The following is a 144,179-nucleotide window of genomic DNA, read 5'->3' on the forward strand; positions in this document are numbered from 1 at the left end:
TCTCTCTCTGTTGTTTTTTTCTGTCCCCTCATTCTTTCTCTCTATTCTTTCTTTCTCTCTCTCTGTTCTTTCTTTCCCCTCTTTCTCTTTCTCTTTGTTCTTTCTTTTGCTCTGTTCTTTCTTTCTCTCTCATCTTTCTTTCTTTTTCTCTGTTCTTTCTTTCTCTCTGTTCTTTCTTTCTCTTTATGTTCTCTTTCTTTCCCCTCTTTCTGTTCTCTTTCTTTTTCTTTCTCTCTCACTCTGGTCTTTCTCTCCCCTCTTTCTTTCTCTTTCTCTTTGTTCTTTCTTTCGCTCTGTTCTTTATCTCTTTTCTTCCTCTCTCTGTTCTTCCTTTTTTTCTCTGTTCTTTCTTTCTCTGTTCTGTTTCTTTCCCATCTTTCTCTGTGTTCTTTCTTTCTCTTTCTTTCTCTGTTCTTTTTTCTGTCCGCTCTTTCTTTCTCTTTTCTTTCTTTCTCTTTCTCTCTTTCCCCTCTTTCTTTATATCTTTCTCACTGTTCTTTTTTTCCCCCTTCTTTCTTTCCCTCTCTGTTCTTTCTCTGCTTTTTTTTTTTCTCTCTCTCTCTCTCTCTATTTTATTTCTTTCTTTTCCTCAGTACCAGTCAGTGTGCCAACAGTACCAGCCACTGTGCCCATAATGCCAGCCACTGTACCCATAATGCTAGCCATTGTGCCCTCGGTACCAGTCGGTGTGATCAGCAGTGCTAAATGGGTGCAGTCGGGGTGTGGACTTGGGTGTGAATATTAGTGAAATGGGTGTGGTCGGGGGTGTGGCCTAAATTGTTGTAATGTATCAAACTATAAGAGATGGGAACCTTGGTCTACTTTTATTTCTTAAATGTTATTTTATTGCTTCTCTCCAACTTCGACTTGATTTTAACTTTTGAATATATTTAATCATTGAAGTGTAAACCCCATAACTGCATCTAAGGCTATGTGCACACGTTGCGGATTCCGCTGCGGGTTTTTCCGCGCAGAAACGCAGGTAAAACCGCAGGTAAAGTGACCTGCGGTTTTCCTGCGTTTTGGTCTGCGGTTTCACACCTCTACTATGTTACCAAGGTGTGAAACCGCTGCGGAAACCGCCCAAACAATTGACATGCTGCGGTTTGTAAACCGCAGCAAAACAGCGCGGAAAAAACCGCAGCGTGAGCACAGCGTTTTCGAAAACCCATAGGCTTTCATTGTACTGTACCATGTCAGCGGAACTGCTGCATTTCCGCAGGGCCAAAAAGAATCCGCAACGTGTGCACATAGCCTAAATCTAATATATAAAGCTCAAAGTGTGTGTGTATGTATTTATGTATGTATGAGTGTATGACCGGGATAAGCATCCGCACCGTCGCAGCTACAGCCACAAAATTTGGCACAGTCACACGTCTGGACCCCGAGAGCGTCCTAAGCTATGTTGTCAGGCGAAATTTTAACCCCGTGCGTTCCAATTTGCCAAACAATTTTGCCCATTTCTGCATACTGGGGAAAAAGTGTGTGTGTGTCAAGCCCCGCCCCTCATTATGATGTCATAATGCCCCTATTTGCATAATGGGGGAAACAGTGTGTGCGTATCAAGCCCCACCCCTCATTATGATGTCATAATGGTTGCCATGGCGACGCTGATGTCATCATAGATTGCAAGCCCTGCCGCTCATTATGATGTCATAATGGTTGACTATGGGATGGCGGATATGTATGATGGGTATATGGGCACTGGACTATGGGATGGCGGATATGTATGATGGTTATATGGGCACGGGACTATGGGATGGCGGATATGTATGACGGGTATATGGGCACTCGACTATGGGATGGAGGATATGTATGATGGGTATATGGGCACGGGCCTATGGGATTGTGGATATGTATGATGGGTTTATGGGCACGGGACTATGGGATGGACTATGGGATGGTATATGGGCATGGGACTATGGGATGGAGGATATGTATGACGGGTATATGGGCACGGGACTATGGGATTGTGGATATGTATGACGGGTATATGGGCACGGGACTATGGGATGGAGGATATGTATGACGGGTATATGGGCATGGGACTATGGGATGGAGGATATGTATGATGGGTATATGGGCACGGGACTATGGGATTGTGGATATGTGTGATAGGTATATGGGCACGGGACTATGGGATGGAGAATATGTATGACGGGTATATGGGCACGGGACTATGGGATTGTGGATATGTGTGATAGGTATATGGGCACGGGACTATGGGATGGAGGATATGTATGACGGGTATATGGGCATGGGACTATGGGATGGAGGATGTGTGATGGGTATATGGGCACTCGACTATGGGATGGAGGATATGTATGACGGGTATATGGGCACAGGACTATGGGATGGAGGATATGTATGATGGGTATATGGGCATGGGACGGAGGATATGTATGATGGGTATATGGGCATGGGACTATGGGATGGAGGATGTGTGATGGGTATATGGGCACTGGACTATGGGATGGAGGATATGTATGATGGGTATATGGGCACGGGACTATGGGATGGAGGATATGTATGATGGGTATATGGGCATGGGACTATGGGATGGAGGATATGTATGATGGGTATATGGGCATGGGACTATGGGATGGAGGATGTGTGCTGGGTATATGGGCACTGGACTATGGGATGGAGGATATGTATGATGGGTATATGGGCACGGGACTTTGGGATGGAGGATGTGTGATGGGTATATGGGCACTGGACTATGGGATGGAGGATATGTATGATGGGTGTATGGGCACGGGACTATGGGATGGAGAATATGTATGATGGGTATATGGGCATGGGACTATGGGATGGAGGATGTGTGATGGGTATATGGGCACTGGACTATGGGATGGAGGATATGTATGATGGTTATATGGGCACTGGACTATGGGATGGAGGATATGTATGATGGGTATATGGGCACTGGACTATGGGATGGAGGATGTGTGATGGGTATATGGGCACTGGACTATGGGATGGAGGATATGTATGATGGGTATATGGGCACTGGACTATGGGATGGAGGATATGTATGATGGATATGGGCACGGGACTATGGGATGGAGGATGTGTGATGGGTATATGGGCACTGGACTATGGGATGGAGGATGTGTGATGGGTATATGGGCACTGGACTATGGGATGGAGGATATGTATGATGGGTATATGGGCATGGGACTATGGGATGGAGGATGTGTGATGGGTATATGGGCACTGGACTATGGGATGGAGGATATGTATGATGGATATGGGCACGGGACTATGGGATGGAGGATGTGTGATGGGTATATGGGCACTGGACTATGGGATGGAGGATGTGTGATGGGTATATGGGCACTGGACTATGGGATGGTGGATATGTATGATGGGTATATGGGCACGGGACTATGGGATGGAGGATAATTATAATTTGTTATAACCACAGTTAGTTACTATGCCCGGGCAGCGCCGGGCTCTTCAGCTAGTGGTTATTAGAAATCTACTACAGCGAGGACGGAGCCTCTCTCCTGGACACGTCACGCGTGACTGACGGACCACTGTTCTCTCGCCATTTCCACACGTCCTCCTCATTCCTGTACATATCACCCACCACACCAGCCTCATGACTTCCCACGGGCGCAGCACAGCATCATTACATACGCGAAAAGTGCCGCCCGTGTGAGTGGGCTGACACCTGATCATCGTATAGCGGTGCTCATTGGTTGCTGCTATTGTTAGCTCCGCCCATCGTGCGATTCTCTCCTCACGCACCAGTCATTCACGTTGCCTTGTGTCCCAGCCTGTAGGGTAGAGCTTGTAGTGGCCATTGGCTGACCCCGCCCACGTGCCGGCTAGGCCCGCCCACTGCCGGCTGTGTAGTTGTGTCCATTCCTGATCCTGACAGTGCGAGAGGCGGCGGAGGAATGAGCAAGGTTGTGGTAGTCACCGGAGCCAACAGGTGAGCGAGAGAAGGTGGCGGGCATCATCTGTTGGGTGGGCTCTCAGCCCCGCCTGTGGCCAGAGTGATCGGGGAAGGTGCAGCCCGGCATCATTGCGCTGCTCCACAACCTGCGGATTACTCCGCTGACGAGCTACAGGTGGAGGGAGCGGACTGAGCAGGATGGAGCAGTGCGCATGTGCGATCGCCGTCCTTTCATTCCCTATGGGTCGCTGCACTTGGCACCCCCATAAGGAATGAATGGAGCATCGTGTGTAACTTGATGGCTGGTTTTACTGGATAATCCCTTTAATGTGACAGGTGTATGACCCCAATATCTGTCGCACACTGGGTGCAGGACATGCTGTGTAACTCATCCAGCGATGGAGCCTTAAGCTCATGGACCCCAAATCCAAAATCTCCTACAGGGCCCTCAGTGGGTGCAAGGATTTAATGAACAGACTTTACATATGGGCAGAGTGACCTTTTGGGCCCCCAGAGCCCAGGTGTGAGTGCAGCCCCTGCACTAATCCTAGGCAGAAGGCTGTCTAGTCTGCTGTCCATCAGGGCCGGCCATCACTGCTGGCCCTTGTCCAGATGATCCACAGGGTGCTCCTGTGTGGTAGAGGAGATGTGCCAGGCTGGACCTACAATTATGGAGGGATTCCAGAGGACAGGTGACCACTGGTAAAGAACCAGAACAGTTCATTAACTCTATATGCACTGTCTGTGAGACTGCTGAGGAGACTGTCATGTCTGCCGGTGCCTGGTAAGTTGTATCTGCCCCATGGTGTGCCCTGCACTCCTGCTTCGCTTCTCAGTTTGTGCAGTGACTCGTGCAGCATTATTAGGGGCAGAACACTCATGCACCTATGCGTCGTCAGTGGACAAAATAAGAAACCATAGAGCTACATAGTAGAGGCCAAGAGCGCGGGGCCCTGTAGAATGTGTCATTGGCGGTCATGTGGCCAGCACATCACTGTGTGGTATGTGCATAGTATGCGCAGTATGAAATGTTGTCACATGAACTCCCAACCTATGGCCCTGAGCACGTGTCGGCACGTGTGCAAAGTCCTCGTCACCGGACCTTGCAGGCTGGGAAGGGTCTAATAACCAGGGACCTTCCTAGCCTGATGATATAAGACTGCAGCTGGCTGCTTTACCTGGGATGGTTATCAAAAATGTGTGGACCGACCCTGCGTCACTTTTGTTTTAAAATTAGAAGACACTAAAGAGTGAAAGTTTTATTATATGTAGGAGGCTTGGGAAACTATGTCTACAGTACATCTAGCTATTCTGTCTGTATCTAGCTTTATATAAGACTAGATGTGGCCCGGTGCTATCGGGAGGGCAGTGACATCGCGCTGGGGGTGGCTGTGTGATGTGTCATGCGGCCACCATCTTTGTATACCTGAGTGTCCAAAGATAGCGTCCGCGTGTGTATGCCGCATGTGTGCACGTGTATGTATGTATATGTTTGTGCGTACTTGTGTATATGCGTGTGTGTATGTATGTGAGTTACATGCGTGTTTGTGTGTATGCATGTGTTTGCACGTGCGTGTTTGTGTATCTGCGTGCATATATGCATGCTTGTGTATGTGTATACGTGCATGCTTGCATGTTTGTGTGCATGTGTATGAATGTGTGCGTGTTTGTGTGTGCGGACATCATACTGTGTGCACGCGTGCGTGTTTGTGCATCTGTGTATCTGCGCGTGTGGGGATATTATACTGTGTGTATGTGCATGCATGTGTACGTGCGGACATTATACTGTGTGCATATACTATGCTCCATAGATTATGGCCCCATAAGATGCCCCATATGCTGCCGCTGCAAATGAAAAAACAAAAAATGACATACTCACCTCTCATCGCTGGGGGCCAGGTGCTGGGTGTCCTGAGCAGGTGGCTCATGGCTCCGGCACCTGCGATATTCACTTGTCCCTGGTCTATCGCTGCTCGCTGCTGTCTTCCAGGCCTCTGTCAGTGATGTTCAGGCAGAGGGCGCAGCGTGCACTAACCACATCACCGCACCCTCTGCTGCCTCAACATCACAGCTGGAGGACATAGTGACGTGCAGCTATGGACTGGGGACAGGTAAATATCGCTTATACTTACCCCCTCCTGGTGCCGTCTCTGCAGCTCCTGCGTCTCCGGCAGCTCTTCCTTCAGCGGTCACGTGGTACTGCTCATTAAAGTCATGAATATGCACATGTTCATGACTTTAATGAGTGGTACCACGTGACCGCTGAAGGAAGGCGTGAGAGAAGCAGGGAGGCTGCAGAGATGCGCCGGGGGGGTAAGTATGATCTGGTGGCGGGTGGTCCGGCGGTGGCGGTGGCGTTGGGTGTCCCGGTGGGGGTCCACCTGTTGATACTGTGCAAGGGCCTGGTACCACCAGTGGGTGCTATATTGGAATATCAATCTCTTGGGTATTCCAATATGGCGGTCGGCGTACTTCCTGTGCAGCGCAATGGATTGTGGGATAGCAACACAATCGCCAGAAGCTGTGACAAAGCTGATTGCCAATTATATATTAGATTGCTTTATTAGTTTTGTAAACCAGCTTTAAGTTGCATAGAGATTACAGTATATAAAAGATTATGTTTAAAATGCACTGCATTACATACGCATGTCATACGGATGCTAGGTGATAAAAATCGCATTGTGCTCGCGTGACACTCGTCCTACTTTTCTGGATCTACATCATAGCTATTTTTTTATTTGTGTGACTGCAGCCTAACACAGAGTATCACTGTGGCTATAGCCATGATGATTGTCACGGTAACCCTTTCCAAGGAAAGCTAATTTGGGTTGAGATAGTTTATATCTGCCATTATTTGTCTAAAATAAAATAAATACGATTCATCGGAGATAAGAAAATAACGCAGAACCAGTGTCTGTCGGTGTACAACTCATGGCTGACTCTCAGACACCCAGTCACAAGTCTTTATTGCAACCACAAAGATCAGGAAAGTGGGGATGGCTTCTTACATTACCTAAGAAAGAAGATATTTGAGTTGGGAATCACAAAGTCATAAACTATGGATTCAGCCAAATTCCTTCCAAACAAGCTATACTTTCAGAAGCAAAGGATTGTTTACCACAGACACCTCTATATCAGATAACGCCCTGTGTTATGACTTTTATGAAGAACACTTAGAAAGCTAATACTAAGATACAAAATGATCCGATATACATATATTTTATTGTATACGGTAAATATTTACCATACCATGATGTATCATAAAATGACCCAGTCTGATTCCTGCCAGGTTGAGGGCAGTGTTTTTCCTGGCACAGTATCAAATATTTTGTGTTCTGTATTTCAGTGGCATTGGTTTGTCTCTGTGTGAGCGGCTTCTTTCTCAAGATGATCAGATCCGCCTGTGCTTGGCCTGTCGAAATATGCAGAGAGCAGAAGTTGCGCATTCTTCCCTTTTATCTTCTCACCCCTCAGCTGATATCAGCATCGTGCAAGTTGATTTTGGTAGCATAAAGTCAGTGTTAAAAGGAGCAAAGATGCTTAAAGAAAGGCAAGTATAAAATGCATGGATGTGTATGAAAGATGGGGCGAGTATTTTCCTTACAGGAGCACATTGCGATGTGCATATTACATTTACTGTCTTCTACTGTATAGGTACTGTCACACTTAGCGATGTACCAGCGATCCCGACCAGCGATATGACGCGGTCAGGATCGCTGGTACATCGCTAAGTGGTCGCTAGTGAGCTGCCACATAGGCAGATCTCACCAGCGACATCGCTGGGGACGGGGGTCGCTACTTACCTGTCACACCAGGCGATCCTGCGTCCTCCCGCCCGGCTCCACGCGTCGCTCGTCGTCACAGCAGGAAGCGCCACAGGAAGCTGACGACGAGAAACAGTCCTGAACGTTCTCGCGCGATCAGCGATAACCAGCGGGGGAGCGGGTCGGAGGTAAGTATCAGACACAGCGATATCGCTAGCAATATCGCTATAACGTCACTAGTTATAGCGATATTGCTAGCGATATCTCTTAGTGTGACATGCCCTTATGGCACAAGTTGGGTGCTGAGCCCGCATCACACCTGAACACATTCCTGCTGTATTGCATGGCCGGCATCTGCCTCTAATTGCAGTAAACCACCTAAATGGCGCTCAGTATCTGACAGCTGTATTTAAAGCAATTGGTCCTAGTGGCACATCATTCCCCAGGAGCCCAGTGGCCCCACTACAGTGCTTTTGCCTCCAGAAGGCTCTCATGGCTGCCAAGTAGGTACTCCCGTGAAGTTGTAAAATGTGTAAAACTGTTTAAAATGAACCTAATTTTGAGTCTCCTCTTTATACCCATTAAAAATAAGGGTCCCGATTCATCAAGGCTGGTGTAATTCACGTAAGTCCTGAAGTAGGGGTGTGTTGGAGTCAGAAGCTTCTGACTCCATTAAGAGGCACACACCTCTTAATGAATCAGGAGTATTTGACAAGTGGCGTGTGCCTAAGCACAAATCCCACTCCTGCCAATGACTGGAGTAAGATTTCTGGTGTACAGCACCTCTCAGCCCCCCACTCCACCTAGCAAAGGTGAGTGAAACCGGCATGAAAATGCCAAAAGTCGCACAATTTTTGAGCAAATCCATGTTGCACAAGTTTTTTTTTTACTTTTCAAAGCAATTTTTATCAGAATTCTGGCATACTTTGATGAATTGGGATCAAAGACTTAAAAAAAAAAAAAAAAAAAACATTCAGCACTATCGCATCTGTGAAACTTTAGACTTATCATTTTTTTTCAGTCACTGTATCCTTACAAAAAAGCTGTTAAAAGAGGTCGAGACATTGCATGCAAAGTGTATCAATAAAAAGGCCAGCTTGGAACACTGGAAGCGAGCCCTAATTCCGGAGTCACACCAGCGTATAACAATATGCTCTGCTGCGAGTGTGTCCCGAGTGTCAGTGCTCGGTGCTCCGATTCTCTCACGTGAGAGAATCCCAGCACAGGTGTGGAGGAGGCGGAGTAACCTCTCCATCTCCTCTGCTGTAGGCGTCCGCGGGAATCGCACTGCACTCGGGTGATGTCCGAGTGCAGTGTGATGTTTCGCACACACCCATAGACTTATATGGCTACATATTGTCCAATTATCGCAGCATGCTACAATTGCTTGCTCATGCTGATTCGGCATATGGAAACAATTGCATGTGTTCTGTCCCATAGTATAACACCAGGCCGAGTGCAATCCCCCCCCCAAAAAAAATTTTGCCACAAAAAACTGGGAAAACTTATTGACTCATGTATAAGCCGAGGGTGGTGCTGCACAAGGGTTAATGGTGGTCCAAAAAGATGCTCCATAGATAAATACCCCCATAAAATGCTGCAAAAGGGTTAATGGTGGCCCAACAAGATGCTCCAAGGATAAATACCCCCATATATTGCTGCACAAGGGTTAATGGTGGCCCAAGTAGAAGCTCCATACATAAATACCCCCCACATGCTGCACAAGGGTTAATAGTGGTCCAAGTAGAAGCTTCATACATAAAATACCCCCCATATGCTGCACAAGGGTTAAAAGTGGCCCAAGTAGATGCTCCATATACTGTATAAACACCACCCATATGCTGCACAAGGGTTAATGGTGGCCCAAGTAGATGCTCCATACAGAAATACCCCCCATATGCTGCACAAGGGTTAATAGTGGCCCAAGTAGATGCTCCATATATAAACACCCCCCATATGCTGCACAAGGGTTAATAGTGGCCCAAGTAGATGCTCCTTATACTGTATAAACACCACCCATATGCTGCACAAGGGTTAATGGTGGCCCAAGTAGATGCTCCATACAGAAATACCCCCCATATGCTGCACAAGGGTTAATAGTGGCCCAAGTAGATGCTCCATATACTGTGTAAACACCACCCATATGCTGCACAAGGGTTAATGGTGGCCCAAGTAGATGCTCCATATATAAACACCCCCCTTATGCTGCACAAGGGTTAATAGTGGCCCAAGTAGATGCTCCATATATAAACACCCCCATATGCTGCTGTACAAGGGGTAATGGTGGCCCAAGTAGATGCTCCATACAGAAATACCCCCCATATGCTGCACAAGGGTTAATAGTGGCCCAAGTAGATGCTCCATACAGAAATACCCCCCATATGCTGCACAAGGGTTAATAGTGGCCCAAGTAGATGCTCCATACAGAAATACCCCCCATATGCTGCACAAGGGTTAATAGTGGCCCAAGTAGATGCTCCATATATAAACACCACCCATATGCTGCACAAGGGTTAATGGTGGCCCAAGTAGATGCTCCATATATAAACACCACCCATATGCTGCACAAGGGTTAATAGTGGCCCAAGTAGACGCTCCATATATAAACACCACCCATATGCTGCACAAGGGTTAATAGTGGCCCAAGTAGACGCTCCATACAGAAATACCCCCCACATGCTGCACAAGGGTTAATAGTGGTCCAAGTAGAAGCTTCATACATAAAATACCCCCCATATGCTGCACAAGGGTTAAAAGTGGCCCAAGTAGATGCTCCATATACTGTATAAACACCACCCATATGCTGCACAAGGGTTAATGGTGGCCCAAGTAGATGCTCCATACAGAAATACCCCCCATATGCTGCACAAGGGTTAATAGTGGCACAAGTAGATGCTCCATATATAAACACCCCCCATATGCTGCACAAGGGTTAATAGTGGCCCAAGTAGATGCTCCATATATAAACACCCCCCATATGCTGCACAAGGGTTAATAGTGGCCCAAGTAGATGCTCCTTATACTGTATAAACACCACCCATATGCTGCACAAGGGTTAATGGTGGCCCAAGTAGATGCTCCATACAGAAATACCCCCCATATGCTGCACAAGGGTTAATAGTGGCCCAAGTAGATGCTCCATATACTGTGTAAACACCACCCATATGCTGCACAAGGGTTAATGGTGGCCCAAGTAGATGCTCCATATATAAACACCCCCCTTATGCTGCACAAGGGTTAATAGTGGCCCAAGTAGATGCTCCATATATAAACACCCCCATATGCTGCTGTACAAGGGGTAATGGTGGCCCAAGTAGATGCTCCATACAGAAATACCCCCCATATGCTGCACAAGGGTTAATAGTGGCCCAAGTAGATGCTCCATACAGAAATACCCCCCATATGCTGCACAAGGGTTAATAGTGGCCCAAGTAGATGCTCCATACAGAAATACCCCCCATATGCTGCACAAGGGTTAATAGTGGCCCAAGTAGATGCTCCATATATAAACACCACCCATATGCTGCACAAGGGTTAATGGTGGCCCAAGTAGATGCTCCATATATAAACACCACCCTTATGCTGCACAAGGGTTAATAGTGGCCCAAGTAGAAGCTCCATATGTAAACACCACCCATATGCTGCACAAGGGTTAATAGTGGCCCAAGTAGACGCTCCATATATAAACACCACCCATATGCTGCACAAGGGTTAATAGTGGCCCAAGTAGACGCTCCATATATAAACACCACCCATATGCTGCACAAGGGTTAATAGTGGCCCAAGTAGACGCTCCATACAGAAATACCCCCCACATGCTGCACAAGGGTTAATAGTGGTCCAAGTAGAAGCTTCATACATAAAATACCCCCCATATGCTGCACAAGGGTTAAAAGTGGCCCAAGTAGATGCTCCATATACTGTATAAACACCACCCATATGCTGCACAAGGGTTAATGGTGGCCCAAGTAGATGCTCCATACAGAAATACCCCCCATATGCTGCACAAGGGTTAATAGTGGCACAAGTAGATGCTCCATATATAAACACCCCCCATATGCTGCACAAGGGTTAATAGTGGCCCAAGTAGATGCTCCATATATAAACACCCCCCATATGCTGCACAAGGGTTAATAGTGGCCCAAGTAGATGCTCCTTATACTGTATAAACACCACCCATATGCTGCACAAGGGTTAATGGTGGCCCAAGTAGATGCTCCATACAGAAATACCCCCCATATGCTGCACAAGGGTTAATAGTGGCCCAAGTAGATGCTCCATATATAAACACCCCCATATGCTGCTGTACAAGGGGTAATGGTGGCCCAAGTAGATGCTCCATACAGAAATACCCCCCATATGCTGCACAAGGGTTAATAGTGGCCCAAGTAGATGCTCCATACAGAAATACCCCCCATATGCTGCACAAGGGTTAATAGTGGCCCAAGTAGAAGCTCCATATGTAAACACCACCCATATGCTGCACAAGGGTTAATGGTGGCCCAAGTAGATGCTCCATACAGAAACACCCCCCCCATATGCTGCACAAGGGTTAATAGTGGCCCAAGTAGAAGCTCCATATGTAAACACCACCCATATGCTGCACAAGGGTTAATAGTGGCCCAAGTAGATGCTCCATACATAAACACCACCCATATGCTGCACAAGGGTTAATAGTGGCCCAAGTAGACGCTCCATATATAAACACCACCCATATGCTGCACAAGGGTTAATAGTGGCCCAAGTAGACGCTCCATATATAAACACCACCCATATGCTGCACAAGGGTTAATAGTGGCCCAAGTAGAAGCTCCATATGTAAACACCACCCATATGCTGCACAAGGGTTAATAGTGGCCCAAGTAGATGCTCCATACATAAACACCACCCATATGCTGCACAAGGGTTAATAGTGGCCCAAGTAGACGCTCCATATATAAACACCCCCCATATGCTGCACAAGGGTTAATAGTGGCCCAAGTAGACGCTCCATATATAAACACCCCCCATATGCTGCTGCCGCTGCTGCTATAAGAAAAAAAAAAAACCACATACTCGCCTCTCTGTCGCTGGGGGCCCGGTGTCGTTGTAGCCGCTGGCTCAGGCCCCCGGCACTGGCTACATTTACCGTTCCTGGTTCCATCGCTGTCTCCGGGTCCTGTGCAGTGACGTTAGCAGAGGGCGTGCACTGACTACGTCATCGTGCCCTCCGCTAATGTCACAGCCAGAGGACCCGGGAGACAGCGATGGAACGGGGAGCGGTAAGTATTGCTCAGCTCCCCGTCCTCCCCACCGCCCTCCTGGCGCCCGGTCTCTTCAGCCCCTGCTTCCAGCATGATGTCGGCGTCCAAGCTGTTCCTGCATTCAGCGGTCACATGGTACAACTCATTAAATATGCGCATATTCATTAGTTTAATGAGCGGAACCATGTGACCGCTGAATGCAGGAACACTGAGATCATGGGGGAAGCAGGGGGGCTGCAGAGACCGTGCCAGGAGGGGGAAGTAAGGCCTCTGACACCCCCCACTCCCCCGCTGACCCCCGTATATGACTCGTGTATAAGCCGAGAGGGGGACTTTCAGCCCCCCCAAAAATGGGCTGAAAATCTCGGCTTATACACGAGTATATACGGTATATGTATATATCTCAAAAAGTAAGGCACATACTAAATATTGTTTGCTCTATCTGAATTTAAACAATTTTCCATATTTTATGGACTATGAGACATGCTTTTAAACAAGAAAAACACCTGCTAAAAAGTGGGTGCGCCTTATAGTCTGGAGGCAGCTTCCTGTGATGGAGGAGAACACTGACACAGCATCCCTCCTGCTCACAGAAAGAACTGCCCTCTCTCCTTCCACCAGAATAACTCAAGGACTGCTTGGGTCATGTGACCGATCACATGACCTAAAAGGTCCTTGAGTTAATGGAGTATAATGTCCTTCGACTGTTCAGCTCGTGCAGCCTCCATTCAGGTCCCATCAGGGACTGCAAGATGTGGTAAGTGTACATGTCACCGAGCTGTGTGTGTGTGTGCACATGTAGCAGGGGAGTGTGTTTGTAAGGCCGGATCACACTACCGTGTGTAATGTGAGAAACTCGCACGAGTCTCTCACATCAACACCCGGAGCTGCGGCTGCATGTATTTCTATGCATCAAAGGTGGCATCAAAGGGGACGTCGTACCTCTCTCCCCTACACGTAGTAGGGGAGTGTGGTTGTGCATGTAGCATAACTGTGTGGTGGAAATGTACAGTGGGGAAAAAAAGTATTTAGTCAGTCAGCAATAGTGCAAGTTCCACCACTTAAAAAGATGAGAGGCGTCTGTAATTTACATCATAGGTAGACCTCAACTATGGGAGACAAACTGAGAAAAAAAAATTGTCTGTTTTTTTTTCATTTTATTTGCATATTATGGTGGAAAATAAGTATTTGGTCAGAAACAAGCAATCAAGATTTCTGGCTCTCACAGACCTGTAACTTCTTCTTCAAGAGTCTCCTCTTTCCTCCACTCATTACCTGTAGTAATGGCACCTGTTTAAACTTGTTATCAGTATAAAAAGACACCTGTGCACACCCTCAAACAGTCTGACTCCAAACTCCACTATGGTGAAGACCAAAGAGCTGTCAAAGGACACCAGAAACAAAATTGTAGCCCTGCACCAGGCTGGGAAGACTGAATCTGCAATAGCCAACCAGCTTGGAGTGAAGAAATCAACTGTGGGAGCAATAATTAGAAAATGGAAGACATACAAGACCACTGATAATCTCCCTCGATCTGGTGCTCCACGCAAAATCCCACCCCATGGGGTCAGAATGATCACAAGAACGGTGAGCAAAAATCCCAGAACCACGCGGGGGGACCTAGTGAATGAACTGCAGAGAGCTGGGACCAATGTAACAAGGCCTACCATAAGTAACACACTACGCCACCATGGACTCAGATCCTGCAGTGCCAGACATGTCCCACTGCTTAAGCCTGTACATGTCCGGGCCCGTCTGAAGTTTGCTAGAGAGCATTTGGATGATCCAGAGGAGTTTTGGGAGAATGTCCTATGGTCTGATGAAACCAAACTGGAACTGTTTGGTAGAAACACAACTTGTCGTGTTTGGAGGAAAAAGAATACTGAGTTGCATCCATCAAACACCATACCTACTGTAAAGCATGGTGGTGGAAACATCATGCTTTGGGGCTGTTTCTCTGCAAAGGGGCCAGGACGACTGATCCGGTACATGAAAGAATGAATGGGGCCATGTATCGTGAGATTTTGAGTGCAAACCTCCTTCCATCAGCAAGGGCATTGAAGATGAAACGTGGCTGGGTCTTTCAACATGACAATGATCCAAAGCACACCGCCAGGGCAACGAAGGAGTGGCTTCGTAAGAAGCATTTCAAGGTCCTGCAGTGGCCTAGCCAGTCTCCAGATCTCAACCCTATAGAAAACCTTTGGAGGGAGTTGAAAGTCCGTGTTGCCAAGCGAAAAGCCAAAAACATCACTGCTCTAGAGGAGATCTGCATGGAGGAATGGGCCAACATACCAACAACAGTGTGTGGCAACCTTGTGAAGACTTACAGAAAACGTTTGACCTCTGTCATTGCCAACAAAGGATATATCACAAAGTATTGAGATGAAATTTTGTTTCTGACCAAATACTTATTTTCCACCATAATATGCAAATAAAATGAAAAAAAAACAGACAATGTGATTTTCTGGATTTTTTTTTCTCAGTTTGTCTCCCATAGTTGAGGTCTACCTATGATGTAAATTACAGATGCCTCTCATCTTTTTAAGTGGTGGAACTTGCACTATTGCTGACTGACTAAATACTTTTTTTCCCCACTGTACATGTTACAGAGATTTGTGTGTGGAAGTATGCATGTAGCAGAGCCGTGTGTGTATTTGTCTGTAAATGTACTGTGAGGTAGCGCTGTCATTCCAGCAGAGGATCACTCGCTTGGTAGCGAATAAAACACATCCGGCACTGGGTTTTCATAAAACCATCATATAGTCCATGCGGATTATTGCTCCATCATAAACCCACAGCAGCAATATACAACAGCTTAGCGTCCATTACAGAGCTTCACTCTGGTTATCCTGTACTCACACACGTTATGCACATGTCCATGGCGCAGGCTTTTCAGCCTCAGCGTTATCTCACCCATCAGGGTTCCTCATGCGGCTTCACCATCGCACACGTTCGTTCCCTCCAGGGAACTCTCAGGCACACATTGCCATTGCTCACAGCCACCTCTCATGCTGTGAGCCAAGAGACAACTCTGCTGGCGGGACCTTCCGCTCTGGACCAACCAGGTCCCTGCATTCACCTCATGTGACCTACCCTGGCCACCATATATGGTCCGTAGCCACGCCCACTGGGTCACATGGCTATGACCTCATCACAGGTCCTTGATACACTCACAATCTTTTACTATAGTGTACTAATCACACCCCCTGGGTGGGTTTGTAGGTAACTAGGCCGCCCGTCTCCCTAGTTACCTGGAGACTTCTCCCTGACACAATGACACAGCACCGCAGCAGTATCACTGCTGCTCAACACACGCATCAGTCTCCATCTCAAGGCCACCCACCTTGAGATGCATAACGGTCCTTCCATATTCTGCCACTCTCTTGGGACATCCACACAGCTCCCCCTAGCAGACACAGTGGTCATTACACCACAGTACATGTAGTGTGCATGTAGCAGAGCTGTGTGTGTGTACAATACACCCTACAGAAAAACACTAAAGCTACATTCCCGTAATGAGCTTTTGGTGCATTTTTGGTGCTGTACTTTTTTGCTACTTCAAAAAAGCAACGTCTGAGGGTATGTGCCCATCATCAGGAACTGCTGCAGGTTTGACGATGCGTATTTATGCAGCGTCAAACCCGCAGCGGCCAGCTGTTACAGCATAGTGGATGGGATTTGTAGAAACCCAGTGTCCACTATGTGTACAAAGCCACCTGCGGAGACAGACATGTGGCGCGTCTTTCAAGACCACAGCATGTTAATTTGAGTATCTCCTCAAGCAAAATTACATCAATAGAAATGGCACGGTTCAGTGAAAATATGCGGATTTACCTGTGTTCAATAGACGGCATTGCTTTGGATGCAGCGACCATGCATTGCTAGTTCTGCATCGTGGGCACCTGGCCTTACAGTTACAGCAAAGTGGATGGGATTTACAGAAGTCTCATGCATGCTGTGCTACTTTTTAACTTTGCGTACACTCCGCTGCGGTGCGTGTTTCAACTCCGCAGCGTGTCAATTTCTCTTGCGAGAGTTTTATGTGCAGATTTTCACCATTAATTTGCGTTAAGTGTGGAAATTCCACAGGTATAAAACTCGCATGTGTTTTTAGTGCGTTTCCTCAGCTGAGCATCAAAAACGCACGTAATTTGCACCTTGGTGTATCAATAAAGTTTTGTCAAAGCCAAATACAGAGTAGCTAAAAAAACAAGGTAGCTTTATTTAAAGCATGACACAATAGCTAGAGACAAACACTGCTGCCTCAGAAGTGCAATAAAAATGCATGTTAAATGCGCACGCAAACTCAATCAAAAATGAAATTAACCAAATTTAAATAATAGGCTCAGAAATGGTTCCGAAATTCTGCAACATCAAAAACTCAACAAAATTGCTCATTGTGGGAACGTAGCCTTACAATACTTATTACTCCGCTCGTCTACCCTAGCACATTAAAATTTGGTATAACGTTTTAACTAATTATAATAATTTTCCTATTTTGTCTAAATCTGGGCTGCTTCTTATGGTAAGATGCGTCTTATAATTTAAAAATTACGGTAATTATTATGCAACAAACATACAAAAAATATTTAAAAATGCACCATTGCACCAAAACCTGTTTCCTAGGCCAAAACTTGGGACTAGGATGCAACCCATATGACTGGCATGATAACAGAGAGCCATATAAATGGGTATTTAAAATGGGTATGAATAGACATTTCTTCTAGTGTGTCAAATAGTATACTGTATAACAAACAAAAAAGGAGCAATGCACACGTACAGATAATACATGAAGAATGCAGTATCAAAAGAATGTTGCAAGGTCTGCAGTAACAGTGTGCAAAAAAAAGTGTCATGTACACAGTCGGCCAGGTACATTGGCTCACAGGAAAAGTTTCATACAGCAATGATGCCCCCATGGGTATCGCCACTGGATGTGGCTTCCTCTGGGGACCCTGAGGTATTATATCAGAATCACCAAAGGTGCCAGGTGTGCGATAACAGCCTTAGGCTGTGTGCCCACGATGCGTTTTTGTAAGCGTTTCCGCAGCGTTTGAGCCGGATCAGACGCTGCAGAAACGCTTAAAAGATGCATCCAATTAATTAGCATGCGTTTTTGGCTTCTTGTGCCAATGCATGCGTTTTTAACCGCTCAGGAATCGCTTAGCGGCTAAAAACGCAGCATGCTCATTAATTCCCGCATTGCTGAGCGTTTTTAGCCATCCCCAATGATCCCAGAAATCGCGTGTCAAAAAACGCGTCAAAAACGCGTCAAAAATCACGCAAAAAACGCGCGGAAAAAGACGCGCGATTTCTGGGAAGGGGATCCTTTTCCTGAGCGTTTAAAAACGCTAGCGTGGGCACATAGCCTCACTGTACTTCTGATCTCTGCAGTTTTCTGATGGAGATTCCATCATTAGACATAATCTCCATTTCACCAGCTGCAGGTTTAGTACTCACAAGTAATTTAATAATATTGCAGAATAAAATATATTAACCCCGGGAATAAGGCTGTAGCTGCCTCCAGATTCGAAAAATCTCCAGGGTCTTGTCTAATGGGGGTAGCTGAGACCCTGGTGAACATGATCAGGGCCGGTTTTCCGGTACCCAATCTCGTGATCGCTGTTATTCAGTGAATAATGGCAATCACAGGAAAAAAAAAAAAAAGTTAACCCGTTGTTACAATGATTTCTCTCCTGACATGATATAAATGTCAGAGGAGAAAGAAATGATGCCCCACCCCCGATACTTCCGACATCTCTGGGCCCTCCTGATCTGTCCCGTGGCCCTGCGCATCATTTTCCTGAAAAAAAAAAAATGTCGGGTGCATGTGCAGTGTGACCGCCGAGATCTGCCGGGACAGTACCCGGCAACAATAGGGAGTTTTTCCTATTGGTTACTTTTAATCACTGTGAAAATCCCCCTTTGTTTGATAAAAATTATAAAATACATTTTTATTTTTTCCCAGTCTTTGGGGTTGAGGTTGGGGTTAGGGTTAGAATTGGGTTTTTCTCAGAAGTAAAAAAAATTTAAAAAAAAAATGACGGCTAGTGTTCGCTACTCGAGTTTGCATTGGTTATGTACAGAGTATCGCAGACCCCCGCATGTTTTTTTTTTTTTGGGTATCAGGATTAGTTTCACACTAGCGTTTATGAGCGCAGCGACGGCCTGCGCACGGCCGCCGCTAAGCCCCGCTCCCTGCCGCGCCTCCGCCGGTAGCTCCGCCTACCGGTGCATGACGCTGCATGCGCCCTGCGTCCCCTATCTTTATCACTGGGGGCGCAGGCCGTGCGCAGTATGCGTTTGGCGGCGCATGCGCCTTTTTGACGGTGCGCCGGCGCAACCAAACTGCAGCAGGTTGCGTTTGGCGCAGGTCGGCGCACCGTCAAAAGGACGCATGCGCCGCCAAACGCATACTGCGCACGGCCTGCGCCTCCAGTGATAAAGAGAGGGGACGCAGGGCGCATGCAGCGTCATGCGCCGGTAGGCGGAGCTACCGGCAGGGGCGGGGCTTAGCGGCGGCCGTGCGCAGGCCGTCGCTGCGCTCATAAACGCTAGTGTGAAACTAGCCTAACAGCCGTGAAACATGCGAGGCAAAGACTCGATCATGTCACTCCACCACCCGTGATATTTGGTGCATACCTGTGCATCCGATACAAACTGGAGTAGCGAGCACTTGCGCTCAACACTAATGACCTCTTCAATTGTGTCGTACCTGTGTGGTCAAAATGCTCACTATGCCCCTAGATAAAATCCTTAAGGGTGTGGTTTCCAAAATGGGGTCACTTGTGGGAGGGGAATTTCCACTGCTTAGGCACATCAGGGGCTTTCCAAACACAACATGGTGTGCGCTAATTACCGCATTACAGCAAATTTTATATTTGAAAAATCAAATGTCGCTCCTTCCCTTCCGAGCCATGCCCTGCACCCAAACAGTAGTTTTCCCCCAACATATGGGGTAACTGCATACTTTTTTTTTCATAAATAAATGCAAGTCATATTGAAGAAATGTTACCACTATCATGAAGTACAATATGTCAAGAAAAACAAATCTCAGAATTGATGGGATCCGTGGAAGCGTTTCGTAGTTATAACTTCATAAAATGACAGTGGTCAGAATTTTAAAAATTGGCTCTGTCATTAAAGGGTTAAATGTCTGTCATTTTTGTATTTTCCACTAAGGAGATGGTCTTATTTTCTTCTGGTATGTCTCCTCATTTGTTAACCTACTGTGTGCTCGTATGATAAGCTTTTATGAATGATGAAACTAAAATATGTCAGCAGGTAAGCGAAGGCTAATGTAAGGCTGCTCCATGGTAATGAGAAGTAAAACAAGAAATAATAGATCTAGGTCTCAATATTCATTAAATAGTAAAGTGTATCTTATTTTCTGGTAATGTCAGATCATATTGATACTTTCGTAAGTTGTAGCTAAATACATTCTTATTGTATTAAATGGTTTTATGTTTTTTGTTTTTTTCCGCAGGTATAAACAGATTGACTATTTGTATCTAAACGCTGGTATTATGCCCAATCCTCAGATAAACCATAAAGCCTTTGTAAAGGGTCTTTTTTCCAGGTAATGTAACTCTGTATTATTTTCCTTTGCTTATATCGTGCCCACATTTTCAGTAGTGCCCCAAGTCATTAAGACTGGTGTTTCATATGCTGGTCTTAATGAGGGGAGTGCAGGAATGAGATGAGACAAATTCATTAAGATGTGCCTGTGACTTAATGAATTTGGAGCATTTTCCCAGTGACGTGCGCCTCGCCAGAAATGTTACTCCAGTTGGGAACGGTAGCGACATTTCTGGCTTAATTGTCTCCATTTGATGAGAGATCGTAGCAGCGCCCTGTCCCAACCTGGCTGCTCCCATTTTGGTGGGGCTGCTTAAAACTAATGTGAATACACCAATAGGCTCACATTAATCTTCATGTTACATAAACATTTTGTGACTATTCAAAGTGTTTTACACCAGTTTTTTGGCATAAACATTTTATCAGCCCCTAAAATGTATGTGCTCATGTCAGTCTGTGTACACAGTGGGGCTCAAAGATTAATTTTCCTCTTTTAGGCTATGTTCACACTACAGTTTTTGGAGAAGCGCTCTAAATCCTCCTCAAACACTTGAAGTTTCTGCTCAGTTTCCACTCCAAAGACTCAGCTAAGAGACTCTGCGCCTGAATCTTCAACGCTTTTATGCTAGAATTATTTTAAAAGTCACACATTTTGGCTCCACTAAAATTTTTACCCATCTCCTGTAATGTGGACAGAGCTGGAGTGGGACAGCGGCGGTGTTCGCTATCCCACAAATCTTACTCAAGCAAAGACTGGAGTAAGACTTGTGGCGTGGAGCACAGAGGCACACACCACTCATCAGACGCTCCTGATTCATTAAGGCATGTGCCCCTTAATGAATCAGGAGCCTCAGTCCACTACGCCCCTCATCAAGACCAACATGAAGAAGATTATTATTATTATAGCGCCATTTATTCCATGGCGCTTTACATGTGAGGAGGGGTATACATAATACATACATACAAGTACAGTAATCTTAAACAATACAAGTCACGACTGGTACAGGATGAGAGAGGACCCTGCCCGCGAGGGCTCACAATCTACAGGGGATGGGTGAGGATACAGTAGGCGAGGGTAGAGCTGGTCGTGCAGCGGTTTGGTGGATCAGTGGTTACTGCAGGTTGTAGGCTTGTCGGAAGAGGTAGGTCTTCAGGTTCTTTTTGAAGGTTTCCATGGTAGGTGAGAGTCTGATATGTTTTGGTAGAGAGTTCCAGAGTAAGGGGGATGTGCGGGAGAAATCTTGTATGCGATTGTGGGAAGAGGAGATAAGAGGGGAGTACAAGAGGAGATCTTGTGAGGATCGGAGGTTTCGTGCAGGTAAGTACCTGGAGACGAGGTCACAGATGTATGGAGGACTCAGGTTGTGGATGGCTTTGTATGTCATGGTTAGGGTTTTGAACTGGAGTCTTTGGGTAATGGGGAGCCAGTGCATGGATTGGCAGATGGGAGAGGCCAGGGAATAGTAGGGGGACAGGTGGATTAGCCAGGCAGCAGAGTTTAGAATAGATAGGAGGGGTGCGAGAGTGTTAGAGGGGAGGCCACAGAGCAGGAGGTTGCAGTAGTCAAGGTGGGAGATGATGAGAGCATGGACTTGGGTTTTTTTGCAGATTCTTGGTTGAGGAATGTACGGATCCGTGAAATATTTTTGAGTTGAAGTGGAAAGGGCTTGGATATGTGGTTTGAAAGAGAGATCAGTGTCAAGGATAACCCCGAGGCAGCAAGCTTGTGGGACTGGAGAGAGTGGGCAGCCATTTACTTTAATGGATAGGTCCGTTAAGGGGGGGTCACGTGAGATGGGGGAAAGATGATTCATTTTGTTTTGTCCATATTAAGTTTTAGAAATCTAGCGGAGAAGAAGCATGAAATGGCAGACAGACATTGAGGGATTCTGTTTAGCAGGGTGGTGATATCTGGTCCAGAGATGTAGATCTGTGTGTCTTCAGCATAGAGGTGATACTGAAAGCCATGAGATTCTATGAGCTGTCTGAGGCCGAAGGTGTGAATGGAGAAGAGCAGGGGCCCTAGAACTGAACCTTGCGCGACTTCGACGGATAAGGGGCGTGGTGAGGAGGTGGTGTGCGAGTGGGAGACGCTGAATGTCCGGTCTGTTAGGTATGATGCAATCCAAGATAGGGCCAAGTCTGTGATACCAAGAGAAGAGAGGGTCTGTAGTAAAAGGGAATGGTCCACTGTGTCAGAGGCAGAGGACAGGTCCAGGAGGAGGAGGACAGAGTAGTGTCGCTTGGCCTTGGCGGCTAGTAGGTCATTGGTGACCTTAGTTAGGGCAGTTTCAGTGGAGTGGTGTGGCTGGAAGCCTGATTGTAATTGGTCAAGGAGGGAGCAAGAAGAGAGGTGGGAGGACAGTTCAAGATGGACGTGTTGTTCCAGTAGTTTTGAGGCATAGGGGAGAAGTGATATAGGGCGATAGCTATATACAGAGGATGGGTCAAGAGAGGGCTTTTTGAGGATAGGTGTGATTGAGGCATGTTTAAAGCTTGAGGGGAAAATACCAGTTGTTAGTGATAGGTTGAAGAGGTGGGTTAGGGTTGGGATGAAGACTGTGGTGAGGTTTGGGATGAAGTGGGATGGGATCAGGTCAAGTGCACAGGTAGTGAGATGTGATCTTGAGAGTAGAGTGGAGAGTCGATCTTCTGTAATGATGGAGAAGTTGGTTTTGGAGGAGGAAGGGCACTGGGGTTGTTGACCAAAACTGTCTTTGATGTTGGTCCTGATGAATTGAGCCCTCTGTACACATGGCCAGTGTCCTAGAATAAATGACTACCTACAGTTAGGTCCATATATATTTGGACAGAGACAACATTTTTCTAATTTTGGTTCTAGACATTACCACAATGAATTTTAAATAAAACAATTCATATGCAGTTGAAGTTCAGACTTTCAGCTTTCATTTGAGGGTATCCACATTAAAATTGGATGAAGGGTTTAAGAGTTTCAGCTCCTTAGCATGTGCCACCCTGTTTTTAAAGGGACCAAAAGTAATTGGACAGATTAAATAATTGTAAATCAAATGTTCTTTTCTAGTACTTGGTTGAAAACCCTTTGTTGGCAATGACTGCCTGAAGTCTTGAACTCATGGACATCACCAGATGCTCTGTTTCCTCCTTTTTGATGCTCTGCCAGGCCTTCGCTTCGGTGGTTTTCAGTTGCTGTTTGTTTGTGGGCCTTTCTGTCTGAAGTTTAGTCTTTAACAAGTGAAATGCATACTCAATTGGGTTGAGATCAGGTGACTTACTTGGCCATTCAAGAATATTCCACTTCTTTGCTTTAATAAAATCTTGGGTTGCTTTGGCTTTATGTTTCGAGTCATTGTCCATCTGTAGTATGAAACGACGACCAATCAGTTTGGCTACATTTGGCTGGATCTGAGCACACAGTATGGCTCTGAATACCTCAGAATTCATTTGGCTGCTTCTGTCCTGTGTCACATCATCAATAAACACTAGTGACCCAGTGCCACTGGCAGCCATGCATGCCCAAGCCATCACACTGGCTCCGCTGTTTATTTCGGATGATGTGGTATGCTTTGGATCATGAGCTGTACCACGCCGTCACCATACGTTTCTCTTGACATCATTCTGGTAGAGGTTGATCTTGGTTTCATCTGTCCAAAGAATGTTCTTCCAGAACTGTGCTGGCTTTTTTAGATGTTTTTTTAGCAAAGTCCAGTCTAGCCTTTTTATTCTTGATGCTTATGAGTGGCTTGCGCCGTGCAGTGAACGCTCTGTATTTACTTTCATGCAGTCTTCTCTTTATGGTAGATTTGGATATTGATACGCCTACCTCCTGGAGAGTGTTGTTCACTTGGTTGGCTGTGGTGAAGGGGTTTCTCTTCACCATGGAGATTATTCTGCGATCATCCACCACTGTTGTCTTCCATGGGCGCCCAGGTCTTTTTGCATTGACGAGTTCACCAGTGCTTGCTTTCTTTCTCAAGATGTACCAAACTGTAGATTTTGCCACTCCTAATGTAGCAATTTCTCGGTTGGGTTTTTTCTGTTTTTGCAGCTTAAGGATGGCTTGTTTCACCTGCATGGAGAGCTCCTTTGACCGCATGTTTACTTCACAGCAAAACCTTCCAAGCACCACACCTCAAATCAACTCCAGGCCTTTTATCTGCTTAATTGAGAATGACATAACAAAGGGATTGCCCACACCTGTCCATGAAATAGCCTTGGAGTCAATTGTCCAATTACTTTTGGTCCCTTTCAAAACAGGGTGGCACATGTTAAGGAGCTGAAACTCCTTAACCCTTCATCCAATTTTAATGTGGATACCCTCAAATGAAAGCTGAAAGTCTGTACTTCAACTGCATCTGAATTGTTTTGTTTAAAATTCATTGTGGTAATGTCTAGAACCAAAATTAGAAAAATGTTGTCTCTGTCCAAATATATATGGATCTAACTGTATCTGTATGCTGCTAGAGTGCCCCACACACAGGGGGGGACATGTAATTCTGTAACATTAATGCTGCAATAGTGGAACACCCCACAGGGCCTTGGGTTACTCAATACCGGGCCGGTCAGGTTCTTTAAAGGGGATGTGTCACGGTGGCAGAGACCCGGTCCGTGGCTCTAGGCGTCCAGTAAAGATGTTAAATGGGGGGGAGATGATGGGAAAATGGTAGGGAATTGGGGAGTTTGTCGTGACACCACCTGTGGTTTCCGGTCAGAGGTGACCGGCGCTGCAAAGGAGATACTCTGGGACTGATGATGAAGCAGCCGATGTGTTATAGCTCTCCATAGGCAGAGCTTTTGTCCTGGGGCAGTCAAGATGTTATCAGTTGAGCCGGTGATGGTACGTGTGGTGCAGGGCAGGCGAGACGTTAAATGACACGAGGAACACAGTTGGGTGCAGTTTCAGGGTTTTTACTCACAATTCCTGCGTATTCGATGGCCCACTTGGCACTGTGTCCTCCGGGTGAGGGGTCCAGCAAACTCCCAGGTAGACTAGGAATATCTTTTCAGGACTCCCCTTTTTGTTCACCTTTCTAGGCCGCCTCTATGCACTGATCTCTACTTTCTCTGCTGACGTGCGCCTTCACAAGCAGTGTCCCCGAGACAGCAGCCATGGACCCTGTCTGGTGATGTTCCCAAAGTCCCCTTGCTCCTATTTGGCTGCCTTTTTTGGGAATAACTGTGGTTGCGGCTGAGGCACTTAGTTACCTCAGCCTCCGGCTTGCTAGCTGAGCCTCATTTGTTATTCTCCACTAGACTTTGGGGCCGGCTCCCCCACTGTGGCCTGGTCCTTCCACATCTGGATACGGGCCCCCCGGGTGGCTTTCCGCACTACCTGTGCCCCAAGGACCCCTTCTATTCTCCTAGGAGCTTCCTTCTTATTAGATGTGTCTCTCTGACCCTTACTGTCCCCACGTCCGTCCTGCTCCTCCGCTGTCCTGTCGCCGACTGACTGGATCTTTTCAGAACAATCCTTTTACCTCACACTAACTCCTCCCACCAACTGTCACTGATTGGATGTCCCTTCTTACATCATCTCCTAAGCCCCTCCCCTTCTACCTACCTTTCCCACTGACTTCCCAACACCCTTTCCTAGCCAACCTGGGATGAGGCCATCCTCACCAAGGGTACACCCAGATGCCCTGACTAACCTGGTGTGAGTGTTAGGAGTCCTGGGTGGTGCTCCCTCCTTACCTGAGGGTGGAATACCACACCTCTGGATGAGGTGCAGTACCTCTGTGGCGACTGGACCCTCAGGGGCGCCACATTAGCACTTAATAAATACTGTTTTTTTTTTTTTGTTTTTTTTTTCTTCTGTCTCGGATCGCTGCCTGTTTATAGTTAATGATGGCTAGAAAATGGATGTGATGATCTCTAAAAGTGAGTGCAGTATTTTTTAACCTTGCCTGTTTTTACCCTTCATATCACAGGGATCGTTTGTGTATTAGCTTCAATTAAAATGCTCCTCACGAAATTGATATTGCCAGCCCCGATCTATCTGCCCCATTGGGACAGGTGCTGCACACTAGGGAAGTCTCTCTATTAATAATTCTAGCAGGCTGAGCCCTTCCATGTGAAGTATGGCTGCCAATAAATATATATCCTGTGCATTTGTTGCTGCTGGGAAGCTTTGAAAACAGAAGTGAGAACACCTTCAGCGCAAATATCGCTGCTAAACTAAAACTGCATTTATACGATTTTACCTGCGGGTGACAGCTCATGGGGTCTAATCACTGGGGTAAAGGACAGCGCACACATTGGATAAAACATCACTGGGATTGGCCTCTTGGAAGCTGTTGGATGACGGCCCATTTCATGTGTGTTTTTTGCCTCAATTAGCCAACGATCCACGCTGACTTTAACAGGCCAGATATGTATATTTATTTTGCAGATCCAAGAGTACATGTTTGTAGTGCAGTCCTATGTAAACACTAACAGTCTTCTTTCCTGTATACAGATCAAATTATGAAATGTCAAAGGAACAAACTTCATCTAGTGCTTCTTATCCAATTCTATGAACATTATGGCGTTGTTTCCTTCTTATTGGGAACCAATGTGTGGAAATGTGCTGCTGGTGTCTATGGCCACCTTAATAGATTTTAGTGTGGAACCTATGCTGAATATTTCCATTGTAGTACAGTACAAAGTGATTGAATTAGGTTTTAGAAAATCCTATTTCCACAGCTGCAAAAAAAAAATTGTTGTATTTTAGAACCTAGAATGAGAATTCTGTTCTGCAACACGCCATATTACCTGTTGATACCTAACAGGTTATGGATTTCATATGTTTTACTTATGCATAAATGTCTGTCAAAATCTGCATGGTAATGCATAGAAATGTACTTCTGGGTATTTCAGGTTACAAGAATCTGCAGCTTGTGAATATGCCCTATAGGAAGACAGCGGATCTCCTCACCTGAATGTTTTCATCGGCTTGAGTGGAGTTTTATTACTATGTAGTAGTGTTCTTTTAATTTTTTTCTTCAATGCTTATGCTTTTGGTAAAGGGGTTATATAGTCATCTAAACCACTCTAAAAATCTCAGAAAAAGCTGTAAAATAACAAAAATTATAACTTGCCAATCTGCCGTTCTGGCACAGATATCTGCGACTTCCCGCTGACCTCTGTTCTTCTGCTCCAATCGACTAGTGACAGCTGCAGCCAATCACATCAGCGACCTTGATGTCACCCATACAGCTAGTAATTGCTGGGGTTGGTAAGGAGCGTATTACTTCTATTGTTATATAAAAAAATATAAATAGTTGGCTTGACAATCCCTTTAACCCCTTTACCCCCAAGGGTGGTTTGCACGTTCATGACGGGCCAATTTTTACAATTCAGACCACTGTCCCTTTATGGGGTAATAACTCTGGAACGCTTCCATGGATCCCGGTGATTCTGACAGTTTTCTCGTGACATACTGTACTTCATGGTAGTGGTAAAATTTAATTCATATAACTTGAGTTTATTTGTGAAAAAAAAAAAAACGGAAATTTGGCGAAAATGTTGAAAATTTCACAATTTTCCAACTTTGAATTTTTATACCCTTAAATCACAGAGATACGGCACACAAAAAACTTAATAAATAACATTTCCCATATGTTTACTTTACATCAGCACAATTTTGGAACCAAAATTTTTTTTGTTAGGAAGTTATAAGGGTTAAACGTTGACCATCGGTTTCTCATTTTTAAACCACCATTTTTTTTTTTTTTTTTTTTTTTTTTAAGGACCACATCACATTTGAAGTCAGTTTGAGGGGTCTATACGATAGAAAATACCCAAAAGTGACACCATTCTAAAAACTGCACCCCTCAAGGTGCTCAAAGCCACATTCAAGATATTTTTTTCACAAAAAAATTACTTCAGGTCCAATTTTTTTTATTTTCCCAAGGGTAACAGGAGAAATTGGACTGCGAAAGTTATTGTGCAACTTGTCCTGAGTACGCTGATACCTGATATGTGGGGGGGGAACCACTGCTTTGGCGCATGGCAGAGCTTGGAAGGGAAGGAGCGCCTTTTGACTTTTTCAACGCAGAATTGTCTGGAATTGAGATCAGGTGCCATGTCGCGTTTGGAGAGCTCCTGATGTGCCCAAACAGTGGAAACCCCCAATTCTAACTCCAATCCTAACCCCAACACACCCCTAACCCTAATGGGAAAATGTAAATAAATACATTTTTTTTAATATTATTTTTCCCTAACTAAGGGGGTGATAACGGGGGGTTTGATTTACTATTTATGGCCGGTTTTTATGTTTGGCAGCTGTCGCACGCTAAAAGACGCTTTTTATTGTAAAAATAGTTTTTGTATCTCCACATTTTGAGAGCTATAATTTTCCATATTTTGACCCACCGAGTCATGTGAGGTTTTATTTTTTGTGGGACGAGTTGACATTTATATTGGTACCATTTTCGGGCACGTGACATTTATTGATCGCTTTTTATTCCCATTTTTTTGACGCAGATTGAACAAAAACCAGCATTTCATGAATTTCTTTTGGGGGGGTGCATTTACACCGTTCCGCGTCTGGTAAGATTGATAAAGCAGTCTTATTCTTCAGGTCGGTACGATTACAGCGATACTTCATTTATATATTTTTTTTTATGTTTTGGCACTTTTATACAATAAAAACAATTTTATATAAAAATAATTATTTTTGCATCGCTTTGTTCTGTGAGCTATAACTTTTTTTTATTTTTTCGCTGATGACGCTGTATGGCGGCTCGTTTTTTGCGGGACAAGATGACGTTTTCAATGGTGCCATGTTTATATTTGTCTTTTTGATGGCATGTTATTTCACTTTTTGATCGTCAATATGATGAGAAAGCACTTTTTTTTACCTTTGAAGGGGTTCACTAAAGGAGTTAACCTGTGGCACAGTTTTATAGGGTGGGTCATCACGGACGCGACGATACTACATATGTGTACTTTTATTGTGTTTTGTTTTTTTTAAAAAAAAGAATTTATTAGGAGATGTATATAAAAACTCACTACCACTTGAAAGACTAACTATGGAGTGCTGCCTTTATTTGGAATGAAAATATTTAATATATATGTGTGTGTGTGTGTAAAAAAAAAAAAAAATGGGAACAGCACAAAATACCTTAGAGCAGTGCACGCTTCTCCAGACACCTCAATGTCCTTACGTAATAGCAAAAAAAAATGAAAAAGCAGCCCCAAAACAGTAGTGGTGTGAACTGTTTAATAGCCTAGTGGCGTGGCGACGTTTCGGATATGGCAATTATATTTACATTTTATGTAGGAATTTTTAAAAATATTTTTACACTTTTTTTTTTTTCACTGAATTACTTTGTCCCAGTCTGGGACATCACTGTATAGTGTCAGATCGCTGATCTGACACTTTGCAGTGCACTGTGTCAAGTCAGTGATCTGACAGGCACTGCAGAAGGCTTTCTCAGCAGGCACAGAAAAAGCCGCCTCCCTGCAGGACTCTGAAGGTCCCCGCGGCCATATTGGATCCGGGGGCCTGCAGGAAGGGGGCCCTCGGAACAACTCGAGTACATCGCGTTGTTCCGAGGGGCTCAGGGAAGCACGCAGGGGTGCCAGGGGTTAATGTGCCGGGGGTAGGTCCATTACTGCTCCTTGCACATAGTGCTGGGTGTCAGCTGTGATAATCAGCTGACACCCGGCCACGATCAGCTGCGCTCCCCCTGTGAGCGCAGCTGATCGTGATGACGTACTATCCCGTCCATGGTCATAAGGGTCCAGGTCACATGGACGGGATAGTATGTCAGATATCAGAAAGGGGTTAAAGGGAATCTTTCACCACATTTGACTTTTCTAAACCTTTAATATGGGTGTACTGGTTACAGAATGCTGAAAAGTGATCCCTGTATGTCTCTTATCAGATGTGTTGTTGAGAAATCATCTTTTATCACTTTATATAAATGACGTCTTCCAGGCCCTGGGGATGACGCTGCCTGGAAGATAACTCTACCTCCAGAGATTATTTTACGTGAAGGGGAGTTACCAGTGTGAGACAAGTTACTGGCACAGAACAGGAGAAATGAACTTCTTACAAACACATTTTTACTTCTGTCTGAGCTTTGCTGTTTTTGAACAAATATTGCAACCCTGTCTGCCTTTGAGCTGAAGGCTGAGAGGAACTTGTAGATGTGTGAGGTATAATCACACACAGCTCTGCAGTGAGAGCAGAGGGTGGCCATCACACAACTCTCCACTAGAGATTATTATAAATGAAGGGAAGTCATGAAAAATAAGTGGAGTTACCCTTGTGATGTGTAAGGGTATGTGCCCACGATGAGGATTTGCTACTTTATTGACACTGCGTACTTATGCAGCACCAAAACCGCAGCGTCCAGATGTTACAGCATTGTGGATGGGATTTCCAGAAATCCCATGTCCACTATGTGTCCACAGACACCTGCGGATCACTGACATGCGGCCCGTCTTTCAGGATTGCAGTATGTCACTTTCTCTTGTGGAGATGCTAGTCTCTGTAACAGAAATTTCCACAATTGAATGTACTGAATGCGGTAAATCCGCATTGTTCAGTGAACAGATTCGGATTTATGAAGAGGAGGAAAACTGCACACCATCCCATGTATACATATATTTTATACATGGGATGGTGTGCCGTTTTCCTCCTCTTCATGCTCCTGCTGTGCCCACTAGCTCTACGAGCACCCACCTGTGTAGGATTGGACTCGGCCCCAGAGTGATTTCATTGTGGATACAACGAAAGCCCGCAGACCTCTTTTCCTACATTCGGATTTACCTGCGTTCAATAGAACGCAGCGTTTTGTATGCAGCAAAAAAGCACTGCATCCAAAACGCTGCTACTTCCGTATTGTGGGCACCATGAGGCTATCGGTGTTACCAGTGTGATGTGTAATGGCCGCTCTCCTGATCTCACTGCAGAGCTGTGTGTGGTTATACCTCACACATCTGCAGGTTCCTCTCAGCTTCCAGCTCACAGGCAGACAGGGTTGTAATGTTATTACAATACAGCAGAGCTGAGAGCGGAAGAAAGATGTGTTTGTAAGAAGACAAATTTCTATATTTCTATGTTAGTTCCTTTTCTCATACTGGTAACCCTCCCTTCATGTATAATAATCTCTGGGACAGTTGTCTTCCAGGCAGTGTCCTCCCCACAGCCTGGGAGATGTCACTTATGTAAAGTGATAAGAGGATTTATCAACAACAAAAGATCTGATAAGAGACACGGGGATCACTTTTTAGCTTTCTAGAATCTGCATGCTCAAATTAATAGTTTAGATAGGTCAAATATGGTGACAGATTCTCTTTAACTCTCCCCTTCACTATGATTGCGTCACAGCGCACATGGAACAATGACATGGAACACATGGAACAATTTGCTGCATATTTAAATGTGCTTGCTAAAGCTTTGGTATAATTCATTTGTTGCACTGTATGTAATACTTACTGCTTTAGATCTGTGACTGGGGCCTTTCTAGATCTTATCTTAGGTGGAAGGTGTTATAGCATTTTGCCACATCTTGGTCTAGTGCCTTTGATCATCTAACCATCCCCTGGTGTGCTGGCCCCAGCTGCCAAATTATACCCAACCATCTCCCACAATCCCTCTCTCCTGACCCTGTAGTGTGGCCTATATATGTAGTAGTTGCTAAGGGGAAGCACGCAGTGTGGGGTACAGCACGCAAGCATCCCATAAGCAAAGCATCACAGAAGATAAGCATCCAGCAAAACGGCAGTTATACATGGCAGTTAGTCAGGGCAGGAGTCAGGTAACCCACACCTTGCCTTCCCCTTTAACCATGTGCTTTATTTTTATCCTCCTGTGTTCCCTTGCCATCCACATTCATCACCCTATCCCACCTCCATCACGACTCATACACATCAGCCCCTCTATACTTCCCTCTCCCATGTACAGCTCCCACACACTCCTCACCTTCCTGAGAAACCTCAGCCCATCTTGCCCAAACACATCGCAGAAAAAAACTACTTACAGTTCCAACAACTATTGGCTCTTTATCTTCCTTCTCCTACTGATTTCAGGGGACATCTCCCCCAACCCTGGTCCACCATCCCCCAACCTCGACCCCTACCCTACCTCATATCGAAACCACAATAATCTGATTAACATTACTTGCACTCCCTCATCTCAATCTTTTAATTGTGCCCTCTGGAATCCACGGTCTGCTTGTAACAAGCTTCCTTTCCTACACAACTACTTTCTGAACAACTCTCTTAATCTGTTGGCCCTCACTGAAACCTGGATTCAGGATTCTGACACTGTCTCTCCTGCTGCCATTTCCTACGGTGGCTTACAATTCTCTCACTCCCCGAGACCCACAAACAGACCTGGTGGTGGAGTTGGCATACTCCTGTCCCCACAATGCACTTTCCAGGTCATCCCCCCCAGTCCCATCACTCTTATTCCCTTCTTTTGAGGTCCACACCATCAGGCTCTTCCGTCCCCTCTCCCTCAGGGTAGCGGTCATATACCGGCCCCCAGGCTCACCCACCCTCTTCCTTGACCACTTTTCAGCCTGGCTGCCACACTTCATGTCCTCAGAACTACCAACCCTCATCCTGGGAGACTTCAACATCCCCATTAACAGCCCTAATTCCACATCTGCATCCCAGCTTCTATCACTAACCACCTCTCTAGGCCTCTCACAGCTTTCAACCTCTGAGACACATAAGGACGGTAACACCCTTGATCTGGTCTTCTGCCGGCTCTGTTCAATCTCCCACCTAAACAACTCACCGCTTCCACTCTCTGACCACAACATTCTCTCCTTCACGCTCACAAATCCTCGCCCACCCCAGCTCATTCCTACCTACCACACAGTCAGAAATCTACAAGCTATTAACCCTCAGACACTTTCAGATTCCCTACACTCATCTCTGTCCCCAATCTCCTCTCTTTCCTGTCCTAATCTGGCTGTTCATCACTACAATGACACTCTTAGAAGCACCCTTGACCAAGTAGATCCCCTCACCCTCAGAACCTCCAAACACAGAGTAAAAGAGCCCTGGCTCACATCGCAAACTCAACTTCTCCAGCGATGCTCCAGGAGTGCTGAACGCCTATGGAGAAAAACCCGCACACCAGAAGACTTCATCCACTTCAAATTTATGTTAAGAACCTATAACGCTGCCCTTCACCTTGCCAAACAGACCTACGTCACCACCCTGATCTCACTAGCCAACAACCCCAAGAAACTTTTTGACACTTTTCACTCCCTCCTCAGGCCAAAAGCACAAGCCCCTATCACAGACATTTGTGCTGATGACCTGGCCTCCCACTTTACAGAAAAAATAGATAATATCCGTCAAGAAATCTGCTCCCAACCACCAAGTGCTGTGACTCCCATCCCTTCCTACATCTCCCCTGGCTCACTCTCCACATTTGATCCCATAACAGAAGAAGAAGTCTCCAGACTCCTCTCTTCTTCTTGTCCGACTACATGCACTACCGACCCCATTCCCTCACATCTCCTCCAGTCTCTCTCTCCAGTCGTCACAACCCACCTAACTACAATCTTTAATCTCTCCCTCTCCTCGGGCATTTTCCCATCCTCCTTCAAACACGCCATCGTTACTCCACTACTAAAGAAACCTGCTCTCGACCCATCCTGCACAAACAACTACAGATCAGTCTCCAATCTCCCCTTCATCTCTAAACTTTTGGAACGCCTAGTTTACTCCCGCCTTACCCGTTACCTCTCCATTCACTCCCTTCTAGACCCTTCACAGTCCGGCTTCCGCCCCCTACATTCGACTGAAACTGCAGTCATCAAAGTGACCAATGACCTTCTGACAGCAAAACGTAACGGTGACCACTCTCTGCTCATTCTTCTTGACCTATCTGCAGCTTTCGATACTGTTGACCACCATCTCCTACTCTCTAGGCTCCAGTCACTAGGCATTAAGGACACTGCACTCTCCTGGTTCTCTTCCTATCTCTCTGACCGCTCCTTCAGTGTTTTGTTCTCTGGCTCCACGTCATCTCCTCTTCCTCTTGCTGTCAGGGTACCTCAGGGCTCAGTCCTTGGCCCCCTTCTTTTCTCTCTCTACACGGCCCCAATTGGACAGACCATCAGCAGATTTGGCTTTCAGTACCATCTTTATGCTGATGACACACAACTATACACGTCTTCCCCCGACCTTACCCCCGCTGTACTACAGAACGCCAGTGACTGTCTGTCTGCAGTCTCCAATATCATGTCCGCTCTCTATCTGAAACTCAACCTCTCCAAAACTGAACTTCTTCTGCTCCCGCCGTCTACTAACCTCCCTAAATCTGACATTTCCTTCTCCGTGGGTGGTACCACAATAACACCCCGGCAGCAGGTGCGCTGTCTGGGTGTTATGTTTGACACCAAGCTCTCCTTTACATCCCATATACAATCCCTTGCCCGCTCTTGCCGCTTACACCTAAAGAACATCTCTAGAATCCGCCCTTTTCTCACTATGGAAACAACAAAAACCCTCACTGTTGCATTGATCCACTCTCGCCTGGATTACTGCAACGCTCTATTAATTGGCCTCCCCGTCACTCGACTATCCCCTCTCCAGTCCATACTCAATGCAGCAGCCAGGATCGTCCATCTGGGTAATCGGTACTCGGACGCGTCCGCTCTTCGCCAGTCCTTACATTGGCTGCCCATTCATTATAGGATCCAATTCAAAGTACTTGTTCTCACCCACAAAGCTCTCCACAGTGCGGCACCCCCTTACATCTCTTCTCTCATTTCTGTCTATCGGCCTAGCCAATCGCTGCGCTCTGCAAACGACTTTCGACTAACCTCTGCACTAATCCGTACCTCCCACTCCCGACTCCAAGACTTCTCCCGTGCTGCTCCTATCCTCTGGAATGCTCTACCCCAAGAAATCAGGACTATCCACAATTTGCATAGTTTTAGGCGCTCCCTCAAAACACACCTGTTCAGAGCGGCCTATCACATTCACTAATCAAAGTCATTCTCTGTGTAAGTGTGCGTGCGTAGCCCATTCACTATCTCCATCCATCCTTCACTCCTGCAAGATGGCTGGACCTTCATTGTAAATACACCATTGTAAATACACACCTGTACTCTGTATCTCCCTCACCTCATTGTAGATTGTACGCTCTCACGAGCAGGGTCGTCTTATTGCGTCTTATTTTGCTTTAATTATTGTATTGTTAGCGTTGTTACTTATGACTTGTGTTTTGAAACTGTTAAACTGTAAAGCGCTGCGGAATATGTTGGCGCTATATAAATAAAGATTATTATTATTATTAATGACCTGCCACCCATTGTCAGGATTAATAATGACTCCTTGCACCCACAGTGATCAGAATTGTATGATGTCATTCCATAAGTATGGTATACATGTCTAGAAAAATACTCTAGTGAAGAAGAAAGCCGAGCATTAGGAATGCCTACTTATCATGTTGTTGACTCTTACCATTTGCATAATATTTGGAGCTGATGATGGATTATATTTGGCTGTAATGGATTTGTCTGCATCTTGTGCGTTGACATTTGGTCTGGTTGACACCGCGTTTAAGTGTGGACACAATTACACCTCTAAACATTTTCATGAAATTTGAGATCTTTTTCCCCGGATGCAGCTGCTTCTGTGAGCTTGTCTTTTGTTTCAATACAGGAAAGCCATCAGCATGTTTGCAACAGGAGAAGGACTGCTGACGCAGGAGGATCATGTTACTGAAGATGGCTTGCAAGAAGTTTTCGAGACCAATGTGTTTGGACATTTTATACTGGTAACATTTTGTATATCTGGTGTTATCACTTTTGGGACATAGCTAGTTTTAAAAAGTAAATACTGATAATTTTCACTAAAAATCGCTTGTATGATGATATTAGTGATTTTTATGGCGATCCTTATGTTAAAGAGAAGTGTAGAAATTGCACACATTGAAGGTCTGATCTGTCTGACCAAAACTAGGAAATCTAATGTATCTAATTTGCACAAATTTAGTTTTTTTTCTGTGAAACCTCCTTTACTTAGAATTTTCCTTGTCAAATCTATTGCTTTCAATATTCTTGGTATAAGCCTTTCAATTAGGGCAATATTCAAATAAATTACAGTGTAGTTTAATCCTCCATTCAAAGTCACAGGATTCTGATGCTTATCACAATTGTGAATTCTATGTAGGCAGGGCTAATGTCAGCTGGGGCCAAAAGGCGCCTATAATGCTAGTCGAACAGAGTACTAGATTAGACTCTAGTGTAGGGGTGCACAACATTTTTTTGGTCCAAGGGCCATATTGAACCAATCCAAGGACCGCAGAAATGTAAAGGGGTAATTACATGAATATATCACCAGAACAGCCTTTAGAACATTAATGCATCCCCACAACCAAGTTTTGAGAATTTGAGAAAGATTTTGATAGTCTATGCTAAAAAAAAAATCAAACAAATTTTTTCTTCCTCATAATGCAGCAACCACAGTACTGATGAGATGCAGGCTGTATCACATATTTACATCCAGGGGTACCTTATAGGTGATGTGTTTTGATTGAAGTAGTTCTCCATTTTGTCCAGACCCCATAATGAGATTTCATGCCCAAAGCTCATCTCCACAGATTTCCCTCTTCTTTCTTAACCAGCGCTTTCAGACATGGTGCCCTTAAAAATTAAACTTTTATTATCCTGCCCCATAAATATAAATATCTCCTATGCTGGTCACCTGAATATATGCCCCTCATTGTGCTTCCTTCCCAAAATATCCCCCCATACTGCCCCTCTATAATATCCCCACCTATACTGCCCCTCTTCATAATATCCACCCTCCCAGCACCTCTCCGTAATATACCCCACACACTGTCCCTCTCCGTAATATACCCCACACTGTTGTGAGTTCATTCGCACCAGTTGTGAGTTCCCCTTCTGGACTCCCTCTGGTGGTGACGGGAGGTGGTGCGGCTGGTTTGATCGGTGGAGATCTGCCACCTGAGAATGAGAATGATGATTGGATCTCAGGATTCTCAGATTGGATTTAAGGCAGCCGACGCCCTATTCAGTTGCTGGTGATTCCTTCTGGCTTGTCAGCTCTGTTCCAGTCATCTAAAGCTAAGTTTTTCTGCTAATGTTCACACTTGATTTTGTTGTTCTATTCAGTTATTTGTGTGGTCTGCCAGCCCCGGCTGGGGGCTGAGATGAATTTCCACTCTTATTTATCAGTATTTTGCCAATTGGCTTTTTGTCCCTTACTAGTTCGGTCTCTTTTTGCTCTGTCTCAGAATATTCCAGAGTGCTGATATAGTGGGAGAAGTCTAGTGACTTCAGGGTTAATTTTGCTATCAGAAGTGTTGGACATTATTTTTGTAGGGTTTTTTGCAGGTTGCAGACAGTGACTTGCCTTTCCTTTCCTGTCTAGTTAGTTTGGGCCCCATCATTTGCTCAGCCTATTTTCCTGCCTGTGTTTGTGCCTTCATCTTGTTTCACCGTCAATACATGTGTGGGGGCTGTCTATTCCTTTGGGGTCTGCTCTGGGGCAGTTAGTTTTCCCTTTTCTTGCTTTAGGCTTATGTAGTCCTCCGGCCGTGACGAGGCGTCTAGGAACATCGTAGGCACGCTCCACGGCTACTGCTAGTTGTGTGGTAAGATCAGGGATCTGCAATCTGCATAGTTACCAACCTCTCTGGTTTTCTGTGGCTTAGCTTGTTTTGTTTTTTTTCTCCTCGGTGACCCACTTATAACACCACACACTGTCCCTCTCCGTAATATACCCCACACACTGTCCCTCTCTGTGATATACCCCACACACTGTCCCTCTCCATAACATCCCCAAAACTGCCTCCTCATCCAAAATAAAAGCACATTTCTTCAGCTCCTCCAAGGAGTGCTTACCAGTCCAACATCTCCTCAGCCTGCGCGGTGCCGGCAGCATTGTGATGACATCATGAGCATGTTGATCTCATCACGCTGCTGGATGTCGGCACCGGGACCGATGTGTACTCCTCTGCTCCAGTCCTGGGCCCACAGTGCTTAAATGTATGTGTCTGAAAGACGTGAATACCTTTTGAATACATGGAGAAGGGAGCTGCATCTCTTGGACACGCCGCAGGCCGCACAACATCACTTCGCAGGTTGTATCAGGCTGAGTTCAGCTGGGAAAATGACTTCTTCTCCACAGTGCACAGGTCTGTGCTAATCCCTGTGGCCTTATAATGTACACTGGACTTTTGTGTACAGGTGAACTTTAGCCAAGCACACATGGAGCATGGTGAAATAATGTAGTTAGCACCAGGAAAAGTTGATTCTAATCTTTATTCCTTCAAACTAAAAGCCCAGCAAAAATGTTACAAGCAACCTTTGTTGGTGTCCAATAGATCTTTTCACCCTGCATAGACTCCTGTAACTATGAGTGGGAGGGACGAGCTGCCTACCTGTAATATGGAGCAGAAAGGGGTTCCAGAGCTTTTACAACAAAGTTTTCAGGTCCCAGATACTAAAAATACTTCCCCAAACACAATATACTGTAATAATTTCAGACAAGTGTGTGGACTGTCCGGAGCAGTGTTTGCAGTGTTGTGCTGGGGAGATATGAAACATGAAGGCTAATGGCTTAAGTGATTTAAAACCCACAAGTTTTCCTACAGGATATTAAGTGTTGTGAGGGGTTAAAGGACTGGGTTTTTATCCTAAGTCATATTACAAGACTCGTTAAAGGGTTGATTGTGACTTGAAGGATCGCTACTACCAACAGGTGGCGCTATAGAGTTCAAGTCCTCTTCCTCTCTGAAGAGGCAATTTGCATATGGGTTTTTGTGGACAACCATAGAGCAGGTGGGAGGTTGTCCATCTTATCTCCTCCCGAGGGTGTGGTGTGGGGCTTAAATAGTCGGCCTTCAGAGGCAGTTAATGTCTGTAGAGGCTTACTCCAGGGAAGCGTGCATGTTTGTGCTAAAACCTGAACTGTGTGTTTTGCTAACCCTGAGAGGGCTGATCTCTGCAACTACAAGGACTGTGCTTTGTGCTACCATTTTGTTTTGTTTTCCTGGTTTGCCCAGAGGGCCGTATTTATTTTTACTTCACCTTGGTACATACATACATACAGGTACTTCTCACAAAACTTAGAATATCATGAAAAATTATTTCAGTTCAATATAAAATGTGAAACTCATATATTATATAGTCATTACAAACAGTGATCTATTTCAAGTGTTTATTTCTGTTTATGTTGGTGATTATGGCTTACAGCCATGAAAACCCAAAAGTCATTGTCTCAGTAAATTAGAATAATTAACAAAAAACACCTGCAAAGGCTTCTTAAAGGGAGTCTGTCACCCCATTTTCGGCCTATAAGATGCGGACACAGCCATCAGGGGCTTATCTACAGCATTCTGTATATGACTTGATATAATGAGTTTCACTTTTTGTATTGAAAAACTTAAATTAACTTTTTGATATTCTAATTTTGTGAGAAGCACCTGTACGCACGTACATACATACTAGATTTTAGTAAAGCACAAAAGGGTAACCATGTTTTGAACTTTTCACTTTCAGGCTTCAATCCTCTTGGATATCTCATACTTGAATTTGACTTGCAGCTATTTAGCATATGATTAGTTATGCAGATTTCTGTGACACAGTTAATAATCATAAAAAGCTCCAGAAGGAAAAGGGGAGGAGTCTGCACCTGAAACTGTAACAGGACTGATGTGCGATACAGCAGAATTGGCTTATAGCTGCCATTGCAAATGAAGGACTAAGCAATTAGATCAGAATGGTGGACCAAATAACCTGATGTGAGTAAATGATTGCGTTACCAGATAAGTGTGACCTGAGCTGAGAGATTTGATTCGAGTGAGCCGAACCAGGGCTCAGAGACGCGACTAGGCCGCAGAGAGGCATGTTCGTGTGGGCCTTTATTTCCAGTGTAGACGTTTGGGCCAGAGTAACTCTTCCAGTTCAGGACATAAAGTCTAATACCGGTGATTTCCATTAGGGCCTGTGTGACATTTTGAGCCACCTAGAGAAAGGACGACTGTGATGGGCCCAGTAGTGAGAGTGATGCCCCCTATTAGACTGAGGTTTTGGAACTAGGCATTAGCGATAAACGGTCCTCTAACTGCAAGATATAGAGGTGTGTGTGTGTGTATATGTATATATGCATGTAAGGCAACAGGCCAGCTCACGCTCCACCTGCTGTGGCAGGTCCGGGAGTCTGTGATCAGCTCTGCTGCGAGCGATGAATTAAATGCAGGAAAGAACATGATCCCGCTCCTGATACATTGTAGATAAAGTCGAAGATTTAGGGTACCGTTACACATAGTGATGCACCAGCGATCCCGACAACGATATGGGGTCGGGGGTCGCTACTTACCTGTCAGACACGGCGATCCTGACGTCCTCCCGCCAGCGTCCACACGTCGCTTGTTGTCACAGCAGGAAGCTGACGACAAGAAATGGTCCAGGACCTTCTCGCGCGACCAGTGATAACCAGCGGGGGAGCCGGTAGGAGGTAAGTATCACATGTAGCGATATCGCTAGCAATATCACTGCTACGTCACAAAATTGGTGACTTTACAGTGATATTGCTAGCGATATCGCAGTGTGTAACGGGGGCTTTATTCTTGTTCATTTAAAAGAAAATATCCCCAAAAAATTGGCCAAAAAACATTTGGAAAAGGGGAGAAACATGGGAGGAAAAAAACATATATTGGTAAATGTTTTTTTTTCCTCTCATGTTTCCCCCCTTTTCCAAATGTTTTTTGGCCAATGGTTTTTGGATATTTTCTTTTAAACGAGCAAGAATAAATCTTCTATTTTATCTACAACGTTTTGGGAACTGGATCATTTTCTTTCCTGCATATGTATACAGTTGTGCTGAATAGTTTACATACCCCAGCAGAATTTTTGCTTTCTTAGCCTTTTTTCAGAGAATATGACTAATAACACCAAAACTTTTTCTCCATTCATGGTTAATGGTTGGGTGAAGCCATTTGTTGTCAAACTACTGTGTTTTCTCTGTTTAAATCATAATGACAACCCAAATCATCCAAATGACCGCAATCAAAGTTTACATACCCTGGTGATTTTGGCCTGATAACCTGCACAGAAGTTGACTCAAATGGTTTGAATGGATACTAAAGGTAACATCCTCACCTGTGACAAATGTCAGGGAAAATTGTTTGGGATGCAAAGAAAAACCAACAAATAACATCAGCTGAAATACTGAAAACCAGCGGTGTGGCTGTTTAAAGATGCACAATTAGGAGGCACTTGAAGAAAAATGGGCTGCATGGTCGTGTCACCAGAAGAAAGCCATTACTGCGCAAATGCCACAAAGTATCTTGCCTACAATACGCAAAACAGCAACAGAGACCAGGCTCAAAACTTCTGGAACAAGGTAATTTGGAGTGATGAGACCAAAATTTTTTGGCCACAAACATAAATGTTACATTTGGAGAGATGTCAGCAAGGCCTATGATGAAAGTAACACCATTCCCACTGTAAAGCATGGGGGTGTATCGCTGATGTTTTGGGTATGTGTGAGCTGTACAGGCACAGGAAACTTGGTCAAAGTTGAAGGAAAGATGAATGCAGCACGTTATCAGCAAATACTAGAGGAAAATTTGTAATCATCAGCCCGGAAGCTGCACATGTGACGTTCTTGGACGTTCCAACATGACAACGATCCAAAACACAAGGCCAAGTCGACCTGTCATTGGCTACAGCAGAACAAAGTGAAGGTTCTGGAATGGCCATCTCAGTCTCCTGACCTCAATATCATTGAGCCACTCTGGGGAGATTTCAAGCGTGCATTTCATGCTAGACAGCCCAGGAATTGGAGGCTTTTTGACAAGAAGAGTAAGCAGTTTTACCATCTGAGAAAATAAAGAACCTCGTCCATAATTACCACAAAAGACTTCAGCTGTTGATTGATGTTAGAGGGGCAATATACAGTATTAAGAAAGGAGGTATGTGAACTTTTGATGCAGGGTCGTTTGGCTTTCTTCTGGCGAATCGACCATGCAGCCCATTTTTCTTCAAGTGCCCCCTTATTGTGCATCTTGAAACAGCCACACCTTTAGTTTTCGTAGATTCCGGTATTTCAGCTGATTGTTATTTGTGGGTTTTTCTTTCCCAAACAATTTTCCAGGCATTTGTCACAGGTGAGGATGTTACCTTTAGTAGCCATTCAAACCCATTTGTGTCAACTTCTGTGCGTGTTATCAGCCCTTAATCACTCGGGTATGTAAACTTTTGATCAGGGTCATTAGGATGCTTTGGGTTATCATTATGATTTAAAAAGAGAAAACACAATAGTTTGATAATAGATGGCTTCACCCAACCACTAACCATGAGTGGAGAAAACGTTTTGGTGTTATCATTCATATTCTCTGAAAAGAGGCCAAGAAAGCAAAAACTCTGTCGGGGTATGTAAACTTTTGATCACAACTGTATATGCGTGTATTTAGATATCCTGTTTAGTACATATTTATTACATGTATAGATATTCGGGTTAGCGAAATAACTAGTTGTTTAAGTACCACTGTGTCCTCGTCGGCACATGACCACCTAGCCTGTTTATATACGGAGCTAGCCAGCTGCACCTAATCAAAGTCTGTAGAGCTAGGATTTAACCCTAGTCTACCTGTTTTTTTTTATGCAAACATATCTCTTGTGTACACGCTGAAACACAGTCCTGTTATGCACACTTCATGCTTTTGCCTCTTTGCTGTAAACCTGTTACAACTAGAGAAGCGAACCCCTTTGATGTTAGAGTCCGTCCGGCATGTTTGGCCGAACAGTTAAAGAAAAGTTTGATTCGGGAACCAGAGCAGTTCTGTCATATGCATGACAGCGCGGCAAACATTGCCTCTGATGGGCGGTAAGATCATTACCGCCGGTCAGAGAGTCGCAGCTCCCATGCTGTGAAATGACAGTGTGCGCCCGCAGGTGTGACCAGAGGTTAAAAGTTTTCCTCCGGTCACAGATGTCGGCTGATGGAACTACTAGTCCCATCAGCCTATGTCTGCTCCAGCTAATAACAGCGAGAGCATGCGCGGCTGATAGGAGTATTCGTCAGCGTGCGCTATAAATAAATAAAAAAAAGTGTTGTGGGTTCCCCCGTATTTTTGATAACCAGTCAGGCAAAACTAACAGCTGGGGACTGCAACCCTCAGCTGTCAACTTTAGCATGGCTGGTTATCAAGAATAGAGGGATCCTCACTCAGGTTTTTAAAATCATTTAAAAACCCAGTGTTGAGTCCCCCCACCCCCATTTTTGACAACCAGGTAAGCTAATCCAGACAGCTAGGGGCTGGTATTCTCAAGCTGGTAAGGGTCTATGGATATTGGTCTACCAGCCTAAAAATTGCTTCTGCCCCAGAAAAGGCGCATATATTAGATGCAGATGACAGCATGAGAAACGCCCGATGTTCGGGTTGCCGAACCCGAACAGTAGCACGGACTTCGTGACCAAACAGGAGGCATTTAGTACAGACCCTAAACGATACTGTTGGGGTTCGCCCATCTCTAGTTACAACCAAAAACAGCTCTGCTGTCTCTATACATTGCAAACACAGCTCTGCTATGTGCAAATGACAAAATTCCCATTTCCTACCTACCTGTTGTTGGCCACAGATGTGTGAATGAATGTAATGTGTGCATAGCAAAGCTGGGCGCATAATGTCTACAGAGCAGGGCTTTGTCAACATTCAATATATACCCTGCAAAGATATACATAGTTGCATAGGTTGAATAAAGACATAGGTCCATCAAGTTCAACCTTCCTCCACCAATTGTTCATTTTGTCATTAATTTAACTATAACCCACAATGTTGTATATCAAGGAAATCATCCGGCCCATTTTTAAAAGCTGTTATAGTGTCTACCATTACTACCTCTTGTGGTCGGCATTCCACAGTCTGACTGCTCTAACTGTAAAGAACCCTCTCCTATTTAGCTGCTGGAATCGCCTTTCTTCCATCTGTAATGAGTGCCACCTGGTCCTTAGTATGGTCTTTGGAAGGAATAAGTCATGTGCCAGTGTTTTGTACTGGCCACACATATTTATACATGTAAATGAGATCCCCTCTGAGGCGTCTTTTTTTTTTTTTCTTTTTTTTTTTCTAAGCTAAACAAACCCAACTTTTCCAACCTCTCCTCATATGAGAGGCCTTCCATCCCTTGTAATCATCTAGTTGCCCGTATTTGAACTGATTCTAACTTCTGAATATCCTTTTTAAAATTTGGAGCCCAAAACTGTATCCCGTATTCTAGATGTGGCCTCACCAGTGATTTAATAATACGTTGGGATAGTGGCATTTTATCTTTTTTTTTTATACATCCTAAAATCTTGTTTGTTTTTGCAGCTGCTGCTTGACATTGAGTACTGCTGTTCAGCTTACTTGTAACCAGAATAAGCAACTCCTTCTCCTGTTCTGTAGTCCCGAGTATACTCCCATTTAATGTATACACACCAATAGGATTACTCCATCCTAGGTGCATTAGTCTACATTTTTCTACATTAATCCTCATTTGCTAAGTGTTTGCCCATTCAGTCATCTTATTCAGATCATTTTTACATTATTGTAATGTCAAGGTCAGATTTGGTAGTATTTTTAGTTTTGTAGTTTGGTGTCGTCAGCAAAGACTGATACTTTTACTATTTGAGATGGGCGAACCCAAACAGTAAAGCTCGGTGTCCTTAGCGAACACCTACTGTTCGGGCACGGACTTCACCAGGAAGTCTGTGTTACTGTTCGAGTTCAGCCTCCCGAAAACCAGGTGTTTGTCACGCTGTCTTGTGCATGGCAGCACAGCAAACACCGCTTCGGATCGGTGGGGAAATCATCCCCGCCAGTCAGAGAGCCACGGTTCCCAAGCTGTCAAAAGACAGCGGGAGCACTCCGCTTTGATCGGAGGTATAAAGTTTTACCTCTGGTCACTGGTCAGCTGATGGGACTACTGCTCCCATCATCCGACACCTGCAGCCGCTAATAACAGTGAGAGCAGGAGCGGTGGATGGGAGCATTCATCTGCCACTCCTGTCTGTGGGATAAACCGTTTTCAATCTGGACGGTACCAAGATGAGACCGTGCAGGCTGAGAACCACTGGTAACTGCGCTGCTGCGAGTGCAGCATCTGTGACTGGTGGTGACGTCATCGAGGTTAAGTCCGGTCACTGAGGCTCAGTTCCCCAGCTGGCTGAACTGCAGTGACCTCCGTGAGATCCCCACTAGCATCATGAGAGTTTTTCTCAATGTGCTAGTGGGGATCACACCGACATCACCGCAGTTCAGCCCAGCTGGGAACGCAAGCCTCAGTGACGTCACCGCTAGTCACTGACGCTGCGCTCGCAGCAGCTCATTCACCAGTGGTTCTCAGCCTGGACGGTCGCATCTTGGCACCGTCCAGATTGAAAACTATTTCTCCCCCAGACGTGGATTACGGCATGGGACAGAACGACGGACAGGTATAGTATATTGTTGTTTTATTATTTTAGTTTTAATACAAAAGATCGAGGGCTTCGGTGGAATTAGGCGAGGTCGTAAGTATGATTTAATTGAGATTATTAAAGGAGTCAGTGTCATTCTATCAATTAAAGGACTTTTTTTCTGGGTGACTGTTCTCTTACAATGTGACTATGGGGTTAGTATTGGGGGTGTCTTATTGATTGATGCCTCTCCATTACTAACCTCGGAGCTGGATGTCACCTGACAATACAAAGGTGACATCAACCCCACAACTATCACTCCACTTGCCACCGCTACAGGGCAAGTGGGAAGGGCTGGGCAAAGCGCCAGAATTGGCACATCTAATAGATGTGCCTTTTCTGCGCAGCTGTGGGCTGCTATTTGTAGGCGGGGGGGCAATATCCATGGCCCCTTAGGAGCCTGAGAATACCAGTGCCCAGCTGTTTGCTTTAGCAAGGCTGGTTGTCAAAATGGGGGGGACCCCATGCTGTTTTCTTTGCCCGTTAAATCTCCCGTTTTTACTATTCCGGTACCTGAACCCAAACTTTTTGTAAGTGTTCAGCTGAACCCGCGGAACCCGAACATACAGGTGTCCGCCCATCTCTATTTACTATCAACCCCATCCATAAGGTCATTAATAAAACGGTTAAAAAGAATCGGTCCAAGCACAGATCCCTGTGGTCCCCACTGCTGACTATATCCCATTTAAAGAACGTATCATTTATGACAACTGTTTGTTTCTGGTAAGGATTTAGCCAAATCCTTACCCATTTGCATATACAGTAGTTTCCCCTAGTCCTTGCCTTCTGTAGCTTCAGTATAAGTCTGTTATGTGGAACTGTATCAAATGCCTTTGCAAAGTCCAGTTAAATCACATCAGCCGCATTACCAAAATCCAGATTTGCACTTACCTCCTCATAGAAACCCAACATGTTGGTTAGACATGACTTATTCTTCATGAATCCATGCTGGTTGTCAGTTATTATAATATTCTCTGCAATATATTTCTGCAGGTCATCTCTTATAATGCCCTCAAAAACTGCACACTACTGATGTTAGGCTTACCGGATGGTAGTTCTTGCCTTTCCTTCTTGCCTTCTTGCCTTTCTTGTGTATCGGTACCATGTGAGCCATCCTCCAAGCCTGTGGCACCACCCCTATTACAAGAGAGTCTAAGAATATGAGATACAGTGGTCTGTCAATTACTGAGCTCAATTCCCTCAGTATCCGTTGATGAAAGCCATATGGGCCGGGGGATTTGTCAATGTTTAAATTGCTCAGACATAAATGCACTTCTTTCTTGTTGTGTTAAACTAGTTATATCAGGTTGTGAATTTTGATTTTTGCCTTGTTGAATGATCCCTGTAACAGTCTGTTCATTAGTGAACACGGATGAAAAGTGCCTGTTTAATATCTCAGCCTTTTCTTGGACCTCTATAATTATTTTGTTATGGTCATCTTTTAAGGGGCTGATGCCATCTATTTTTTTTTCTTTTTGGCATTGATGTATTTATAAATTACTTTGTGATTTATTTTAATGTTGTTGGCGACTTGTTTTTCTGTAGATAACTTTGCTAGCTTGATTTCTTTTTTGCATTTCTTATTTAGATATTTATATTCCTGAAATGCTATTTCTGTATTCTCGGCTTTCAAGATTTTGAATGCCCTATATATGATTTCTTGTGATAATAACATCACACAGCTTTGTTTGCCGTGTGTACATAGTGGAGCTACATGTTTGTAATATATATGTACATCAGAGGGTTCCTGGTAATGAGACTATAGCAGAGCTAAACGTGACCTACTGCTCCACTCAGTCTATGGGACTATCTAACATAACCGCGTCCAGCAAGTAAGATCTGTTGTCTATTAAGGAACTGCTATTTCTGGACCAAAATTAGCTCTATTTTCACTCAAATATTGTCTCATTTTACTTATTGCTGCCCATGTTATCTCTGTAGCAATGGATTCTTGCCTGTGGCTAGACTAACTATCATTGTCTCATTGAAAGGAATGGGGTAACGTCACATTACCTTGAATCATTCTTAAAAATATGTTGCTGGCAAGCACGAACCTGCCTACAAGTCTTCTTAAAGACTGAAGAGGCTGTAGTCCTTAAAGGGAATCTGTCACCCCATTTTTCCCCTATGAGATGCGGCCACCGCCATCAGGGGCTTATCAACTACATTCTGTAATGCTGTAGATAAGCCCCCGTTGTAACCTGAAAGATAAGAAAAACGAGTTATATTATACTCACCCAGGCGTCCGGTCCGATGGGTGTCACAGTCCGGGTCTTCCCATCTTCTAGCGATAACATCCTCTTCCTTGCTGCCTGTTGCGGCTCCTGCGTAGGCGTAATTTTCTGCCCTGTTGATGGCAGAGCAGAGTATTGCAGTTTGCCGGGAAAGGTCAGAGAGGTCCGGCGCCTACACCCTGCAGTACTTTACTATGCCCTCAACAAGGCAGAGAATTAGGCCTGGGCAGAAGCCGCGACAGAAGCAAGGAGGAGGAAGTCATCGCTAGAAGATGGGAGGCACCGGACCCCCGGGTGAGTATAATATAACTCGTTTTTCTTATCTTTCAGGTTACGTCGGAGGCTTATCTACAGCATTACAGAATGCTGTAGATAAGCCCCTGTTGGAGGTGGCCGCATCTCATAGGGGAAAAATGAGGTGATAAATTCCCTTAAGAGTCCTGCAGACATTCAAAATGCTGATTTACAGGGCTACTGAGAGTTGGATCCCTACCAATCTAATATTGATGGCCTCTCCTGTGGATATGATATGTAATAACATGGGTAAGCCTGTTTAATTGTGTGACCAGTCCCACAAACAAAATATTATCTTCAGTTTCTGAAAGTCAAATTCTCTAATTAAATGCCTGCCCACCCAGAGCCTGAATTCTTCAGCTATGTAGATCTCAACGATTCCAAGAACATTGGGCCCAGAGACACTTGTGTGACTAGAGTGACGGTGAGGAAGTTCGACTACTCCTATAGACTGTGAATTGCTTGCGGTGTATCACAGTGTGAATTGCACATGTTCATGATCACTCTGTTCACATGCTTTGGCACCCTAGTTAAGTAACACTTTATCCTTCCAGCAATATGTAGGTAAAAGACAGCAAGAAATGTGTATATCCTCTGATCCTGCAGGTCAGGTTTCTTCCTACAGTGTCCATACTGTACATTTGTCATTCCTTGGCTCCTGTTACCGACAAAATACAAAAGTATAAATAGGGCTTCTCCAGAGTTAGAGAAATATGGCTTTCATCCAGAAGCTGCTATGACAGTTCTGTCCCATTAAAGTAAATGGGACAGGGCTACAATACCCCACCCAAGCTGTGCCACATACAAGTGTGCGTGGCATGATTTGAGAAGAATGGAGCCTTATTTTCCTAATCTCGTACAAGATCTTTTACTGTTAGACAGAAATTGGATTATGAGAAGAAGTTGAAAACTGACTGATCTCCCATGTGATGTACACAGTTATGATTGATACATTTCTCAAAGTTATGGCAATAAAAACAAAATTTGAACAAGTGAACGGAAGTCGTGAAATTCTGTGTTTTTTTTTTTTTTATTTTATTTTATATTTGGTGTTTTAATTGTTTTCTAAAGAGAAAATTATATATATCCTTGGACACATTATATGAATTACCATAATTTTTTTTTATGTTACAGATTAAAGAGCTAGAACCACTTTTGTGTCACACAGATAATCCTTCCCAACTTATCTGGACATCATCCAGCAATGCCAGAAAATCTGTGTTCAGTCTCTCGGACTATCAACATCGACAAGGACAAGAATCTTACAGCTCCTCCAAATATGCCACCGACTTACTTAGTGTTGCTTTAAACAGAAATTACAATAAAAAAGTAAGTTCAGGTTGTTCACACATTATAAGGCTATGATTTCCAGTAATGATCCGTTAGAACAAATCCAGCAGCAATCTGTTGGCAAAAAAGTTCTGCACACACCACTTTAGTCCATTTTCCAAAAACTGATTTCAGCTGGATCTGTGTGTGTGTGTTTTTTATGTAACATTGAAGTCTGAGGACAGTGATCTGTTGAAGTGAACCTGTCAGCAGGATTGTGCACCGTAACCTACACACAGTGTCAGGTTAGCGCTGTTATGCTGATTAAAATGATACCTTGGTTGATGAATCCGTCTTGTGGTTGTTTCTTTAGTTTCAGTTTTGAGTTAATGATATGCTCCTGCTCCGGAGCGGCCTGTGGGGGGTCTTCATGTGGTGCTCTGATTAGGTAGTCATCAGTATGGCTTCTGACAGGTCACTGATCACTCACTGACCTGCCCCCTAATTTACACACTGAAAAAAAATCACATTCAGCAGGCAAGTGCCAGTACTGCAGCATGATCGCATGTATATTATGCATTAAATTATTTTATTTGCTAATAGAATTTTTTTTTTCTGAATAAATTTATCTCTCAAAATGGCACCTGCCGTGCCTGCACAGTAGCATCTATTGGCGATTCGCTAGATGCTATTGCGCAAGTGCCGCCGACGCCATCTTGGTGGAGACAAATTCTTTTTCTTCTAGCAAAATGGTGCCGAAGGCGCCTGCGCAGTAGCATCTATCAGATCGCCAATAGATACTACTGCGCAGGTGCCATTTTGAGACATAATTTTAAAAAAAAAAAATTTTCAGAATAAATGTATATCACTAAATAAACTAATTTAATGCATATTATAGATGCGATCAGGCTGCAGCGCAGGCACTGGTGTCTGCTTGCTGAATGTAATTTTTTTTTTTTTTCTTTTTAAATGCGTATTATATACAGTACGTAAACTAGGGGCCAGGTCCGTGAGGGATCAGGGACCTATCAGAAGCCATACACAGGAATACCTAATCAGAGCAAAACATGAAGACCCCCCCCCCCCCCACACACACACACACAGGTCAGCCCCGAAGTGCAAGAGTCTCATTAACTGAAAGCTACAAATACAGATTAAACAACAACCACAAGACTGATTTCATCAACCAAGGTATCATTTTAATCAGTATAACGGCGCCAACATGACACTGCGTGTAGGTTACTGTGCACAATCCTGCTGACAGGTTCCTTTTTAAATTAGCCATTTGTTGCCTTTCATATTTAACGGATCCAACAAGCAAAAAACGGATCTGTTAGCTATGTGTTTTTTGATCATTAATAATTAACAGATCCTTTGTCTATAGATTTTGATCCTAAAAAATGCATCCAGCTGAGATAAATTTTTGAAATACAGACTAAAAAGTTGTCTAACTTTTTTGCCAACTGATTGTTGATGGATCCATTCTAACAGATCATTACTGGACATGTGAGCACAGTCTAAGTTGTTTTCCTTTCCTGAATATATTTGGATATATTGTTGGAGGATTTGCTGCTTAAACATATATATTTACATACATAGTGCTTAAGTTTCCTTGTGTTAAAAACTCAGGAACTGGGTAATCAAAACTGTGAAGTGATCTGTTCATTCTGTCCATGCAGCAGAATCTGAAATCGCCAGTTCCGATCAGGGGCAGATTTCTGCTAAGTTTTACTCTTTCCCCAGCACCAGTGAGACTGATGTCGTGCAGCCACATAAGGCCACCATCAGTCACTGGCGTGGGAGCCTGTATAATCATTTTTATGTGTTGTGCCTAATGGTAAAGCAGACCTGTCCACAAAAGATATTGCCCTTACCTAGAGCAGCATGTTCAGATTTAACCACCTCACGACTCATTTTCTGTTTTTGCATTTTTGTTTTTCCTCCTTTTTCCCAGAGCCATAACTCTCTCTTATTTTTCTCTCCATATAGACATATGAGAGCTTGTTTTTTGCAGGATGAGTTGTGCTATTGAGTAACTCCATTTATTTTACCACATAGTGTACTGGAAAACGGGAAAAAATTCCAAGTGGGGTGAAATTGTGTGAAAAATTCCCTTTTGACATTGTTTTTTGGGATTTGTGTTTATGATGTGGTAAAACTGACCTCGTAATAGGAGTCTCCTATTACGCCGATTTTCAAACATGTCCAGCTCTTTTTTTTTTTTTTTTTTTTTTATTATTTTAGTTGTGGAAAAAAAATCAGAAGTTTGCAAAAATCACTTTTTTGGGTTGTGTCGCCATTTTCTGAGACTCGTAACAATTCATTTTCACTAGATAGAGCTGTGTGATGACTTATTTTTTTGCAGAGTGACACAATGTTTTCATTGATACCATTTTGGGATAGATGTGACATTTTGATGGCTGGTTACAACATTTTTCATGAAATTTCAGTGACCAAAGAAACTTTGTTTTGACTTTTTTTTCTTACATTTTTTTTCCGTTTAAAGATGCTTACCAATCAGGTTACTTATTTTCTCAACACAATGACACCATATGTGTATTTTTTATTTATTTTTTTAATATCATCATTTTCAATGGGGGAAAGTGGGGGTGATTTGAACTTGTTTTTTTTTTTTTCATATTTTTAAAACATTTTTTTACTTTTCACTATTCTTAATAGGGGACTGTAAGCTGCGATCATCTGATTGCTTGTGCCATATACAGCGATGTCAGAGCAGCGCTCTATATAGCAGAAATCATGATCTCCTTTTGAAGCTCAAACACAAGTAGAGTTTCAAAGGAGCTCTGTAATGGTAAGCATGGATGTCTTCAACAGACCCCCTGCGATCATGTCACAGTCACGCCGATGGGCCCATGGAATAACCCGCACAGTGCTGCTATCAAACAGGTTAACAAGCTCCTCTCCTCCCGCAATTGTCACCTACTCTAGCGTTTAATTTGGACAAATGCTATCCGATTTTTTTTTTTTTTTTTTTTTTTCTCTGATAGCAAACTTGTTATTCAACCAAGCAGTGCAGACTGACTATTTTTTTCACAAACAGAATTTGTCTGTGAAAAAAAATTCCAGCATGCTATGATTTCACTCTGTATTCGGCTGAGTGTAAGAAAAAAATCGGTTGCCATATGGACCATCAGTATACAGACTACCAGTATATGGACCATCAGTATAGAGACTAACAGTATATGGACAATCGGTATACAGATTAACAGCATATGGACCATCAGTATACAGACTACCAGTATATGGACCATCAGTATAGAGACTAACAGTATATGGACAATTGGTATACAGACTAACAGCATATGGACCATCAGTATACAGACTACCAGTATATGGACCATCAGTATACAGACTACCAGTATATGGACCATCGGTATAGAGACTAACAGTATATGGACAATCGGTATACAGACTAACAGCATATGGACCATCAGTATACAGACAGCATATGGACCATCAGTATACAGACAGCATATGGACCATCAGTATACAGACAGCATATGGACCATCAGTATACAGACAGCATATGGACCATCAGTATACAGACTACCAGTATATGGACCATCAGTATACAGACTACCAGTATATGGACCTTCAGTATACAGACAGCATATGGACCATCAGTATACAGACTACCAGTATATGGACCTTCAGTATACAGACAGCATATGGACCATCAGTATACAGACTACCAGTATATGGACCATCAGTATACAGACTACCAGTATGTGGACCTTCAGTATAGAGACTACCAGCATATGGACCTTCAGTATAGAGACTACCAGTATATGGACCTTGAGTATAGAGACTACCAGTATATGGACCTTGAGTATAGAGACTACCAGTATATGGACCATCAGTATACAGACTACCAGTATATGGACCATCAGTATAGAGACTACCAGTATATGGACCTTCAGTATAGAGACTACCAGTATATGGACCTTCAGTATAGAGACTACCAGTATATGGACCTTCAGTATAGAGACTACCAGTATATGGACCTTCAGTATAGAGACTACCAGTATATGGACCTTCAGTATAGAGACTACCAGTATATGGACCTTCAGTATAGAGACTACCAGTATATGGACCTTCAGTATACAGACTACCAGTATATGGACCATCAGTATAGAGACTACCAGTATATGGACCATCAGTATAGAGACTACCAGTATATGGACCATCAGTATAGAGACTACCAGTATATGGACCTTCAGTATAGAGACTACCAGTATATGGACCTTCAGTATAGAGACTACCAGTATATGGACCTTCAGTATACAGACTACCAGTATATGGACCTTCAGTATACAGACTACCAGTATATGGACCATCAGTATAGAGACTACCAGTATATGGACCTTCAGTATAGAGACTACCAGTATATGGACCTTCAGTATATGGACCTTCAGTATAGAGACTACCAGTATATGGACCTTCAGTATAGAGACTACCAGTATATGGACCTTCAGTATAGAGACTACCAGTATATGGACCTTCAGTATAGAGACTACCAGTATATGGACCTTCAGTATAGAGACTACCAGTATATGGACCTTCAGTATAGAGACTACCAGTATATGGACCTTCAGTATAGAGACTACCAGTATATGGACCTTCAGTATAGAGACTACCAGTATATGGACCTTCAGTATAGAGACTACCAGTATATGGACCTTCAGTATAGAGACTACCAGTATATGGACCTTCAGTATAGAGACTACCAGTATATGGACCTTCAGTATAGAGACTACCAGTATATGGACCTTCAGTATAGAGACTACCAGTATATGGACCTTCAGTATACAGACTACCAGTATATGGACCATCAGTATACAGACTACCAGTATATGGACCATCAGTATACAGACTACCAGTATATGGACAATCGGTATAGCATCTAATTTTTACAGATTCATCTTGTAGAATTGCAATGTGAAACTGATTCTGTAATGAGAATGTGACAGACACATTTTTTTTTTTCTTAATATGCTCATGGGACCCCCAGCCTTAGTCAAGTCCTGGCTGCAACACACAGCCGTCATCTGCCAGGTATGGGGCGGACTTGCCCCCGTGAGCCCACTCCATACATCCGCTTCCGACTTGCGCCACACATGTACGGATGTCGTAAAGGGGTTATAATTATGAGAGCTCCTTGGTGTTTAATACACTCCAGTTTATAAAGGGTTATATTTATAAGACCACAGGCCTCGTCAGTTGGAGACTATTTTTGTGAAATTGAACTTAGGGAGAATTGCTCCTCAGAAATAGTCTCTGGTTATGGAACGGCTTTCTACAGATGGACATACACTAAGGCTATGTGCACACGCTGCGGTTTTTGCTGCGGATCCGCTGCGGTTTTGGCCGCTGTGGAGCTGCAGCAGTTCCGCAGACAGTGTACAGTAGCATGTAAGTCTATGGGATTTACAATCCGCAGTGCACATGCTGCGTTTTTTTCACTGCGTAAAAGCTGCGGTTTTGAATCCGCAGAAAGAATTGACATGTCAATTCTTTCTGCGGATTCTGCTGTGGTTTGCCACCTATTCCATTGTCCAGGTGTCAAACCGCAGGCTAATCTGCAGATAAACCGCAGGTCACTTTACCTGCGGTTTACATGCGGATCCGCACAGAAAAAAAAGCTTGTGAATCCGCAGCGTGTGCACATAGCCTAAAGAAATCAAGTGAAATAGACCAGATTTCAGTTCAAGTCATCGCGGTCTTTTTCTTATTGTGCTGTCAGACATTGAACAACCCTGCAAGAAAAACATTCAGAAATGGCTGTCTAAGACTGTATTTTATACTAGTGTATGACCATGGAGTTTGAAGGGTTTTTCCCACAAATGACATTGTATGTTATCCATAGGATAACAGTCAAGGAGAACAGCAGAGAGATGAACCTGCTTTCACCAGTTTGTCAGGGGATCCTCCAATCGTTAAGATAATTACACATTTGACTGAAGAGTGATGGACGAGGCCGTGGCTGCTTCTACTATTGGGCCAGTTATTGGGGAACTCACTGTGAGCATATGGTATATACAGTGGGTACAGAAAGTATTCAGACCCCTTTAAATTTTTCACTCTTTATTTCATTGCAGCCACTTGGTAAATTCAAAAAAGTTCTTTTTTTTCTCATTAATGTACACTCTGCACCTCATCTTGACTGAAAAAAAAAAACAGAAATGTAGAAATTTTTGCAAATTTATTGAAAAAGAAAAACTGAAATATCACATGGTCATAAGTATTCGGACCCTTTGCTCAGTATTAAGTAGATAATAAATGCCCTAAGCAGCTTCCGGTTGTAACAACTTCCGTCCAGTTGTAACCGGTGATGTCACCGCACACCTCTTTCCATGTTAACCCTCAACACACACACTCCTCTCACCTTTCACCATCTCCACTCACGTCCACTCTTTCACTCCACATACGACCCTTTCTCTCACTCCGTCTCTCATACTCACGCCGTCATCGCCGCTGATCCACGATCCCCGACATCATCTTCCACCGGCGCCATCCTGGATCCAGACGTTCCCCACGCCGGCGACATGTTCTTGCGGCGACACCATTTTGGATCGGCAAAATCCCGCGATACTGAAGATGGCGTCGCCGACGTGGAGGATGTCGGGATCCAAAATGGCGTCGACTAAATCTCGCGAGATTTCGCCGACGCCATTTTGGATCCCGACGGCATCCTCGCTGGCGACATGTTCCTGCGGCGACGCTATTTTGGATCGGCGAAATCCCGCGATACTCAAGATGGCGTCGCCGCGAGAACATGTCGCCGGCGTGGACAACGTCTGGATCCAGGATGGCGCCGGCGGAAGAAGATGTTGGGGATCGTGGAGCAGCGGCGATGACGGCGTGAGTATGAGAAACTGAGTGAGAGAAGGGGTCGTATGTAAAGTGAAAGAGTGAGTGGAGATGGTGAAAGGTGAGAGGAGTGTGTGTGTTGAGGGTTAACATGGCAAGAGGTGTGATGCTATCACATCCTCCCGATGCGATAGCATCGGGCCATAATCTAGTTAAGTAGAAGTACCCTTTTGAGCTAGTACAGCCATGAGTCGTCTTGGGAATGATGCAACAAGTTTTTCCCTTCACCCATGACAGCACACCTGAGAGAGGGATCCGCCCCGCCAGGACATGAACCTACTGAGATATAAGGGGCGGCACCTCTCCCCCGCTTCAGTTGGGTTCCTGTCCTGGAAGGAATCCCACTGTCGGCGGTGCCTGTCATGGGCGAAGAGGAAAAAAAAAAAAAAAAGGACCCAGGCCCGTCCCGGCGCGGGAATAACAGGTGCCTTACCTGTATCGCTGGCCGTCGGGTGCTGGAGGCACAGTCCCCGGGGTCCTCTGGGGCTCCGGGTTCGTGTGGGCGCAGGTGGGATCCCGGTGGCTCCTGGAAGCCCCCACCGCGCCGCCCTCCCCTCGCTCGCGCCCGCATCTCCATCCCCCAGGCGTTGACGTCAGCGGCGCAGAGGATTGTGGGTGCGCCGGCTGACTTCAGCAGAAGGCAATGGTGTCATGGCGCCGGGTTCGACGCTGGCCAGCTTTCTGAAGTGGTCGGCCGGCGGTCGCAGGGGGGAGGGGAGGAGACACCCACCAGGATGGAGGCCACATTTAAACGAGGAGCTGCAGCAGGGCAGGCGGTGCAAGAATGGAGTCAGAGCAGGAGAGGTCCTTGTCTCTACCTCCCTCACAGCCCTCTGGCCGCAAACATGGAAGCAGCTCGAGCAGCAGCCGCCCCAGTCGCAGGTCCGGAGATTCCTCAAGGTCCAGAGAGCACAGGTCACGTGCTCCGCAGCCTCCTAGTCCGGTACCCTTGATTACGGGTGGTGAGTGATCTTCGTGCATGCTAGCATTTATGTTAATAGGGTTTTTTTGTTGTATGTTTGATCCCGTAGGAAAGGCCCAAAAAAGCGGGAAGTAAGAAGAATAGGGACTGTGCCATATGTAAAACGGCTCTAGCAAGCGACTGGCAGAAAGACCTCTGCGCCTGTTGCATTCAGCGGACCATGGCGGAGGAAGCGCCTAGTTTCGCGGTTAATCTGATATCGGCCCTTAGGTTGGGAATGGAGGGTTCAATTAAGACCCTATTGAAAAAAGGGAGGAAAGGCAGAATCCCCCTAGTTCTCCCTCAAATTCCTCTTCGGCCTCGTCTCAAACAGAACAGGCGTCCTCCTCAGACAGCGACACGGGGTAAGCCATGTTTCCCGGTAGAAGACACAGATGCTCTCCTAAAGGCCATTAGAACAACGATGGGCCTACAGGAAGAGAAAGCGGCTAAAACCCTAGAGGGCGTTATGTTTGGGGGGCTCCAAGAGAGAAAAAAACGGACCTTTCCAGTGAACGAAAAGATCCAAGCGCTTATTGAGAGTGGAGGAAACCCGAAAAATCAGGGCCTCTTCCCTCCACCTCTAAGAGACGATACCCCTTTGAGCACAAGGATGTGGAAATATGGGACAAGGTCCCAAAAATAGATGCAGCGGTATCCAGGTCTTCTAAAAAATCGGCCCTGCACCTGGAAGATTCAGGAGTTCTTAGGGACCCGCTAAACAAGAAAGCGGATTCATATTTGAGGCATGCATGGGAAGCAACAGCGGGAGGATTAAAGCCGGTGATAGCAGACACCTGCACGGCACGCTCCCTGATGATCTGGCTGCAGCAGTTAGAAGAGAAGCTAGCATCAATGGTCCCAAGAGAGAAGATATTGGCAGATATGTATCTCTTACATGGGGCAGCAGCTTTTTCAGCAGATACCTCGGCGGATTCTATGAGATTGACGGCGAGGGCGGCAGGATTATCAAATGCTGCCAGACGTGCACTATGGCTTAAAGGCTGTCCAGGTGACCTGCAGTCTAAAGCTAAACTGTGCTCGCTCCCCTGTGATGGTCGGTTCTTATTCGGGAAGAACTTTAGACGATATCCTGGAAAAGGCAAGCGATAGGAAAAAAGGCTTCCCCAGGTACCCGACAGAGCAGAGAAGACAGCCCTTTCGGAGGTGTGGAAGATACAATAGGGGGTGTCCTCCGGCCGACAGAAGAAGATGGGAGGATAAAAGGAAAAAAGTCGGGATTTATGTTTGGTGGGGGTACCTCCACCTCACAAAAATCGCCACAATGACGCCAGTATTCCAGTAGGGGGGAGATTGGCACTCTTTTCCCAGGCCTGGGACAAGATCTCCTCCAATACCTGGATCCTAGGCGTCTTAAGAGAAGGCCTGAGAATCCCCTTTGTTCGCCAGCCAAAAGCCGTGTTTGTCATTACCCCTCTCAGAAAGGCGACCGAAGAACAGTTGGCCTTGGAAGCGGAGATCCTGAACCTGATAGACAAGCAGGTCCTTTACGAAGTCCCAGACACACAGAAGGGAAGGGGGTTCTATTCACCCCTTTTTCTGAAAAAGAAACCAGACCAATCGTTCAGGACAATTATAAACGTCAGAGGGCTCAATCCGTGGATAAGGAATCAGACCTTCAAGATGGAGTCGGTGACTATAAAGCTACTACATCAAGATTGTTTTATGACCGTAGTCGATCTGAAGGATGCATATTATCACATCCCTATCCATCCAGATTACCAGAAATACTTGAGGGCAGCGCTTTATATCCAAGGCGTACTGAGGCATTTCCAATTCAGAGCTCTTCCGTTTGGCATATCTGTAGCCCCGAGGGTTTTCACCAAGGTCATAGCGGAGGTAACAGCCTTCCTCCGGATTCACGATACGGTCATAATACCCTACCTGGACGATTTCCTTCAAGTGGGCAGCTCAGAGGACCACTGTACGGTACAGTTGAGCCGGGTGACCAACACCTTACAAGAATTAGGGTGGATAATAAATTTTCAAAAAGTCAAAACTACCCCTAAAGCAACAGACCTTCCTGGGATTTATCCTGGACTCAGGGCAGCAGGAGTGTCTGTTTCCGGATACCAAAATAGAGAAGGTGCAGAACATGGCTTTGGCTGCCCGAAACCAACCTCAGATGACGTTGAGGAAGGCGATGTCTCTACTAGGTACCCTGACGTCCTGTATTCCGGCGGTCAGGTGGGCTCAATTTCACACCTGTCAACTCCAGTGGGAGATACTATCAGCATAAAGATCGCTAAGAGGGCATTTAGAAGGAAGGCTGGAGCTTTCTGGTGGCTGGACAGTGCAAACTTGGCCTCAGGAATACCTTGGGACAAACAGACGACAGACGCAAGCTCATCGAGGTGGGGGGCACACCTAAGGGGTCAGGGGTCCTGGACGCCTCCAAAAAATGCGGGCATCCTCCAACCTGAGAGAACTGTGTGCAGTGAACAAAGCCTTAAGCCACTTTATTCCCCTACTCAGGGGTCACAATGTCCGCATCATGTCGGACAACAAAGTAACGGTGGCGTACATCAACCACCAAGGGGGGACAAGATCACACTCCCTAATGAAAGCAGCAGACGAGATCCTTGGCAGAGCGGAGCAACACTTACACTCCTTAACAGCCTTACACGTAAAAGGGGCAGAAAACATGGAGGCCGATTTCCTGAGCCGCAATACTCTGAGGCAAGGAGAATGGGCTCTAAATCGGTTAGTTTTTCAAAAAATAACGCAGCTTTGGGGAAAACCCAGTGATGGACCTCTTTGCCAACAAGCACAACAAGCAAACAAAGGTTTTGTTCACTAAACCCGAAGGAAAATCCATGGGAAGTGGACTCATTGCACATTCAGTGGAGCTTCAGGCTAGCCTATGCTTCCCCCCCCAGTGGATCTGATCCCAATAGTTGTCAAGAAGATCAGGAGCAATCAAGCCAGAGTGATTCTATTAACCCCATTTTGGCCCAAAAGGCCCTAGTTTACTCTACTGCGGAGAATGTCCCTCTCCGATCTATGGGTTCTGCCAGAAATCCCGGACCTACTAGCTCAAGGCCCAATATTCCACGCTCAATTCAAAGGATTCCATCTGATGGCGTGAAATTTGAAAGGTCGCTTTTAAGGGATAGAGGTTTCTCTCCCGGGTTGGTGGCCACCCTGCTTAAGAGTACAGTTCCTAGGTAAGCCGTTAGAACAAGAACCCCCGATTAGTGCCATCTTGGAGTTTTTACAATCGGGGTGGCAGCTGGGGTTAGCAGTAAATACGCTTAAAGTTCATTTGTCTGCACTAGGGGCGCTCTATAACTGCAACTTGGCAGCAAATAGATGGATAGCTAGATTCATCAAATACTGTCATAGGGCTAGACCGATTCCAATACCCAGAATAGCCCTCTGGGATTTAAACCTAGTACTAGAGGCCCTTACATAGGAACCATATGAGCCGTTACATCAGCTCCCCATAAAATTTCTGACCCTAAAAGCCATCATTTTAGTGGCCCTTACATCGGCCTGTAGAATAAGCGACTTGCATGCTCTCTCAGTGAATCCACCCTATACACATGTTTTTCAGGACAGGGTGGTACTAAGAACAGACCCCGCTTATCTGCCTAAGGTAGCATCAGATTTCCATCGGGGTCAGGAGATTATCCTTCCATCCTTCTGCGACAATCCAAAAAATTCAGGGGAGGAAAAATTCCATAGTTTGGACTTCAAGAGAGCCCTGCAAGAATACATATGTCACTAGCCAGTGGAGGAGGTCCCAGTCCCTATTCGTAGCTTTTCAGGGTGCCAGGAAAGGCTATGGGGTTTCAAAAGGGACTATTGCTAGATGGATTAGGGAAGCCATTAGTGTAGCCTACTCAGCTAGTGGTGGTCCGATTCCTGACGGCATTAAGGCTCATTCCACCAGAGCCGTGGCGACCTCCTGGGCTGAAAAGGCAGAGGTATCGATTGATCAAATCTGTAAGGCCGCTACCTGGGCCTCACCTTCAACCTTCTTTAAACACTATAGATTAAACCTATCCTCCTCTGCTGACTTAACCTTTGGTAGAAGGCTGCTGCAAGCGGTGGTCCCTCCCGAAGGTGTTTCGAAGTCTCCAAAAATCTCTCAGGTGTGCTGTCATGGGTGAAGGGAAAACCACCATGGTTACTTACCGGTAGCTGTTTTTTCCGGAACACATGACAGCACCCGTATATCCCCCCCCCCTTTTTCACCGTATGGGTGTGCACGTTTAGTAGCGTGCTTTTTTGTGATGTGGTGTTGGATTAACATGTACTAACCGGGAAGTCCTCTCAATGCACTGTAACCCAACTGAAGCGAGGGAGAGGTGCCGCCCCTTATATCTCAGGTTCCTGTCCTGGCGGGGCGGATCCCTCTCTCAGGTGTTCTGTCATGGGTTCCGGAAAAACCGGCTACCGGTAAGTAACCATGGTGGTTTTCACACCTGGATCTGGGGATCCTCTGCTGTTCTTCCTTGCAGATGCTCTTCAGTTCCGTCAGATTGGATAGTGAACGTTGGTGGATAGCCATTTTCAGGTCTCTCCAGAGATGCTCAATTGGGAATTTTTATTAAATCAAGGTCATGCCAACATACCTCTCCTTGGTGAGCTTATGTGGGTGCTGGTTGTAAGATGCGCTATGTCTAAGAATTTTTTAGATTCTCCAGCTTTCAGAATATCTTCGCCCCAGGAGGTCACAGGCTGTAGATATTGCCGTCATGTTTCCTATTGAGATTTTACTTTTCTATAGAGATAAAACATGACATGGATTGCATCATCCATCCGTCGATATTAAGTTGTAGGTGTCACGGCCCCCGTCGCAACCCGCTGTACTCACCTGCCCGCTCACGCGCCGCGGTCCTTCTCTCCACGTCAGCTACGGCGTCCTGTGACCGGCCTGCGACGTCGTTGCATGCTTTGCGCATGCAACGTAGGCCGCGAACGCGTCCTGCCTCCTTTTCTTATGCTCCGGCGGTGCCCTGTCCTGGAAGCACCGCCGGACCAATGGGGGCTGCTCCCAGGCTATTTCAGGCCGCCCTCCTGTAACGGAGGCGCCTGATTGTCGTGTCCTTTCCTGCACACTAGGCTCCCGTTCCCTTGTCCTGTGCTCGGTGCCCGGTCATTACTTCTCCCTGTGCTTCCTTTCACAGTCTGCCCGTGCCTGACTCCTGCCGTCCTACTCTGGTCCTGTGTCCTTGCTCCGTCCTGCCTGCCTCCTGCCGTCCTACTCCGGTCCTGTGTCCTTGCTCCGTCCTGTCTGCCCGTGCCTGACTCCTGTCGTCCTACTCCGGTCCTGTGTCCTCGCTCCGTCCTGCTTGCCTGTGCCTGCCTCCAGTCTTCCTACTCTGGTCCCGTGTCCTTGCTCTGTCCGGCTGTCCATCACCAGTCTCTCCACCCTATGCCTCACACTGTCTTTGGGCTCGTGGTCCTACTCCAGTCTATCCCGAGCCGCCCCTCTTGGTATCGATTGCCGTGGCATTTGAACCCCTGAGCCTGCTCCTAACGGTCCCTCTATAGGGGTCGGCTCCACCTGGTTACTAGCCCGGGGGCCCCTCGGTGCCACGGTCCAGAGGGTCTACTCCTGGAGTCCTGCCTCGCCTAGTGGAATGCTAACAGTAGGGGGTTAGAATGACCTTACGATGAAGTGAATGAATGCGTTATGTTCGTCCCTTCTCTACAACGCTGAAATGATATCTCTCATAAATATCGAATCAATGCAAATCTCAATATACATCACGGATGACTGGATTCAAAGCGTCTCTGACAAACCCCTTTAGACAAAGAAAGCGCTTGCCTCAGAAGTGTACTTCTCCACCTCTGCGTAAATGAATCCCAATCTTGGTGGCTAGTTTCCAGAGCGGATCTCTGCTGTTGTAATTACCTTGTCACTGCTGGTGAGGTCCCTACCTCAATGGAGGTTGGAGTGTCAACGTTCTCACTTCCCTAGTTATAATTAATCCCATATGTTCATTGTGCGGTCTTTATGGATTTTTTAATGTTCCTCTGCAACAAAAACGTATTGAGGGGTTGTCCTGCAGTAGGAACCTCCTTAATGAACCAGAATGTAGAGCAGCCAACTTGTATCACACCAGTGCTGAATCACTTCATTCTCCGGTTTGGTTTTGGCCCTAGTGGATAGACCATTATTGATCATAAAGTAATAACATATCCTAACAGGACAAACCCTACACTGTGCTACACCTAGTAACCACCACAGTACATATGCAATACATTGTGACTTTAGGTGTAAAGGTGAACATTTCACCTTGTGGAGAGCACTAAACTGGTATAAGGAGACTTTTATGCCATGCAATGCTTCTCTGGGAGTGTAGTTATCCAAATATCCTCTTCAGAGAGGAAGACAACTTAAACCATAATGCCACCTATTGGATGTAGCAATCTTAAAATTCAATATTGACCTTTTTATTGAGGACTGCCACATTATTTAGAAAAATAAAACAAATCAGACACTCCATTTAAAGACACTTGTTTACCCCTCACCAGTGCAAAAGTAGGAGATTTGGTTTGGCTAGGTGAAAGACATATTGTCACGCTCACCTCCCCGGCTGGCATGCTCACCTCCCCGGCTCTCGTCTGCTCTGCGGCTTCTGCAGCCCCTGCCCTGATCGCCGCTCTCCCGGGTCGGTCTCCTGTCACCGCCGCTCCCTCCACCTCGGCCACGGCTCCTCTTCTTGCGGCGCCATCGGTCCCCGCTGCCGCCCGTGCCTCTACACCGCCCGGTACTCTCCGGCGCTTCCGGTCCCTTCGGCCCGCCCCCTCTGCTGGCACCTGTTAATCATCTGTCCTGCGACCTGCTGCTGCTCCCTCACAGGTATGCAGGCGCGTTGCTAGGTACGCCCCCTAGACCTGGCGCCCAATCCCCTGGTCCCACGGCACTGCTGCACTCTGACCCTTGAAGTCCCACTGCGTACCCTATATCAGGCAGCCTCACCCTATGCTCTCTGCCTGACTATCATTTGTGGTATCGGGTCCACGCTCTCCTGCGTTCCTCCTGTCTCTGCGCAGAGTACCTTTCCTGGTCCTCCGCTAAGCTTCCCTGTTTGTGACCTTCCTGTGTTCCCTTCCAGATCCAGTCCGTTCCTGCCTCCGTCTTTCTGCTCCTGTGTCTCGTCCTGTACCTGTTCCTGCCGTCCGCCATTGCCATCCACTTCTGTCTCCACGGTTTCAGCAGCCATCCCTGCAGCTGTCGCCATCTCCCGTCTGGTCGCCTGCACGTTCCTGCCTGCATTCCCTACCGGCTGTTCCCAGGTATCAGCTCCCGCGGCGATAGTCTCCCTTGGGTCTGCCCCTAACGCTCCCTGGTACACCTGGCCAGCTCGCCCGAGGGAGGTTCGTCGTCGCGGTCCTGAGGGTTCACTTCCGGAGGTTCCCAGTCTCTCAGTACCTCACACATATAAAGGGATCTGTAAAGGAACTGTTAGGATTGCAACATCTAAAGGGTGGCAATAGAATTCAATTCCTCTTCCTATCAGACGAGGATATTTGCCTATCTTGACTTGCTGCTGGCAGAATACTGGGGCTAGTATTTTATATACTATATGAAGCATAGAATCTTGGAATACTCTACCTGATAGAATTTGAAAGCTAAGTGCTACATGTCAGAATTGGCACTCATTAAATTATTACATTTGGATTGCTATATGAAATTTTTTTGTCTTTCTAGTTGAGGAAGTATGTAGTAACTTCAGGAAGAAAGTTCACAGCCTGATACTGTCATCTCTTACCCCTTGTGAGGCAGTGACTGGTGTCACCGGTAGCGGGTTGCTGTTTGTTCTCCCATGATGCACATGGAGGCATATTGAGGCCATGAGGGGGCATTGTAGGCGTAGATAAGATTGCATTGGTGATGCAGTGACTGATGTCACAGGTAGGGCTCAGTGTGTGTTCTCCCCAGGATGTGTATGAAGGCAAATGAATAGCCATTGGAGTGCATGGTAGTCACGGGCGTAGCTGTGACTGCAATGCAGACTAGAAATAATAAAAATAAGTGTAGTCTTGGACATGCTGGTGTACAAGGCAGATGTACGGAAAACCTGCTCTGGGATGTTATTTTGTGAAACAGACTGTAGGATGGTAGTCATGCAATCCATTTTATTCCAGGCCTGGGTTTTTCATGTGGCTGAAGGTCACAGGTTTCTTTGTTAAAAGCCCTGCAGGAAATGGTTTGGGTGTGTCAGGTGTAATGTCAGGTGTAATGTCAGTGTGAGTCTGGTGTTTGGCGGGAGTGCAGAGCATGAGGCTCTGCAGAGCACTAGCTGTGTGTGAAGCGACACAGGCAAGCGGAGCTGAACAGCCAAGGCAGCTGGAAGGTCTGGCACCAACAGCGTATACATCGGTGCAAACGCCCATGGCAGCCAGTCAAAGGAGGACTGGCGTGTTTAGTGCCTGCAAACAGGAGGATATGGTTCCTGGATGTGATCCAGAGGATATCATGGACTGTGTTATGCTGTGAGTAAACAGACATTGACACGGCGGTGCAGTTGTCCACGGCAACGGGTGAAAGGGAGGTCCAGCGTCTTTAGTGACTGTAGTCTAAAGGATGTCATGTAGTATATAGTGCTGTGAAATAGACAGTAATATTATATGCACTTGTGTGTGTGATTTGGACATTTACAGTGCCTTGCTAAAGTTTTTGCCCCCCTGGAACTTTTCAACCTTTTCCCACATATCATGCTTCAAAGATACCAAACGTAAATTTTTGGTGAAGAATCAACAAGTGGAACACAATTGTGAAGTTGAATGATATTTATTGGTCATTTTATATTTTTGTGGAAATTCAAAAACTGAAAAGTGGGACGTGCAATATTATTCGGCCCCTTTAACTTAATACTTTGTTGCGCCACCGTTTGCTGTGATTACAGCTGCAAGTCGCTTGGGGTATGTCTCTATCAGTTTTGTACATCAAGAGACTGAAATTCTTGCCCATTCTTCCTTGGCAAACAGCTCGAGCTCAGTGAGGTTTGATGGAGATCTTTTGTGAACAGCAGTTTTCAGCTCTTTCCACAGATTCTCGATTGGATTCAGGTCTGGACTTTGACTTGGCCATTTTAACATCTGGATGCGTTTTATTTGTGAACCATTCCATTGTAGATTTTGCTTTATGTTTGGGATCATTGTCTCGTTGGAAGACAAATCTCCGTCCCTGTCTCAGGTCTTTTGCAGACTCCAACAAATAAATTTCGTTCAACTTCACAATTGTGTTCCACTTGTTTATTCTTCACCCAAAATTTACATTTGGTATCTTTGTTTGAAGCACGATATGTGGGAAAAGGTTGAAAAGTTTCAAGGGGCCGAATACTTTTGCAAGGCACTGTAATGCCGTGAAGTAAGGCATTAAAGAGATTTTTTTTGTCTAAAAGCGCCAAAACATAAAAAATTATATACATGAGGTATCGCTGTAATCGTACTAACCCGAAGAATAAAACTGCTTCATTAATTTTACCACACGTGGAACAGTATAAAGCCCCCCTCCAAATGAAATTCATGAATTGCTGGTTTTTGCTCATTCTGTCTCCCAAAAATCAGAATAAAAAGCGATCAAAAAAATGTCATGTGCTTGAAAATGGTACCAATAAAAACATCAACTTGTCCCGCAAAAAACAAGACCTCACATGACTCTGTTGGCAAAAATATGGAAAAATTATAGCTCACAAAATATGGTGATGCAAAAACTATTTTTTGCAATAAAAAGCATCTTTTAGTGTGTGACCGCTGCCAAACATAAAAATCCGCTAGAACGCCACTTTGACACGTCCTGATATTTCCGGTACAGGAGATGTCAGTGTCCGTGTGTGTAATACTTGAGGCATGCGTGTGCCGCATCAGTACCACACGGACGGGCTCCAGGGAAGAAGCGTTACAGTAAGCGCTGTTCCCCGGTGCCGGGTGCTGAACACGGCTCTCATCATTCTCCCCTGCTCTGCAGGCGATCGGTACAAGCTGGGGAGAATGAGGAGAGCAGTATTCAGCACCTGGCGCCGGGGAACAGCGCTTACTGTAACGCTTCTTTCCCGGCGCTGATGCATGTCACATGGATGACATCCATGTGTGTTATGCATATGTACGTGTTCTGGATGTTTTGTGGCCTTGCTGACATTAAAAAATTTACATGTTTTGCCCATGGACACATGGTCCGTGGGAACCCAGACATGTGCACAGACCCATTCACTTGAATAGGCAAATAGCACTCGGTTCCTCCTGAGTCTCTCCGCATGGCTGCCCAATGGTATAAAATTCTGTGACACACCCATGATGTCAACATGATCACTTCACCCCTAGATGAATTCATTGAGAGGTGTAGTTTGTAAAATGGGGTCACTTATTGGGGTTCTGCTGTTTTGGCATCTCATGGGTTCTCCCAGTGGGTCATTGCACCTGCAAACCACAACAGTAAAATCTGGTGCTCCTTCCCTTCTGAGCTCTGCCATGTGGCCAAACAGTGGTTTACCTACACATATGGGGTACCAGCCTTCTCAGGAGAAAAATTGCACAATAACTCTTGGAGTCCAATTTCTTCTGTTACCCTTGGGAAAATAAAAAAAACTGGGGGCGAAAAGATAATTTTTGTGGAAAAAATGTTTTTTCTTTTTTTATAGCTCTACGTTATAAACTTCTGTGAAGCACTTGGGGGTTCAAAGTGCTCACCACACATCTAGATAAGTTCCTTAGGGGGCTTAGTTTCCAAAATGGTTTCACTTGTTGGGGGTTTACACTGTTTAGGCACATCAGGGGCTCTCCAAACGCAACATGGCGTCCGAACATAATTTCAGCCAATTCTGTGTTCAGAAAGTAAAATGGCGCTCCTTCCCTTTCGAGCTCTGCCATGCACCCAAAACAGTAGTTTACCCCCACATATGGGGTATCTGCATACTCAGGACAAATTGCACAACAACTTTTGGGGTCCAATTTCTCTTGCTACCCTTGGACAAATAAAAAAAAATGGGGGCAAAAAGATAATTTTTGTGGAAAAAATATGATTTTTTTATTTTTACGGCAGTTATAAACGTCTGTGACATACACTTAGGTAGGAAGGAAGGATCATCCCCGCGCTGCTGCAAGAAGAATTCCAAAAATTGTAGAGGTTTCAACGTGGTTTATTCTACGCGTTTCAGGGTTCAGGTGACCTCTTCATCAGGACAACCACAAATATTGTACCATTGTATTGTACTAAACTTCTGTGAAGCCCTTGGGGGTTCAAAGTGCTCACCACACATCTAGAGAAGTTCCTTAGGGGGTCTACTTTCTAAAATGGTGTCAGTTATTGGGAGGGTTCAACTTTTTAGGCACATCAGGGGCTCTCCAAACACGACATGGCGTCCAATCTCAATTCCAGGCAATTTTGCATTGAAAAGTCAAACTGCGCTCCTTCCCTTCCGAGCTCTGCCATTTGCCCATACAATGGTTTACCTGCATATATGGCGTATCAGCGTACTCAAGAGAAATTGCACAGCTTTCGGGTTTTCTGGTAAAATTGTAGGAAAGAAAGCGCACTGATTTAAATGTAAATGTATAATTAGATTGTAGGTGAATATAGGTGTCACTCGCCTTTTATAAATCTTGATATCTTGCATATAGGTCACTTAGGACCATTAGGTGTTCAAAGGTGGATTTCTTCTGTAGTCGGTATGCTGCAAATCCCTGAGAGCTAGTAAGTCACTCAGACCAAGTAACCATAGGAATGTTATCCAATAAATATTGTGACAGTATACCTGGGAAAGACCTTTTATACTGTCGAAACATGTTGATGTGCTTTTTCTTGAGAAATATTAACCCCTTCCCGACCCATGACTCCTACGTAGGCGTCATGAAAAGCAGTGCCTAAACGACCCATGACTCCTACGTAGGCGTCATGCTATAAATCACCCTCCTGCGGGTCGGGTGACTGGGGTCAATGAAAGATCACCCGACCCGCGCACACACAGGACCCTTTCTACTTCGCCACGGGGGGTGGCTTAGCCCCCACGTGGCTACGATCGCTCTGATTGGCTCTTTCACTTTCAACAGCCAATCAGAGCGATAGTAATATTTCATCAATGAAATTTGATGAAATATTACAATCCAGCCATCGCCAATGCTGCAGTAGCATCGGACCTGGCTGGAGACAGTAATCTGACCCCCCTACCGACTGACGACACCGATCGGCTGCCGCCACCGACTGACGGCACAGATCGGCTGCCATAGTCATCATCAGCTCCCCCCCTTCCCTCCGTTCCCCCCAGCCTTCCGATCCCCTCACCCTCCCCGGTACCTCCTGTACCTCTGGCGGTCCCGGTGTCCTGCATCATGGGCGCCACCATCTTGGAAAATGGCGGGCGCATGCGCAGTGCGATTGTAATATTTCACCAATGAAATTTGGTGAAATAATAACAATCAAGCCATGGCCGATGCTGCAATGGCATCGGCTATGGCTGGAGACACCGATGAGACCCCCCCCCACCGACTGACGGCAGTGATCGGCTGCCACAGTCATCATCAGCTCCCCTCCCCCTTCCTTCCGCTCCCCCCAGCCTTCTGATTTCCCCCCCCCCCACCTCCCCGGTACCTCCTGTCGCTCTGGCCGTCCCGGTGTCCTGCATCATGGGCGCCGCCATCTTGGATAATGGCGGCCGCAGATTCCTTCATTTTATTTTGATCACTGTGATAAACTCACAGTGATCAAAATAAAAGTAAATACCCCCCTCCCTGTGTCTCCCCCATAGGTAGGGACAAATAATACAATAAAGAAATATTTTTATTTTCCCATTAGGTTTAGAATTAGGGTTGGAATTAGGGTTAGGGTTAGAATTGGGGTTGGAATTAGGGTTGGAATTATTATGTTTATTATTATTATTATTATTATTATTATTATTATTATTATTATTATTATTATTAATTTATATAGCACCATTGGTTCCATGGTGCTGTACATGAGAATGGGTTACATACAGATTACAGATGTCACTTACAGCAAGCAAACTAACAATCACAGACTGATATAGAGCGGAGAGAGGACCCTGCCCTTTCGGGCTTACATGCTACAGGATGGTGGGGAAGGAGACAGTAGGTTGGAGGGTTACAGCAGTTCCAGTGATGGTGAGGCGGTAGCTCAAGTAGTGGTGAGGAGGCAGCGGGGATCACTGCAGGCTGTAGGCTTTCCTGAAGAGGTGGGTTTTTCAGTCTTCGGCTGAAGGATCTGAGTGTGGTTGATAGCCGGACGTGTTGGGGCAGGGAATTCCAGAGGATGGGGGCTATTCGGGAGAAGACTTGGAGGCGGTTGGGCGAGGAGCGAATAAGTGTGGAGGAGTTAAGGAGGTCTTGGGAGGACCGGATATTCCTTGAGGGAAGGTATCTGGAGATTAGTTCAGAGATGTATGGAGGAGACAGGTTGTAGATGTGACATGGAAATTTGATTAGGTAGATATACCCTTGTGCGTGCTGTGGCCTGGTCTTATTGAGCGCTCAAGGAAGGAAAGACGCCACACCTGGTTAGCAGCAATACCTTCCAGCAAAACTCTACCGGTTTTATTGAATATACTTGGTTTTATCAGTTGTACAGAAAGGAGTGGTTACTCATTAACATAAAGGCTGAACTTCTTATCTAATTGGTCAGTTTAATTACATGAACATATATGGGAGAGTTTACAAAAAAGCTGATTCTAGCAATATAATTTACGGCCCATTGTCCTACAGTGTCGGCAATGTTCTGCTATCGACTGGCACATCTGGCCTTACTTCCTCTTCTGTATGTCTGGGACAAATGTCACAAGACAATGCTATCACGTTGGGTGTTCAGACAGGCTTCATGGGGTTAGGTCATCTTTAGCCACTGATTATAGAATTCAAACTGTGAATATGTATCTAGGTGAGTATATAGAAATATATAATATACTATGAGAATATAGCCTATAGCAGGCAAGTGATATCTAGATGAAATACATATACATATATTTTTCCATAACAGATGGCCTTGTAGGTCAGTATTAGTAATTTGAACTGGATACGCTGAGGGAATGGGAGCCAGTGAAGAGATTTGCAGAGGGGAGAAGCGGAGGAGTAGCAAGGAGAGAGATTAATTAGTCGGGCGGCAGAGTTGAGAATGGACTGGAGAGGTGCAAGGGTGTTGGCAGGGAGGCCACAGAAAAGGATGTTGCAATAGTCGAGGCAGGAGCTGATGAGGGCATGCACAAGCATTTTAGTAGACTGAGGGTTGAGGAAGGAACGGATTCTGGAAATATTTTTGAGCTGGAGGCGACAGTAGGTGGAGAGAGCTTGGATGTGCAGTTTGAAGGTCAGGGCAGAGTCAAGGGTTACTCCGAGGCAGCGGACCTCCGGTACGGGGGGAAGCATGATGTTGTCAATTGTTATAGAAAGGTTGGGTAAGGAAGATCTGTGAGATGGGGGAAAGATGATCAGTTCAGATTTGTCCACATTAAGTTTGAGGAAGCGAGAGGAGAAGGAGGCTATGGCTGATAGACACTCAGGGATTCTGGAGAGCAGAGAAGTGATGTCTGGGCCAGAGAGGTAGATCTGAGTATCATCGGCATAAAGGTGGTACTGGAATCCGTGGGACTTTGAGTTGTCCCAGACCAAGTGTGTAGATTGAGAAGAGTAGGGGTCCTAGAACAGAGCCTTGGGGGACTCCCAACAGAGAGAGGGTGGGATGAGGAGTTAGTGTGGGAGACGCTGAATGTGCGGTTGGAAAGGTATGAGGAGATCCAGGATAGGGCGAGGTCTTTGATGCCAAAGGAGGAGAGGATCTGTAGTAGGAGGCAGTGGTCAACTGTGTCGAAAGCAGAGGACAGGTCTAGAAGCAGGAGTATAGAGTATTGTCCGTTAGCTTTGGCTGTATGTAGGTCGTTGGTAATTTTGGTCAGAGCTGTCTCAGTGGAATGATGAGGGCGGAAGCCAGATTGTAGATTGTCAAAGAGCAAGTTAGATGAGAGGTGGGAGGAAAGTTCAGTGTGGAGTTAGGGTTGGGATTAGGGTTAAGATTAGGGTTAGGGTTGGGATTAGGGTTAAGGTTAGGGGTGGGTTGTGGTTGGGATTAGGGTTAGGGGTGTGTTGGGGTTAGGGTTGTGGTTAGGGTTATGATTAGGGTTAGGAGTGTGTTGGGGTTAGGCTTGGAGTTAGAATTGAGGGGTTTCCACTGTTTAGGCACATCAGGGGGGTCTCCAAATGCGACATGGCGCCACCATTCCAGCCAATTTTGCGTTAAAAAAGTCAAACACTAGTCCCTCCATTCTGAGCCCCAATGTGTGCCCAAACAGTGGTTTACCCCCACATATAGTTGTGGCCAAAAGTATTGACACCCCTGCAATTCTGTCAGATAATACTCAGTTTCTTCCTGAAAATGATTGCAAACACAAATTCTTTGGTATTATCTTCATTTAATTTGTCTTAAATGAAAAAACACAAAAGAGAATGAAGCAAAAAGCAAAACATTGATCATTTCACACAAAACTCCAAAAATGGGCCAGACAAAAATATTGGCACCCTCAGCCTTATACTTGGTTGCACAACCTTTAGCCAAAATAACTGCGACCAACCGCTTCCGGTAACCATCAATGAGTTTCTTACAATGCTCTGCTGGAATTTAGACCATTCTTCTTTGGCAAACTGCTCCAGGTCCCTGATATTTGAAGGGTGCCTTCTCCAAACTGCCATTTTTAGATCTCTCCACAGGTGTTCTATGGGATTCAGGTCTGGACTCATTGCTGGCCACCTTAGAAGTCTCCAGTGCTTTCTCTCAGACCATTTTCTAGTGCTTTTTGAAGTGTGTTTTGGGTCATTGTCCTGCTGGAAGACCCATGACCTCTGAGGGAGACCCAGCTTTCTCACACTGGGCCCTACATTATGCTGCAAAATTTGTTGGTAGTTGGTATACCGTTTGCAGATAGGGATAAGTTGAAATCACCAAGGGTAAATACCCATATAATCACATAAGCATATAGTCACTTACCCATATTGCCACTATACCCAAGGTGAGTGCCTCACTGTCGCCCCCGACGCGCGTTTCGCCACAGCTTTATCAAGGGGAGATGTCTGCCTGATGATACTAGTCCACATATATATCCAAATTCCCAGGTGCCGGTAATTATGACGACACATGCCCAGAGAGGCCGGGCGACGTTAATGCAATGATCCGCCGCCATCACAAGAGTCGCGCGCATGCGTTGTAAACAACCACCCATATGACGTCATTATAATGACTCAGATGACCGGAGCATAGCACGTCAATGTCAGTCGCACTGCGCACGCGCACCAAGTAACGGCCATTTTCCTGTAGATCAGATGCGGGCTGCCATAATGGAAAGGTCTCTCTATTAATAAACTAGCTTGTTCAATCAATATCGACTATGTGGGGACAAAGTGACCGCTAACGGCCCTAACTTCCATACAGAGCCAGATATCTCCACTATATCTACATTAGAATAGTCAATATTTACAAATATTTAAATAATGAAATTACAGACAAGAGAATGCATGTTATGCGCCGATATCGGTCATACTGCGCACGCGCACCAAGCTGCTGCCATTTTCTTGTAGGTTTGATACAGAAAGAAATAATAAAAGGATATCTCAATTGGTAACTTAAATTGCTCAATCTATATCAAATATGTAGGGACAAAATAGCCACTAACAGCCCAGACTTCCATATAGAGCAATATACACCAGCTATATTTATATTAGGATAGTCAGATGACAATCAATCTCATGACTAAGCAATAAAAACATATACCGTATTTTTCGGACTATAAGACGCACCGGACCATAAGACGCACCCCAATTTTCAGTAGGAAAATAGGGAAAAAAAAAAAAAAATGTGTCAAATGGGGGTCCGTCTTACAGTCCGAATTCAGCTTGCCTGGGAAGGTTTCCGGCACAGGTGGAGAAGTAGTCACAGGGGTCATTCAGTGGTCCAGGCTCGTGCGGTGGCGGCTCTGTGCTGGGGCAGGTTGGTTGTGCTGGGGCAGCAGTGCTGGGGCAGCAGTGCTGAGGCAGGGGCAGCAGTGCTGAGGCAGGGGCAGCTGTGCTGGGGCAGGTGGGCTCTGCGGTGGGGGCAGCTGTGCTGGGGCAGGGGCAGCTGTGCTGGGGCAGGTGGGCTCTGCGGTGGTGGCAGCTGTGCTGGGGCAGGGGCAGCTGTGCTGGGGCAGGGGCAGCTGTGCTGGGGCAGGGGCAGCTGTGCTGGGGCTGGGGCAGGTGGGCTCTGCGGTGGTGGCAGCGGGCGGTGCTCTGCGGTGCGGTGGTGGCAGCGGGCTGTGCTCCGGTGCAGGGGCCGCGGCTCCGCCGGCATTTCTTTGCAGCCCGGAGGCCCCCGCAGTTCCCTTGCTGGCCGCCGCCATGTTGCGGTGGATGCCGGAAAGATGGCCGCCGGTCCGGGGACGGCGCATGTGCAGCTTCAGATCTCGTCCCGAGATCTCGGGGGACGAGATTCAAATCTCGGCAGCGAGATCTTGTCCTCCGAGATCTCGGGACGAGATCTGAAGCTGCGCATGTGCCGTCCCCGGACCGGCGGCCATCTTTCCGGCGTCCATGCTCCCGGAGGCCACCGCAACATGGCGGCGGCCAGCAAGGGAACTGCGGGGCCTCCGGGCTGCGAAGAAATGCCGGCGGAGCCGCGGCCCCTGCACCGGAGCACAGCCCGCTGCCACCACCGCACCTCAGAGCGCCGCCCGCTGCCACCATCGCACCGCAGAGCCCCGCCCGCTGCCACCGGCCACCAGGTTAGACCGTGTATTGCGACCATAAGACGCACCCCCCACTTTCCCCCAAAATTTTTTGGGAAAAAAGTGCGTCTTATGGTCGGAAAAATACGGTATGCTGTAACATAACACAACAACATCAATATAATACAAATAACATATATCTTGTCTATAAATACATAATTTGTGGACTTGTTCGTTACAAATGGCTAATTAAGAGAGACAAACTCCCATAATCGATTCTCCATCAATCCAAATCGATAGGCTATAAAGGGAAGATAGTAATTTCATTAAAGGGAAGGTGCCATCCAAAAAATTTTTTTTCAGCAATTGAAAAAATGTAAAGAATTAATGTTTACATTTTCTTAAAAAATATTATCATTTGTTTTTAATTTTGCAAAATATGAAAAATAATTTTAAAAAGTTTGGCATTTCCACTTGTTAACACTAGGGGGAGCAGCTACTGAAATCTGGCACAAAAACCTATGACATCTAGGAACACAGTGAGCAGCCATTTTGATGGGGCCTGCAAAGTTACTGACTGTCTTTGCATGTAAAATCTGGATCAGAACGGCCATCAATCAGCCTGATCCAGACTTTGCAGGCAAAGACCCCATTCCCCTCCTCAGATCCTGTCCTGGCGATGTGTGAAAGCGAGGCGACAGGCGCAGTCCGGGGTGACGCTGGGAAGCAGGATGGGGGAAATGTAGCCATACAGTAACGATAAAAATGAGACCCCTCTCTTCAGCTGCCTCCCCAGCCCTCCCCTGACTGCACCTATTACCCCTGACCCGTGTGCAGGGGCTCAGCCAGAACCACCCTAGAATGGGTCCCCTTTCAGCAGATAATACTGCCATAATGTTCTCACATAATACCGCCATATAGATCATACCACCATGTAGATCACACATAAAACCAGCAGGGTGACAGCAGCACAGAGTATTTCAGGAGAGCAGTATCACACGGGATAGGATTAGATACATGGCTCAGCAGTCAGCATCACACAGGAGAGGATTAGATACACGGCTCAGCAGTCAGTATGACACAGGGGAGGATTAGATACACGGCTCAGCAGTCAGTATCACACGGGATAGGATTAGATACACGGCTCAGCAGACAGCATCACACAAGAGAGGATTAGATACACGGCTCAGCAGTCAGTATTACACAGGATAGGATTAGATACATGGCTCAGCAGTCAGTATCACACAGGGGAGGATTAGATACACAGCTCAGCAGTCAGTATCACACAGGATAGGATTAGATACACGGCTCAGCAGACAGCATCACACAAGAGAGGATTAGATACACGGCTCAGCAGTCAGTATCACACGGGATAGGATTAGATACACGGCTCAGCAGACAGCATCACACAAGAGAGGATTAGATACACGGCTCAGCAGTCAGTATTACACAGGATAGGATTAGATACACGGCTCAGCAGTCAGTATCACACAGGATAGGATTAGATACACAGTTCAGCAGTCAGTATCACACAGGAGAGGAATAGTTACACGGCTCAGCAGTCAGTATCACACAGGATAGGATTAGATACACGGCTCCGCAGTCAGTATCACACAGGATAGGATTAGATACACAGTTCAGCAGTCAGTATTACACAGGATAGGATTAGATACATGGCTCAGCAGTCAGTATCACACAGGATAGGATTAGATACACGGCTCAGCAGTCAGTATGACACAGGGGAGGATTAGATACACGGCTCAGCAGTCAGTATCACACGGGATAGGATTAGATACACGGCTCAGCAGACAGCATCACACAAGAGAGGATTAGATACACGGCTCAGCAGTCAGTATCACACAGGATAGGATTAGATACATGGCTCAGCAGTCAGTATCACACAGGAGAGGATTAGATACACGGCTCAGCAGTCAGTATTACACAGGAGAGGATTAGATGCACGGCTCAGCAGACAGTATCACACAGGAGAGGAATAGTTACACAGCTCAGCAGTCAGTATTACACAGGAGAGGATTAGATACACGGCTCAGCAGTCAGTATCACACGGGATAGGATTAGATGCACGGCTCAGCAGACAGTATCACACAGGAGAGGATTAGATACACGGCTCAGCAGTCAGTATTACACAGGAGAGGATTAGATACACGGCTCAGCAGTCAGTATCACACGGGATAGGATTAGATGCACGGCTCAGCAGACAGTATCACACAGGAGAGGATTAGATGCACGGCTCAGCAGACAGTATCACACAGGAGAGGAATAGTTACACGGCTCAGCAGTCAGTATCACACAGGAGAGGATTAGATACACGGCTCAGCAGTCAGTATCACACGGGATAGGATTAGATGCACGGCTCAGCAGACAGTATCACACAGGAGAGGATTAGATGCACGGCTCAGCAGACAGTATCACACAGGAGAGGAATAGTTACACAGCTCAGCAGTCAGTATTACACAGGAGAGGATTAGATACACGGCTCAGCAGTCAGTATCACACGGGATAGGATTAGATGCACGGCTCAGCAGACAGTATCACACAGGAGAGGAATAGTTACACAGCTCAGCAGTCAGTATTACACAGGAGAGGATTAGATACACGGCTCAGCAGTCAGTATCACACGGGATAGGATTAGATGCACGGCTCAGCAGACAGTATCACACAGGAGAGGATTAGATACACGGCTCAGCAGTCAGTATTACACAGGAGAGGATTAGATACACGGCTCAGCAGTCAGTATCACACGGGATAGGATTAGATGCACGGCTCAGCAGACAGTATCACACAGGAGAGGATTAGATGCACGGCTCAGCAGACAGTATCACACAGGAGAGGAATAGTTACACGGCTCAGCAGTCAGTATCACACAGGAGAGGATTAGATACACGGCTCAGCAGTCAGTATCACACGGGATAGGATTAGATGCACGGCTCAGCAGACAGTATCACACAGGAGAGGATTAGATGCACGGCTCAGCAGACAGTATCACACAGGAGAGGAATAGTTACACAGCTCAGCAGTCAGTATTACACAGGAGAGGATTAGATACACGGCTCAGCAGTCAGTATCACACGGGATAGGATTAGATGCACGGCTCAGCAGACAGTATCACACAGGAGAGGATTAGATGCACGGCTCAGCAGACAGTATCACACAGGAGAGGATTAGATACACGGCTCAGCAGTCAGTATTACACAGGAGAGGATTAGATACACGGCTCAGCAGTCAGTATCACACGGGATAGGATTAGATGCACAGCTCAGCAGTCAGTATCACACAGGAGAGGAGTAGTTACACGGCTCAGCAGTCAGGATCACACAGGAGAGGATTAGATACACAGCTCAGCAGGCAGTATCACACAAGACAGTATTACAGATATGCCCACACTGGTGAAACTTCCAGCCCCTCACCCCCCAATTATACACTAGACTATGGGCTGTATAAGTCACTGTCCTCCTCAGACAGCCATAAAAGCTCTCATAAAAGCAAAGGTGTCAGATTACCGGAGATCACTGGGGCTGTGTGTGAGTGAGGAGGCGGAGACAGAGCAGGAGGACAGTGGAGCAGGAAGCACAGGGCCGAGCCTGGAGTAAGCAGAACAGAGGAGCATAGATGAAAGTCACCCGCACTCACCACTCTCCATCCTCTGGCTCCAGTGAGCGCTTCTCTCCTCTGCTGACCACCTTCTCGTTTTCTTCAGCCTCTCCTCACAACACAGGACCTGTTATGCCACAAGTGGTCCTGTGATAGAGGGTAAGTGGAGCTCAGCAGATAGCACTGGGCTACAGTAAAATGGCGCCCAGCCACACCTACAGCAGTGAATGGTGCAGCCCACAGGGGCGTGCCCAGTTCTCTGCTACAGAGGCTGCAATGTGCGGTCGGGAGCCGTCCGCCGTCTCCTATGTCCAGGGACGGCCATATTTGCAGACTGTATGAGTCCTCCACAGATCTGCAAATCAAGATGGCAGCGCCCAGTGGCTACATTAAAACATTATTACAAACAAACCATAAATCCTGGTTAGTACAACATTTGCTGAAACAACATGTTTTGTTACTTACTCTTTTTTTGCAAATTATATAAAATTGCGGCACCTTCCCTTTAAGTCTCTCAAATCAGTTGTCCTTCCAAATTTGTAGCCACAATATTGAAGGGACATGTACTCGGCAATCCAGCATCATTAATCCAGCAAGATGTATTCAAATTTCCGGGAACAGGCATTCAGACATTAAAAAGGGATTGAACTATAAATGTATGATAACTAAAAAGCAAACACACAAAACAATCATTAAAAACACAGAAATATAAAATAAAGAATACCAAAGTAAATCATGTCAGCAAGAAAACCGGAAAAAAGAAGAGAGGAGGGGGGAGAAAGGAAAAATGGGGGAGAAGTCAGGAAAAAATAGGACAAGACAAAAATAGATGAATTATTAAAGAAATGACCCAAAGCTATTGGTTTCGTTTAGACCCCTGGGTACCAAGGTGTCCAATGTCACGATCCACCTGCATTCATGTTGTGCGAGGATCCTCTTGACATTGCCACCCCGGACACCACACTCAATTTTATCAATCCCACGGACCTGGAGCGGGTGCAGAGAAGAGCGACCAAGGTTATTAGGGAACTAAGGGGTTTGCAATACCAAGACAGGTTATTACAATTGGGGTTATTAAGTTTGGAGAATCGAAGGCTTAGGGGTGATCTTATTACAATGTACAAATATATGCGGGGACAGTACAAAGACCTTTCTAATGATCTTTTTACTCTTAGACCTGTGACGGGGACAAGGGGGCATCCTCTACGTCTGGAGGAAAGAAGGTTTTTTAAGCATACTCACAGACGCGGATTCTTTACTGTAAGAGCAGTGAGACTATGGAACTCTGCCATATGATGTTGTAATGAGTGATTCCCTACTAAAATTTAAGAAGGGACTGGATGCCTTTCTTGAAAAGTATAATATTACAGGGTATATACACTAGTTTCCTTAATATTGCGTTGATCCAGGGAGCTAGTCTGATTGCCGTATGTGGAGTCGGGAAGGAATTTTTTTCCCCAATGTGAAGCTTACTGTTTGCCACATGGGTTTTTTTTTTGCCTTCCTCCGGATCAACATGTTAGGGCAAGTTAGGATAGGATATGGGTTGAACTAGATGGACTTAAAGTCTCCCTTCAACCTTAATAACTATGTAAAAGGCCCTTGGGATTAGCATCATGAAAAAGCGTAAAATGCTTTTGGAAGGGTTTTTAGACTGGAGACATCTTGGATTTCCTTAGCCGCCATAATGTCCCTCACATGTTCGCGTAAGCGAATTTTAATTTCTCGTGATGTGAGCCCAACATAAATTTTTCCACAGGGGCAGGTGGCATAATATACCACATTGGATGTGTTGCATGTAATAAAGTCCCTTATATAAAAGGTTTTCTTCCGATCAGATGATGTGAATGTCGAAGTTCTACAAATATTCGGACATGCTACACATCTGCCACATGGAAAACATCCCTGTGTCCGTCTTAAGTTAGTAAAAAATATTGTAGTTTTTGGTGCATAATGGCTCCTGACTAAATGATCCTTTAAATTCATGCTACGTCTAGGGATTACCCTTGGTTTTGATGGAAAACATGCCATTAAAGTTGTCAGTCTGTAGGACTGGCCAGCACTTTCCCAAAATGTGTCTCATTCGATCCCATTGGCATTTAGAGGTGGATACAAAACAAATAGTATATTCATTCCTTTGCTGCCGTGAGTTGGTGGAACTAGTCAATAATTCATTCCGTGGGGTCCGTTTAGCTCTCCTATATCCCTGTCTAATACAACGATTGCTGTACCCTCTACATCTAAAGCGTTCTCCCAGATCTTTGGCCTGCCGCTCGAACATCGTTTCCGTGGAACAGATACGCCGAGTGCGCAAATACTGTCCAGTTGGGATGGCACGGATAACAGGTGGAACATGCGCAGAAGATGCGTGTAGTAGGGAATTTACTGCCGTCTCCTTTCGGAACAGATCAGTTTGAATTATCCCATCGGCATCCACACACAGTAAGACATCCAAGAACTCAAGGTTTGATTTATGCCATTTATACGTGAACCTAAGGTTCACATCATTAGAGTTGAGATATTGCATAAACTCCTTGAGTTCAGGTATGGATCCCTGCCAAATGACTAACACGTCATCTATGTAATGGTGCCAACACTGCACATGGTCTGCGGCGTGGGCCCCGCCACCAAGGAAAACCTGCCTCTCCCAATAACCGAGAAACAGGTTTGAGTATGACGGGGCGCGCGCCGCACCCATGGCAGTGCCACGCTTCTGTAAGAAAAAGCGTTCGTTAAAAACGAAGAAATTATGATCTAAAACGAATTCCAGCAGTTCCAATAAAAATTTGCACCAGCGACCCTCTCGGTTTGTCATTTCTAACTAGAATTGTACTGCTGCTAACCCATCACTATGATTGATTGATGTATATAGTGATTCGATATCAATGGCCACAAGAACCATGTCATCCTCCAGTGTGATCCAATTGATCTTGTTCAACAAATCTGTAGTGTCTCTGACATAGGAGGGCAGAGTTTCCACGATAGGTTTCAAATAATGATCAATAAATTTACATACCATGTCACATGGCCCCCCTATGCCATAGACTATTGGTTGCCCTGGAGGATTGACCGGGTCCTTGTGGACCTTGGGTAGCAAATAAAAAGTTGGCACCCTTGGATTTTTAATCAATAACCCTTCAAAAACTTTCTTAGGAATGAGACCAGCTTCGAACGCCGTGTATAAGATCTTTTCCAATAACTGGGTAAATGCTGTAATGGGATTATTGGTCAGCTGTTGGTATGTTTCCTTGTTTCTTAGTTGCTTAAAAGCTTCCTTCTCGTATTTCTCGATAGGCCAGACCACGACATTCCCACCCTTATCTGCAGCTTTTATCACTACATCATCCAGTTTTTTTAGATCCTTCAACGCTTTTCTCTGTTTGATTGTAAGGTTATCCCTATGGATATTCGTTGGGATTTTTTTAAATTCTTCGATTACCATTTTACAAAAGATCTAGACTTGTGGGCATACAGAAAGGGCAGGGAATGTCGTGGATCTAGGCAAAATGGATTGAGGAAACATACCTGTAGTTTCAACCTGTTGTTCTCTAAGTAGATCCTCAAGGGCCAACAATGCTTGTTCAAAGTCCTCCTCCAAATTTACATTCCTTTGTCATGCATGACGTAACTTAGTAAGTATCAGTTTACGACAAAAAAAGGTGCATATCTTTCACAGCTGTGAAAAAATTAAAGCTGTTAGGCTAGTTTCACACTTGCTTTTTTTTGCAGCGCGTTTTTCCCGCAAAAAAACGCATTGAAAAAACGCATACAAAAGCATACAACTGCTGCGTTTTTTTCAAGCATTTTTATGAGCATGCATGAAAAAAACGCAGCGTTTTTATGCGTTTGTATGCGTTTAGTGCGTTTTTACCGCGTTTGCGGTTTTTTCCAACATTAGGTGGCCCCTCACACTAACCCAAACCATGACTTTACTAACCCTAACCCTGACCCTAACCCTGACCCTAACCCTTAACCAAACCATACCCTAACCCTGACCCTAACCCTTAACCAAACCATACCCTGATCCTAACCCTGACCCTAACCCTAAACCCCCTTAACTAACCCTAACTCTAACCCAAACCCCTAAACCCCAAACCCCTAAATTCCATTGTCTAAACTAATGGTAAAAAAAAAAACGCATGTGCAAAAAAACGCATACATAAGCATGCCAATGCGCACATATGCTCACCATAGACTTATAATGGGTGTCTTGCTGTAAAAAAACACATTGCGCGCATGCGTTTTTTTGAGGCAAGTCGGACGCCCAAAAAATGCAACAGGTTGCATTTTGTACGCCCGAGTGCATACCGCAAAAAAACGCATGCGCGGTAAAACGCGTACAAACGCATGTGTATGCGCACATAAGCGCATCCCATGCAAAGTATAGGAAAAAAAAACGAATGCGCTATTTAGCGCTAAAGTACCGTGAAAAAAAACGCAAATGTGAAACCAGCCTTACTAGGAGCAAAAGACAAGCCCAAACCCAGAAGGTCACATTGATCACGAGTTAATATATGGTTAGAAAGATAAATTACCTCCATGGTTTTGGACTTGGATTTGGCTCCACGTAGAGATGGGGAATTCCCCTTTCTCTTCCCGGCATAGCGGCTTCTAGTGTGGCATGTATTTCTGCCAAAAAAGTTTCCCTCCTTTATATTCATCCCAGAATTAATAGGTTGTCTTGATTCCTCCGTCGAGGTGAGGGATGAAAATGACTCTGACCTGACCACAGATGGTGATCTGTCTCGTTTGGAGCCTGATTTCCACCTATATACTCTGTTATTCTGAAAATCTTGGACGTCCCTCTGAAATTTTTTTTGACTTATTGGAACAAATTTCCTGTTCCCATTTACCAAAGGCCTCATCTAATTCTCCATGGAGTTTAGTCAAGGCATCAGTAGATAAATTATTTTTTAACTCAGTTTGAAGTATGTCGATTTCAGCCTCCAGGGAACTAATTTTAGCACTGTCCAACTCCATATATTCCCTAGAAGATCACGTAGATGACTCCTCACTGTCTGTGTTTTCTGGACTGCACCCTTAAAATACCTCATGTATTATAAATGTCTGATATTTTAAATTTAATAAAGATGTGTTTTCTATACAATTCATAATTTTCTCTCTGTGGTTTATGGCTACTCCGCTCGCCTTTTTTGTTTGCATCATAAACCCACAGCAGTAACATACAGTTCATAGAATCAGCATAGCGTCCATGACAGAGTTCAGCTCTGTAATCCCTGTGGTCACACAGGTTATGCATACACAGGCTCTTCAGCCTCAGATATCTCACCCACGTCAGGGTTTCCTCATAGTTCCTTCGTCATGCTGCAGACATCCATTCCCTCCAGGGAATCATCAGGCACGTGCAGCCATTCAACCCAGCATTCACATGCTGTCAGGAAAGGAGACATCTCCCAGTGGGACCTTCCACAATGGACCAACCGGGTCCCAGCATTCACCTATGTGACCTACCCTGGCCACCTTATATGGTCCGTAGCCACGCCCACCAGGTCACATGACTATGACCTCATCACAGGTCCTTGAACCATTCTCACACTCTTTACACTATCGTACTTAACCACACCCCTGGGTGGATTTGTAGGTAACTAGTTCCGCCCAACTCACCAGCTACCTGGAGACTTCTCCCAGACACGTTGAAACAGCACCTCAGCATTATCACTGCTGATCAACACACACATAAGTCTCCATCTCAAGGCCACCCACCTTGAGATACACAACGGTCATTCAGTACTCTGCCATTCATCCTCTCTTCTAGGACATCCACACAGCGCCCCCTAGCGGACACAGTGGTCACTACACCACACCCCCCACATATGGGGTACCAGCGTACTCAGGAGAAACTGGACAACAACTTTAGGGGTCCAATTTCTCCTGTTACCATTGTGAAAATAAAAATTAGCTGGCTAAAAAAATCATTTTTTGAGGGGAAAAAAATGATTTTTTATTTTCTCTGCTCTGCGTTATAATCTTATGTGAAGCACTTGGGGGTTCAAAGTTCTCACCACACATCTAGATAAGCTCCTTCGGGGGTCTAGTTTCCAAAATGGGATCACTTTTGGGGGAGCTCCAATGTTTAGGCACACAGGGAGTCTCCAAACGCAACATGGTGTCCGCTAACGATTGGAGCTAATTTTCTATTCAAAAAGTCAAATGGCGCTCCTTCCCTTACCGGCCTTGCCGTGCGCCCAAACAGTGGTTTATGACCACATATGAGGTATCGGTGTACTCAGGAGAAATTTCCCAACAAATTTTAGAATCCATTTTATCCTGTTACCCATGTGAAAATGAAAAAAATTGATGCTAAAAGAACATTTTTGTGAAAAAAAAGTACTTTTTTTTTACGGATCTATTTGTGAAGCACCTGGGGGTTCAAAGTACTCACTGTGCAGCTAGATAAGTTCCTTGGAGGGTCTAGTTTCCAAAATGGGGTCACTTGTGGGGGAGCGCCAAGGTTTAGGCACACAGGGACTCTCCAAACGCGACGAGGCAACTGCTAAATATTCCAGCATATTTTCCATTCAAAAAGTCAAATGGCGCGCCTTCCCTTCTGAGCCCTGCCGTGCACCCAAACAGTGGTTTATGACCACATATGAGGTATCGGTGTACTCAGGAGAAATTGCCCAACAAATTTTAGAATCCATTTTATCCTGTTACCCATGTGAAAATGAAAAAATTGATGCTAAAAGAACATTTTTTTTTTGGAAAAATTAAAATGTCCATTTTTTCCTTCCATGTTGCTTTAGTCCCTGTGAAGCACCTGAAGAGTTAATAATGTTCTTGAATGTAGTTTTTGAGTAGCTTGAGGGGTGCAGTTTTTAGAATGGTGTCACTTTTGTGTATTTTCTGCCATATAGACCCCTCAAAGTGACTACAAATGTGATGTGGTCCCTAAAAAAAAAAAAAAAAAAAAAAAAAAAAAAAAAAAATGGTTTTGTAAATTTTGTTGTAAAAATGAGATCACTGGTCAACTTTTAACCCTTATAACTTCCTAACAAAAAAAATGTTTCCAAAATTGTGCTGATGTAAAGTAGACATGTGGGAAATGTTATTTAGTAACCACTTTGTGTCACATAACTCTGGTTTAACAGAATAAAAATTCAAAATTTGAAAATTGCTAAATTTTCAAAATTTTCACCAAATTTCCGTTTTTTTCACACATAAAATAAAAAATTATCGACCTAAATTTACCACTAACATGAAGCCCAATATGTCACGAAAAAACAGTCTCAGAATCGCTAGGATGCATTGAAGCGTTCCTGAGTTATTACCTCATAAAGGGACACTGCTCAGAATTGCAAAAAATGGCCTGGTCATTAAGGTCAAAATAGGCTGGGTCATGAGGGGGTTAAAAACCTTTTTTGGATAATAAGAAGCCTTGGATCCTACACCTACGGGTGCGGAAATAGCCTGGTATAAAATTTAATGGACAGCTTTTGGGTTCCAATTTCTCCCGTTACCCTTGGTAAAATAAAAAAAAAATTGGATCTGAAGTAAATTTTTAGTGCAGGAAAAAGTTAAATGTTCATCTATTTTTTTTTTTTTTTTTTTTCTTTTTTTAAACATTCCAAAAATTCCTGTGAAGCTCCTGAAGGGTTAAATAACTTCTTGAATGTGATTCTGAGCACCTTGAGGGGTGCAGTTTTTAGAATGGTGTCACTTTTGGGTATTTTCTCCCCTCAAAGTGACTTCAAATGTGATGTGGTCCCTAAAAATAAAATGGTGTTGTAAACATGAGAAATCGCTGGTCAACTTTTAACCCTTATAACTTCCCAACAAAAAAAAAAATTGGTTCCAAAATTGTGCTGATTAACCCCTTAAGCCCCAAGGGTGGTTTGTACGTTAATGACCGGGCCATTTTTTACAGTTCTGACCACTGTCCCTTTATGAGGTAATAACTCTGAAACGTTTCCATGGATCCTGGTGATTCTGACACTGTTTTCTTGTGACATATTGTACTTCATGATAGTGGTAAAATTTCATTCAAATAACTTGCGTTTATTTGTGAAAAAAACGGAAATTTGGCGTAAATTTTGAAAATTTAATCAGAGATATGGCACACAAAAAACTTGATAAGTAACATTTCCCACATGTTTACTTAACATCAGCACAATTTTGGAACCAAAATTTTTTTTTGTTAGTAAGTTATAAGGGTTAAAAATTGACCAGCGATTTCTCATTTTTGCAACACCATTTTATTTTTACGGACCACATCACATTTGAAGTCACTTTGAGGGGTCTATATGATAGAAAATACCCAAAAGTGACACCATTCTAAAAACTGCACCCCTCAAGGTGCTCAAAACCACATTCAAGAAGTTAATTAACTCTTTAGGTGCGTCACCGAAATTTTGGAATATTTAAAAAAAAAAAATTTAACTTTTTTTCACAAAAAAATACTTCAGGTTCAATTTTTTTTATTTTACCAAGGGTAACAGGAGAAATTGGACTGCAAAATTTATTGTGCAATTTGTCCTAAGTAAGCTGATACCTGATATGTGGGGGGGAACTACTGTTTCGGCGCATGGCTGAGCTCAGAAGGGAAGGTGCGCCGTTTGACTTTTTCAATGCAAAACTGGCTGGAATTCAGATCGGAAGCCATGTCACGTTTGGAGAGCCCCTGATTTACCTAAACAGTGGAAAACCCCCACAAGTGACCCCATTTTGGAAACTAGACCCCCCAAGGAACTTATCTAGATGTGTGGTGAGCACTTTGAACCCTCCAGTGCTTCAGAGAAGTTTATAACGACCGGGCGTGAAAATAAAAAAATCGTATTTTTTTTCCACAAACATGATCTTTTAGTCCCCATTTTTTTCATTTTCCCAAGGGTACCAGGAGAAATTGGACCCCAAAAGTTGTTGTCCAATTTGTCCTGAGTACGCTGAAACCCCATATGTGGGAGAAAACTACTGTATGGGCACACGTCGGGGCTCAGAAGGGAAGTAGGCTCAGAAGTAGTGACGTTTTGGAATGCAGACTTTGATGGAATGGTCTGCGGGTGTCATTTTGCCTTTGGAGAGCCCCTGATGTACCGTCCTAAACTATTGAAACTCCCCACAAGTGACCCAATTTTGGAAACTAGACCCCCCACGGAACTTATCTAGATGTGTGGTGAGCACTTTGAACCCCCAAGTGCTTCACAGAAGTTTATAACGCCCGGGCGTGAAAATAAAAAAATCATTTTTTTCCTCAAATTATATTTTTGCCCCCAATTTTTTATTTTCCTAAGGGTGACAGGAGAAATTGGACCCCAAAATTTGTTTTGCAATTTGTCCTGAGTAGGCTGATACTCCATATGTGGGGGTAAAACACTGTTTGGGCGCATGGCAGAGCTTCAAAGGGAAGGACCACCATTTGACTTTTTCAACTCAGAATTGGCTGGAATTGAGATCAGACGCCATGTTGCATTTGGAGAGCACCTGATGTGCCCAAACAGTGGAAACCCCCAATTCTAACTCCAACGCTAACCCCAACACACCCCTAACCCTAATCTCAGCCCTAACCCTAGCCCTGGCCCTAACCCTAATGGGAAAATGGAAATAAATACATTTTCTTTTAATTTTATTATTTTTCCCTTACTAAGGGGGTGATAACGGGGGGGTTTGATTTACTATTTATAGCGGGTTTTTATATTTGGCAGCTGTCACACGCTAAAAGACGCTTTTTATTGTAAAAATAGTTTTTGCATCACCACATATTGAGAGCTATAATTTTTCCGTATTTTGACCCACCGAGTCATGTGAGGTCTTATCTTTTGCGGGACGAGTTGATGTTTTTATTGGTACCATTTTCGGGTATGTGACATTTTTTGATCGCTTTTTATTCCGATTTTTGGGACGCAGAATGAACAAAAACCAGCGTTTCATGAATTTCTTTTGGGGGGGTGCGTTTACACCATTCTGCGTGTGGTAAAATTGATAAAGCCCTTTTGTTCTTCGGGTCAGTACGGTTACAGCGATACCTCATTTATGTCGTTTTTTTATGTTTTGTCGGTTTTATGCAATGAAAACTTTTATATAAAAAATAATTATTTTTGCATCGCTTTAATCTGCGAGCTATAACTTTATTTTTTCACTGATGATGCTGTATGGTGCCTCGTTTTTTGCGGGACAAGATGATGTTTTCAGCGGTACTATGGATATTTATATGCGTCTTTTTGCTTGTGCGTTATTGCACTTTCCAGGACGTCCTATCCTGACAGCACCATGGGGGGGGTTGACCTTTCATCCTTACAGGGACAGGAAATACACGAGAGGTTAAAAGGTCCCCTCCCACACCACACTCCAGTGTTTTTCCTGTCCCTGTAAGGACAGGCACGAGAGCGCCGCAGCGGCAGGAGAGCAGAACTTACCGGGACCAGGAGGTTCGGGGTCCCAACCGCCAACTCCTCCGGTCGGACGGTGCGCGCGGCACCCCCCTAAGGGAGGTATCCCGCCTGCGGTCCCGTGGAGCGTCGCTCCGGGACGATGTAGCGCTTCCCCCGGCGTGACTCCCGCGAGAGCCGGCGGCCGCGTCACTTCCGGTCGCCGGGTATGACGACTTCCGGTTTGGGCCTGCGTCGTCAGAAGGAAGCGTCATGGACGGGAGAAGCGTTTCCAGCGCAAGATAAGGTAGGATAAGAGCGGGGGCAGCGGTACAGAGCGGTACAGACTGGTCACCTTCAGCGGACATCATGGACGGAGAACACGGACGCAGGAGCGAGCCAGACCCAGCGTCCGTGAGTAGGAGGCAGGGTGGGCTGTGAGTTCAAAGACAGGAGCTGTTAGTAAAACGGTCTCCTGTTCTTTGTTAGGACAAGTCGGCGCCGACCCCGGTGGCAGCAGCATCTAGGAGATCAAACAAGCCCAAATGCCCCATCTGTGCCAGCAAGCTGCCGAGCACATGGAAGAAACCCTTATGCGAGGACTGTACCCTGCGGATCATCAGAGGAGAGCAGGCCACGTTCCTCACGGAGATGCGCACAGTGGTCAGAGAGGAGGTCCAGGCCTCCGTCTCTGCATGGCTACCCACGCAGTCGGCCGACCGGTCCCAATCCAAAAGACCAAGATGGGAGTCCGACCAGTCTTCAGAGGAGGAGATACGGGGTACGGACTCGGAGGAAGAAGGCGAGATCACCTCTGAACCCCTGGAGACGGGGAAAAAGTACCTCTTCACATCAGAGAATACGGACGAGCTCCTCAGGGCAGTGAGGAGTACGATGCAGATCGAGGAAGCCCCGAAGGAGCAATCCATCCAGGACGCTATGTTCGGGGGGCTAAGAGCCAAGGTCCGTCAGGTCTTCCCAGTCAATGACCATATCCGGGCGATGATCCTGGAAGAATGGGAGGACGCCGAGAAAAGACTGATTGTGCCACGAGACTTTAAACTGCGACTTCCATTTAACCCGGAAGACATCAACACTTGGAATGAGGTGCCTAAAATCGATTCCCAGGTGGCTAAGGTGTCAAGGAAGACCTCAATTCCCTTTGAGGACTCTTCCAGTCTCAAAGAACCCATGGACAAAAAGTCCGACGTGCTCTTGAAGAGGGCTTGGGAGGCCTCAGCGGCGGTGATGAAAGCAAACATAGCCGCCACTTCAGTCGCTAGGTCCATGTATCTATGGATCGACCAGATGGAACAGCAATTAAAGGAAAAAGCCCCTAGGGGCGATATCCTTGAGAGCATTCCCCTGTTAAAGATCGCAACTGGTTTTCTGGCGGATGCTTCGGCGGAATCTGTAAGATTTGCGGCCAGGAATAACTCTTTATCCAACGCGGCCCGTCGAGCCATATGGATGAAAACCTGGTCGGGGGACTACCAGTCTAAGAATAAATTATGTTCCATACCCTTCTCGGGGGGGGGGGGGGGGGGGGAAGTATTTGGGCCGGCTTTAGATAAGATTCTAGAGTGTCTCTGACGACAAAAAAGGGTTTCCAGAGGAGAAACCTAGAAGGCAGTCTTCCTTTCAGAGATTCCGTCCTTACCAGAGGCAGGAATATAGAGGGAAGGGGAAATCTCCTCGCTGGGAATATTCAAAGGGGGGGAAAAGTAGGGCTCCCCCGTCTCATTCCGGGCAAAGTTCCAGAAGCAGAAGACAATGACGCCATACCGAGGGGGCGTCTCAGACACTTTGCGGAGGCTTGGCGACTCATCTCCCAAAACCCATGGGTCCTCAATACAATCTCCCAGGGTTATTCCCTCGAGTTTACAAAAACCCCCCCTGCACGATTCGTGGTCACAGAACCCCGTTCCAGAACCCTGATAGATCCTGTATGGGCCGACATAGGGGATCTATTAAAGACCGAGGTAGTGGTTCCCGTCCCAGAAGCGGAGAGAGGTCAGGGGCACTATTCAACTCTCTTCACGATAACAAAACCGTCGGGAGAAAGCCGAACCATCATAAATTTAAAACCATTAAATCAATGGGTTCGGTACAAGAGATTCCGAATGGAATCCCTGAAAACCGCCATCCCACTGATAGACCAGAACGCTTCCATGTGCACTATAGACTTAAAAAGTGCGTATTATCACGTGCCCATCCATCCTCAATCTCAGAGGTTCCTACGTTTCGCCCTAAAGAAAGGCGGCAGATACTACCACTTTCAGTTCCAGGCCCTTCCGTTCGGCTTGGCGTCAGCACCTCGAGTTTTTACGAAACTGGTCGCCGAAGTCGTGGCAAATTTAAGACAGGAGGGCATAATCATCGTGCCTTACTTAGACGACTTTTTAGTGGTATCCCGTACAGTGGAGGAGTTGAAGGAACAACTCATTTCAGTAATTTCCAGGCTCGAGAGCCTAGGTTGGATCCTGAACAGAGAAAAGTCAGATCTTCGGCCCAGTTCTCAGAAAAAATTCCTGGGGGTCATGTTGGACTCCAGAAAAAGAATCTCACTCTTACCCGAAGAGAAGAAAAGGCCCATCATGGACAAGGTTCGTCAGCTCGGTCAGCACCAGGTTTCGATAAGGACCGCGATGAAGATTCTGGGCACCCTAACCGCATGCATACCCTGCGTTATGTGGAGCCAGGCCCACACAAGAATCCTGCAGAGGGAGATCCTGTCAAGATTGGACAGACGACAGTCCTCACTGGACAAGAAGTTCCGGCCGTCTCCAGCTTTAAGATCATCCCTGAAGTGGTGGACCAACCACAGAAATATCAGCCAGGGGGGTTCCTTGGATCCTGTCTCCTTGTGTAACCATCACCACGGATGCCAGCAGAGAAGGATGGGGAGCTCACCTAAAGGGAAGATACCTGCAAGGAACATGGCCCAAGAACATCAGCTTACAGTCCTCAAACTACCGAGAACTACGAGCAGTTTGGGAAACGCTGAAGAGAAACAAGTCATGCCTACAGAACCAGCATATAAAGATCATGTCGGACAACGTGACCACAGTGGCCTTCCTACGCCACCAAGGGGGTCCAAGGCACGGGAAGCTTCAGGACCTAGCGGCTCGCATCCTCACCTGGGCAGAAAACAACACCCGCTCCTTGTCAGCAATACACCTGGAAGGCTCCCAAAACAATATAGCCGACTACTTAAGCAGGCAAGAAGTCCGGGCCACCGAGTGGGAGCTAAAAGAAGAGATCTTCATGGACTTGTGCCATCGCTGGGGGACACCCCAACTGGACCTCTTTGCGACAAGAAGAAACGCCAAGCTGGAGAGGTTCTACTCCCTCAATCCGGCGGACCATCCGGAAGAGATCGATGCCTTGAACCAGAGCTGGAGAGGGGGACTACTATAGGGGTTCCCCCCTATCGCCATAATACCAAGGGTTCTCAGAAAGATCCAGGAGGAGGGAGCTCGGGTGATGCTAATCGTACCCTTTTGGCCCCAGCGGAGTTGGTTTCCCCTCCTCAAGAAAATGGCTCAGAAGGGACCACTCCATCTACCAACGTCGTCGGACCTACTTGCCCAGGGCCCAGTTCAACACCCAAACCCAGGAACTTTGCAACTAGCAGCATGGATCCTGAGAGGGACATCCTGAAGTCCAGTGGCCTCTCGGACCAAGTGATCTCTACATTACAGGCCAGCCGTAAACCTGTCACGCGGGCAATATATCGTAAGATCTGGAAGAGGTTCTGCTCAGAAAGTGGTAGTGCCCCTTTAGACCTGTCTCGGCCCAATATCCCTCAAATCCTAGATTTCCTACAGGCAGGATTTGATAAGGGCCTAACCCCGAGCACACTCAAGGTCCAGATAGCGGCCTTAAGTACTTTCTGCAATTTCTCCCTATCCTCCCATCCATGGATAGCGCGATTTACCAAAGCCACCCAGAGGTTAAGACCCACATTAAGAAGGACGGTCCCCCCGTGGGACCTAAATCTAGTCCTCAACTCTCTGTGTAGACCCCCTTATGAGCCAATATCAGAGGTAGACATTGCAAAGCTCACACAAAAAACTGTATTTCTGGTAGCGATCACCTCAGCCAAGCGCTTAGGGGAGATCCAGGCCCTCTCAGTCCAGAACCCCTACATTCAGATCTTTGAGGATCACATAGTGCTCAAGCTAGACCCGAGGTTCCTCCCGAAAGTAGCATCTCCGCAAAACATAAACCAGGAGATAATCCTACCCTCATTTTGTCCAGACCCAAAGAATGATAAAGAAAAACTTCCATTCCCTGGATGTTAGACGTGCAGTCATCCGCTACCTAGAGGTCACCTGGGATTGGCGACAGGACACAAAACTATTTATCCAGTACGGCGGTAGAAATAAGGGTAAAAGCGCAGCTACACAGACCCTGGCAAGGTGGATTAAGACAATTATCACCTCGGCGTACGAGGCCGAAGGGTTTCCTATACCGGTAGGACTTAGGGCCCATTCCACTAGGGCAATAGCGACATCATGGGCAGAGAGGGCGGGGGCCTCAGTAGATCAAATATGCAGGGCCGCCACCTGGTCTACACCGAACACTTTCTGTAGACACTATAAGTTGGACACTTTGACAGCTAGCCAGTCGACCTTCGGTCGTAGAGTGCTACAAGCAGTAGTCCCACCCTAAACGAATTCCTACTTTGGTATTCCCCATGGTGCTGTCAGGATAGGACGTCCTGGAAAACGGAGATTAGACCTACCGGTAATGTTATTTCCAGGAGTCCATCCTGACAGCACTGGTAGTTCCCTCCCTAGGATCTGTACTGGTGTCAATATGCTTGTACTAAATCTCAATAAATTTTAATTGCATCCATACTGGTGTGGTACTTGGAAAATCACTGGAGTGTGGTGTGGGAGGGGACCTTTTAACCTCTCGTGTATTTCCTGTCCCTGTAAGGATGAAAGGTCAACCCCCCCCCCCATGGTGCTGTCAGGATGAACTCCTGGAAATAACATTACCGGTAGGTCTAATCTCCGTTTTTTGTTCGGCGGTATGATAATAAATCATTATTTTTTGCTTAGTTTTTTATTTTTATTTTTTAGGGGGTTCGCTAAAAGGGTTAACTAATGGGACAGTTTTATAGGGCAGGTTGTTACAGATGCGGCGATACCAAATATGTGTACTTTTATTGTATGTTTGTTTGGTTTTTTTTTTCCAAAAAATGAATTTATTGGGGGAATATTTTTATTTAAATTATTTTAACACTTTTTTTTTTTTACTTTTTTACATTGTCCCAGGGGGGACATCACTGTCCTGTGACAGATCGCTGATCTGTCACATCACAGATCACTGTGACAGATCAGCAATCTGTCACAGGCAGTGCAGCAGGCTTCCTCGTGCCTGCGCTTTGAAGGCACTGAGGAAGCCGGCTCCCTGCAAGCCCCCGAAGGTCCCCGTCGCCATCTTGGATTTGGGGGCCTGCAGAGAAGGCGCCCACCGCAGCAGTGCTGCACATTGCGCTGCCGTGGGGGGCTCAGAGAAGCACGGAGGGAGCCCCCTCCCTGCCGATGCTTCCCTTTAACCCCCGGTACACCACGATCGTGTTTGATCGCGGTGTGCAAAGGGTTAACGTGTCGGGGGCGGTCCGTCCGTGACCGCCCCCTCACACATTGTGCCGGGTGTCAGCTGTGATAATCGGCTGACACCCGGCTGCGATCAGCAGCGCTCACCACGTGGGCGCCGCTGATCGCTATGACGTACTATCCCGTCCCTGGGAATTAAGTCCCAGGGCACATGGACGGGATAGTACGTCTCATGGCAGAAAGGGGTTAAAAGTAAACATGTGGGAAATGTTATTTATTAAGTATTTTATGTGACACTTCTCTGTGATTTAAGGGCATAAAAATTCAAATTTGGAAGATTGCGAAATTTTCAACATTTTTGCCAAATTTCCGTGTTTTTTTTTTTTTCACGAATAAACGCAAGTTATATAAAAAATGTTACCACTATCCTGAAGTACAATATGTCATGAAAAAACATTGTCAGAATCACCGGGATCCATGGAAGCGTTTCAGAGTTATTACCTCATAAAGAGACAGTGGTCAGAATTGTAAAAATTGGCCCGTCATGAATGTGCAAACCACCCTTGGGGGTGAAGGAGTTAAAGAATTGTGTCTGTGGTTATGACTAAGCTTACATGTAAATAGTTACATAGAAAGATCTCTGTACTGATGCCTCATATATTTGTAAATTGTAATAAGATCGCCCCTGAGCCTTCCTTTTTCTAAACTGAATCATCCCAGGTGTAATGACTTGTCTTGGTATTGCAGTCCAGCCGTTGCCTTAACCTTGGTTGCTCTTTTCTGCACCCACTCTTGTTCAGCTATGCCACTGAGCTCAGTGATTGACTGCAACGCTGTACACTTGTAGTAGCAAAAACTGGGAGGGCACCACAAAATAAAGTAGGGGATACACCTGAAATCAGCAAAAAAGTAAATCATAAAGCAGAAGAGAAAGCTACTGACCACAACAGGGATCACAGCAAAAATACAAATTTTATTAAGTGCAACACACACATAACCGTATAAAAACAGTCCTAGAAATGACACATATAATGAACCCTTCAGGCTTATAATAAAGCCAGATTAAACTCCCCTGAATAGGGCAAAGGAATATACAGATACTGTGATTAAATATACAGTAATTAGTCTATATAGTAAATGTCCCATAAATATGTAACAAATGGTCATTGTAGCCAATAACTTGCCCTACATAAAAATATGCTGCAATGCAAGCAGAGCTAAAAATAATGGTATACACACCAAATGGATAATTCTACTCATATATGCACAGTAATATTTGCGATAGAAAACCACTAAAACATATATAGAAGCAGGACCTAATCCAATAAAGGGTTAAGAGGTAGAAAACCCCCCAGCAAAGGAACAAATACCATTAAGTAAATAGATGCTGGGTAGACTGTCCTGCAAATAATACCACTAATAGAGAAGCTTCTAATAACATCCACTACGGAACGTAAACTATGTGCACAATAGAACTGCTATAGAAAGCCACAATGGCCAATATAAGTGGCAATGGTAGAGCAAAAAAAAGGAACAAAGGTTCCCAGCTAATACGTAGGCGATTGGGTAATTTTCTCCCTGCTCTATATCCCAAAGTAAATACTGGGTGCAATAGCCTGGATCCAATACCACTGATTGGGGGGAGCTTGTGAGGACGTCAGACGCTCAGCACTTGATCCATGGAGGTAATCCGCAGTTGGTTGTTTTTCTGACTTCTTAGCAGAACGTTGTCTGAAAGGCGATGGCCTCTCTAGCAGCACAGTATGCTGACAGTGTGCCTCCTAGAGAAATGGTATGGACCACAGTTTGAGAATCTAGATTAATAGATAATGTATTTTTCCAATGCAGGGGTTATATTCCAGTGTGGTATGTCCAGGTCTTGTTATGACAAATCTTACCTATGGGATCTTGCCATCTTGCTTCTGGATGTTGATAATGCCAATTATGTGGGTGGTAAGTACATATTTAGGCTTCATTCGGGCTTTTTTAGCCATACCGCTACTGTAATGAAATACAATGTAAATGTAATTTACAGTAAAATATTTATCTTCTGTCCAACATTCCTATATTCTTCCATCTTATTCATGGACTTTGTATGAGGCATCTGCCTATGGCTCTGATGTACTCTGTTTTATTTCATAGTAAGGTCACGTTAGGTAGATGAAAATTGGTGATTTTTTTCCAATAGGGTATGATACTCTCTGCATTATTACATAGTCATAGAAAATACCCCTATGTCAGGGTTGATGGTTGTGTATTGGTGCTTCAATGAGCAGAATTGGGGTTAAGTGATTTGTAGGACTCGGTCTAAAGGCCATGTCAGTATTCTGTGGCCCTGAGAACTGCGTCGTACCTGCTGGCAGCCGCAGCTATGTTTGTAATTAGCGGCCTGGTATGACGTCAGCGTTGCAACATGCACATGTGATTTTCAAGTTAACTTCATCTCCTGTGACATTTTGTTTGAGAGAAGTATCAAATGTGGCGTTGCAGGAGGCTGGTGCTGCACTCGCTCCCTGAACAGAACATCATCAGAGTGCAGCGCTGTTGTTACTTACTACAGTTTCTTGCATCGCCACCCTCTGAAGATTTGATGGATGGTGAAGGAAGAAATTTCTAAAATAATTGAAAAACCATGTATCATTTCCTTTACACTTCACAAATACTTGCTGCTTTGTGTTGGTATTTCACATAAAATCCCAATAAAATACATTTAAGTTTGTGGGTTTAATGTAGAAAAGTTCACAGGGTATGAATACTTTTTTCAAGGCACTATAGGTCATAGGAAATAGACTAGCATGTTACATTGACCACTGACCATATAAACAGCTTACGGGGCGGGTTGATCCTACTGACATTTTCCCTTTTAATGTCCACTGCCTGTTCTCAAGTATAATCCGTCTCTAGTAACAAACATGCCATGATATATTACTGAAGTGGGGGGAGACTTTTGTCCTTGTGCTCTGTCATACAGAAATATCAGAGAAGGAGGATTTTAGGTCCAGGCATTCATCTTATTTGACTGTTTTTTGCATGCGGTAGCATGTACAGTTGTGCAAACACCTCTAGAAATGCAATGGGTTTTGATGAACTCGGGGAGGAGGTATAAGTTGCAAATCAACACTCCTTAGAATGAAATATACATGCTTTTATTACATGTTTGAGCAAAATGACAGATATACTTTAACACCTTAATCACACAACAAAAACCTGTTGTTTAATTTCCTAATGTTGTAAAAAGAAAATATTGGAATTTTGCTATTCTAATTGTATTGCATGCTTGTGGATGTATATGGTTATCAATTACAGTGCTGTGCAAATTAATTGGGACAAACCATTTTTTTAAATAAAATTGTAAGTTGTTTACCAGTCAGTGATTCAAACCAGTTTTAACTGCTTTGAACAGGTGTGAGTGCCTCTTCAAAGCAGTTAAAGCTGGTTTGAATCACTGACTGGTAAACAACTTACGATTTTACTTAAAAAAAAAAAAATGCTTTGTCCCAATTAATTTGCACAGCACTGTACAAGTATTCAGTTATTACATTCGCGATGCATTGTATTTAAAAAAAAAATGGCATGTATATATGTATGCACAGTAGAACACCTCAGAACAACTCTTCATTTAATATATTTATGTATTTTTAATTAATCATGCAGATCCGAATGTTCATAAACTCTTTTACCATTTCACCATATAATGGAGCTGAAGCATTGGTAAGCTTTTTTCTTTTGTATTTTATTTTTATATAAAGATCAGTATTTGAATGCAATTGTTTTAATTTTAAAACTTTTTTTTCTAAATTCTAGAAATATGACTCTTACTCAGGCAATGTCTGAGCCTGAATGAGAATAATTGAGTTATTCACAATTGTACACAGTTCTAAGCACGTGACTGAAGTGCACTTCAAGGAGTTACTCTAGCTCCACTTAGTCCCAGCATCACAGCCATCAGGCTGCAAATAGAATACAAATCACACTGCAACACAGCCTACACCTCAGGCTACAAATAGGGGACAAATCACACTGCAACACAGCCTACACCTCAGGCTACAAATAGGGGACAAATCACACTGCAACACAGCCTGCACCTCAGGCTGCAAATAGGGGACAAATCACACTGTAACACAGCCTACACCTCAGGCTACAAATAGGGGACAAATCACACTGTAACACAACCCACACCTCAGGCTGCAAATAGAATACAAATCACACTGCAACACAGCCTACACCTCAGGCTACAAATAGGGGACAAATCACACTGCAACACAGCCTACACCTCAGGCTACAAATAGGGGACAAATCACACTGCAACACAGCCTGCACCTCAGGCTGCAAATAGGGGACAAATCACACTGTAACACAGCCTACACCTCAGGCCGCAAATAGGGGACAAATCACACTGTAACACAACCCACACCTCAGGCTGCAAATAGGAGACAAATCACACTGCAACACAGCCTACACCTCAGGCTACAAATAGGGGACAAATCACACTGTAACACAGCCTACACCTCAGGCCGCAAATAGGGGACAAATCACACTGTAACACAACCCACACCTCAGGCTGCAAATAGGAGACAAATCACACTGCAACACAGCCTACACCTCAGGCTACAAATAGGGGACAAATCACACTGCAACACAGCCTACACCTCAGGCTACAAATAGGGGACAAATCACACTGCAACACAGCCTGCACCTCAGGCAACAAATAGGGGACAAATCACACTGCAACACAGCCTGCACCTCAGGCTGCAAATAGGGGACAAATCACACTGTAACACAGCCTACACCTCAGGCTACAAGTAGGGGACAAATCACACTGCAACACAGCCTGCACCTCAGGCTGCAAATAGGGGACAAATCACACTGTAACACAGCCTACACCTCAGGCCGCAAATAGGGGACAAATCACACTGTAACACAACCCACACCTCAGGCTGCAAATAGGGGACAAATCACACTGTAACACAGCCTACACCTCATGTTGCAAATAGGGGACAAATCACACTGCAACACAGCCTACACCTCAGGCTGCAAATAGAATACAAATCACACTGTAGCACAGCCTACACCTCAGGCTGCAAATAGAATACAAATCACACTTTAACACAGCCTACACCTCAGGCTGCAAATAGGGGACAAATCACACTGTAACACAACCCACACCTCAGGCTGCAAATAGGGGACAAATCACACTGTAACACAGCCTACACCTCAGGCTGCAAATAGAATACAAATCACACTGCAGCACAGCCTGCACCTCAGGCTGCAAATAGGGGACAAATCACACTGTAACACGGCCTACACCTCAGGCTGCAAATAGAATACAAAGCACACTGTAACACAGCTACACCTCAGGCTGCAAATAGAATACAAATCACACTGTAACACAGCCTACACCTCAGGCTTCAAATAGGGGACAAATCACACTGTAACACAACCCACATCTCAGGCTGCAAATAGGAGACAAATCACACTGCAACACAGCCTGCACCTCAGGCTGCAAATAGGGGACAAATCACACTGTAACACAGCCTACACCTCAGACGGCAAATAGAATACAAATCACACTGTAACACAGCCTGCACCTCAGGCTGCAAATAGGGGACAAATCACACTGTAACATAACCCACACCTCAGGCTGCAAATAGGGGACAAATCACACTGTAACACAGCCTACACCTCAGGCTGCACATAGGGGACAAATCACACTGTAACACAACCCACACCTCAGGCTGCAAATAGGGGACAAATCACACTGTAACACAACCCACACCTCAAGCTGCAAATAGGGGACAAATCACACTGTAACACAACCCACACCTCAGGCTGCAAATAGGGGACAAATCACAATGTAACACAGCCTACACCTCAGGCTGCAAATGGGGGACAAATCACACTGTAACACAGCCTACACCTCAGGCTGCAAATAGGGGACAAATCACACTGTAACACAGCCTACACCTCAGGCTGCAAATAGGGGACAAATCACACTGTAACACAGCCTACACCTCAGGCTGCAAATAGAATACAAATCACACTGCAACACAGCCTGCACCTCAGGCTGCAAATAGGGGACAAATCACACTAGCACAGACTACACCTCAGGCTGCAAATAGAATACAAATCACACTGTAGCACAGCCTACACCTCAGGCTGCACATAGGGGACAAATCACACTGTAACACAACCCACACCTGAGGCTGCAAATAGGGGACAAATCACACTGTAACACAACCCACACCTCAGGCTGCAAATAGGGGACAAATCACACTGTAACACAACCCACACCTGAGGCTGCAAATAGGGGACAAATCACACTGTAACACCACCCACACCTCAGGCTGCAAATAGGGGACAAATCACACTGTAACACAACCCACACCTCAGGCTGCAAATAGGGGACAAATCACACTGTAACACAACCCACACCTCAGGCTGCAAATAGGGGACAAATCACACTGTAACACAACCCACACCTCAGGCTGCAAATAGGGGACAAATCACACTGTAACACAACCCACACCTCAGGCTGCAAATAGGGGACAAATCACACTGTAACACAACCCACACCTCAGGCTGCAAATAGGGGACAAATCACACTGTAACACAACCCACACCTCAAGCTGCAAATAGGGGACAAATCACACTGTAACACAGCCTACACAGGCTGCATATAGGGGACAAATCACACTGTAACACAGCCTACACCTCAGGCTGCAAATAGGGGACAAATCACACTGTAACACAAGCCACACCTCAGGCTGCAAATAGGGGACAAATCACACTGTAACACAACCCACACCTCAGGCTGCAAATAGGGGACAAATCACACTGTAACACAGCCTACACAGGCTGCAAATAGGGGACAAATCACACTGTAACACAGCCTACACCTCAGGCTGCAAATAGGGGACAAATCACACTGTTACACAACCCACACCTCAGGCTGCAAATAGGGGACAAATCACACTGTAACACAGCCTACACCTCAGGCTGCACATAGGGGACAAATCACACTGCAACACAGCCTACACCTCAGGCTGCAAATAGGGGACAAATCACACTGTAACACAACCCACACCTCAAGCTGCAAATAGGGGACAAATCACACTGTAACACAGCCTACACAGGCTGCAAATAGGGGACAAATCACACTGTAACACAGCCTACAACTCAGGCTGCAAATAGGGGACAAATCACACTGTAACACAGCCTGCACCTCAGGCTGCAAATAGTGAACAAATCACACTGTTACATAACCCACACCTCAGGCTGAAAATAGGGGACAAATCACACTGTAACACAGCCTACACCTCAGGCTGCACATAGGGGACAAATCACACTGTAACACAACCCACACCTCAAGCTGCAAATAGGGGACAAATCACACTGTAACACAACCCACACCTCAAGCTGCAAATAGGGGGCAAATCACACTGTAACACAGCCTAATAATAATAATAATAATAATCTTTATTTATATAGCGCCAACATATTCCGCAGCGCTTTACAGTTGAACAGTTTCAAACACAACAGTCATAAGTAACAACGTTAACAATACAATAATTAAAGCGAAATAAGACGACCCTGCTCGTGGAGCTTACAATCTACAATGAGGTGGGGGAGATACAAAGCACAGGTTTGTATTTACAATGATGTATTTACAATGACGGTCCAGCCATCTTCAGGGGGTGGGGGTTAGATGGAGATAGTGAATGGGCTACACACACACAAACATGACTTTGATTACTGAATGTGATAGGCCGCTCTGAACAAATGTGTTTTGAGCGAGCGCCTAAAACTATGCAAATTGTGGATGGTCCTAATATCTTGGGGTAGAGCATTCCAGAGGATTGGCGCAGCACGGGAGAAGTCTTGGAGTCGGGAGTGGGAGGTACGGATTAGGGCAGAGGTTAGTCGAAAGTCATTTGCAGAGCGCAGCAGTCGGTTAGGCCGATAGACAGAAATGAGGGAGGAGATGTAAGGGGGTGCCGCACTGTGGAGAGCTTTGTGGGTGAGAACAAGTACTTTGAATTGTACCCTGTAATGAATTGGCAGCCAGTGTAACGACTGGCGAAGAGCGGACGCGTCTGAGTAACGATTAGCCAGATGGACAACCCTGGCTGCTGCATTAAGGATAGACTGGAGAGGGGAGAGTCGAGTGAGAGGGAGGCCAATTAATAGAGCATTATAGTAGTCCAGGCGGGAGTGGATCAGGGCGACAGTGAGAGTTTTTGTTGTTTCCATGGTGAGAAAAGGGCGGATTCTAGAGATGTTCTTTAGGTGTAAGCGGCATGAGCGGGCAAGAGATTGTATATGGGAGGTGAAGGAGAGATCGGAGTCGAACATAACACCCAGACAGCGCGCCTGCTGTCGGGGTGTTATTATGGTGCCACCCACAGAGAGGGAAATGTCAGATTTAGGGAGGTTAGTAGATGGTGGGAGCAGAAGAAGTTCAGTTTTGGAGAGGTTGAGTTTCAGATAGAGAGCAGACATGATGTTGGAGACTGCAGACAGACAGTCAGTGGCGTTCTGTAGTACAGCGGAGGTAAGGTCAGGGGATGATGTGTACAGTTGTGTGTCATCAGCATAAAGATGGTACTGAAAGCCAAATCTGCTGATGGTCTGTCCAATTGGGGCCATATAGAGAGAGAAGAGAAGGGGGCCAAGGACTGAGCCCTGAGGTACCCCAACAGTGAGAGGAAGAGGAGATGAAGTGGAGCCAGAAAACAGAACACTGAAGGAGCGGTCGGAAAGATAGGAGGAGAACCAGGAAAGAGCAGTGTCCTTAATGCCTAGTGACTGGAGCCTAGAGAGTAGGAGAGGATGGTCAACAGTGTCGAAAGCTGCAGAAAGGTCGAGAAGAATGAGCAGAGAGTGGTCACCATTACGTTTTGCTGTCAGAAGGTCATTGGTCTACACCTCAGGCTGCAACTAGATTACAAATCACAGTGCAACATTGCCCATATACCCCAGGTACACAGCACACGGCCACCAAATGCCAAGGGAAAAGTGTCAAGTCCCCAAAATACACCATGCTGTTACAGTAAAAAGGCCAAGTGCTCACAGGTCCTATGTAGCTTTTTGCAGGATGTCTGAAGTAAAGCTAAGTGATTTCTGTTTTTTGACTTGGCTGATACTGACATTCACTGCATTTTTATGCAAAGTAGATGGGATTTACATAAATCTTGTGCCCACTGTGCATGTCTATTTTTTTTTTCTTATTTCATTTTACATATATTAAACCGTAAACCATTATGTGTTCACGTACAATGTTGATCATCTAAAATTTCTTGTAGAATTTCAGATCATCATATTATTTGTAGCCAAAATTAGGTGAAGGCAAAGTGGAAAGCCCAGCACAGCCCTGAGCTAAAACTGTCTGCTGAGTATTGGCACCAGTTATTTCAAGCCAGAATTATTCAACATGACAACTTATTTTTTTTTTTTTTTTTTTTAAATTGTGGCCACATGTGTTTTTGGATATTGATGAAAATGTTCTATCGGTCTTTTTATGCTTAACAGCTTCCCATCACAATGTGCCACTTTGTATTAAGCCCGCTTCACACATCCGTGTTTCCAGTCCGTGTGGTGACCGTTTTCACACATACTGGAGACACACACGCACACCCATTATAATCGATGGGGCTGCACACATGGACCATGTGTTCATGTGACAAGTCTGTTTTTTTTCTGGCATCACGGCTGTCAATACACATGTGCACATGGTGCAGAAATGTCTGCAGGCGCTGCGGTGTGTGCACACATTCAGTGACACTTGTGAAGACTTTTGATATTTCAGTTGGCAACACTGAATAGGAAACTATAGAAACCAGAAAGTCATGCTGTATGAATTTAATTGTAACTATTGTAATTTTTTTTTTTTTGTTAGCTTTGGCTTTTTAGTCAGAAACCTGAATCTCTTGATCCATTGGCAAAATATCACAGCTGCACGTCAGGATTAGGAAATAATTATGTTACACCACTAAAGGTTAGTATACCCCAATTTCCAAAAATGGAAAGTAAAATGATCTTCATTGTGTATATAGAAGTCTGTAATATTAGAAAATGGAGTTGCATATGGTCTGTGTATGGTATTGTAACTCCACTCCATTAGATGGATGGGTCTGAACTTCTAGACGACCCCAACGAAAGAACAAAAAATGCCCCAAATCATGACCATTATAACACCAAACACCTATGTAGAGCAAAAAAGTCCTCCAAACTTAGTAATGTAAGAAAAATAAATTTTATTGAAACATACACTTAAAGGGAATCTGTCACCCTTTTTTTGCATGAGCTGCCAGCATTGATATCAGGGGCTTATTTACAGCATTCTGTAATGCTAACAAAGTGAACAAGCATTCTGTAATGCTGTAGATAAGCCCCTGATGTAACCTGAAAGATAAGAAAAACACATAAGATAATACTCACCGGAGGAGGCGGTCCAGTCCGATGGGTGTCGCGGTCCGGCGCCTCCCATCTTCATATGATGCCGTCCTCCTCTCCCTTCCTGTAATGACTCCTGTTGAGGGCAGAGCAGAGTCCTGCAGTGCGCAGGCGTCAGAAGAGGTCCGGCGCCTGCGCACTGCAGTATTCTCCTCTGCCCTCAACAGGGCAGAGCAGTGCGTCTGCGCCGGAGCACTACAGGAAGGGAATATTATATTAGAAACGCGTCACCACTTCTGAATTTGTCACCCACTCCTGGTTCGACTTGCATATACTAAGTCAAAATACTGACCAAATACTGAATGTGTGAACATGGCCTTAGAATAGGTGGTTGCTTGTTTTCACTCTAAAACCCTAAATACTAAATACTTGGATGCTTAACCCTTCGCTGTCCTGTGACCATTACACGGTAGCAAATGTGCACTTACAGAAGTGCACATTTGCTACCGTGTAATGGTCACAGGACAGGGAAGGGTTAAGCATCCAAGTATTTAATCTCTTTTGGAAATAAAGAATCTTCCCCTTATTGTTATTAGAGAGAACAAGTGATCTCCATAAACAACACAATTCACTATACCAAGATGAATAATGCCATATACCAGGAACAAACTACCGTGACCAGACTACATATTACCACCACATAGTGACCGAATAATACCACATACAAGGGATAAATGTGTCACACCATCACCAGACCACATATCGCCACCACATACAATAAAACTAATATTACCACTAATGACATTATACACAGGAACTCTGTATATAGTGACAGAGTACAGATAATACAGGAATCACCAGTGACATTACAATATATAGAGACCTCCTGTGTTTATCGTATACAGGTGATACAGTGATCACCAGTGCCATTATACACAGGAGCTCTATATATGGTGTACCAGTAAACAGTGATCACCGGTGACATTATACACAGAAGCTCTGTATATAGTGTCAGTGTACAGGTAATACAGTGACCACTGGTGACATTATACACAGGAACTCTGTACATAGTATACAGCGTATAGTGCAAGTGTATAGGTAACATATTGACTCACCAGTGATGTCTACAGTTGAAGTCATTCATCTTTCTTTTCTTCTTCATCCAGTGCAGACTGCCATCACCTCTTTCAGCCGTGAATCGTCTCTGCATAATATAAAACAAAGTTATCTATGGCTGATTGCTTCCAGAGCACATTCCCCGCTTTTTTCCAGACTTCTATACTACTTCAGATGAAGGGGAAAAAAAAGCGACATATTGCCGCCCTGCAGAGTTACAGGGCTCCCTTTTTGTTACCCCTCCCCCCCCCCCCCCCCATGGAAGACTGTATCCTCAAAAGTAAATTAAATTACAGCAGTGATAATGTCCCCTGATTATCCCCTACAGTAATTATGTCCCCGCTTGTCGCCATAGACCAATAATGTATGTTCCTCATCCTGACCCTCATACAGTAATTGTCACTCCTTTGTTTAATAAGGTCTCAGATCCTGGGCCCCTTTATTTAATGTCCCGATCCTAGGCCCCTATGTCCATGTTAATAAGGGCCCCTTCCAGTAATGGTGTCCCCATCCTGGGCCCTTTCCAGTAAAAGTGTCCCCATCCTGGGCCCCTGTGTCCACTTTACTAATGCCCCCATCCTGTTGACTACCCTGCCCAATCACAAAGGGGAGGGGGGAAGATTCTTTTCACCTTCCAGCGCTCCCCCAGCATCCCCTTAAGGCTCCATATTTGGGGTGGTTGTTAAAATGGAAACTGACTGCATCTGTGGCAGGGTGCTCTGCTCTGTGACAGGCCGTGCACGGATGTTACATAGCAGTAACATTGAAAGGCCATCGGCTTATCAAGGACTACAGGTGTCAGCGTGCGGCCTCTGATGGCAGTTATATTAAATGGTCGCTGGCCTATCAGAGGCCGCCCGCTGACATCTGGAGCCTTTGATAGGCCGGCAGTCTTTCAATGTTACAGCTACAGCTGTGGCCAAAAGTATTGACACCCCTGCAATTCTGTCAGATAATACTCAGTTTCTTCCTGAAAATGATTGCAAACACAAATTCTTTGGTATTATTATCTTCATTTAATTTGTCTTAAATGAAAAAACACAAAAAGAATTGTCCTAAAGCCAAATAGGATATAATTCCACACCAAACATAAAAAAGAGGGTGGACAAAAGTATTGGCACTGTTTGAAAAATCATGTGATGCTTCTCTAATTTGTGTAATTAACAGCACCTGTAACTTACCTGTGGCACCTAACAGGTGTTGGCAATAACTAAATCACACTTGCAGCCAGTTGACATAGATTAAAGTTGACTCAACCTCTGTCCTGTGTCCTTGTGTGTACCACATTGAGCATGGAGAAAAGAAAGAAGACCAAAGAAGTGTCTGAGGACTTGAGAAACCAAATTGGAGATGGACTTGTAGCCTTGAGATTGCTCATGCTTCCTCACAAAGACCTGAATGTTCCTGTGTCTACCGTGTGCAGTGTCATCAAGAAGTTTAAAGCCCATGGCACTGTGGCTAACCTCCCTAGATGTGGACGGAAAAGAAAAATTGACACAAGATTTCAACGCAAGATTGTGCGGATGTTGGATAAAGAACCTCGACTAACATCCAAACAAGTTCATGCTGCCCTGCAGTCCAAGGGTACACCAGTGTCAACCCGTACTATCCGTCGGCGTCTGAATGAAAAGAGACTGTATGGTAGGAGACCCAGGAAGACCCCACTTCTTACCCCGAGACATAAAAAAGCCAGGCTGGAGTTTGCCAAAACTTACCTGAAAAAGCCTTAAACATTTTGGAAGAATGTTCTCTGGTCAGATGAGACAAAAGTAGAGCTTTTTGGGCAAAGGCATCAACATAGAGTTTACAGGAGAAAAAAGATACATTCAAAGAAAAGAACACGGTCCCTATATTCAAACATGGCGGAGGTTCCCTGATGTTTTGGGGTTGCTTTGCTGCCTCTGGCACTGGACTGCTTGACCGTGTGCATGGTGTTATGAAGTCAGAAGACTACCAACAATTTTTGCAGCATAATGTAGGGCCCAGTGTGAGAAAGCTGGGTCTCCCTCAGAGGTCATGGGTCTTCTAGCAGGAGAATGACCCAAAACACACTTCAAAAAGCACTAGAAAATGGTTTGAGAGAAAGCACTGGAGACTTCTAAGGTGGCCAGCAATGAGTCCAGACCTGAATCCCATAAAACACCTGTGGAAAGATCTAAAAACAGCAGTTTGGAGAAGGCACCCTTCAAATATCAGGTACCTGGAGCAGTTTGCCAAAGAAGAATGGTCTAAAATTCCAGCAGAGCATTGTAAGAAACTCATTGATGGTTATCGGAAGCGGTTGGTCGCAGTTATTTTGGCTAAAGGTTGTGCAACCAAGTATTAGGCTGAGGGTGCCAATACTTTTGTCTGGCCCATTTTTGGAGTTTTGTGTGAAATGTTCAATGTTTTGCTTTTTGCTTCATTCTCTTGTGTTTTTTCATTTAAGACAAATTAAATAAAGATAATACCAAAGAATTTGTGTTTGCAATAATTTTCATGAAGAAACTGAGTATTATCTGACAGAATTGCAGGGGTGTCAATACTTTTGGCCACAACCGTATATGACGTCAGTGAGCGCACTGTCACAGCTGCAGCAGCGTTCATCTTGATGGGCATCGTTGTCAGGGCCTGATTTAAATTTTCATGGGCCCCTTTAGCACATACCACTATTCATGATGCACAGATAAGAAATATAGGTATAGTATAATGCCAAAGATTTCACATATAGGCCGAGTTTTTCAGCACTTTTTTTTGTGCTGAAAATGCCCCCCTCTGCTCATACATGAGTGAATTGTCCCAGAGGGCTGGCGGGGGAGGGGGAGTGGCGGATCACCGGAGGCAGGAGCCGACGGCTGCAACTGTGCCCACTGCTAAAGAGAAATGAATATTAATTTCTCTTATAGCGCGCATAGTGACAGCCGCCGGCTTCCAGAAGACATCCTACACGCCTACCTGCGCACCCTCGGCGCATCTCGTTGGTTCCGGCGGCAGCAGCATTTCTGGCCTAGCGATCAAGTGGCCCTGCTCAAGGTAATGAATATGCACGCCTCTTCAATCCCATAGGCGTGGAGTGAATATTCATTACCTTAATGAGAGGGGCTACGTGATCGCTCAGCAGGAAGAGCTACTGGCGCCGGATCGAGATGCATCAAGGGGCGCACAGGCAAGGTGAGTAGGATGTTTGTTTTTTTAAATAGGAAACGTGCATACAAGGATAGGGGGATAAGGAGCCATGCATACAAGGACAGGGACGGGGGAGCAATGCATACAAGAACAAGGACGGTGGAGCCATGCAAACCAGGACAGGGATGAGGGGACAATGCATACCCGACTTCTACTCTAATCAATAAGCTTACCCAGCTTTTCGTGGCAAAATTAGGTGCCTTAGCTTATACTCGGGTCGGCTTATACTCGAGTATACACGGTACTTTTTACATTATATGAGTAATATCTATTGTAAATTCTACAATCCTCCAACACACAGTGACTGAAGACTTATCATTTTAGACTGGTCAGTATTGTCCTCCATACAGTATGTTTGGCACCACATAGTCCTTGATACAGTATTATGGGCCCCTTATTGTGCTCCATACAGTAGAATGGACCCCGCATAGTGCTCCATACAGTAGAATGGGCCTCATTATATTGTACCATACAGTAGAATGAGCCCCATTATATTGCTCCATGCAGTAGAATGGGCCCCATGTAATGCTCAATGTAGTAGAATGGGCCCCATGTAGCAGAATGGGCCCCATGTAATGCTCCATGCAGTAGAATGGGCCCCATTATATTGCTCCAGCTCTACCCTCTCCTAGTGTATCCTCACCCATCCACTGTAGACTGTGAGCCCTCGCGTGCAGGGTCCTCTTTCCTTTTGTACTTGTATGTGCCTTGTATTGCTCATGTTTATTGTACTTGTCTTCGTATGCCCCTTTTTCACATGTAAAACGCCATGGAATAAATGGCGCTATAAAAATGAATAATAATAATCCGTACCGGAGCCTCTGTGAGCCACATAGAATCCAACACGTTTTAGAAAGCATCGGTTTCCTTCCTCAGGGGTGAAATATACAGTAATATTGATATTACATTATCTTTTAAAGGGGACCATCACTAAAAAATGACCTATTATTTGAATCTGATTTGTTTACATGTATTTTTTCATCTTTGCGGTTTTATTTTAATTTTCCATATTGCCATGTATATTACATTTCTGAAATCTTCCCACTTTCACATTAGCATCTAAGCTGAATACTAGAGTCATACTTGCTGTTCTCTGCAGATAACTTTTCAGCAGTCTCATTATTATGATACAGTATTACAATAACAGGTAACACTTCTGTACACAGTAGATAACACAGGTTTCACCTATCACAATAGGTGCTTGGTAACCGCTCGCCTCCTCCTCTCTTCATAATGCTTTCTCCAGTGAGTGCATGCCCAGAGAACCCTCTTGTGTAAAGCAATAGGGTCAGAGCCAGTGAATTGCTGCCTATGTCCCTATACACCGGCAAGGTCTGTTCTGCAAAACAAGTGTAAATTCAAGTGTCCTGCAGCTTCTAATTTAAGTAGTCAGTGCAGAGTTAGCAGAATATCCTCCGAAGTATAAGGCCTCCTTCACATGATGTACGTGTCTCTGGTACTTGTGGCATCTGTTTTTTTTTTTCCACTGATACCAAACATGTTCACACTATAATTTATGGTGCTCTGCACAAGTCCGTTTTTACAAGAAGCACGGATGATAAGGGCTAATATAAGTCTGTGGGTCCATGTACAGCATATGGATGGCATCTGTGTGCCCTCTGATTGCTGTACATGTTTTGCATTGCAAAGTAGAGGAGAAGCTTTGACATTGATTTTTCTTAAGCCATACCAGAAAAACACGGGCTGCGCACACCGATCCGAAACACTGAGGGGACACACCGATCCAAAACACTGAGGGCACACACCGATCCGAAACAATGAAGGCACACACCGATCCAAAACACTGAGGGGACACACTGATCCAAAACACTGAGGGGACACACTGATCCAAAACACTGAGGGGACACACTGATCCAAAACACTGAGGGGACTCACCGATCCAAAACACTGAGGGGACACACCGATCCAAAACACTGAGGGCACACACCGATCCAAAACACTGAGGGGACACACCGATCCAAAACAGTGAAGGCACACACCGATCCAAAACACTGAGGGGACACCGATCCAAAACACTGAAGGCACACACCGATCCAAAGCACTGAGGGCACATACCGATCCAAAACACTGATGGCACACACCGATCCAAAACACTGATGGCACACACCGATCCAAAACACTGGCGGCACACACCGATCCAAAACACTGAGGGGACACCGATCCAAAACACTGAAGGCACAGACCGATCCAAAACACTGAGGGGACACACCGATCCAAAACACTGAGGGGACACCGATCCAAAACACTGAAGGCACACACCGATCCAAAGCACTGAGGGCACATACCGATCCAAAACACTGATGGCACACACCGATCCAAAACACTGATGGCACACACCGATCCAAAACACTGATGGCACACACCGATCCAAAACACTGAGGATACACACCGATCCAAAACACTGAGGATACACACCGATCCAAAACACTGAGGGTACACACCGATCCAAAACACTGAGGGTACACATCGATCCAAAACACTGATGGCACACACCGATCCAAAACACTGGCGGCACACACCGATCCAAAACACTGATGGCACACACCGATCCAAAACACTGGCGGCACACACCGATCCAAAACACTGAGGGGACACCGATCCAAAACACTGAAGGCACATACCGATCCAAAACACTGAGGGTACACACCGATCCAAAACACTGAGGATACACACCGATCCAAAACACTGAGGGTACACACCGATCCAAAACACTGAGGGTACACATCGATCCAAAACACTGATGGCACACACCGATCCAAAACACTGGCGGCACACACCGATCCAAAACACTGATGGCACACACCGATCCAAAACACTGGTGGCACACACCGATCCAAAACACTGAGGGGACACCGATCCCAAACACTGAAGGCACATACCGATCCAAAACACTGAGGGGACACACCGATCCAAAACACTGAGGGGACACCGATCCAAAACACTGAAGGCACACACCGATCCAAAGCACTGAGGGCACATACCGATCCAAAACACTGATGGCACACACCGATCCAAAACACTGATGGCACACACCGATCCAAAACACTGGCGTCACACACCGATCCAAAACACTGAGGGGACACCGATCCAAAACACTGAAGGCACATACCGATCCAAAACACTGAGGGGACACACCGATCCAAAACACTGAAGGCACATACCGATCCAAAACACTGAGGGGAAACACACTGATCCAAAGCACTGAGGGCACATACCGATCCAAAACACTGATGGCACACACCGATCCAAAACACTGATGGCACACACCGATCCAAAACACTGAGGGGACACCGATCCAAAACACTGAAGGCACATACCGATCCAAAACACTGAAGGCACATACCGATCCAAAACACTGAGGGCACACACCGATCCAAAACACTGAGGGGACACCGATCCAAAACACTGAAGGCACATACCGATCCAAAACACTGAGGGGACACACCGATCCAAAACACTGAGGGGACACACCGATCCAAAACACTGAAGGCACACACCGATCCAAAGCACTGAGGGCACATACCGATCCAAAACACTGATGGCACACACCGATCCAAAACACTGATGGCACACACCGATCCAAAACACTGGCGGCACACACCGATCCAAAACACTGAGGGGACACCGATCCAAAACACTGAAGGCACATACCGATCCAAAACACTGAGGGGACACACTGATCCAAAACACTGAGGGGACACACTGATCCAAAACACTGAGGGGACACACTGATCCAAAACACTGAGGGGACACACTGATCCAAAACACTGAGGGGACTCACCGATCCAAAACACTGAGGGGACACACCGATCCAAAACACTGAGGGCACACACCGATCCAAAACACTGAGGGCACACACCGATCCAAAACACTGAGGGGACACACCGATCCAAAACAGTGAAGGCACACACCGATCCAAAACACTGAGGGGACACCGATCCAAAACACTGAAGGCACACACCGATCCAAAGCACTGAGGGCACATACCGATCCAAAACACTGATGGCACACACCGATCCAAAACACTGATGGCACACACCGATCCAAAACACTGGCGGCACACACCGATCCAAAACACTGAGGGGACACCGATCCAAAACACTGAAGGCACAGACCGATCCAAAACACTGAGGGGACACACCGATCCAAAACACTGAGGGGACACCGATCCAAAACACTGAAGGCACACACCGATCCAAAGCACTGAGGGCACATACCGATCCAAAACACTGATGGCACACACCGATCCAAAACACTGATGGCACACACCGATCCAAAACACTGATGGCACACACCGATCCAAAACACTGAGGATACACACCGATCCAAAACACTGAGGATACACACCGATCCAAAACACTGAGGGTACACACCGATCCAAAACACTGAGGGTACACATCGATCCAAAACACTGATGGCACACACCGATCCAAAACACTGGCGGCACACACCGATCCAAAACACTGATGGCACACACCGATCCAAAACACTGGCGGCACACACCGATCCAAAACACTGAGGGGACACCGATCCAAAACACTGAAGGCACATACCGATCCAAAACACTGAGGGTACACACCGATCCAAAACACTGAGGATACACACCGATCCAAAACACTGAGGATACACACCGATCCAAAACACTGAGGGTACACACCGATCCAAAACACTGAGGGTACACATCGATCCAAAACACTGATGGCACACACCGATCCAAAACACTGGCGGCACACACCGATCCAAAACACTGATGGCACACACCGATCCAAAACACTGGTGGCACACACCGATCCAAAACACTGAGGGGACACCGATCCCAAACACTGAAGGCACATACCGATCCAAAACACTGAGGGGACACACCGATCCAAAACACTGAGGGGACACCGATCCAAAACACTGAAGGCACACACCGATCCAAAGCACTGAGGGCACATACCGATCCAAAACACTGATGGCACACACCGATCCAAAACACTGATGGCACACACCGATCCAAAACACTGGCGTCACACACCGATCCAAAACACTGAGGGGACACCGATCCAAAACACTGAAGGCACATACCGATCCAAAACACTGAGGGGACACACCGATCCAAAACACTGAAGGCACATACCGATCCAAAACACTGAGGGGAAACACACTGATCCAAAGCACTGAGGGCACATACCGATCCAAAACACTGATGGCACACACCGATCCAAAACACTGATGGCACACACCGATCCAAAACACTGAGGGGACACCGATCCAAAACACTGAAGGCACATACCGATCCAAAACACTGAAGGCACATACCGATCCAAAACACTGAGGGCACACACCGATCCAAAACACTGAGGGGACACCGATCCAAAACACTGAAGGCACATACCGATCCAAAACACTGAGGGGACACACCGATCCAAAACACTGAGGGGACACACCGATCCAAAACACTGAAGGCACACACCGATCCAAAGCACTGAGGGCACATACCGATCCAAAACACTGATGGCACACACCGATCCAAAACACTGATGGCACACACCGATCCAAAACACTGGCGGCACACACCGATCCAAAACACTGAGGGGACACCGATCCAAAACACTGAAGGCACATACCGATCCAAAACACTGAGGGGACACACCGATCCAAAACACTGAGTGGACACCGATCCAAAACACTGAAGGCACACACCGATCCAAAGCACTGAGGGTACATACCGATCCAAAACACTGATGGCACACACCGATCCAAAACACTGATGGCACACACCGATCCAAAACGCTGGCGGCACACACCGATCCCAAACACTGAGGGGACACCGATCCAAAACACTGAAGGCACATACCGATCCAAAACACTGAGGGTACACACCGATCCAAAACACTGAGGGTACACACCGATCCAAAACACTGAGGGTACACACCGATCCAAAACACTGAGGGTACACACCGATCCAAAACACTGAGGGTACACACCGATCCAAAACACTGAGGGTACACACCGATCCAAAACACTGGTGGCACACACCGATCCAAAACACTGGTGGCACACACCGATCCAAAACACTGGTGGCACACACCGATCCAAAACACTGGTGGCACACACCGATCCAAAACACTGGTGGCACACACCGATCCAAAACACTGGTGGCACACACCGATCCAAAACACTGGTGGCACACACCGATCCAAAACACTGGTGGCACACACCGATCCAAAACACTGGTGGCACACACCGATCCAAAACACTGGTGGCACACACCGATCCAAAACACTGATGGCACACACCGATCCAAAACACTGGCGGCACACACCGATCCAAAACACTGGCGGCACACACCGATCCAAAACACTGACGGCACGGGTACCGTTTTTTACAATGCTGGTATTATACAGACGTCTTAGGAGACCTAAGATGGTTTTGTATGCTGATGATACTAAATGTGGCACTCGTAAATTTTCAATAGTTCTTTTATTAACCCAAATGGAATTTGCAGTCCACCTACAAATTGCAGCTATTTGCAGACTTATTTCTGCAGCCAAAACCTTCACTCTTGGCAGCGAAAACACTATTTAAAGTGCAGCAATGTGTGAACATACTTTTAGGATATGGTCTCAGTAATTGGTCAGTATTTTACCTCAGTATTTGTAATCCCAAATCTGGAGTGGGTGATAAATCCAGAAGTGGTGACATGTTTCTATTAAGCCCCCGTTACACACAGCGAGATCGCTAGCAATATCGCTGAAACGTCACTGGGTTTGTGACGCAGCAGCGATATCGCTATGTCTGATACTTACCTCCAACCGGCTCCCCCGCTGATTATCTCTGATCGCGCGAGGACGTCCTGGACCATTTCTCGTCGGGCGCTTCCTGCTGGGCTTCCTGTGGCGCCGACGAGCGACGCGTGGACGTGGGCAGGAGGACGTCAGGATCGCCGCGTCTGACAGGTAAGTAGCGACCCCCGACCGCTGCTCTGTCGCTGGTGAGATCTGCCTGTGTCGCAGCTCACTAGCGACCATTTAGCGATGCACCAGCGATCCATATCTTTATCGGGATCGCTGGGGCATCGCTTAGTGTAACGGTACCCTTATACTTTTCCTCTGATTGTTCCTCTCCTGCTTTTCGCTTATAAATAAGTGATGTAAATACTGACCAAACACTGATAGCATCACAATAGCCAAAGGCTGATCGAAGCAAGGGTTTTACACTGCTAAATGATTATATTGCTCACATTTCTCTTGCCTAAGTTACAATGGCGCAAACTTATTAAGAGATTGCACATTTAGTGACTTTGTTCCAATTATTGTTTTTAGCAGATAATATGAAATGATGCATAATACATGGTGCAGATTTCTAAATGATGTGTATACTTTAGGCTACGTTCCCACTATGAAGCATTTTTCGTAAGTTTTTGATGTTGCAGATTTATTTCTCGTATTAAGTAAATTATTTTACTTGTGTTTTTTCATTGTTTTTTTTAGCTTGCTTTTTACATACATTTTTATTGCTTTTTTGACTTTCCAGTCCTTCTCTTTTTGGTATGTCATGTTTTAAATAAAGCTGCTTAGTTTTTTATACTCCCTGGTATTTGTGTTTGACAAAACTTTTATTGATACAGCCGTGTGTGCATTTCCATTTGTGTTTTTCTACTCCAGAACTGCACTAAAAAACGCATGCGTTTTTCCGCATCTAATGTAAGTCTATGGGAAAAATCTGCACGTAAAACTCACCGCAGGTCTCTTTACGTTAAGTAAAATAAAAGCAGAGTGGCCATGGAATTTCTATAAATCCCATCTACTTTGCTGGAACTGAAATGTTGTGTTTTTAATGCAACAAAAATGTGTGATGTCAAAGTCACCAAAAACTCATGGTGGTTATGCAGCCTTGGACAGCGAAAACTGACGTATTTTAACATCTTCTCGTCCATCATATTGGATGGTTCATACTGTTTGATAAACTGGCACATCTTTATATTGTAAGTTTACACCACCTATTTATTAGTTGACTTACTTTCTACCAAAAACTGGCCACAAGATTTTAGTTTGGAGAAAAAAGGATTTAGTTCAGCTCACCCCTCATTGATGCTGCAGCAAGGTCCGATCAAGGACACGTCTCCACTTGGACCTCTTGGAATACTTCATGGAAGAAGGAAAGTTCAGCTCCAGGACTAAAATCCAGAATTTTCTTTATTTATTTCATTAAAATACAAGCATGGCTGCTATAGTCGTCATTACGGTTTTTCCTCTGACATGGGATAGCTGCACAGAAAGTGCCCAGGAGGTTCTGTACGCGTTTTGAGCAGTATACGCTCTTAGACTCTGAGTCTAAGAGCGTATACCGATTGAAATGCGTACAGAACCCCCTGTGCACTTTTTGTGCGGCTATACCATGTCAGGGTAAAAACTGCAATGATGACTATAGCAGCCATGCTTGTATTTTAATGAAATAAAGAAAATTCTGGATTTTACTCCTTGAGCTGGACTTTCCTTTTTCCAACAAGATTTTAGTGCATTGTTGTTGCACATTAGGTCATGCCACTCTACACTATTCAACAACCATTTTTATAGAAGTCGCACCCACTTGTTGGACAAGGCTCATAATAAATATGATGCAAGTCATAAAATACAGGGTTTTTGTGATACTTAATCTAAGATGCACATGTCACTATATATTTGCTCGGTTTCAGATGGACCTAGATGACGCAAGCAGCCGCTATTTTTATGAAAAGGTATTGGAATTGGAGGAGCAGGTGCGGAAAAGAGTTGTATGTGGAAATTCAGAAAATCAATGAAGATCAATGACTATCAATTGCTTTAATAATGTGAACATTTTTCTGTTCTCTTTGGATCTCAGACTAAAAATTAATCTCCATTATGAACTAAAATAATTATTTATATGCTCCTGTCTTATGTCTTTATTTGGATTATGAAAATTAGTAAAAATTACAAAAAGGGTGGAAAAATATTTCAGGAATTGTTTATTCATCCATATAGTATTACGTGTTTTCTGTCACATTTTGGTGGTATATAACAGTAGAAAAAACTTTTGAAAATTTTTCTGGTTTATTTACATTTCTTACCCATGCACTATGCAGTGTTTTGTGGTACATTTTTGTGATGTATAAGACTATAAAAAAATTTAAAAATTTGCTGGGTTACATTTCTCAGCCATACAGTATTACGTGTTCTTGGGTACATTTCGTTGGTATATCACCCTTATAAAAATTGTTAACTTATCGTTATTATATTTATCACCCATAGGCTATTCTGTGGTCTAGAGTACATTTCTTTAGTATACAACCTACAAAAAACGTATTCAAAATGTATTATATTGCTCATCCATAGGGTATCATGTCTTGTTGGGTAAATTATGTTGATATGTAAGCGTCAAAAAATTGTTCAAAATTTTATTGCCATTATATTGCTTATCTACAGACTATTCCATGGTCTGGAGTACATTTTGTTGTTATATAAACCTTACAAAACATGTTTACAAAATTTATTGGTATCATATTGCTCTCCCATAGGGTGTTACATCTTCTTGAGTAAGGTATTACATCTTCTTGGGTAAATTTCCTTGCTATACAAGCTTGAAAAAAAACTTGCTCAAAATTTATTGGTATTATATTGCTCATCCATAAGGTATTACATTTTCTTGGGTAAATTTCGTTGGTATATAACCCACAAAGTGATAAGTTTAGGCTGTGTGAACACATTTCATATTTGGTGCCTTTTTGTCCTGTTTTTTTTCTGGGGGGAGTTGTGACAAAACTTGGAGCTAAACCCGATGCCAGAAAAGTGAATGAGAAGCCTGAAGTGTCATGCACACTTTGAGTATTTTTGGCTTGCAGATTTGGTGCAGAAAATAATCTGCAGCATGTCATTTCTTGAGCGTTTATGCCCTGCATTTTTCCACATTCATTTCACTCAAATCAGTCAAAAACACAGACAAAAACGTGCATTTTTCCTGTCAAAAGATGCAGAAATTTTGTTCACCACGTGCACATACTCTCGTTATTATATTGCTCACCCATAACCATTCTAAGGTCTTACGTACATTTCGTTGGTATATAACCCTCAAAAGTGCATAGCCTTTATGAGTAGTGATAAGCGAACGTGCTCGCCACAATTCGGTACTCGCCCGAGCATCACGGTACTCGGTGTATGCGGCGAGCACCAAGCATTTCCGGGATTATTCGGCAGGAACTCTGGTCTCCACCCAGCTTTTTTGGCGGACTTAAGAGACCCAATCACGATGCAGGAATTGTCTGCCAGGCACTGAAACGCAGAAGCCATCTTTGTTGTGGTCGTGCAGTGATTGACTGGTCGCACAGCATCATCAGGGGGTATAAGAGACCGGACGCCGCCCTGCTCTGCGCATTCAGCTCCGGATTTAGATAGTGTAGGGAGAACTGTTGCCGATATAGGGTAAGAATTGGGGATTTATTAGTGTGGGGTCTACCATCCTAAACTACTCACATCCAGCTAAAGCAACAGTCCTTCGAAGGACTATTCCGGAGTATATAGGTTCCATTGTTAGGTAGGCAGGGTAGTGTACGTCACTCTATACACATTAGTGCAAGGCCTGCAGGCACTGTATGTGTGTATATACATCAAGAGGGTCCTTTCCCTTCCTGTGCTCTGGTGCTGCTGCTACCTGTAGGATATATTGACCGTATATACCTAGCCTCAGGTGTAGTTGGCTTTGAAAAATTTTTTGGCCAGGGTTAATAGAGCTTTTTCTTATTGCAAAGCAAGCCAGAGCCCTTTTTTCCCCTCCATTTGCTTTTTGACAGTGCACAATACAGCCAGATCCTTTTCCTATCAGCACAGCGTGAAAATCCAGAAATTTTAAAGGGGTCCCAAAAAGCCCTTTTGAGTGCGCAGAGGAATATTTAATTTTTATGTGGTGCGGTTGAGTAGATTTTTGAGTGTCTTACACATTTTTTTACACTATTTTGCTGAACCCCCCCCCCCCCAGGGAAAAGGCCCACATTTTACAATGTGGTATATCTGTGACATGCCTCATCCATCCGTCTGCTAAAAATTTTGGTCTTTTTAGCCCTAAATTCAATTTTTTTTTTTTTTTTTTGCTGTGTCACTGTACTTATATACAGCACTGGCCAAAAAATAAAAAAAATACAGGTCACACATTTGTCATAGTGGTATCTCTGTGTGCTCAAAGTTTGGGCAGTTTAGGCTGGTTTTCCTTTTTTGTGCTGGGTGTCACTGGACTTGTATACAGCACTATTTAGCATTTTTTTTTTAAAAAACAGGCCACATATTTTACAGTGGGGTATATCTGTGACACGAATAAATAAAAAACCCCAGCTCAACAGAGAAAGCATCTTGGACATCGGAGCACGGAGCCGCCGTGTCAGGGCGCTTGAACTGCAGAGTAATGGAAAGAAATTGTCCAGCTCCACGATGTAGTGAAAATATACGATTCTTTTATTCACTCCAATCCATATAGTACAAACAAGGTTAACCTTGTTTGCACTATATGGAATGGAGTGAAAAAAAGAATCGTATATTTTCACTACATCGTGGAGCTATACAATTTCTTTCCATTATTCTGTATATCTGTGACACGCCTCATACATCAGTGTGCCAAAAATTGTGGCATTTTTGGCCTAAATTTAATTTTTTGCAGTCTGTCACTCTCATTATATCCAGCAGTCTTTTGCATAAAAAAAACAACATATTTTACAGTGGGGTATGTTGATAAAAATAATTCTGTTTCAAGTTGTTATGGTTGCTTCATGACTATGTTAAATGCTCCAACTACTACCATCATCATCATCTTCAGCCTCGAGGCAGACCCTGTGCAGATAGAAAGTGAGTAGCAGAGGGTGAACGCTTAGGCGATGTTGTACTCTGTCTCTGTATTATGAAGGCTAAATCTTCTTGATGAAATCATGCCTGGAGGAGCCACAGAAACAGCATGTGGAAGATCACGGGGACAGGACTTGCATCTACTGAAGCCTGTTCCGGGGCAGGATTCTGACAAGCTAGAGATTTGGACATTTTGGCTGCATTTCAAGAGATGTCAATTAGAGAAGCGTGGTGGTCGGAGATGTGACTTCTACAGCACCACCCGAGGTGCCGCACCCCCCACCTTCTGTTTCTTTCCCATACTCCTGCAGAATGAAAGTTCTTGAAGACAAGGTCCTCTCCCCTCTGTACCAGTCTGTCATTGTAATTTTTTTCTCTGTAAACGATATCTATTACTTTGTATGTACATCACCATGGAATTAATAGTGTTATAGAACTAAATAAATTATAATAATACTATATGGGTGTTTCCACGAGACAATCCATCAAACATGTTATTGAAGGAATTTTTTTTCTGACAACTCTGTTCAGCTGTGCACAAACTATGTCAACTTGGTAGCTATACCCCAGTGCGTGTGCACAGTGTCATGTTGACTACAGTCCCCAGATGTTATCTAGGTCCCTAATCTCACCTCTACTTTAGCAGCATGATGAATTAATAGGTAAGCACGTGGTATTGGTGGAGCTGTTGTTTTCTTGCCAAAGAAAATCAATAACATCAATGAGGTGGTTAGCCGCACACGGAATGGAAAAATGGTAAAAATGACAATTGACAAGTAGTTTCATATTTGAGGTAAAACACACTCCAAGTTGCTTTCACTCTTACAACATTATGTTCCAAAACATTGAAGAAAAAGATGAATATATTGTGCAGCAAATAGGTATGAATAATTAATCATACAAATGATGTTATGTAATTCAGAACATACACAACCTATCAGTGGGGAAGTTATTTCCACCGAAAATTTTGTCTGAGACTAGTGTCATATTGTGGAATGATATGAGCCACAAAGTCCTTCAAATTGAAACTGTTCTGGATGTACTGTACAATTTTTCTCTAGAAAATTGGAATAACATGCCTTCTATGCTGCTTGCATTAAAGAACTGATTGGCCTGATATGTACGGAGTCAGGATGACCGGGCTGCGGGTACCTGTGCTGCTCCGTGTCCGGAACTGTCAAGGCTGCGTCCACTGTTTCCCGGCGGAAGGAATAGCGGAACGGACAGGCCCCATTACACAGAAAGAGGGGTCATGTTTAGATGGGGTACCTGGACGGAAGCTGAGGGGAAAAAAAAGCAAAGCATGAGTGAGTCTCCATCTGTGAGCACGTGAGCAGTAAGGGGGGCAGTGCACTATGCACTCAAAGCCCCGACGCTGCGGCGAAATGAAGCATACATACAGACCTGGTGACCTAGAGGCAGGGGGCCAGCTTAAGAGAAAGCGAGTATGACAGCAAAGATATTTGACGTGGACAAGCAGCACATAGGTGGCTGAGTAGCGTGCTCTGTCCTTTGAGCAGTGGCGCTGCAAAGGACTGTTCCCGTTGTCTCCTACCTCTAAAAGCAGTACTGCCATTTAGCAAGGCGCCGTGTGCCCAGTGACCACCAGAGAGCGAGGCGCCATGCACTCCTTGACCGTGAGTACAGCGCACATGCGAAGTAGAGAGACAGTTCATGCCACGTGCGAGGATAACCAATAATGATAAGGCACAGAGGAATAACAGGACATTGGTATGGTCAGCAAGGTACTCCCTCAGCATTTTCCCAAACTTTGCACTCCTTGTGAGAGTCCCCCACGCCTCGGCAATGGGAGGGTCTGACAAAACTCTCCCCAAACTTTGCCAGTGTTCCACTGCCTTTGTTGGCTTGGAGTTGTGTCTCTCTCACCTGTACTCCTTGCTTGGCCAACAAACTGACGTCTGCTGCCAGCATTTTCAGATGTGATTTTTTTTTTTTTTTTTTCCCGTGAGAAGGGCCCTCTGGTCCTCCAACATTTTAGTACACCTGTCTGCCTCTGGAATAAGAAGTTTAAAGTTCTTGTAGCGTGGGTCTAGAAGTGTCACCAATCAATATTGCCCATCACCCAAAATTTTGTTAATGCGAGGGTGACAGGAAAGGCAGCGTAACATAAACTCAGCCATGTGGGCAAGACTGCTAACGGTCAATACTTCCATGTCCTCACTAAGAGGACGACTGACCAGCTCTCCTTGTCCTCAGGCCTCCACGACTTTGAACTAACCTCAGTAATATCATTGTATAAACATCATTGTAAATAAATTCTTGTATATACACCCCTGTAGTTTTTATCTCCCCACCTCATTGTAGATTGTAAGTTGTCACAAGCAGGATTGTTTTGTTTGGGTTTAATTATTGTTATCGTTGTTACTTAGTGTAGATTGTAAGTTGTCACCAGTAGGTCATTTTATTTTGGTTTAACCCTCCGTCAGGAACAATGGATCTGACAGGCGCAGCTCTTCTACTTTCATTTCTCCCTTCTCACCAGATTTTCAGGAAACCCCCTCCCTCTATATAGTCTCCTGGCTCTAGCTGCTGTGTGAAACCTGATACCACAGTTGGTCTGCAGAGCTTCAGGAAGGAAGATATAGCTGTGCTGGCTTCTCAGGCTCATTGGTCCCGAACACATCACACTTTATAAGGTTGGTATGTAATGTTTTTAGTCATTACTATTGTTTATTTAGCTTGTTTTATGAATGGATAGAGAAAGGTTTGTGGATATTTCATATAAATAAGGCAGATTTTCTTGCAAATGAAAGTGTGCTTCTCAGGCACATTGTTCCCTAATGCATATTCTCTCTTGCTTCAGATTATCTTCAGAAATGGAGAAGAAAATGTATGATCTTTCAAAACCCCATCATGTTGACGAAGTGGGAAACATGCTGTTAGATGATGATGATGATGATGCAGACCCCACAATGAATGAGGATTTTGAAGAAAGTGAGATTGATTCTCATGATGAGGTGGAAAAGTCTGTGAACTAAATTCTGAAACAGAGCAAGATGGTGACAGTGATGAGGAGGAAGAAGATATAGAATCTTATTATATGGTAAAAGATAAAAAAACCAAATGGAACAAGAATCCACCCATAAAAAAAGTATGGAACCTCATAACATTATCACTCACCTTCCTGCAGTTATGGGAACAGCACGTAATGCAAAAAATGCAGCTGAATGCTGGAATACTTTTTCACAGATGACATTCTAGACTCTATTGTCATATACACTAATCAATATATAGACAATATAAAGCACAAGTTCATCTGTGACAGAATCCTGAAGCCCATGGATGAAATCGAACTGCGTGCATTTTTTGGATTATTATACCTTGCAGGAGCTTAAAGGGCAAATCGGCAAAATTTGGAGGAACTTTGGGGTATAGAAAGTGATGGAATTGAAAAATTTAGCCTTGTTATGTCTCTAAAAAGATTCAAGATTCTAATTTGTTGCCTTCGGTTTGATGACAGAACTAACCGAACTGAACGTAAAACATATGACCGGCTTGCTCCAATTCGCGATGTATTCCAAAAATTTGTGGAAAACTGTAAGATAAACTATCGCCCTGGGGCAAATGTCACAATTGACGAAATGCTCCCTGGTTTTCGTGGCAGATGCGCATTTCGTCAATACATACCATCAAAACCTAGCAAATACTGAATAAAAATGTATGCCCTTGTTGATGCCAGTAAGACCTACACTTACAACATTGAAATCTATGCTGGAAAACAGCCAGATGGTCCTTACTGTGTCAGCAACAAACCCACTGATGTTGTGAAAAGAATGAGCCCTTATTTGGATCAGGTAGCAATATAACTGCTGATAATTTGTTTTCAAATTGTGATCTTATTGATTATCTAAAAACGCAGAAGCTTTCATATGTGGGAACTGTAAGAAAAAATAAAAAAGAATTGCTGCCACAGCTTGTTACTGTGACAGGGAGAAAACAGTACAGCAGTATGTTTGCATTCCATGATGGAAAGGTTTTGGTTTCCTATGTACCACGTGAAAAAAAAAATGTACTTCTCTCAACGCTTCATAATGATGATGCCATCGATCCTGAATCTGAAGCACAACAAAAACCAGAGATTATTACATTTTAGAATGAAACCAAAGGGGGTGTTGATACAGCTGATCAGATGTGCTCAACTTTCAGCGTCCGCAGAAACACCAAGCGCTGGCCAATGGTCATATTTTTCGCTATGCTAAATTTGGGTGGTATAAATTCACAAATCATTTACCTTGAAAACCAGCTTGAACCACTCCATAGATGATTGTACCTGAAAAAATTGGCCCATGAACTAATGCTTGGAGAGCTACGCAGAAGTATGAAAACCATCGGTATCCCCTCTGGCCTTCAAGTTAGGCTCAAAAGATTCCGCCCAGATATTGATACTGAAAATCCAACACCTGTACCACCTCCCAAAAGAAGGAGATGCACCACCTGCACCATGGAAAGTGGGAACAGAAGGCTTTCTAATTATGAATGTCTCAAATGTCATCATGCAATCTGCCTGACACATGCAAAAATGTATTGCAATTCTTGCTCTTTGCTTTGCAAATGTGTTTTTTCTGGGGAACCTTCAGGATCTAATTCAGATTAATTCTGTGTGTAATATTATTCTAGGTGCCTAGAAAATGTTTTTGTGCCAAAATTTTCTCTTTTTAATAACCGTTACTTGATATCATTGGGGGCTATTTGGTGGGAGTTTTGAAATTTGTGTATATCAAAGTTATTACTTTTATGTTGAGAAAATGGGTTTGTTTTGCACCTGATAATGTGTAGTCTCTTTTATTACATCCCTATGACGGTCTCTGATCACTTTTAGATCACTGAAATTGAGAAAATTAGATATTCTAGGCATTTTTCTAGCCTGCGCTTGACAGGCACATTGTTCCATTACGAGTTAGTGCGAATATTGTTCCTGACAGGGTTCATTATTGTATTATTGTTATCGTTGTTACTTAGGACTGTTGTGTTTTGAAACTGTTAAACTGTAAATATGGGTAATATGGGACACGTGCCTGTGTAATGCCGGGACAGCACACTGGGACAAAAATTCCTGCATGTTCGTGGCCTCGGGGTGATCCTCAACTCTGCCCTCTCTTTCAAGCTACATATCAAAGCCCTTGCCTCCTCCTGTCCATTACAACTCAAAAACATTTCCTGGATCCGTACATTACAAGAGACTTAAAAAATGTTTGTGCACGCCCTCATGTTCTCCTGCCTTGACTGTTGCAACCTTATACTCTAGCCTCCCCTCTAGCACTGTTGCACCACTCAAATCTATCCAAAACTCTGCTGCCAGAGTATTCCAACTGTCCCTTCGTTTTTCCACAGCCTCTCCTCTCTGCCATGCCCTTCACTGCCTTCCTATTGCCCATAGGCTACAGTTCAGAACCCTAAATATGTCATACAAAGCCTTCCCCAGAGGTATATCTCCTCCATACATCTGTGACATGGTCTACCAATGTCTGACTGGGTCATGACTTTCCATGCAAACACAGTGTGCCATCAGCAAGATGGACCGTCTCTGCCCACAAGCACTTGTCAACGTGTCCATGGTTAGGTGCACTGTCCCTGAACCAGCATTGTTGATGGCCCGGGTAATCTTGTGGACACGTGCTTGCTTGTCTAATGTCGTGACGGCAGACCGGAAGAAATAGTGCTGGGTGGGGACAGAGTACCTTGTTATGGTCACGACCATCAGGTTGCGGAAAGCGTTCGTTTCCCACAAGCCTAGAATGCAACCTTTCGAGTGTAAGCAGATGAGAAATTTGTGAATTTAGTACTGTGGCCCGTGGGGCGTTGGCTGCGTCTTTCCGCTTACGGTCCAATGTCTAAGGTATGAACAACTGAAGGCTGCGCTGGGACAAGGACGTGGACGTGCTTTATGATGGTGCAATTTGACTGTGGTCAATGACAGTTGCAGGGCAGGAGGCATCTTCAGATGCACCGTGGACAGGGGATTGGCTTGCATGTGCAACAGCAGAAGAAGCAGTTTTATCACCTGCAGACACTGTTCATAGAGCCTGGTGTTCAAACAACAAAGTCGGGTGCTTTGCTGCCATGTGCCTGATCATGCTGGTGGTGGTAAGGCTGATAGTTTTATTCCCCCTGCAAATGCGGCCATGGCCGGTGGTGCAAATGTTCTTTTTGGGGTTATCGGCAGAGTCTTTAAAAAGCAAGAAGACAGGTAGGGGGACATTCATTGTCTCCCCCCTACCACACCACCACCTCACCTTGACACCTGTCTTTTGTTGTTCCACAAGTTTCTGTTCTAGGACCCCTACTCTTCTCCATCTACACCTTCAGCCTGGGTCGGCTGATGTAATGGCACAGTTTGCAATATCATCACTACGCTGATGACACGCAGATCTACCTATCTGTACCTGACATAAATCACCTCCTTACTGACCAAAATCAGACGTCTTCCCGCATAATCATCCTTTCCAGCACGCTTTAAAAAAGTGAACATGGACAAATCAGAATACATCATCTGTCAAGCATCTCACGCTGAGTACATGAGAGAGCTGTGTATGCCTCATTCGGTACCACTTTAGTAAGAGGTAAACTTTTCCCTAGAGAAAATGATTTTCCAGACATTCACTGCCTTTTTTGAACATTTTTTTTGCAGCTGTGATCTTCATCTTCTTGGTGTGGATGTGGAAATTTCCTAAGTTGTCATCAATAACATCATCGTCCATATGTTGTATAGAGGAAATCAGGTGTTTCAAAGGGTTGTGGTTATTTACGTTTTGTGGCATTCCTTTTACAGTGTTGGTTACACTTGGACAATTATTTTTAGACTGTGACATTTGTATATTATTAGTAATATGTATGGGTGAAGATGAAGAAACTTGTTGCACGGGTGTGTTTATAGTTATGGACGGTGCACTCCTCTTTAAACTTAGTTATTAAAGAGCAGCCATCAGTTTGTTTGGTTTTCCTCCTACACTGATCTGCTTTGTATAATTCAGCATCTCACGAACATGTTGCACTTTTCCCTTTATACAGAGACGTGCATGTTTACCAGCATATTTTGGACAGGCAATTCTTAGAACGTGTCTCACATGCGCATCTGGTACACAGATCTTATGACGGGCGTGAAACCGATTATGGTAATTTATGGTGGCTAAATGACGAATCATTGTTGGCTGTATCCTGGATCTCATACCTCCCATAGCCACTGCTGTTATTAATCATGTACTTTCCCATTCCTGTCATCACCATGACCCTTTTCCAGATCACTTCATGCAATGATTCATCCACTATATTTTTACTAAAAACCTGCACCTTCCCAACAGCAACTGTGTATGTAACCACGTTACAGTTTTGCAAGGTGTTTATGATGCCCCGCCCAAACAAAAGGCCACACTATGTTGATATCTACCCCCCTAAGTGTATGGGCATTCCAAGTCTAGGAGACCCGCTCCTTTAAATTGGGCATAGTTTTGAATCAAACCTTCCTCCACGTCTCATCATCCTCCGCCACTAGATCACCAGCGTTAACGTGTGCCGTGCTGCTACAGCCAGTGTCGACTTCCGAACAAGGATGGGTGGTTTTGCTGGGCGTAAAAGAATTGTTATGGAAAAGGTTGAGCTGTACCCCACAGGGGAAAATGTTTGACAGCAAACACACTTAGTGTATGGGCATTCCAAGTCTAGGGGACCCGCTCCTTTAACCTCTTTACCCCCAAGGGTAGTTTGCACATTAATGACCGGGCCAATTTTTACAATTCTGACCTCTGTCCCTTTATGAGGTAATAACTCTGGAACGCTTCCTTGGATCCTGGGGATTCTGATATTATCTCGTGACATATTGTACTTCATGTTAGTGGTAAAATTTCATTGGTATAACTTGCGTTTATTTGTAAAAAAAAAAAAAACAAAAACGGAAATTTGGCAGAAATTTAGAAAATTTTGCAATTTTCCAACTTTGAATTTTCATGCCCTTAAATCACAGAGATATGGCACACAAAAAATAAGTAACATTTCCCACATGTTTACTTTACATCAGCACAATTTTGGAACCAAATTTTTTTGTTAGGAAGTTAGGGTTAAAAGTTGACCAGCGATATCTCATTTTTACAACACCATTTTTTTTTTAGGGCCCACATCACATTTGAAGTCACTTTGAGGGGTCTATATGATAGAAAATACCCAAAAGTGACATCATTATAAAAACTGCACCCCTCAAGGTGCTCAAAACCACATTTAAGAAGTTTAGTAACCCTTTAGGTGCTTCACAGGAATTTTTTGAATGTTTTAAAAAAATGAACATTTAACTTTTTTCACAAAAAAATTACTTCAAGTCCAATTTTTTTTTTACTTTACCAAGGGTAACAGGAGAAATTGAACAGCAAAAGTTGTGCAATTTGTACTGAGTACGCTGATACCGGAATGTGGGGGGGAACCACTGTTTCGGTGCATGGCAGAGCTCGGAAGGGAAGGAGCGCCGTTTGACTTTTTCAACGCAAAATTGGCTGGAATTGAGATCAGATGCCATGTCACATTTGGAGAGCCCCTGATGTGTCTATTCAGTGGAAACCCCCACAAATGACACCATTTTGGAAACTATACCCCCAAAGAACTTATCTAGATGTGTGGTGAGAACCTTGAACCCCCAGGGGCTTCACATTTTATAACGTACAGCAATAAATTAAAAAAATCATATTTTTTTTCCACAAAAATTATCTTTTCACCCCCAAATTTTATTTTCACAAGGGAAATGGGACCCTAGATGTTATTGTGTAATTTGTCCTGAGTACGCTGATACCCCATATGTGGGGGTAAACCACTGGGCTCATGGCAGAGCTTGGAAGGGAAGAAGTGCCGTTTGACTTGACTTTTTCAATGCAAAATTGGCTAGAATTGAGATCGGGCGCTATGTCGTGTTTTGGAGAACCCCTGATGTGCCTATACAATGGAAACCTTGCACAAGTGGCCCCATTTTGGAAACTAGACCCCTCAGGGAACTTATCTAGATGTGTGCTTCACAGAAGTTTATAAAGCCCGGGCGTGAAAATGAAAAAATATTTTTTCCATAAACATGATCTTTTAGTCCCCAATTTTTTTATTTTCCCAAGGGTAACAGGAGCAATTTGACCTCAAAAGTTGTTGTCTAATTTGTTCTGAGTACGCGGATACCCCGTATGTGGGAGAAAGCTGTATGGGCACGCGTTGGGGCTCGGAAGGGAAGTAGTGACGTTTTGGAATGCAGACTTTGATAGAATGATCTGCAGGTGTCATGTCATGTTTGGAGAGTCCCTGATGTGCCTAAACAGTGGAAACCCCCCAAAATTGACCCCATTTTGGAAACTAGAGCCCCCAAGCAACTTATCTAGATGTGTGGTGAGCACTTTGAACCCCCAAGTGCTTCGCAGAAGTTTATAACGTAGTCATAAAAATAAAATCATTTTTTTTCCACAAAAATATTTTTGCCCCCAATTTTGTGCAATTTGGCCGGAGTACGCTGATACCCCATATGTGGGGGTAAACCACTGTTTGGGTGCATGGCAGAGCTTGGAAGGGAAGGAGCACCGTTTGCCTTTTTCAATGCAGAATTAGTTGGAATTGAGATCAGATGCCATGTCGTGTTTGGAGAGCCCCTGATGTACCTGAACAGTGGAAATCCCCCCCAATTCTCACTCCAACACTAATCCCAATACACCCCTAACCCTAATCTCAGCCCTAACCCAAATGGGAAAATGGAAATAAATACTATTTTTTTTTTTTAATAATATTATTATTTTTCCCTAACTAAAGGGGTGATAAAGAGGGGTTTCATTTACTACTTATAGCAGGTTTTTATGTTTGGCAGCTGTCACATGCTAAAAGACGCTTTTTATTGCAAAAAATAGTTTTTGCATTACCACATTTTGAGAACTATAAATTTTCCATAAAATATAAACGGGTTGGCCAGCTCAGCCAATGCGGCGTGTGCCAGCACGGACTCCAAGAAGACCACTTGAGAGACTTGACAATGAAGATGAATAGTCCAGCTGATGCAAAGGCTGATTTATTCAAAAATTTAATAAAAATGACATGCCGCACAGGCAATGCGGTAACGCAGCAATGTGTTTCGAACACGAGCTGTGTGCTTTGTCAAAGCTGCATGAGAATGGCAATGAAACAATTTATACATATATAATAGAGCAAACCACTCCCCCAACAAGTCACATGATTAAAAACAAGAAATGAACATTAAATACAAAAAAGTTAAGACAAAAAATACATATTAAAAAAATAGGCAAAGAACAGGCAGGGACTTAATAATGAAATAGTAATTCTCTTCGGAGATTTAAGCCAGAGGGGTTACAAGTATTTAGGTGAAACATCTAAAATGCCTCCCGGTCCCGGAGACGCCTTCCAAATGTCTCCTCCTCTTAATAGTGGATAAACCCATTCAATGGCAAAGACTTGGAATGAGGCAGTGTTGCATTCATGATGTTGCACAAAGTGTCTGGAAGCCTGGGACATTGTACGAAAAGAATCAGAAGTGTTATAAAGATCGCTCAAATGCTCGGAAATGCGTTTTTTAGATTTCGAATAGTGCAGCCAACATACATTTTGTTGCAAATAGAACAATTGATAATATAAACAACATTTTCACTGTTACAATTTTGAAACTGTTTTATATTAAATTGTTCAGATGCATCAGAATTGAAAAAAATGTTTGTAACTAAAGCAAAACTTGCACATTCTACATTGACTCTCACCGCATTTATAAAAGCCCTTACAACTGAGCCAGGTGGAGCCAATGTGTCTGTTTTTATTGTGGGGACCTGATAAAACATTGCCCAAAGTCTGTGCAAGTTTGACTACTACAGCACACCCTGGTTCCAAAATCTTGGACAACAGTGTATCTTCTTCTGAAATAGGAAGATATTTAAAAACTATTTTTTTGATATCATGAAATTGGGACTGTACTTTATAGTACAGGATTTTTCTCCCATTTTTCCTGTGTGATACCCTATTGTCCAAAAGATCAGTGCATTTTTTCTTTTCAACTATTTTTTTTTGCCCTATTTAGCATCCAATTCGGATATCCTCTGTTTCTTAGTTTTTTCACTTTCCTGAAGTTCACCCCTTAGCTTAATAATATTATTACAATTACGTTTAATGCGAGTAAATTCCCCCACAGGTACAGATTTAATTGTATGTTTGGGATGACAACTAGACGCATGTAAGATGCTATTACCAGACAATGGTTTACAAAAGGTAGACGTTGAAATAGTATTACCTGTACCCACCAAAAGAAGATCTAGAAAAGAAATTGAAGATTCATGAGTGGTTGATGTAAAGGAAAGCCCATAAACATTGCTGTTAATATACTGTACAAAATCGGGTATGGGAGAGATATCGCCCCTCCAAATGAACAAGAGATCGTCAATGAATCTCCCATACCAATGCAAACTAGAGATGAATGGATTAATGTTTACATAAAGACAATTTAACTCCCAATAGGACATAACCAAATTAGCAAGGGAGGGGGAACATTTTGCCCCCATTGAAACTCCCTTGCACTGGAAATAAAACTGTTTGTCGAAAAGAAAAAAATTGAGTCATGAGAAAGAAAACCAAATCCAAAATATAATTACAAAGATCTTGGGAGTAATTGCTGTTATGAAATAAATGATACTTTAACGCTTCTGGAGCAACTTGATGGGGGATGCAGGTGTAAAGTGACACCATGTCACAGCTAAGCTAAGAGCAAGTGGAATCCTGGTCACCCATGAAAGTTATTCAAGAACATCACAGGAGTCCTTAAGGAAACTGCAAGATCGTTGGACTAAAGGCTGCAAGATGGAGTCCAGCCAGTCACCTGCTCGCTCAGTAACTCAGCCGTTCCCTGAAATAACAGGTCTCATTGGCGGTGGAAAAAGTGCTTTGTGCGTTTTAGGAACACCATAAATATGAGGTATTCTGGGTTGTTCAATGGTCATATACTCTTTCTGTTGTTTGGTAATATCCCCCAATACATAACAGTCATTTATAATGAAATTAGTTTTTTTCATATAAGACTTTAAAGGATTACCTGAGCGTTTGATGTAAGTAGATGTATCAGATAATAAAAAATACATTTGAGTGTTATAAACTTCAAGATCCAGAACTACTACTAATCCCCCCTTATTTAACATTTTGATGACAATATTGTCCATAGATTAAAATTCATCCAAAGCTACTGCTTCAGCATGGAAGAGGTTGGAGTCCGTGAAAGTAGTCTGCACAGATGCATGCAATTTTTTTAAATCACGTTGTATAGCTTCCTGAAATTGATCCATCAGATCTGACCTAGATTGCACTGGATAAAAAAGAGGGTTTTTTAACAGTGAAAGCGGAAATTTTTTCCATTGCTGCCTGATCATCCCTCTCAGTTCCATTCAGATCTTGTAAATTATTATAGTGGTTTGAAAAAAACACTATATTGTAATCCGAACGCTGCTAACTTATTCTTCTTATTATTTTCCAGTTGATTTCCGCAATTAATGCGGCCCGAACCACTACACGCACAGACTCCGTTGAGGTGTCATTTCGAAGCCAGCGTCCATGAGAGGTGTGCTAAGTATTTTTCGTGTCGATCGGGTTTGTAGTTTTTGCGCAATTTGCATTAGAAATTTTTTTTTCCCGTCATTGGAATGCATTGTCTCAATGCGTTTGAATGGGGAAATTTTGCTATAGACAAAACATGCCCTGAGGCGATTGAAATGGCAGTTAAGCTCATTGATATGCGCAGGCACACCAAGTTACTATGCCAACGCCTACGAACGTCACATGACGCCCCCAGGACAGAGCTTCTGCCACATAATATCAGCTCTTAAAGCAAAACCCACAGCACAAATGCAAATCTAGCTTCATCACATGCCGCATGCCCCTGAAAGAGAATGTGCGCCAAAGTGGATTTAGAAGTCCAGTGAGCCAAACTGGCTCTTAAAGGGCCAATGCGCGAAAGTGATTCTTAAAGGGCCGCGCACCGAAATGAGTCTTAAAGGGCCGGCGCGCCAAATCGAAAGCTGAGTGACCCCTGGCTCCAAATCGGAGGCTGAGCCACCCCAGCCTCCAAATCGGAGGCTGAGCCACCCTGGCCTCCAAATCGGACCCAGCGTGGCCCCGCTCAAAAAATTGGACCCAGAGTGTCCCCGCTCACCAAAACGGACCCAGAGTGTCCCCGCCCACCAAATCAGACCCTGAGGAGAACCGCTTACCAAATCGGACCCTGAAGGGCCCCGCCCACCAAATCGGACCCAGAGTGGCCCCGCCAACCAAATCAGACTGAGTGTCCCCGCCCACCAAATTGGATCCTGAAGGGCCCTGCCCACCAAATCGGAGCCAGAGTGGCCCCGCCCACCAAATCGGACCCTGAGCAGAACCGCTTACCAAATCGGACCCCGAAGGGCCCCGCCCACCAAATCGGACCCAGAGTGGCCCCGCCCACCAAATCGGACCCTGAGGGGCCCCATTCACCAAACCGGACCCAGAGGGGCCCTGCCCACCAAATCAGACCCAGAGGGGCCCCGCCCACCAAATCAGACTGAGTGGCCCCGCCCACCAAATCGGACCCTGAGGGGCCCCGGCCACAAAATCGGACCCTAAGGGACCCCTGCCACAAAATCGGACCCTGAGGGGCCCCGTCCACAAAATCAGACCCTGAGGGGCCCCACCCACAAAATCACCCACAAAATCGGACTCTGAAGGGCCCCACCCACAAAATCGGACCCTGAGGGGACCCTGCCACAAAATTGGACCCTGAGGGGCCCCGCTCACCAAATCGGACCCAGAGTTGCCCCACCCACCAAATCGGACCCTGATGGGCCCCATCCACCAAATCAGACCCTGAGAGGCCAAACCCAACTATTCGGACTCTGAGGGGCCCCGCCCACAAAATCGGACCCACAAAATCGGACCCTGAGGGGCCACGCCAACTAATTTGGACCCTGAGGAGACCCGCCCGCCAAATCGGACCCAGAGGGGCCCCGCCAAAAAAATCGGTACCAGAGGGGCTTCGCCCACCAAATCGGACCCGGAGGGGCGTCGCCCACCAAATCGGACCCTGAGGGGTCTAGCCTACCAAATCAAACCCTGAGGGACCCCACCCACCAAATCGAACCCTGAAGGGCCCCGCCCTCCAAATCGGACCCAGAGGGGCCCCACCCACCAAATCGGACCCTGAAGGGCCCCAGCCACCAATCCAAGCCTCGAGGAGCCCAGGCCACCGAATTGGATCCTGAGGGGCCCCAAAGGCCAAAGTGGCCCCTGAAGGCAGGGGCCCGCTCACCAAATCAGACCCTGAGGGGTCCTGCTCACCAAATCGGACAATGAAAGGCCCCACCCACCAAATCGGACCCTGATGGGCCCCACCCACCAAATCGGACCCTGAGGGGCTCCGCCCACAAAATTGGACCCAGAGTGGTGCCGCCCACCAAATCGGACCCTGAGGGGCCCGCTTACCAAAGCTGACCCTGAGGGGCCCCGTTCACCAAATCGGACCCTGAGGGTCCCCAACCACCAAATCGGACCCTGAGGCCAAAGTGGCCCCTGAGAGGCACCCACAGTTAAAACGGATCCTGAGTTTTAAGTCTTGCAGGGGCAGCAGGCAAGTCTCTCTTAAAGGGGCAGCCCGGGCCCCATTTCAAACCACTATCTGTACTTCCTTCAGGAAATACACATCTAGTTATAGTGGTTTGAAAAAACCACTATATTGTAATCCGAACGTTGCTAACTTATTTTTCTTATTATTATTAAGTTGATTTCCGCAATTAATACGGCCCGAACCGCTACACGCACAGACTCTGTTGAGGTGTCGTTTCGAAGCCAGCGTCCACGAGAGGTGTAATAAGTATTTTTGGTGTCAATCGGATTTGTAGTTTTTGCGCAATTTGCGTTTGAAAATTTTTTTCCCCGTCATTGGAATGCACTGTCTCCAATGCTTTTCAATGGGAAATGGCAAAACGTGCCCTGAGTCGATTGAAATGGCAGCAAAGCTCATTGATATGCGCAGGCACACCCAGTTACTATGCCAACGCCTACGAACATCACATGACGCCCCCAGGACAGAGCTTCTGCCACATAATATCAGCTCTTAAAGCGAAACCCACAGCACAAATGCAAATCTAGCTTCATCACATGACGCATGCCCCTGAGAGAGAATGTGCGCCAAAGCGCACCCCCGCCCACCAAAACGGACCCTGAGTGGCCACGCCCACCAAATCGGACCCTGAGGGGCTCCGCCCACCAAATCGGACCCTGAGGGGCTCCGCCCATCAAATCGGACCCTGGGGGCCCCGCCCACCAAATCGGACTCTGAGAGATCACGCTCACCATATCAGACCCTGAGGGGCAACGCTCACCAAATCAGACCCTGAAAGGCCCCGCTCACCACATTGAACTCTGAGGGGCCCCGGTCACCAAATCGGACACTGAGGGGCCCCGCCCACCATATCGGACCCTGACGGGCCTTGCCCACCAAATCCGACCCTGAGGGGGCCCCGCCCACCAAATAGGACCCTGAGGGGCCCCACCCACCAAATAGGACCCTGAGGGTCCCCACACACCAAATAGGACCCTTAGGGTCTCCGTCCAGCAAATAGGACCCTGAGGGGCCCCGCCCACCAAATCAGACCCTGAGGGGCCCCAACCACAAAGTCGGACCCTGAGGGGCCCCGCCCACCAAATCGGACCCTGAGGGGCCCCGCTCACCAAATCGGACCCTGAGGGGCCCCACCCACAAAATCAGACCCTGAGAGGCCCCAAACACAAAGTCGGACCCTGAGGGGCCCTGCCCACCAAATCGGACCATGAGGGGCCCCGCCCACCAAATCGGACCCTGAGGGCCCCCAATCACAAAATCGGAACCTGAGGGGCCCCAACCACAAAATCGGACCCTGAGGGGCCCCGGCCACAAAATCGGACCCTGAGAGACCCCGGCCACAAAATCGAACCCAGAGGGGCCCCGCCCACAAAATTGAACCCTGGGGGCCCCGCCCACCAAATCGGACCCTGAGGGGCCCCGCCCACAAAATCGGACCCTGAGGGGCCCCGCCCTCAAAATCGGACCCTGAATAGACCCGGCCACAAAATCAGACCCTGAGGGGCCCCAACTACAAAATCGGACCCTGAGTGGCCCCGGCCACAAAATCGGACCCTGAGAGGCCCCACCCTCAAAATCGGATCCTGAGGGGCTCAACCAACAAAATAGGACCCTGAGGGTCCCCAGCCACAAAATCGGACCCTGAGGGGCCCCACCCTCAAAATCGGAACCTGAGGGGCCCCAGCCACAAAATCGGACCCTGAGGGGTCCCGGCCACGAAATCAGACGCTGAGGGGCACCGGCCACAAAACCGGACCCTGAGGGGCCCCAACCACAAAACCGGACCCTGAGGGGCCCCAACCACAAAATCGGACCCTGAGGGGCCCCAACCACAAAATCGGACTTTGAAGGGCGCCGGCCACAATATCGGACCCTAAGGGGCCCCTGCCACAAAATCGAACCCAGAGGGGCCCCACCCACAAAATTGGACCCTGAGGGGCCCCGCCCACAAAATCGGACCCCCACCAAATCGGACCCTGAGGGTCCCCGCCATCCAAATCGGTCCCTGAGGGCCCCCAACCACAAAATCGGACCCTAAGGGGCCCCGGCCACAAAATCGGACCCTGAGAGACCCCGGCCACAAAATCGAACCCAAAGGGGCCACGCCCACCAAATCGGACCCTGAGGGGCCCCGCCCACCAAATCGGACCCTGAGGGGCCCCACCCACAAAATCGGACCCTGAGGGGCCCCGCCCTAAAAATCGGACCCTGAGGCCCCGCCCACCAAATCGGACCCTGAGGGGCCCCGCCAACCAAATCGGACTCTGAGGGGCCCCACCCACAAAATCGGACCCTGAGGGCCCCCAACCACAAAATAGGACCCTAAGGGGCCCCGCTCTCAAAATCGGACCCTGAGTAGATCCGGCCACAAAATCGGACCCTGAGGGGCCCCAACCACAAAATCGGACCCTGAGAGGCCACACCCACAAAATCAGACCCTAAGGGGCCCCACCCACAAAATTGTACCCTAAGGAATCCCGGCCACTAATTCAAATCCTGAGGAGCCCAAGCCACCGAATCGGATCCTGAGGGCCCCCACCCACCAAATCAGACCCTGAGGCCAAAGTGGCCCCTGAGAGGCACCCACATTTAAAACGGATCCTGAGTTGAAAGTCGTGCAGGGGCAGCAGCCAAGTCTCTCTTAAAGGGGCAGCCCAGGCACCATTTCAAACCACTATCTGTACTTCCTTCAGGAAATGCACATCTAGTTATAGTGGTTTCAAAAAAACACTATATTGTAATCTGAACGCTGCTAACTTATTATAGTGGTTTGAAAAAAACACTATATTGTAACCCGAACGCTGCTAACTTATTCTTCTTCTTCTTATTATTATTATTATTATTTTCCAGTTGATTTCCGCAATTAATGCGGCCCGAACCGCTACACGCACAGTCGCCATTGAGGTGTCGTTTCGAAGCCAGTGTCCACGAGAGGTGTGCTAATTATTTTTCGTGACGATCAGATTTGTATTTTTTGCGCAATTTGCATTTGAAATTTTTTTTTCCCATCATTGGAATGCACTGTCTCCAATGCTTTTCAATGGGAAATGGCAAAACGTGCCCTGAGGCGATTGAAATGGCAGTTAAGCTCATTGATATGCGCAGGCACACCCAGTTACTATGCCAACGCCTACGAACGTCACATGACGCCCCCAAGAACTTCTGCCACATAATATCAGCTCTTAAAGCGAAACCCACAGCACAAATGCAAATCTAGCTACATCACATGACACATGCCCCTGAGAGAGAATGTGCGCCAAAGTGGATTTAGAAGCCCAGTGAGACACCCTGGCTCTTAAAGGGCCGACGTGCCAAAGTGATTCTTAAAGGGCCGGCGCACCGAAATGAGTCTTAAAGGGCCGGCGCGCCAAATCGAAAGCTGAGTGACACCGGCCTCCAAATCGGAGGCTGAGCCACCCCGGCCTCCAAATCGGAGGCTGAACCACTCCAGCCTCCAAATCGGAGGATAAGCCACCCTGGCCTCCAAATCGGACCCAGTGTGGCCCCGCTCAAAAAATCAGACCCAGAGTGGCACAGCCCACCAAATCGGATCCTGAGGGGCCCCGCCCACCAAATCGGACCCTGAAGGGCCCTGTCCACCAAATCGGACCCGGAGGAGCCCCGCCCACCAAATCGGACCCGGAGGAGCCCCGCCCACCAAATCGGACCCTGAAAGGCCCCGCCCACCAAATCGGACCCAGAGGGGCCCCGCCCATCAAATCGGACCCTGAGGAGCCCCGCCCACCAAATTGGACCCAGAGTGACCCCGCCCACCAAATCGGACCCTTATGGGCCCCGCCCACCAAATCGGACCCTTATGGGCCCCGCCCACCAAATCGGACCCAGAGGGGCCCCGCCCACCAAATCGGACCATGAGGGGCACCGCCCACTAAATCAGACCCAGAGTGGCCCCGCCCACCAAAATGGACCCAGGGGGCTCCACCCACAAAATCAGACCCTAAAAGGCCCCACCCACAAAATCGGACCCTGAGTGGGCCCGGCCACAAAATCAGACCCTGAGGGGCACCAACCACAAAATTGGACCCTGAGAGACCCCGGCCACAAAATCGAACCTAGAGGGGCCCCAGTCACAAAATAGGATCCTGAGGGGCCCCAACCACAAAATCAGACCCTGAGGTGCCCCGGTCACAAAATCGGACCCTGAGGGGCCTCACCCACAAAATCAGACCCTGAGGGGCCCCACCCACAAAATCAGACCCTGAGGGGCCCCATCCACAAAATCAGACCCTGAGGGGCCCCACCCACAAAATTGGACCCTGAGAGACCCCGGCCACAAAATCGAACCCAGAGAGGCCCCAGTCACAAAATCAGACCCTAAGGGGCCCCGGTCACAAAATCGGACCCTGAGGGGCCCCACCCACAAAATCGGACCCTAAGGGGCCCCACCCACAAAATCGGACCCTGAGTGGGCCCGGCCACAAAATCAGACACTGAGGGGCCCCAACCACAAAATTGGACCCTGAGAGACCCCGGCCACAAAATCGAACCTAGAGGGGCCCCAGTCACAAAATAGGATCCTGAGGGACCCCAGCTACAAAATCAGACCCTCAGGGGCCCCAGCCACAAAATTGGACCCTGAGGGGCCCCAGCCACAAAATCGGACCCTGAGGGGCCCCGCCCACCAAATTGGACCCTGAGAGGCCCCACCCTCAAAATCGGACCCTGAGGGACCTCGCCCACAAAATCGGACCCTGAGGGGCCCCGGCCACAAAATCGGACCCTGAGGGGCCCAGGCCACAAAATCGGACCCTGAGAGGCCCCGGCCACAAAATCGGACCCTGAGGGGACCCGGCCACAAAATCGTACCATGAGGGGCCCCGCCCGCAAAATCGGACCCTGTGGGGCCCCACCCACAACATCGGACCCTGAGGGGCCCCACCCGCAAAATCAGACCTTGAGGGGCCCCGGCCACAAAATCGGACCCTGAGGGACCCCGGCCACAAAATCGGACCCTGAGAGGCCCCACCCACAAAATCAGACCATGAGGGGCCCCACCCACAAAACTGGACCCTGAGGCATCCCGGCCACCAATAAAAACCCTGAGGAGCCCAGGCCACCGAATCGGATCCTGAGGGGCCACACCCACCAAATCAGACCCTGAGGCCAAAGTGGCCCCTGAGAGGCACCCACACTTAAAACGGATCCTGAGTTGAAAGTCTTGCAGGGGAAGCAGGCAAGTCTCTCTTAAAGGGGCAGCCCGGGCACCATTTCAAACCACTATCTTTACTTCCTTCAGGAAATACACATCTAGTTCTTCTTATTATTCAGTTGATTTCCGCAATTAATGCGGCCCGAACCGCTACACGCACAGACTTCGTTGAGGTGTCGTTTCGAAGCCAGCATCCATGAGAGGTGTGCTAAGTAATTTTTTGTAGTTTTTGCGCAATTTGCGTTTGAAAATTTTTTTTTCCCGTCATTGGAATGCACTGTCTCCAATGCTTTTCAATGGGAAGCTTAAAACATGCCCTGAGGCGATTGAAATGGCAGTTGAGCTCATTGATATGCACAGGCAGACCCATTTACTATGCCAACGCCTACGAACGTCACATGACGCCCCCAGGAGAGAACTTCTGCCACATAATATCAGCTCTTAAAGCAAAACCCACAGCACAAATGCAAATCTAGCTTCATCACATGACGCATGCCCCTGAGAGAGAATGTGTGCGCCAAAGTGGATTTAGAAGCCCAGTGAGCCACCCTGGCTCTTAAAGGGCCGACGCGCCAAAGTGATTCTTAAAGGGCCGGCGCACCAAAATGAGTCTTCAAGGGCCGGCGCGCCAAATCGAAAGCTGAGTGACCCAAGGCTCCAAATCGGAGGCTGATAGACCCTGGCCTACAAAAAGGAGGCTGAGCAACCCTGGCATCCAAATTGGACCCAGAGTGGCCCCGACCACCAAATCGGACTCAGAGTGACCCCGCCCACCAAATCAGACCCAGAGGGGCCCCGCCCACCAAATTGGACCCTGAGGGGCCCCACCCAAAAAATTGGACCCTAAGGGGCCCCACCCACAAAATCGGACCCTGAGGGTCCCCGGCCACAAAATCGGACCCTGAGGGGCCCCACCCACAAAATCGGACCCTGAGGGGATCCGGGCACAAAATCAGACCCTGAGGGGCCCCGGTCACAACATCGGACCCTGAGGGGCCCCACTCGCAAAATCGGACCCTGAGGGGCCCCACCCACAAAATCTGACCCTGAGGGGCCCCAACCACAAAATCGGACCCTGAGGGGCCCCGGCCACAAAATCGGACCCTGAAGGGCCCCGGCCACAAAATCGGACCCTGAGGGGCCCCGGCCACAAAATCGGACCCTGAGGGACCCCACCTACAAAATTGAACCCTGAGGGGCCCCAACCACAAAATCGGATCCTGAGGGGTCCCACCCACAAAATTGGATCCTGAGGGGCCCCAACCACAAAATCGGACCCTGAGGGGCCCCACCCACAAAATTGGACCCTCAGGGGCCCCGGCCACAAAATCGGACCCTGAGGGACCCCGGCCACAAAATCAGATCCTGAGGGGCCCCAACCACAAAATCGGACCGTGAGAGGCTCCGGCCACAAAATTGGACCCTGAGGGGCCCCAACCACAAAATCGGACCCTGAGAGGCACCGGCCACAAAATCAGACCCTGAGGGGCCCCGGCCACAAAATCGGACCCTGAGGGGCCCAACCCACAAAATCAGACTCAGTGTCCCCGCCCACCAAATTGGACCCTGAGGGGCCCCGTCCACCAAATCGGACCCAGAGTGGCCCCGCCCACCAAATCAGAGCCAGAGAGGCCCCGCCCACCAAATCGGACCCTGAGGGGCCCCGCCCACCAAATCGGACCCTGAGGGGCCCCACCCACCAAATTGGACCCTGAGGGGCCCCGCCCACCAAATCGGACCCTGAGGTGCTCCGGCCACAAAATTGGACCCTGAGGGGCCTCAACCACAAAATCGGACCCTGAGAGGCACCGGCCACAAAATCGGACCCTGAAGGGCCCCGGACCCAAAATCGCACCCTGAGGGGCCCCACCCACAAAATCAGACCCTGAGGGGCCCCAACCTCAAATTCAGACCCTGAGGAGCCCCACCCACCAAATCAGACGCTGAGCGCCGCCCACCAAATTAGACCTTGATGGGCCCCGGCCACAAAATTGGACCCTGAGGGGCCCCACCCACAAAATCGTACCCTGAGGGGTTCCGGCCATAAAATTGTACCCTGAGGGGCCCCGGCCACAAAATCGGACCCAGAGGGGCGCCAGCCATAAAATCGGACCCTGAGGGGCCCCACCCGCCAAATCAGCCTCTGAGGGGACCCGGCCACCAAATCGGACCCTGAGGGGCCACACCCACCAAATCGGGCCCTGAGGTGCCCCGGCCACAAAATCGGGCCCTGATATGCCCCACTCACAAAATTGGGCCCTGAGGGGCCCCACCCACAAAATCGGGCCCTGAGGGGCCCCACCCACAAAATCAGACACTGAGGCCAAAGTGGCCCCTGAGAGGCACCCACAGTTAAAGCAGATCCTGAGTTGAAAGTCTTGCAGGGGCAGTAAGCAAGTCTCTTAAAGGGGCAGCCCGGGCACCATTTCAAACCACTATCTGTACTTCCTTCAGGAAATACACATCTAGTTATAGTGGTTTGAAAAAACCACTATATTGTAATCCGAACGCTGCTAACTTATTATAGTGGTTTGAAAAAACCACTATATTGTAATCCGAACGCTGCTAACTTATTCTTCTTCTTACTATTATTATTAAGTTGATTTCCGCAATTAATACAGCCCGAACCGCTACACGCACAGACTCCGTTGAGGTGTCGTTTCGAAGCCAGCGCCCATGAGAGGTGTGCTAAGTATTTTTCGTGTCGATCAGATTTGTAGTTTTTGCGCAATTTGCGTTAGAAAATTTTTTTTCCCGTCATTGGAATGCACTGTCTCCAATGCATTTGAATGGGGAAATGGCAAAACATGCCCTGAGGCGATTGAAATGGCAGTTGAGCTCATTGATATGCGCAGGCAGAACCAGTTACTATGCCAACGCCTACGAATGTCACATGACATCTCCAGAACAGAGCTTCTGCCACATAATATCAGCTCTTAAAGCGAAACCCACAGCACAAATGCAAATCTAGCTTCATCACATGACACATGCCCCTGAGAGAGAATGTGCGCCAAAGTGTATTTAGAAGCCCAGTGAGCCAAACAGGCTCTTAAAGGGCCGAAGTGCAAAAGTGATTCTTAAAGGGCCGCCGCACCGAAATGAGTCTTAAAGGGCCGATGCGCCAAATCGAAAGCTGAGTGACCCCAGGCTCC

At 45.7% G+C, this 144,179-nt stretch overlaps 1 protein-coding gene across 5 annotated transcripts; it reads left to right on the plus strand.

Moving 5' to 3' along the window:
* The first annotated feature begins 3,777 nt into the window (after nt 1-3,777).
* Nucleotides 3,778-118,317, plus strand: HSD17B7 (hydroxysteroid 17-beta dehydrogenase 7). 5 transcript variants are annotated; one of them, XR_012226427.1, is made up of 10 exons: nt 3,780-3,943; nt 7,254-7,457; nt 20,404-20,496; nt 36,099-36,213; nt 49,568-49,762; nt 64,649-64,829; nt 96,582-96,686; nt 98,388-98,444; nt 104,629-104,727; nt 118,108-118,146. XR_012226427.1 is itself a non-coding variant. In XM_073557969.1 (9 exons), exons 1-9 carry the CDS (start codon nt 3,909-3,911, stop codon nt 118,210-118,212), a joined length of 1,008 nt encoding a protein of 335 aa, XP_073414070.1. In that variant the 5' UTR covers nt 3,783-3,908; the 3' UTR covers nt 118,213-118,317. The 5 variants fall into 5 exon arrangements, 3 of the variants coding, with proteins under 3 accessions (XP_073414072.1, XP_073414070.1, XP_073414071.1); XM_073557969.1 differs by lacking the exon at nt 64,649-64,829 and having other exon boundaries at nt 3,783-3,943; nt 118,108-118,317; XM_073557970.1 differs by lacking the exons at nt 64,649-64,829; nt 96,582-96,686 and having other exon boundaries at nt 3,784-3,943; nt 118,108-118,317.
* The last annotated feature ends 25,862 nt before the right edge of the window (nt 118,318-144,179 follow it).

This window comes from Dendrobates tinctorius, unplaced genomic scaffold (assembly GCF_039654945.1).
Source record: "Dendrobates tinctorius isolate UK_male_01 unplaced genomic scaffold, ASM3965494v1 ptg000012l, whole genome shotgun sequence".
Taxonomy (NCBI): domain Eukaryota; kingdom Metazoa; phylum Chordata; class Amphibia; order Anura; family Dendrobatidae; genus Dendrobates; species Dendrobates tinctorius.

Excerpts from the sequence above, each read along its gene's own strand:
- HSD17B7 (XM_073557969.1), top strand. The coding sequence starts at position 3,909 with ATGAGCAAGGTTGTGGTAGTCACCGGAGCCAACAG. Across the intron at positions 3,944-7,253 it reads GTAGTCACCGGAGCCAACAG|TGGCATTGGTTTGTCTCTGT; the intron begins GTGAGCGAGAGA and ends TCTGTATTTCAG. Across the intron at positions 104,728-118,107 it reads ATTATGTTACACCACTAAAG|ATGGACCTAGATGACGCAAG; the intron begins GTTAGTATACCC and ends GCTCGGTTTCAG.